At 40.9% G+C, this 116,485-nt stretch overlaps 4 protein-coding genes across 7 annotated transcripts; 1 reads left to right on the top strand and 3 right to left on the bottom strand.

Moving 5' to 3' along the window:
• Positions 1-3,366: 3,366 nt before the first annotated feature.
• On the bottom strand, positions 3,367-13,859 carry LOC127226589 (UDP-glucuronosyltransferase 1A8-like). The gene is made up of 3 exons (XM_051190659.1): positions 13,789-13,859; positions 3,557-4,432; positions 3,367-3,372 (listed from the first exon to the last, which is right to left on the bottom strand). Exons 2-3 carry the CDS (start codon positions 4,412-4,414, stop codon positions 3,367-3,369), a joined length of 864 nt encoding a protein of 287 aa, XP_051046616.1. The 5' UTR covers positions 4,415-4,432; positions 13,789-13,859.
• Positions 13,860-30,555: 16,696 nt separating this feature from the next.
• Positions 30,556-31,706, bottom strand: LOC127226588 (UDP-glucuronosyltransferase 1A8-like). The gene is given in 2 exon segments (XM_051190658.1): positions 30,556-31,484; positions 31,486-31,706. Coding segments are annotated over 2 exon segments (945 nt in total). The 3' UTR covers positions 30,556-30,760.
• A 3,483-nt stretch (positions 31,707-35,189) lies between these two features.
• LOC127226587 (UDP-glucuronosyltransferase 1A8-like) lies at positions 35,190-36,102 on the bottom strand. The gene has a single exon (XM_051190656.1). It carries the CDS (start codon positions 36,069-36,071, stop codon positions 35,190-35,192), a length of 882 nt encoding a protein of 293 aa, XP_051046613.1. The 5' UTR covers positions 36,072-36,102.
• A 6,777-nt stretch (positions 36,103-42,879) lies between these two features.
• On the top strand, positions 42,880-116,177 carry Usp40 (ubiquitin specific peptidase 40). 4 transcript variants are annotated; one of them, XM_051190743.1, is made up of 33 exons: positions 42,880-42,990; positions 43,971-44,188; positions 47,066-47,133; positions 49,101-49,214; positions 52,826-52,990; positions 55,251-55,397; positions 57,612-57,755; positions 64,448-64,576; positions 66,596-66,691; positions 68,991-69,098; positions 71,748-72,048; positions 75,164-75,245; positions 75,789-75,960; positions 78,149-78,233; positions 78,853-78,923; positions 80,325-80,647; positions 84,229-84,352; positions 85,898-85,955; positions 91,571-91,624; positions 92,405-92,493; positions 93,409-93,495; positions 95,222-95,258; positions 97,457-97,521; positions 99,347-99,421; positions 101,756-101,879; positions 106,946-107,040; positions 108,709-108,827; positions 109,485-109,550; positions 111,337-111,377; positions 111,486-111,547; positions 111,662-111,757; positions 113,042-113,136; positions 114,608-116,177. In XM_051190743.1, the coding sequence occupies exons 2-33, from the start codon at positions 43,990-43,992 to the stop codon at positions 114,717-114,719; spliced, it is 3,603 nt and encodes a 1,200-aa protein (XP_051046700.1). In that variant the 5' UTR covers positions 42,880-42,990; positions 43,971-43,989; the 3' UTR covers positions 114,720-116,177. The 4 variants fall into 4 exon arrangements, 3 of the variants coding, with proteins under 3 accessions (XP_051046700.1, XP_051046699.1, XP_051046701.1); XM_051190742.1 differs by having other exon boundaries at positions 111,337-111,547; positions 114,608-116,176; XR_007834912.1 differs by lacking the exons at positions 111,486-111,547; positions 111,662-111,757; positions 113,042-113,136; positions 114,608-116,177 and adding an exon at positions 107,135-107,174.
• The last annotated feature ends 308 nt before the right edge of the window (positions 116,178-116,485 follow it).

Here is a 116,485-nt window from a genome sequence, read left to right as displayed (position 1 = left end):
CACTATTGAGAACTATCAGGCCTATATTGGTGTCTGGTCCACATACATGCTAAAAGCCATTTTTACTTTGGGTTTTTGTTTTGTTTTGTTTTCTTGTCTTCATGATGGTGTGGATAGTGCCTTGTAGTTTGTACTTGCATTTTTGTAACCACTCCCATATCCTGCCTGATCTTGCCAAGACAAGAAAGCAATGCTTAATTTTGAAAAGCCTAACACTGGAGCCCCTACCCTTCAGAAACAAACTTGTCTCTCCCATGAATTAGTTGAAAATCTTTCATTCACCAAATACACCTTAGTATATAAGAAAAATACTACCCCATTGTAGCACAACAGCCATGAAGAATGTTTGCTCTAACTAGATAGAAGTTTGTTGAGCTGTATAGACTTTGGGTCTGGTTAATTTTGGTACAGGGTGTTTTTATTTATTTGCAAGTAGTTTTAAATAATTCAGTTCATTTATTTTTTTTAAATCGGGTATATCACACATTATTTTATGTACTTATTTGATTTTTTTGAAAATTATTATTTATGTATATGTGTGTTTTGCCTCCATGTACATATGTGGACCACATGTGGGCAGTGCTCATGGACATCAGAAGAAATCTCTGGGACTGGAGGTACTATTATAAGCTGTGATGTGGCTGCTGGAAATTAAGCCTAGGTTATCTGAAAAGCAGGCAGTATTCTAACTACTGAGTCATATCTCCAGACCCATAAATCATTTTAAATGATCATAAGAAAGAGAAAAATTTTGTGGTTATTTCAATTATTTTAATATTTGGCATATTTTAATTCTGATAACAGTTTTGAAAGTGATATTATTTAATGGAATACATACATTTTACTTGCTAAAGTACTATATCCATTTTACACAAATGAGTTCATATGTGTATCCTGTTATCCTATCCTATTATTGTTTTAAGGATAAACTCTGAATAAGCCAGTATAAGAATTAAAACACACCGGTCTACTGTTATGAAACTCATACAGAGAAAGAAATGGAGTATTTGACCTGAATTCACTTGAATCCTAATTTAAACAGCTGCAGCAGCAGCACATTCTAGTCTTAAAGGCTATCTTAGGGTTTACACTTCGGTGATAAAAGACCATGACCAAAAGCATCTTGGGGACGGAGGGGTTTATTTCAGCTTTCTACTTCAGGTGACACTCTCACTGAGAGAAGACAGGGTAGGAACTCCAGGCTGGAACCTAGGAGCAGAAACTGCAGCAAAAGCCTTGTATGAATGCGGTTTACTGGCTTGTTCCTCGTGACTTGTTCAGCCTACTTTCTGACACAACCCAGAACCACCTGCCTAGGCCTGGCACTGCCTCATGGCCTGGGCCCTCCCACATCAATCACTAGTTAAGACAATGCACCAAGGCTTGCCTACAAGCCAATCTCAGGAAAGCAGTTTCTCAAGTGGGGTTCCCTCTTCTCAGACCAAACCTGGGTCCTCTGCAAAAGCAGCTCCAGCTACCACTGCTGAGCTTTCTCTCCAGCCTCAGCAACACAACTTTCCAGGGAGAATATTTTATGGGAATCACCAACACAATTTGGAAATAAGTAAGGGTGGGCTCTGTAACTTGCCGCAGAGGCAATCGGTGAAAATACAGTGTTGCCTATGAGAGTGGCAAACCTGAGAGGCTAGGAGCAGATAGAAATAAACATGGAAAATTAAGGCCTGATTAAGCTGCAAGTCCATCAGTGAAACAGGAAGTCTACCTCCTATAGTGTTAGCCGACTGCAGTCCTCATTCAGCTGCAACTAAATTTAGACACCGACTCCGGGTAGGGTCAAGTTGTGAGAAAAATATTGTCAGCCTTAGAGGAATTTAAAATGCTCACATAAGGGATGGTGTGAACATTCTGATATTTTCGTCTTAGAAACAGCCATATATATGTTAAAATTTAGAAGGTTTTAAAGAAAAAGTTAATATTTAAAGTGAAGGGAAAAGTTAACCAACTTGGACGACCCAAAATAAAAACCATGACAATCAAAAGATGAACAGCCATAGAGACAGAAAGATGGCTCAGCGGTTAGGGGAATTGGCTGCTTTTCCAGAAGACCCAAGTTCAATCCATAGCACCCACATGGCTGCTCACAGCAACATGTAACTCCAGTTCTAGGGATACTATGTCGTTTTTTTGGTGCCGATGGTTATACTGCAAACATGTAATGTGCATCCGTCAAGGCAAAACATATTTACCAAAGAGAAAATGCAAATGTCCCAACTGCCTACCAAAACAGATAGAGAACATTGAAACAGCAACAAAGAATTTTTCATCACCACAATTGACAAAATGTTAAAAGTTGGGCAAGATCCAGAGCAGAAGAGGGCATGGAAAATGAGAAGTCTTACATACAACTGACCAAATGAAGAAGTTTTGAAAGCAATTGTCCAAGCGCTCTAAAATGTGGTGTGTGCATACCTAGATTCAGCCACTCTGCCCCCAGGTCTCTGTGCTTCTGGACAATAGCAGGGTTAGAAAGTACTCCGTGTTTAAGTACGGCCTAAGGAACCAGGCTATGCAGGCACATGCCTTTAGTCCCAGCATTCAGGAGGCAGAGGCAGCAAATTTCTGAGTTCAAGGACAGCCTGGCTTACAGAATGAGTTCCAGGGCTACACAGAGAAAAAAGAAAAAAGAAAGAAAGGACTAAGAATGATTGGTCCCATGTGGAACTAAATATCTGCCAATGTTTGTAGGTTAGAAGGATATTTAAAACAACACACATTTAATACTGGGAATGGTGGCACATGCCTTTAATCCCAACACTTTGGACTCTGTGAGTCTGAGCCCAGCCTGGTCTACAGAGTGAGTTCCAGAACAGTTGAGACTATACAGAGAGACCTTGTATTAAAAAAAAAAAAAAAAAACCAAAACCAAACAAACAAAATACCCCCCCCCCTCACAAACACACATTTAAAACAACACACTTGTCATTGGAGGGTATGGGAGAAGTTGGAGAGGATAGGGTAGGGGTGGATTTGATCAAAATACATTTTATGCACATATGAGAGTCTCAAATAAAAAATTTTTAAATAATTTTTAAAGGAATATGGTGAATTTACTGATGTGATAATGATCATTTGCTGAAAAGTAAAAAAGGGAGGTGAAGAAACGTTTACCAAGGCTGATGCTGGGTCTTATTTCAAAAAAATAGTTCCGAATGTTTATAACTACACATACTATTTGTGAAGTAACTCCCGAAACTGAGAATGACACAGATCTCCTAGTAGCATTTCTTAAAAGGAGACATAATACAAGAAAGGACAAAGTGAAGCTTCATTTCTTACTGTGCTTCTCAGTCTACTTCAAAAAACAATAATGAATTCAGCCTGGTGGTCATAAGATACCAGTGAACCTCACACCTATCAAGAAGCAAGATTTACAAGTTACACTCCTGCACAATTTTGTGTGAGTGGGCAAATATTTTCTTGAAGCAAAATAAAACTGAAAATAACAAGTGTAAATGACAACCCACAGCTCAGCGAGGAATAACTTTATTGTCCAAAGCCAGGTCTCTCTTCGTGTGTTAAAGGAGAGATAACATACCTTGGAAAGTGGCTTTCCCTTGTGACAGTTGATCCCACCAACAAAGACCATGTTGGGCATAGTAGGTCTGGGGAAATTCAACACAAAATCAGTGTGGAACAACCAAATGGAAACTTGGTTGAAGAGGTCATTCATGGTCACTGGGGCCTGGAGAACTTCAGAGGCAATTTCTGTAGCAGTTTTGAAAAAATACGGACAAAATGCATGTTCCTTCACATAGCTGAGATAGTTCCACACTCTCTCTGTGAAAGTCATGGTGTCTGTGAATTTCAAGAGAATTCTGGGAACATAAGAAGGAGGGCTGGGGCACTGGGCACCCTCTTCAAGATAGTGACAAAATATTCCCCTGCTGGAGACCACGGACGGGAGTGACAAGTACTTGGCAACAGTTAAGCCACACACATCGAAAGGATCCAGAAACACAGCATCAAAAGAACTCTGCTCCAAGTACTCCACTAACTTCTTGTCATTAAACAAATCCCTACAGTGCGAAAACAGTAAATCAAAGAACCCTTTGCCTGAATTCTTGAGCAGAGAAGACATTCCTACTTCCTGAGTTTCCCACTGCTTGTGAGCAAAAAACTTGAAGTGGTGGTTCAAATCTTCCAGAGTGTGAGAAACTGAGTAAATTTTCACTGTCAGATTCAGGGATTTTCCCAGTTGCCAACTCACCTCGGGCACAACCACCACCACCTCATGTCCTTTGTCGATGAGTTTCTCCACAACTACCTGCATGGTGAACCAGTGGCTCCCATCCATGGGTATCACCAGCAGCCTGCCTGCCTGGACAAAGCCAGAGGCCAACAGCAGACACACACACAGAGGAGGAAGGGAGGCTGGAGAATCTGCAGGAGCCATGGGAGAAGTGGAGCCCAGGTGAATCCAGCTGCTGGGGCTCTGGGCTCTTTTAATTTAGGGAGAGTAAGCTTGTGGGAGCTAGAAAAGCCACCCTCCTGAGGAGGATGTATAAGAAAGTTCACTTCCTGACAGTGACTGACTTTTAAGAACAATAACAATCGAGCCATTATTAAGATGCCTGCTTTTTTGTTTTCCAGATAAGAAGGGCTTGTGATCTTTTTCTTGGGCAGAATCAGGCAACATGAGTTTAGAAACAGTTATGAAGAAATATACCTGACCCTAAGGAGCCCAACTGTTTTTTAAGGAGGAAGAAATTCAAAGAATCTTACATTTCTAGAATTGGCCTCAAAGAAAAATCTCCATGCTTTCTTTAGGGCACCCAACTGTGTTCCAAAGGGATTTGCTGCCTCTGTTTCCAAGGCCTAGGGGAAGGATACTTAGCCTCTTGACCCTCACAGACAGTGGTTTGAACAATTCTGCCAGATGAGCAATGTTGCTGTCTTGGTGCACATGCAGTAAGATTCCTGTTCTACCTAGGAACTCCCAGCGTGCCCCGAATTTCTGAAATAAGACAGACAACTATGCTATGGACCACTCCTGGGATTTGATTGGCAATTCTTTTCATATTTCCCCTTCATGTATCCGATGCAGTGGGCAGTCACTTATTCTAAAGAGAGGTGGAGACTTCTGCTGTGGGTTTCCCCAAAGGACTTACGTATTTCATTTTTGTTCTCCATCCCCTTGAGCACTCATTGTAGTCAGGACATATGGTTTCTTTGTGTATTTATCCTACTTACACAATGCTCCCACTATGGTTTGCTCAGAGTAGAATAAAAGTGGTTTTCTTTTATACTTGTCTGCATTATGCAACTTTTCTCTATACTTTCATGGATAACCCAATGGGCTATGCCAGGTAATATATTGAGGCACATTTAGAGAGGACTTTTATAGCCAACCCAAGGCATGATCCTGGTTACTACCACAACATGGTCCCCTTTTAACTTAAATGTCACTGTGAATAGATATTTACTTAGTCACCTATTTTCCTTGGTGAATGAAGAACACTCATATGATCATCTTTGATAATTAGAAATAGCTAGGGTGACATGTCTTTAAAACACTGTCCTAGGGAGGCAGAGGCAGGTAGATCTCTAGGAACCAAGGCTTGTTTGGTGGATATAGTGAGTCGTACAACAGCTGTAGCTACGAAATAGACCCTGTCTCAAAATAAAACAAAGCAAACCTGGTGATATCTGTATAATTTTGGTAATGGCAAGACTGAGGTTCTACTCCTCCCCCCGAAAAATAAACTAACTCTCCAGGACCTCACTTTGAAACCTTAACAATGAAAACAAGTCCAAGAAGCATGAGCAGTTCACAGGACATGAAATTCAAATAAGAAAGAAAGAACAATTGTCTTACTTAGGTCATGCCACTCAAGCCCTGTGCCCAAATCAGGGCAATGCTGATAAAGAGATCCCTTTCCCTGAGTGTGAACCTACTGGCAGAGAAGTGAGCTGGCACTCATAATACAAAGTCCTTAGTGTTATCACAATTCCTAGGAGGACTGGCCCCAGAGATATCACTGGGGATTGGGGAGTCACTGGGAGAAAGGACATGGTCATGCCACGTGGGGTGAGATAGAATGAAGGAAAGGAAGCCAAGGTCTTAGTGACCTGTACACAGATCACTGTGGTACTTTATCCTGTCCAGAGGTAACAGCTAAATCCTAGCCCATCTACAAAGCCAGCCTGGTCACCTTCCTAGGCATAGGAAGACATTCTAGTCAGTGACACGTATTATACTTCGGTGTTTCTAGTCCTTCTCGGGGTATAGTCCGAGTCCCCTACGTAGACAAGGTGATGCTCCCTGACTAATTTAGAAGAGTGTGGAGGGTGGCTGTGATGCTTCTTCTTGGTTGTCAACTTGATCAGATCTTGAACCATCCAAGAACTAAGCTGCTGGCCATACTTGTAAAGGCTTTTCTTCATCTGGTTATTTGGAATGGGAAGACTCCCAGCCCCCCAAATGTGGTGGCACCTTCTAGTGGTGGTTCCGGGTTAGAGAAGACCCTAGAGAAAAGTCTTGCTTTTTGCCTCATTGCCTTCATGACTCTCCGAACAGTTTATCTATCCTGTTGCTGCCACTGCCACTACTTTTCTTCCCTGCAATCAGAACTCTGCTACAACCATCCTTCCAACATGGACTAAAGACCAGTGGCTCACCAGGGACCCTCTAGGACTTCAGTACCACCTTCAAACTAGTTAGGTGTACAGCCTCATGTACTGAGCAGTAAACTAAGTTCTCAGGCTCTCCAGGATGAAGACAGCCATTACTAGACTACCTGGAGCATATTGTGTAAGCCAATGTATTAACCCCCCCATATATTTGTCCATTCAGTTCCTTCCCTACAGAGAGCCATGACAAATACACTAATGCTACTCCACTCCAGAAGTATTATACAGCATCTGTTCCATTCAGCTAAAACCCTTGATTAATGATCCAGGCCAGACAGGAAGTCTGCCAATCCTATGAACCTCAGAGACCCCAAGGGCGTATTTGTGCTTGATCAGGGAAGTCAATCAGAAGCTCCTTTCAGTCAAAAGGACCTACCAATTGGCCCTGCTCAGGCAGAGAGACTCATACCTGGGCACATTTCATGGAAGCATAGTAGAAACACCACAGGAGCTCAAAGACACTCAACTCAGCCAAAAGTCTATAACACATTCCCCTACTTGATAGAGAGGGAAGGTTCTTTTTTTTAACCACATATTTATAAAAAGTTAGCCTCTGGCCCTACATTTATTGAGTAGCAACTCTACTGAACTCTTGAGTTGAGCCTTCAGGCCTGCCCAAGATCATAAACAATGGAATTGACTGGCCAGGGACTAGCTCCCTGAGTAGATTAAACAGAAGTTGTCACAAAGCCTAGGCAAGAATTCCACATGGTAGCACACCGCAGCCAGCATCTCATCCAACAGCAAAGCCTGCCAGCAGCCCCACCCAGCATCAACATGGAAGCAGCAAGCATCTTAGTCAACTAAAAAGCTCACAAGAAGCCCTTCTTGCTCAGGAAGTACACTGGCCCTTCCAGAGTTACAGGCTAGAGTAACAGGCAAAGGTCTGTTGCTACCAAAAGACATGTGTCAAGAGGAGTTCAAACTAGAAGGCTTTGTTTGTAAACACAAGGACACGGATATTATAAAGAATCAAAGGCCTGTGGCATACCTAAAAGAAATTAATAAAGCTGTAATAGGGGCACAGGAAAAATAGAGTTCCATGAAATGACTGAGAAAGAACAATAGTCATTAAAAATGTTCAACAAACTATGAGAATATAGGAAGCAAAACTTAATGACAGACTAGACAGTGGTGGTACACGGCTTTAATCCCAGCACTCAGGGAGGTAGAGGTGGGTGAATCTCTGTGACTTCAAGGGCAGCCTGGTCTACAGAGTGAGTTCCAGGACAGCCAGCGCTGTTACAAAGAGAATCCCTGTCTCAATAAATGAAAATAAAAACAAATTTAATGACAGTAGACAAAAACTGGAAGGTGAACAACAAACCACTTCAAGTGTGATGAAGAATGCAACAGCCAGACTGACAGAGGGCTTCACCAGCAGGTTTGACAAGCCAAAGGCCCAGCAAACTGAAGGACAGAATGGCTGAAGTCATCTAGGTACAGAGCAAGAGGGGTGAGGGAACTCTACAGAAACGACAGGACTCTCCCAAGAGGCCAGCCTGCCATATGACAGGAGCTGAAGAAAGAGAGGAAAAAGGAAACACGGGAATTGCCAGTAAATATTCACCTTAATTAAATACTCCAAGACACACTCTGAGCTACCAAAACCTGAGAACAAGAAGAGGCAGTGTGGTGGTTTGAACAAGAATAGTGTCCACACGCTCATATATTTGATTGCTTAGTCACCAGGGAGTGGCATTATTTGAGAAAGAGTGTGGGTGTGGCCTGGTTAAAGGAAGTGTGTCACTGGGGGTGGTCTTTGAGGTTTTCAAAAGCCCATGCTAGGCCCTATCTCTCTCTCTCTCTCTCTCTATCTATCTATCTATCTATCTATCTATTTATCTATCTATCTTTCTTTCTTTCTATCTTTCTTTCCATCTATCTATCTATCTATTTATCTATCTTTCTTTCTTTCCTTCTATCTACCTACCTACCTATTTATCTATCTATCTGTCTATCTGCCTGTGAATCAGGATGCATCTCTCAACTATTTCCCCAGCACCATGTCTGCCATGCCTGCTACCATGCTCCCCACCATGATGTAATGAAGTAAACTTCTGAAAAATATAAGCATTCCCCCCCCCTCCAGTTAAATGTTTCCTTTTATAAGAGTTGTCTTGGTCATGGTACCTCTTCACAATAGAACAGAGACCAAAACAGGTTAAAAAAAAAAAAATCACACACAAAAAAGAGTAAGAACACTACTCACTGTTGGCAGAGTTTGCAGGGCATTCCCCACAGCCCAGAAGAAAATGGAATGGTATATTAAAGGCATTGGGGTGGGGGTGTATTAGCCAAGGATAATTTATCAAGTGAATTATTTCTTGAGAACAAGAGAGAGCCAAGGTGTGGTGGCACATGCCTGTAACTCCAGTGCTCAGCTTTAGCTCAGCCTAGGCTACACAAAGATCTGGCCTGAAAAACAATGAATGACAAAGAATAAAACATAAACAAATGCTTAGGGAATTCACTGCTAGACCTGATGAATAGGTGCCAGTGTCCTTTTATGTGAGAATACCACCAACTGATAATACCAAATCATAAATCCTAACGGTAAAAGCAAAATGTCTGCGTTCACAACACACTATGCTTGTCAACATGCAGTGTGCAGTAGATTTACTCCCCCTATCAGGGATAAACTATGAAGCCATGAATAACATGTACCTACAAAATACTCAAACTCAGATCTAAAACATAAAATGTGATGAGGGTAAAACTGGTCGGAGTTGAGAGTATTAAATGTTCTGTGGAAGTCTTGTTATCAAAACAAACAAACAAGTTAAAACCAATGAGTAAAGACAGGGATAATGCAAGACACAAGGTCAACCACTAAATATCAGTAGTGTCCCTAGCACTAACTACAAACTACATGAAAAAATAATCCAGAGAAAATTCCATTTATAGTATTATCCCTCAAGGAAGATACTTAGGGATAAACTTAATCAAAGAGACGAAAGGTCTACACATTGAAAAATTTAACAACACTGAAAAAGTCTTGCAGATACTAAAACAGAAATAGAAAAGATAGCCTGTGCTCCCTATTAGATGAATTGATGTTGTTATAGTATCTGTAAGTTCCCACCCATGAAGATGTCAGTAATCTATTATTAAGCAAAGTACAAGGTAAGGAGCAGCATGTGAAACAATAACTATTACTATTTTAGTAAAGTAACTATAAGATGATGTATCATACATATACATCTATTACAAAGTAATTTCAAAAATGTTTTCAAAAGCTGAGACTTCTCTCCTGAAGCACTTTTGTAAGCGAGGAACCTAGGGATGGAATAAAAGAGTGATCTGAAGGGACTGATGTGAAACCAGTTTTTTTTACTCAACCTGAAATTATAAATAACTAATTCAATTGTTTGTACAAACACACCAGTAAGAGAAGATTTATAACGTTTCTTGAATAAATTGGCAAGAAATAATTCATTGAACCACAAAATATGCATGTTGAAAAACTAAATGACATTTTAAGAAGGAATCGTCCCCCCCACTAATATGCAAAATCCGGCCACCCTTCCTGAGCTAAGGGACAGATAACATAGTTGAGAAAGGGACCATCTCTGGTGACAGTTGATCACACCACTGAAGACCATGTTAAATATCACAGGCCTGGGATGGCGGAAAGTAAAGTCTGTACCCAGCAGCCAAATGGAAACTTCACTGTAGAGATCACTGTCACAGGGAGTTGGATAATTTCAGAGGTGATTTCCATGAGAAATGACTGTTCATCCAAAAAATGAAACAATTCCCTACTCTTTCTTTGAAAGTCATGGTATCTAGGAGGCAGGAGAGAAGTCTGGGAACATGGCGGTGTGAATTACAGGCTGGTGATCCTTTGCTCTATGTCTAACATCCATATATAAGTGAGCATATACCATGTTCCTCTTTTTGTGACTGGGTTACTTCACTCAGGATGGTTTCTTCAAGTTCCATACATTTGCCTGCGAATTTCAAGATTCCATTGTTTTTTTTCAGCTGAGTAGTACTCCACTGTGTAAATGTACCACATCTTCTTTTTCCATTCTTCAGTTGAGGGGCATCTATCTTGGCTGCATCCAGGTTCTTGCTATTACAAATAATGCTGCTATGAACATAGTTAAACAGATGTCTTTGTTGTAAAGATGTGGATCATTTGCGTATATGCCTAAGAGTGGAAATGCCAGGTCCTGTGGTAAACTGATTTCCATTTTCCTGAGGAACCGTCATACTGATCTCCAAAATGGCTGTACAAGTTTGCACTCCTACCAGCAGTGGAGGAGTGTTCCCCTCTCTCCATATCCTCTCCAGCATAAGTTGTCATTGGTGTTTCTAATTTTAGCCACTCTGGCAGGAGTAAAATGGTGTCTCAGTGTTGTTTTGATTTGCATTTCTCTGATGGCTAAGGATGATGAGCACTTTCTTAAGAGTCTTTCAGACATTTTGGATTACTCTATTGAGAATTCTCTCTTCAGTTCTGTATCCCAATTTTAATAGGGTTATTTGGTGTTTTGGTGACTAGTTGCTTGAGTTCTTTGTATATTTTGGAGATCAGCCCTCTTTCAGATGTGGGGTTGGTGAAGATCTTTTCCCAGTCTGTCATCAATCTCATTATCAGGGAAGGGCATTCAAGATGATTTTGTTGAATATGTTTTCTGCACCTTTGAGCTAGGCTTCTTTGCCTTCTTCTATGCCTATTATTCTTAGGTTTGGCCTTTTCACTGTGTCCCACATTTCTGGGATGTTTTGTGCTAAGGATTTGTTGGATTTAAGATTTTCTTTGGTCGATTAACCTATTTCCTCTAGTTTATCTTCAGTGCCTGTGATTCTTTCTTCTGGAGCAGGGGAAGGGAACAAGAGCAGGAATACAGCGTGGGAAGAAAGAGAGCAAGCTGATTGAGGGAGCCAATGAGGGGAGAGAGCTAGAATTGAAGAATATTTGAGTGGCAATCAGGAAAGCTACTGCAGTGCAGTGGAAGCTTCTGTATCCTATGAGGCTATCCTAAGGAGGTCTCCAAATAACAAGGGACAGGGAACCCTTACTGGCTATATCTTGTAACCAAACTAAGCTTCCTTTGGGGGAATGGTTTTCATCCAATTCTGTTGAGGGTCAAAGGGGCCCCATAGAAATTCCCAAACAACCCAGACCCTTGTCAAGAAAAAAGGCTAATCTCCACAATCTGACAAAATCCCATGGCTGAAGACAACACCCACACATCTCTTGAACATAGAGCAGTCAAATGGAGCCTAAAATGAACATTCACCACCGTGTTCTGATATCTATGACACGGAAATATTCTTTGCAGGCTACCAAAAGAGATAAACCCAATCACAGAACTTTTGACATATAATCTGTATTACCTACAAAATATGCTAGGGCAATGGAGACATAAACTTTGGAAGCGTAAGGAACCGAAGTCTGTTTTGAATTGAAGACCACTCCATGAGATACAACCCATGCCTGACACTGCGTAGGCGACCAATATGCAGAGTCTGTAAGGTCAGATAACTAGGGTAGAACCAAATACTCCCGTTCTTAAGAAAAATAAGTAACAATTGACTGAGTCATGCAAATATTCTGCTATACTCATGGATCAGTGCCTTAGTCAGCCAGCATCAGAGCTGCTTTCTCTAGCATCAGATGGGAACCAACACAGAGAACCACAGCAAGACATTACATAGAGAGACCATGGAACTTTATGGCTTTATGTGTTTTTTTAAACATCACCAAAATATTAACATGTAGCTTCAAAATTTATTTGTCTTTCTTTAAATTTTTGAGTCACCATACTAAGTACTCGGTGGAATTAGTGCATGTTCAGACATGGTGTACTTTACTCCTGTTTCTTCCACTCTTTCTCTAGCCAGCCTTACCCTCCGTAAGTTCTTCCTACTGCTAAATATCCCTCCTACCTGTTTTCATGTGGCATGTCTATCATTCCTGACTTCGTTTCTCCTCTGGAAAGTGCTTTGTTTCCTCCCCTTTTTGATTTCATGACCCTCACACACACAAATAGGAATGCAACATATATATTTAAAATTAGATTATAGTTTGCTATGTATATGCAATTAAGCCACAGGTGTATACAGCAATATCAATAGGGCGTCTATGTAAAACTTTTGCCTAGCCAGTGAATTGGCACAAAGCAATTCTTTGACTCAGGAAGAAATTCCACATGCAGTGATTCAAACAATAAATTACAGATCAGTAAAGAATTACCTCCTTATTACCTGAACCCAGGCCTCTCTTCATGTGCTAAAGAAGAGACAACGTACCTTGGAGAGTGGCTTTCTTTGTTGGCAGTTGATCCCGCCAATGAATACCATGTTTGGCATCACCGGTTTGGGGAAATCTAATACAAAGTCTGTGCGCAACAACCAAATGGACACTTGGTAGAAAAGGTCATCCACAGTCACTGGGGTCTGGAGAACTTCAGAGGCAATTTCTACAAGAGTTTCTAACAAGCAGTGGCAAAATAGACGTTCTTCCATGTAGTAAACCAGATTTGACACTCTCTCTTTGAAAGTCATGGTGTCTGTGAATTTTGAGAAAAGTCTAGGCACATAAGACAGTGGGCTGGGGCACTGGGTGCCCTCTTCCAAATAGTGGCAAAGGAAATATCTTGAAAAAAGCACTGAAGGGAGTGAAAAATACTTGGCAACAGTTAAGCCACACATTTCAAAAGGATCCAGAAACACAGCATCAAAAGAACTCTGCTTCAAGTACTCCACTAACTTCTTGTCATTAAATAAATCCCTGCAGTGTGATAATATTATGTCAAAGAAATGCTTGCCTCGGCCTCTGATTACAGAAAGTGTTCTATCTTCTGGAGTTACCCATTGAGCATCAGAAATATCCTTGAATGTAACATCCAGATCCTCCAGAGTGTGAGAAGTTGAGTATGTCTTCACTGTCAGATTCAAGGATTTTCCCAGTTGCCAACTCACCTTCGGTACAACCACCACCACCTCATGTCCTCTGTGGATGAGTTTCTCCACAACCATCTGCATGGTGAACCAGTGGCTCCCATCCATGGGGACCACCAGCAATCTGCCTGCCTGGACAAAGCCAGAGGCCAGCAGCAGACACACACAGAAAGGAAGAGAAGCTGGAAAATCTTCAAGAGCCATGGGAGAAGTGGAGCCCAGGGGAATCCAGCTGTTGAGACTCCAGGCTCTTCTAATAGAGCTTCTTATAGGAACAAGACCTTGTTCTATGGACAAGTATATTTGTATGTTTACAAGTGAAGTTAAATTTGGCATTAATGATTTACTCAAGAGAGCAATAATTAATTAACTACATTGGCTGAAAAAACTACTTCTGTGCATTGCAAATTAAGGAAAAAAAACATGTTTATGATCTTTGGTCAGGGGATTTTATGTCCTGTATTGCAAGCTCACTTTTGACAGATTTCTGAAACAATGTTCTTGGATTTTGAAATTCAGAAAAAATAAGAGGCTGCCTATTAGAATCCTCTATATCTATCATAAGTTCATTTAGTCGTTGTAAGAAGGGAAGCTAAGAAGGATGGACTATGAGAGTCACCAAGAATAGGTAGATAGAGAACACTAGAGGTACAGAAAAACTGGCCCCTAAAAGGCACATTGTGGTACATAGCATCGGCCAGGATCACATCAACTGTATATTGCTGTGATCCCATGGGTCTGATAGTGAAGCCGTCTTGCCTGACAGGCACTAAGCCTTGACACTGCCCTGGCGTAGGACTCCAGTAAACCAATAACACAGCCTCTGTGCCTTTCAAAATGAAAACATTTGCTGTTAAATGAATTTCTATTGTTTCTAGCACCATGTCTAAGACAGGATGACTTTCTTTCAGAGTCTGGCTTTTAGACAGACATCTGGACAGAAGACAGAAGACAAAGAGCTGAGCCCCTGAAAGCTTGTTGCCTCCAATAAGGGTGGTCAGACTAGGTTACCTCAGACACAATGGCCAGGGGCTCTGCTTACCTAGGAACAAATGGATCAGATATAGGATTCAAGCTTTCACCACAGTTCCAGGAGGTGCTGATGTTGAAATGCTGAGTCAGGACATAATGACAGCATATGCAGGGACTTTGTAAAATAAAAGGCTCTAATCACACACTGCTTCTGAAAACAGTAGTCACTTGGACCATTTGACGAGGGTATAAACTGTAATGCTCAGAGTCTGCTCAGTACATGCAGTACAGTCAGTGTTTCATCCCACCTGCAGACACCAGACACAGTGACCTCCATGCAGAGACTCTCAGAGCAAGCTTGTGAGGATTTCACCTGCTATTGTAAGAGTTTCATGGTATTCCATTTTCTATATTCTTAATTATCGTTTGGAAGCTAATGTCTATTGTGGTACGAAGGTATAATTTCTACTTTTCTCCTGTGAAGCTAATGTCTATTGTGGTACGAAGGTATAATTTCTACTTTTCTCCTGTGTAGAAACATGCCTGGCATTTCTGCATGGTTTGTAGACCTGAACATAGCCCAAATAACAAGCATAAGAACATTCACTGCAAGTGTGTCTCTTCCTCACTGCATTCACAATTTGCACAGCACAGCACCAGATAGGTTCTCTGTTCTAGGCCTATCATGTCAATAAAAGACAGAGAAACCAGGAAGTTCCCTAGCCTCACAAAGTTCTTTCCAAAAAGCTCACTTCAGGAAGTAGAGTAGGAATTACTTGTCTATTCCACATTTTGTAGGACAGAAACAACAAAGCAATGACCGAAGAGATGCCTATGTGTCTCAGCATGGCTGCCGCATATGACAACTCCAAAGGCCATCCCTGACATTGAGTTGATTGCCTTTGCTACCAGGAAACGAGTTTCAAAGATGACTTAAGTTCTTGGACTGTATCTTCAGGCCCAACTTCTGAGTGCACACCACTAAGCTTGCCAAAGAGGAAAACTTCAAGCACAACAAATTCCAGGAAAATGTTGGGCTAGTAATGCTTGCTAGGAAGCTCAAAGGTGGCTTCATTCACCCAAGAAAGATGACTCAGCAACCTGCTCTGGGGACCTCAGATGAGCAGTCTGCTCCCTTTTATAAGACAAACAGGAACTGAACTCTGAACAAAGTTAAAAAGACAACATGAGGGCTGCAGAGAAGGTTCAGTGTTTAGAAGCACATGCTCCTCTTCCAGAGAATCTGGGTTCAATTTCCAGGAGCTCCATGGCAGCTCACACCTGACTGTAACTCCATTCCCAGGGCTTCTGACACCCTCACACAGACATACGTGCAGGAAAACAACCATGAGCATAAAATAAAAATAAATTTATGACAGAAATAAGTATCTCCTAAGCCATGTACTGAGAAACTGCCACCTCTTTTGATCACATAGTAGAAGCTAAGCAACAGCTCCCTGAAAGGAGTTGGCCAATAACTCAGTCCAGGTACAGGCCCTCCCTCCTTCCCAATTTTCAGAACTGGAAGAGTAAGGGAATTATTCCTGTTTGATTGGGGAAGTCAAACAATGGTTCCCCTCAACTTGAAAGGCTGTATGACAGCTCTGTGCTGATACTTTTAGAGAAGGAGCCAAGCTTGACTTACTTGGACAATCAGACAAACACTCGGTTTAGGCAGAAGCTCATCAGCTCTGCCGCTGAAGAGAGGAGATGAACTGTGCATGGGTAGTGTCTGGTTTTGTTCAGGTCTGGTGCTTTGGAAGTCAGGCTCTGACAGGATGCTCTAACCTCAGAGACAAGTCTGTAACTTTGCTCAGTTCCACATACAATTTGGGTGTTTGTCTGGCCAGAGAAGATAACTTGTGACTCGCTCTAGCTCCTTGAGGTTGTCACTATTTGGTCCTCCCATAATTACAGACCAGTAAACATGTGAGTAACTCTGCCAAAAATGTCACTTGAGAAAACCAGATGTATTAGAAGTACTATAGTGGGCCTGAACAGTAAAGGTACACATACACACACACAATAAAATCAAACAACTGTGTTGGTGCATTTAATTCCCTTGCATTACAGTGTTCACATTGGGCAGCATCCACATCTCAACAATATATTAGTGTTGTTCACGTGTGGAGCCTGCCAAGATGTCTGCCAACTTCAAAAAGCTCACAAAGGGAAGGTCAACCTAACATTTTCCCTATGTGGTTATTTTCTCCACCCAACCTCAGGCCTCATGACAATAATTCTCCCAAATGAAAAGGAAGAAGGGGAAGGGGGAGGAGGAGCAGCAGCAGAAGCAGAAAAAGACAACATCACACACAAAGGGTGGCCTCAATGACTTAGAGCAGATTTGTCAGCCTTCTGTCCTGAAAACTATAAAATGTGTATAAAAGAAATTGAAGAAAAGCATAAATTCATGCTATTCTCTCCTCAGTGTAACATAAATCAGTATTGTTAAAATGTCTATAATTCCCTGTGCTGGCTGCCTTTTGTCAACTTGATATAAATTAGAGTCACCTGAAAAGAGGGAACATCAATTGAAGGATTGCCTCTATGAGATTGATCCGTAGTCTATGGGGCATTCTCTTGATTAAACCATTGATGTAGGAGGGCTTAGCAGTATCACCCCTGGTCAGCAGGGTCTATGTTTGATTGAGAAATAAAGCTGAGCAAGCCATGAAAAGCAAGTCTAAGAGGCCTCCATAGCCTCTGCTTCTGGTCCTGCCTCCAGAGTTTCTACACAGCTTGAGTTCCTGCCCTGGCTGCCTTTCATGAGAGACTGCAATCTGAAAGTGGAATAAACCCTTTGATCCACAGTTGCTCTGGGTCACAATGCTTATCACATCAATAGAAAGCTAACTAGGACATCCCTACAAAGATGTACAGGTTTAATGTACTCCCTAGTATTGTACTAAGGGACATTCTTTACACACACACGCAAAAAAGAAAAATCCTAAAGTTCATAAAGATCCACAAAGGACTCTAGTTAATCAAGGCAAAAAGAGAACAAAGATAGGGTGACATATACCTGTTTTCAAACTACACCACAAAGATGCTGCATTTAAATAGCATAGCCCTTGCAAAAATATACTTACAATCACTAGGACCAATGGGAAGTGGAGTGTTTGCCCTTGGTCATTAATATGATTCGCAGATCCTAAGCACTCAACTGGATATGAAGAGAAGTCAACCTTGAAATATTTAAGCACATTTGTATGCCCTGCTTGTTCATGGACCCCACAGACATGGGAGTTCTTTGAATGCCAGTGGACCCAAGGTTGGCTTTAACTTATGGTTGATGATGAATGGAATCCCATTGTGCAGGGGTAGAGCTTTCTGTGGGGCCAAGCAGGTCTGAGATACAAATGAGAGCTAAGAGAGCAGAGTAATCTCTCACAGCCCACAGTTACTCAGGGCCTCTGATACACAGCAGAAAAGAAAATAACCTCACTGCACTAAACACAAAGATTGGCTGGTCTATGGCGGCACATACCTTTAACCCCAGCACTCCAGAAGCAGACACTGGTATATCTCTGTGAGTTTGAGGACAGCTGGGTGGTGGTGGCACATGCTTTTAATCCTAGCAGTCGGGAGGTAGAGGCAGTCAGATCTCTGTGAGTTCTAGGATAACCTGATCTACAGAGGTATAAGGTCATCCTGGTCTACAAAAGTGAGTTCCAGGACAGGAGCTACACAGAAAACCCTTGTCTGGAAAAACCAAGTGGAAAACCTGGTAAACATGCATCCAGTCTCTGTGGGACCAGACCCCAGATCCCTCCCCAATTCATCTCAGCCAAAAATAACACTATTGGTAGAAACAGTTCTTCTAACAGGTTGGGCTCTTTATCAAGAGCCTCAGCATGCCCATATATGTATGTTTTTTTTTTTTTTTTTTTTTTGTGGGGCTGAGTATGGTGTATGTGAATTAGGGTAGTATGTAACACTGAGGGTGGAGACGGTGTGTGTTTGTGTGTGTGTATGTGAGAGAGAGAGAGAGAGAGAGTAAGTAGGCAGTGAATGGGAGTGGTACATGCCCCAGTGTATGACCCAGAAATCGCACATCTTGCCTAGTGAGATAATGAAACATTATTTAGAAACATGTAAATGAATAGAAAATATTTAAGAATACTGAGCACAATCTTCTTCCCAAAACAAAAAAAAGAAAGCAAGTAAATATCACAATTGATAACTTAAAATATAAGGACAATCAATAAAAATATTGTAAAGTCATCAACAAAGAAGGTGGCAAATCTGTTAAACTTCAGCTTATGACCATGCCTATAACTTAGTGACAACTGAAATGCAAAAAAAAAAAAAAAAAAAAAAAACAATATCTTTATGATTTACAGGCTGTCCACACTTTCAACACCTATTCAATATAGTACTTGTTAGCTAGAGCAAGAAGGCAACTGAAGGAAATGAAGAGGATATAAATTAGAAATGAAGAAGTCTATCTTTATTTGCACATGATATGCACATTAGTGACCCTAAAAATTCCACCAGGGAAAACTTACAGCTGATAAACATATTCAGCCAAGTACATGGATACACATTTAATTCAGAAAATCAATAGCCCCCTAAATACAAATGACAGACAAGAAAAAAAATCAGAGGAAAAAAGGAAGGAAATCAGAGAAACAACTACTTTCACAGTAGCGTCAAACTATTCAAATTTTCGCCAAGTAAGTGAAAGACTGGTATGATACATTTAAAAAAAAAAAATCAAGTGTTTGATGAAAAAAACTGAAGGAGATACCAGAAGATGGAAAAACCTCCCATGCTCATGGATCTACAGAATTAACATAGTAAAATGGCCATTCACCCAGAAGCAATCTACAGATTCAATGCAATCCCACTCAAAATTACAACAAAACTCTTCACAGACCTTGAAAGGGAAATTCACAACTTCATATGGTAATACACACACACACACACACACACACACACACACACACACAAAAACAAACAAACAAAAAACTCCAGAACAGCTAAAATGATCCTGAACAATAATAGAACTACAGGAGATCTCACCATTCCTCAACTAAAGTTATACTACAAACCTATAACAATAAAAATGGCATGGTATTCATATAAAAAGAGAAATGTTGATTAATGAAATCAAACTGAAGTCCTGAACATAAAACCAGAATTGGATAAAAGAGCCAGAAATACACACCTGAAAACACATACCATCTTCAACAAATGGTGCAGGTCAAACTGAATGGCTGCATATAGAAGAATGCAAATAGATTCATGCCTATAACCCTGCACGAAACACAACTCCAAATGAATAAAAGTCTTCAGCCTAAAACCAGATACACTGAGCCTGAATGAAGAGAAAGTGGAGAATAGCTTTCATCACATTGGCTCAGAAACGGACTTCCTGAACTTCCAGAATACTGATAGTACAGACACTAAGATCAACAATTATTAATGGGAAACTGAAAAGCTGCTGTAAGACAAAGGATATCAGCATTCAGACAAAGTGGCAACCTACTGAATGGAAAAGAGTTTTAACAACTCCCAATCTGACAGAGGATTAATATGCAAAAGACATGGAAAATTCAAGAAACTAGATATCAAAAAATAATCTAAGTAAAAAGTGGGGCACATATATAAACATAATTATCAATAGAAGAATCTCAGATGACTGAGAAAAAGTTAAAGAAATGTTTGGCATCCTTAGACATCTGGCAAATGCACATCAAATCTATTTTGAGATTCCATCTTACACCTGTCAGGATGGCTAAGACCAATAACACAAGTGACAGCTTGCTAGAGAGGATCCAGAGTAAGGGGAACACTTATCCACTGCTAATGAGAGTACAATCTTCCATAGCTACTATGGAAATCAGCATGGTTGCTCATCAGAAAGATGGCCATAGATCTACCTCAAGATGAGCTCTACCACTCTTGGGCATATGTCCAATGGATCCCTCATCCTAACACAAGGACACTTTGCTCAACCATGTTCTTTGCTGTTCTATTGACCAGATATTAGACAAAAAATTCTAGATGTCCCCAAACAGAAGACTGGATAAAGAAAATATGGTACATTTATTTTCATAATGGAGCAGCACTTGGCTCTTTCAAAATATGACATGATGACATTTGTAGGCAAATGTATGTAATTCAGAAAATCATCCTATGTAAAGTAACCCTGATCAGAAGATAAATATGATATGTATGACAAATTTGGATATTGGCCATTATATAAATGATAACTAAGCTGCAATTCACACACCCAGCGAGCTTGGGCATAGAGGAAGGCAATGGGGAGGGGCACATGGATGTCCCGGGGTGGGAAAAACAATACACATTTTATGTGTGGGCTGGAGCAGGCGAAGGGAACAAGAGCAGGAATACAGCATGGGAAGAAAGAGAGCAAGCTGATTGAGGGAGCCAATGAGGGGAGAGAGCTAGAATTGAAGAATATTTGAGTGGCAATCAGGAAAGCTACTGCAGTGCAGTGGAAGCTTCTGTATCCTATGAGGCTATCCTAAGGAGGTCTCCAAATAACAAGGGACAGGGAACCCTTACTGCCTATATCTTGTAACCAAACTAAGCTTCCTTTGGGGAATGGTTTTCATCCAATTCAGTTGAGGGTCAAAGGGGCCCCATAGAAATTCCCAAACAACCCCGGCCCTTGTCAAGACAATAGGTTGCTCTCCACAGACTGACAACATGACTCTGAAGACAACACCCACACAACTCTGGAACATGGAGCAGTGAAACTGGTTCCTACATTGAACCTTCACCGCCAGGTTCTAGTGTCTATGACATGGAAGCATACTTTGTGGATCGTCAAAAGAGAACAGGAAACACCAGCCCAATCACAGGACCTTTGACATATAATCTATCTTGCCTACAAAATATGCTAGGACAATGGGGATACAAACCTTGTGGGAGTAACCAACTGATGTCATATTTGAATTGAGGCCCACCCCATGAGTTGGAACACATCCCTGATGCTGCTTAGGTGACCAAGAACCACAGTTTAGAATTTCAGGTAGCTAGGGTAGAACCAAAAACTCCTTTTCTTAAAGAAAAAAAAAACAAAACAATTTACTGGCTCATAATATTCTGTTACACTCATGGATCAGTGTCTTAGTCAGTCAGCATCAGAAATGCTTTTCTCATGCATCGGATGGGAACAAACACAGAGACCCACAGCAAGACATTACACAGAGAGACCTTGAAACACTCAGTTTTATATGAGATGTCTCCATCAAATCCCTCCCCTCAGAGCTCAGGAAACCCCATGGAAAAGAGGCAGAAGGAGTTGGGGAGAAAGAAATGATGGAGGAGACCCTCAGAACAAGGCCGTTGAAAACAACTCAGTAAAACGCACATGAACTGATGAGGCTGCAGCAGCATGCACGAGCGGTGTGCGCCAGTCCTCTGAGTATGTACCACAGCTTTAGTGTAGCACTTATGGGGACTCCTGGATGTGTTAACCAGTGGCTCTCTGATCCCTGTGCCTCCTCTTGGGGCTTATTGTTCTGTGGGTTACTTTGTCCATTTGATAGGATGGTTTTTGTTTTATCTTGTTACATTTTGTTTTCTTAAAAAAAAAAAAAAACAAAAAACAAATCCACCTTCCTTGCATTCTACATAGTCTAGCAATACTTTGTGAAATTTGGAAAATTTCACATACACTCCTGTAGAGTGCAGCCAACAAATAATTAGAGCTGCTTCATGGCTTTGTTTATTTATTTATTTATTTATTTGTTTTGGTTTTTTTGAGACAGGATTTCTCTATGTAGATTTGTAGACTAGGCTGGCCTTGAACCTTGAACTCACAGATATCCACCTGCCTCTGCCTCCCGAGTGCTGGGATTAAAGGTGTTCTTCACCCCTGCCCAGGTCTTGGTGTGTGTGTGTGTGTTTAAACATCTCCAAAAAAAAGTAAAATGTAGCTTGAATGTTTTTGTTTTGTTTTGTCTCTTTAAATTACTTTTATGTTAGTGTACAGAGTATTCAGTGGCATTATGACAGTTTCAGACATTGTGCCTTTTCCGTTTATTCCACTCTGTCTAGCCAGCCTTTCCCTCCATATGTTCTTCCTACCCATGAACATCCCTCCTATCTGTTTTCTTGTGACATGTCCGTCATTACTGACCTTGTTTCTCCTCAGGAAGGTTTTTTTTTTTTTTGCATGGCTCCCTTTCTAATTTTATGATATTGCCCCCCCACATGTTTAAATTTACATTGTAGCTTTGAATGTGTATCAATATTGCCACAGGCATACACAGCCATGTCAATAAGGTGCCAGTATAGAAAATTGTGTCCTAATTAGTAAATTGGCACAAAGTAATTCTTAACCCAGGAAGAAATTCCATATACAGTGATATAAACAATAAATCACCCCTCAGCAAAGAATTTCTTTTTTATTGTCCAAAGCCAGGGCTCTCTTCTGGGACCGAAGGTGAAATAACATACCTTGGAAATTGGCTTTCTCTGTTGGCAGTTGATCCCGCCAATTAAGATGATGTTTGGCATCTCAGGTTTGGGGAAGTCCAAGACAAAGTCAGTGCGTAACAACCAAACAGACGCTTGACGGACGAGGTCATCCATAGTCACTGGGGTCTGGAGAACTTCAGAGGCAATTTCTGTAGCAGTTTTGAAAAAATAGGGGCAAACTGCACGCTCCACCATGTAGGATAGGTGGTTCCACACTCTCTCCTTGAAAGTCATGGTGTCTGTAAATTTCAAGAGAATTCTGGGAACATAGGAGAGGGGGCTGGGGCACTGGGCACCCTCTTCAAGATAGTGACAAAACATTCCCCTGCTGAAGACCACGGACGGGAGTGACAAGTACTTGGCAACAGTTAAGCCGCACACATCGAAAGGATCCAGAAACACGGCATCAAAAGAACTCTGCTCCAAGTACTCCACTAACTTCTTGTCATTAAACAAATCCCTACAGTGTGAAAATATAATTTCAAAGAAACCTTTGGATGAGCCTGTCATTAAAGAAAACATACTTTGTTCTGGAGTTTTCCATTGAGTGTCCGAAAAATACTTGAACTCATGGTTTAAATCCTCCAGAGTGTGAGAAGTTGAGTATGTCTTCACTGTCCAATTCAGGGATTTTCCCAGTTGCCAACTCACCTCTGGCACAACTGCCACTACCTCATGTCCATTGTCGATGAGCTTTTCCACAACCATCTGCATGGTGAACCAGTGGCTCCCATCCATGGGGATCACCAGCAGTCTGCCTGCCTGGACAAAGCCAGAGGCCAACAGCAGACACACACACAGAGGAAGGGAAGCTGGAGAATCTGCAGGAGCCATGGGAGAAGTGGAGCCCAGGGGAATCTGGCTGCTGAAACTCTGTGCTCTTCTAATAGAGCTTTTTGAAAAAGTAGAGGTGCGAACCTTATTACAGTGAGCATGTGTATTTGTATGTTTGCAAGTGAAGTTAAAAATTAGTGCTAATGATTTACTCAGAAGAGTAATAATTAATGAACTATGTTGGCTCCAAAGCCTATTTTTCATTTACAAGATAAAAAGAAAAAGTTTTTGATCTTTGTTTTGGAAGGATCATGCCCTCTGTTGCAGAACCAATTTTGAAAGAGTTGTGAAACAATGTGTTTGAATTTTGAAATTCCGAAAAATAAAGAAGATGCCTATAATAGTCTTCTACATCCATCACATACTCATTTACACTTCATAAGAAGGGAAACTAAGAAAGATGGGCAGTGAGAGTCACCAAGAAAAGGCACAGAACACTAGAGGTCACAGAAAATTGAGTCTCTCCCAAAAGGGCACAGTATGTCCAAAAGGACAGACATGGGTCAAGTCAACATTGCTTTGAGATCATGGATCTGAGAGTTCAGGAGTCTTGAGTGAAAGGCTCTGAGTCTTAGAACTTTGTCCTGCTGTAGGACGCCAGTAAACCATTCCCTTTCAAAATGGATACATTCAGTGTGTTAGTGAAATTTCTGTTATTTCTAGCATCATATCTAAGACAGGATGACTTTCTTTCAGAGTCTGGCTTTTAGACAGATATCTGGAAAGAAGACAGAGGACAAAGAGCTGAGCCCCTGAAAGCTTGTTGCCTCCAATAATGTTGGTCAGACTAGGTTACCTCAGAAACAATGGCCAGTGGCTCTGCTTTCCTAGGAACAAGTGGATCAGAATTTAGGAATCACACATTACTTCTGAAAAACAGTAGTCACTAGAACAATTTGACCCTGGTATAAACTGTAATACTCAGAGTGTTCTTAGCACAAACAGTCAGATGCCAGACAGTGTGACTTCTGTGCAGAAACAGAACAAGTTTATGAAGATTTAACCAGATATTGTAAGAGTTTCATGGTATTAAGTTTTCTATACTCTTATGTATTATCTTGAAACTAATTTCTCTGTGTGGTATAAAGGTTTAATTTCATGCTTTATCATGTATATGTTCAGGTGTGGCTATAACATCTGGTCAAGAATCCATTGTATCCAAATTGAGGGACTTAACACAAGAATTTTTTAAAAATTAGTCAACTATGAATGAATTTATCTTGGAATCTTCAATACTATTCTATTGACTTCATATAAAAGATGATTTTAAGATGCCTGGGAAAACTTAGTCACACACTCTATCCTAGATTCCTTTCTTATTACTATGACAAAACACATTAACGAAACCAATTTAATGGAGAAAGGGTTTATTTTAGCTCACAATTCTAGGTCACTGTCCAACATTTCAAAGAAATAGAGGTAGCAGAAACTTAAGACAGCTGTCACATCACATCCATAGTCAAGAGCAGACAGAAAAAAAATTAGATCTGGGCTTACTTCCATTCCAGCGCATTTTCTCCATCCTTATATAGCCCAGATGCTACACACAGAAAATGCTGGCACCCAGAGCCAGGGTCTTCCCACACCAATTAATACTCTCAAGACACCCCCCAAAAATGTGCCTATCTGATGATGTGTTCCCTCACAGAGGCTCTCTTTCCAAGGTATTCTAAATTGTGTCAAGCTGGCAACTAAAATTAACCATCATGACTCTATCCTTTTTCAACTGGAAACACAGACATTTCTTTAAGCCATAACTTTGTTCCCCAAAGTTGCACGTTTATCTCATACTGTAAAACACAGTTCACTTTCCAAATCCCCAAAGTCTTTAAAATTTCCCAAACTGTAAAATCCGAAGTCTCTTAACTGTGAGCCTATAGCATTGAAAACAGGAAGCTAGAGAAAACTCATGTTAAGAGTACATAATGCTCTTGCCAAGGACCTGAGTTCAGGTCCTAATATCCACATCTGACAACTTACAACCTCTGGTATCTCCAGCTCCAAGGGATCCCACATTCTCTTCTGGACACCACAGGCACTGCACTCATATGTAAAAGTTCACACTTAGACACACAAGTACACATATTTAAAGATAGAAATAAAATCTTTAAAAACAACAACAACAACAAAAACAAAAACAAAAAACAAAAGCTGTGGCGAGCCAGCCTGACCCCACATTTCCTCAGGGGTCCTGGTGAAAGGACAAAGGGAACTTTAGTTCTTGTCCTTGTCCAGGAGTGGCTTTGGCATGGCTGGTCTAGGGGTGGAGCCAGTGCCTTGGAGGAGTCAATGTTGTGGTTTCCTGGGACCTAACTCTTCCCTTTGAGCTCTGGTTATTCGTCCTTAGGCAACCATGAATGAGGTATTGTGTTTTCTTTGCCAACATGCTCTGACTTAGATCTCAGCTGCCCTTGGCTATTTTTCCTCTTGCAAATAGTACATATGATGTTTATTTGTTAATGCACTGGCTTGACATAAACCATCAGCTTATGCCAGACCTCCTGGTCCTAGCTACTGCATTTATCTTTATTTCTTATCCCTTGTCCTCCTACTCATCACCTTGCCTTTGGAGATCCTTATTCCTGTAGGTTTTGGATTTAAAAAAAAAAAAAAAAGTGACATATACTTCCAATATAAAAATTCAGAACAAACATTCTTATTCTAAAAAGGAAGAATCATGTCATTAAACAATCGAATCAATTTGAAACGAAAATCCTGCAAAGTAGAACTAGTCTAACTATCCAGCATATGGGGATAATAATGGACTCCAAAGGGCTTAGGTAGCCCCATTTCTCCAGACGGCATGTACAGTTTCTCATTTAGGCTCAGGTTGACTCCACATCTGCAATTCCTTTTTTTTTTTTTTTTTTTTTTTTTTTTTTTTTTTTGTAGATATCCCACAGTCCTAGCATCTCCATTATCCTGGAGTCTCCACTGTCACTACATAAGTACGTGCAGTGGACTTCTTGGGACCTCTCTATAGGGCTTCCCACCTTGCCCAGCCTCAGCTGTTCCCTATGACCCTGCAATTCTTCAACTTTTCATTCAAAACCAGTACCCCATAGATGATGCAACACCATCAGGGGCTGCTGCCAGGCTGAGATGTAGCCTGGTCCCCCTGGACCACAGCTGTATTGGCTGTGCTGACCCTGATGAAACACTTTCCTCTTGCCCCACTGCAGTACAGGAGGATTCTCAGCCATGATGCTGACCTTTGTCAGTTATAGCTGCTGCCTCAGCACCAGCCTGAACATCATCCCGCACTAACAACAAACCAGACCATTATCTTTAAATTCATCTTCTCTCAGATTCTCAGAATACAGGCAAAAATGAAGGTGGAGAATGAATCAGAAAGTCTAATGACACATGTGAAAATTTCAAAACAAAACCAGATCTTTCATTACTGATATAGTTAATTTAAAAAGAGAACCACCCCAGAAACATATATTTGTAGCACATGCTTTTCTTAACTACTTATTTTAATTTTTTTTATTTTACATATCCAAGGTCCCTCTCACTCCCTCCCTTCCTCCCATGTCCTCCGACTACCCTCCCATACCCCCTCCCCACACACTCAAGAGGGAGGGTCATACCTTCCAGGAGGGATCAACAAAATCTGTCAAGTCATTTGGAGTAGGAACTAGGCCCTCCCTCCTGCCTCTAGGTTAAGGAAGTATTCCTCCATGGGGAATGTGCTCCCAAAGTCCTTTTGTGCACCAGGGATACATCCTGGTTCCACTGTCAGAGGTCCCTTAGACTGATTTCCCAGGCCTTGTAACTAAGACCCACATTCAGGGGGTCTGAGTCGGTATAATGCTGGTTTCCCAGCTATCAGTCTGGGGGTTCATGAGCACCCCCTTGTTCAGGTCAGCTGTCTCTGTGGGTTTCTGTAGCCTGGTCTTGTCCCATTTTCTTATCACTCCTCCCTCTCTGCATCTGGATTCCAGTTTGGCTCAATGTTTAGCTGTGGGTGTCTGCTTCTGTTTCCATAAACTACTAGATGAGGGCTCTATGATGGTGGATACGTTATCATCAATCTTATTATCAGGGAAGGGCATTTAAGATGATTTTGTTGAATATGTTTTCTGCACCTTTGAGCTGGGCTTCTTCACCTTCTTCTATGCTTATTATTCTTAGATTTGGCCTTTTCACGGTGTCCCACATTTCCTGGATGTTTTGTGTTAAGGATTTGTTGGATTTTAGATTTTCTTTGGTTGATGAATCTATTTCCTCTAGTTTATGTTCAGCTCCTGAGATTCTCCGATTCGATTTCTTGTATTCTGATGGTTATGCTTGAATTTGTAATTCCTGATCATTTACCCAGTTTTTCTATTTCCAACATTCCCTCTGTTTGTGTTTTCTTTATTGTATCTATTTCAGTTTTCTGGTCTTGAACTGTTTGAATTGTTTCCTTCATCTGTTTGATTGTTTCTTCTTGGCTTTCCTTCCATTTCTTTAAGGGACCATCTTGAGCCTGCCCTCACTTGACCTTTGAGCCCCTTTGCCTGCCTCTGCCTGAGATGAGTCTGGGACCAGCCCAGGCCAAATCCCCCCAACATCCCTTGGTCTGAGTGGCCCAGTCCTGGTACTCTGGATTATCCACTATCCAGAGTCTGCCTTCCCTTCATCCTTGGCCCTGCTGGGCCTACTGCTTGGGGTGCGTGCTTGGCCAGATCATGGGTCCAACACCCTTCCCCTCCCCTTAGAACTTCCTGGGTCAGCTCTGAGCATACGGAACCCATCGCTCCACACAGGCTCCACATTGGAGCCTGCCCTCACCTGACCTTTGGGCTCATTTGCCTGCTTTCTGCCTGAGTGCTTGAGACCATCCTGAGCCTGCCTTCCCCATATCATTGGCCCTGCTGTAGCCTCTGCTCGGGTCATCCAGAGTTACTGACATCGAACTCCTGACGCCCTACACCCACCGGGAGAGCAAGGAAGAGAGAGAGAGACTCCACCTGCACCCACTGGAAGAAGTGATGGGAAGACAGCAATACAAGAAAACACCTAACAATAGAAAGACCAGTATGGCACCAACAGAATCTAGAGACTCTACACCAACTAGACCTGAACACACCAAAGCAGATGAAGCAGAAGAGAATGACCTTAAAAAAAAAAAATGACTTCTTGAAAATGATAGAGGCCCTCAAAGATGATATGAGAAAATTCCAATGTAAAGATTTTAATGAGATTAGTAAAGTAGAATACTTCTTGGCTTATGACCATGCCTGTGATCATTGTCAAATGCAAATGTATATTAAGTAAGAATGTTTGTGCTGTTATTATTATTTTATGTAATGGAATGAATGGAACTATTTGGTATATGCATAATTTCTGAAAATTGGAAAAACGTGTAAACACAACTAAGAGTATTTTCCTATGGAGGTTAGACTAGAAATAGGTAAACAAGGTTTCATGCCTTGATGTGTATTTCAGTGATTCTAAAAACAATATTAAAATGTAGCTTGGAAGTGTTTGCACCATTTTAAAATTAACATACTCATATATGGATTTTAGACATAGAGCAAAGGATCACCAGCTTATAATTCACACTGCCAGAGAAACTAGGAAACAAGGAGGAACCTAAGAGATTCATACAAGGTCCTTCATAGAAGAGGAAAGGAACAAGATCTCCTGAGAGTATATTGGGAGTGGGGTGGGGGAGGCAGTGAGTGGAGAGAGAGTTAGGGGAAAGAGAAGGGGAGAAGAGGAGAACACGTGGGACCAGGAAGATTGAGTTGAGTCGGGGGATGAATAGATGAGAGCACAAAAAAAAAAAAAAAAAAAAAAAAAAACCCATAATAGAGGGAGCCATTATAGGTTTGAAGAGAAAATTGAAACTAGAGAAACATTCAGAGACCTACAAGGATGACCCCAATTAACAATCTGAGCAATAGTGGAAAGGCTACCTTAAATGCCCTTCCCTGACAATGAGATTGATAACTAACTTACATGCCATCATAGAGCCCTCATCTAGTAGCTGATGGAAACAGAAGCAGAAACCCACAGCTCAACACAGAGCCAAACTCCTAGAATCCAGTTGCAGAGAGGGAGGAATGATGAGCAAAGGGGTCAAGACCAGGCTACAGAAACCCACCAAGACAGCTGACCTGAACAAGGGGGAGCTCATGTACCCGCAGACTGATAGCTGGGAAACCAGCATTGGACCAATCCAGACTCCCTGAACATGGGTCTCAGTTAGAAGGCAGGGACAGTCTAAGGGACCTCTGACAGTGGAACCAGGATGTATCCCTGGTGCACAAAAGCACATTCCCCATGGAGGGATACTCCCTTAGCCTAGAGGCAGGAGGGAGGGCCTAGTCCCCACTCCAAATGACTTGACAGATTTTGATGATCCCTCCTGGAAGGCATGACCCTCCCTGTGGAGTGGGGGGGGCGGGTAGAATGGGAGGGAGAGGGAACTTGGATTGATATGTAAAATAAGAAAAAAATATATATATATATGGGTGGCATTGTGCTATTTTCATGCATTTGTGTCATTGAACTTCGCCCTTGTATTCCCATTCCTCAACCACCCTACTATTTGCTCATCCCTTACTTCCCACTAACTAATGTCCCTTTCTTCTTCATTTTACATATATCTTACTTCTGTCTGTTTCTGCCTTCCCTCGGGTCATTCCCTTCCCTGTCAAGGTTACCTTTTTTTGTTGTTGTTTTTAATTTTCATAACCTACACAAACTCATATACACATTGGAAGAAGAAGAGGAGATATATACATAAATTAAAATCCAGATCATAGTTTGGAGGTTATATTCAATTATGCCCTGGATATACACATCCATATTAACAGGGCACCTGTATAGATTTTCTATTAACCAGAAAGAGATTCCAGATGCAGCTAATGTAAATATCAAATCACAGATCATTAAAGAATTTCCTCTTTGTTGTCCAAAGCCAGGCTTGTCCTCATGTGCTAAAGGAGAGACAACATACCTTGGAAAGTGGCTTTCCCTGGTGGCAGTTGATCCTGCCAATCAAAACCATGTTGGGCATCACAGGTCTGGGGAACTCCAAGACAAAGTCAGTGCATAACAACCAAATGGACACTTGACTGACGAGGTCATCCATAGTCACTGGGGTCTGGAGAACTTCAGAGGCAATTTCTACAGCAGTTTTGTAAATACAAGGGCAAATGGGATGCTCCATCATATAGACAAGATGGTTCCATACCCTCTCCTTGAAAGTCATGGTGCCTGTGAGTTTCGAGAAAATTCTGGGAACATAAGAAAGAGGACTGGGGCACTGAGCACCTTCATTGAGAAAATAACAAAATACTCTAGTGAAGACCACGGACGGGAGTGACAAGTACTTGGCAAGAGTTAAGCCGCACACATAGAAAGGATCCAGAAACACAGCATCAAAAGAACTCTGCTCCAAGTACTCCACCAACTTCTTGCCATTAAACAAACTCCTACACTGTGAAAATATTAATTCCAGATACTTTCTGGCTGTGTTGTATAACATAGCATAGACAGTTCCTTCCCAAAGGCTCCACCAAGAATCACTAAAAACCTTGAACTCTTGGTCCAGATCCTCCAGAGTGTGAGATGTTGAATACTTTTTCACTGTCAAATTCAGGGATTTTCCCAGTTGCCAACTCACCTCTGGCACAACTACCACCACCTCATGCTGTCTCCACAACCATCTGCATGGTGAACCAGTGGCTCCCATCCATGGGAACCACCAGCAGCCTGCCTGCCTGGGCAAAGCCAGAGGCCAGCAACAGACACACACACAGAGGAAAGGAGACTGGAAAATCTACGGAGCCATGGGAGAAAGTGGAGCCCAGGTGAATCCAGCTGCTGAGGCTCTGGGCTCTTACAACATAGTAGTAGGAAAACAGGTAGCACATCCAGCAAGTGTAGTTGTTTGTATATGCATAGGAGAAGTTAAATTCAGTGCTAATGATTCACTCAAAAGAATAATAACTAATAAAATATCTACTTGTGTGTTTTCCAAATAATGAACGTATGATCTTTGTCTTAGAAAAGATGTCATCTATTGCGATACCAGTTTTAAAGAGTAATACAACCATTTATTTAAATTTTCAGAATTCAGAATTCAGTGCCTATAAGGAATCTCTGTATGCATCATGTGTTTGTTTGAACATCACAAGAAGGCAGGCTAAGAAGAATAGACAATGAGAAATGAGTAAGGCAAGAGGGAGAGCTGTAGAAAGCCAGAGTAGGTTAAGGGAAAGCCGGTTCCTCCCTGAGGAACACCTGGTGGTGGGACAGAGCCAGAACAACTCTACCTTGCTCTTGTAGGTGTGGCAACTTCATGGATCTGAGATTGCAAGAGACTTGGCTGGCAAGCACTAAGCCTGGGGACTCTGTCCTATAGCAGGACCCTTGTAAACCAATAATCTGGGCACCACCCATGATAAAATCAGTATCTCTGAATTATTGGATGTTTGAAGGCCAATGGAAAGGTTCCCTTCTTTCCTTCAACGAAAGAATGACTGTTTCTGATCCTAGCTTCTGAATAGTCATCTAGACAGAGGGTATAAGAGTGTTGATCCTCTGAACTCTGACAAGCCTCTGAGCCCTCCAACAATGATGGTCAGGTTTATTTGCTCCAGTACCAAAGGTGATTCTTTGCAGAAGACTTTGAGGTCCCCTCTGACTTAGGACTTTGAGATGTCATCACAGGTTCAGAACAGAAATGTTGCCAGATTCCCAAACAGGTAATGAGAACAATACTGGACTATTAGTGGACTTAGTTCTGATGTTGAGTCATTCATTAGTCAGGATATTTGGCAATGTACTAGCATGTTTAACTAAGAACTCTAATCTGAACAGCAGTCACGCAAAGTCTTTTGCTTGAGTCCAAAACAGTGCTGCTCTCGGTCTGCTCCCACTACACAGTTGACCCGGTACACAGGGTCAACTACCAGGGCAGTTGATGCAGGACCTGTGGATACTCTCAGAACAACGAGCAATGGGTATTGCCTGGCCCATCACCAGGGGTCTTATATTTTTCTACCTTTGGTGTTTTCTGTTTTATAGGACCTCTATTATCTGTGATAAAATAATAAGAAAATCGAGTTGCTCGATTTTGCCTTAACCCAGACAGCTTTGTGAAGCACTGGTGTAAAGAAGGCACTGGATCTCATGATCCCATTTCCTGTTACACGATGTGCTAACAGATGAGATGCTATGCCTGGCTGGAGTCCTTTAAAGGCATTTTACAACTGGGTCTACTAGCCTGGCATTTTATGACAGGGTCTCACTCAGCACATTCCCAGTGGGAATTTGGTTCTCTCATCCCAACTAAAGACTCAAATGTGATGAGGCAGGTACTCCTTCATGGTGAACCCTATACTTCCACCATGTGATCATCAGGCTGACCAAAATAGCTTTGGAAATGAAGCCCTTCACCACCCCCAATCCCTTCTTGTGATAAACATATTCAAACTCACTCATCTGCCATTCTCCCTTCTTCCCGCTTCAACGATCAGTGACACACCTGGGCACACATTTCTATCAGCATTGGTTTTTTTTTTTTAAGATTTATTTATTTATTATGTTGCAGTGTTCTGTCTGCATGTATCCCTGCAGGTCAGAAGAAGGCACCAGATCTCATCATGGATGGTTGTGAGTCACCATGTGGCAGCTGGGATTGAACTCAGGACCTCTGAAAGAGCAGTCAGTGCTCTTAATATCTGAGCTGTCTCTCCAGCCTTGGTCTTTATTTCTCTTATCAACAAGGTTATGATCATATTTTTTAAATAATCCACTTTGTACCTTCAGTTGTAAGGAAGAGGAGAACATAGAATTCTTCCTGCAGGCATCTTTCTGTTAACTTTAGACATCACTGATTCTGCCCACCCCTAACCAGGATGTAAAAATCAAAGTGGGACTGTTATGTTTATGGATTGGAAGCAGATGGCAGCTCCCACCTTAACCACCATACACTAGGGTCTTTGGAGTATAAATATGAGTTTTGAGGATGTAAGACAGAGGGTGGGGGCACTGAGTACTATCATCAATATAGTAGCAAAAGACGCTGCTGGAGCCCATGGAGGGGAGTGATAAGTACTTGGCAATAGTTAAGCTGCACACATCAAGAGCATCCAGAAACACAGCATCCAAAGAATTCTGCTCTAGGCACTCTAATAACTTCTTGGCTCCCAGGAATTTTATTTATAAAAAGTCAGACTTGTAGTTATGCTGTATCCATGTGTACCAAAGGGCCTTCATTTGTGTATGTACCCATTTCTAAGTTTGGGGTATGTGTGTGTTGGGGTACACTTAAGGTCATTGACTAAAAGACTGGACATCTACCACCAGTCCCCAACATTAGGTTTGCAAGTCCCTTTGGATTTGGGAGTGGTACAATTTGTCACAAAGTATGATATGTAGCAAGAGGACAAAATCCTTAGGTACATCATATATTACAGCTTCGTTCTTATAAATGCAACAGAAGATAGAATGCCATCAGGCAGGTGAAGTAAACAGATATATAGAGTCAACTCTGGTTTCTCCCCTGATGGTGTTGATTTGTATGGAGGCATGGTCAAACAAATAGAGAAATTTGAAAAGAATTCACTAATCGGCATTGTGATAAGTCATCCTCAGAGAAAGTGTTCCCCAATTGCCCTGAGATCAGACTTCACTTCTAGAGATCATGCAAAGTTTCCCAAAAGGCATCACTGAGACCAGATTCAAAGATAGGTATGTTTTGCACAAATACACAAGGCAGAAACAGGATTCTGAGAGAGCAACAGACATGAGGGCCCCAAAGAAGAGTGAACTGTGATGGCATACAGAACAAAGCTGTGATGGCTGGAACATAGACAGTGACACAAGCCAGAGAGTCATGTGCCCTCTGGATGCCAGAGCAATGACAACTGTATCAAGAGTATCACTAGGGTCCCCCAAATCATATTGAGAGCTCAGAGACTAAAACTTGTGCCGTCAGCCCATGTGCCCTTCACCAGGCCCCTGTTACTGATCTTTTCCCTCAGTCTAACCCTTTCATACTTTCTTGTACAACGTATTCCAGCATTTTCTCTTTCCCCCCTCATGCCTCACTTATGCCTCTTCTCCCCTTTCAGTGTCCATGATCTACACACACACACACACACACACACACACACACACAGGTGCATGCATGCATAAATTGAAATCTGAATTATGCTTGGAAGTTCTTTCTAATCATGCTGTGGATAAACACAAACATATAAACAAGAAAGCTATCTGTAAATTTTCTTTCTATTAATGAATTGGCACAAAACAATTCTGTAACCCAGGAAGAAATTCAAGATGCAGCTAATATAACAACGAATCACAGCTCAGTAAAGAATTTTTTATTGTCCAAATCAGGACTCTCTTCATGTGCTAATGGAGACATAACATACCTTGGAAAGTGGCTTTCCCTGGTGGCAGTTGATCCCGCCAATCAAGACTATGTTGGGCATCACAGGTCTGGGGAACTCCAAGATAAAATCAGTGCGTAACAACCAAATGGACACTTGACTGAAGAGGTCATCCATAGTCACTGGGGTCTGGAGAACTTCAGAGGCAATTTCTGTAGCAGTTTTGAAAAAATAAGGGCAAAATGCATGTTCCCCCATGTAGGATAGGTGGTTCCACACTCTCTCCTTGAAAGTCATGGTGTCTGTAAATTTTGAGAGAATTCTGGGAACATAAGAAGGAGGGCTGGGGCACTGGGCACCCTCTTCAAGATAGTGACAAAAAATTCCCCTGCTGAAGACCACGGATGGGAGTGATAAGTACTTGGCAACAGTTAAGCCACACACATCGAAAGGATCCAGAAACACAGCATCAAAAGAACTCTGCTCCAAGTACTCCACTAACTTCTTGTCATTAAATAAATCCCTACAATGTGAAAACCACAATTCAAAAAAAACATTGGATGAGTGTTGTAATAGAGAAAACATACTGCTCTCCTGAGCTTTCCAGTGAGCACCCATAAAAACCTTGAACTCATGGTTCAAATCCTCCAGAGTGTGAGAAGTTGAGTACGTCTTCACTGTCCAATTCAGAGATTTTCCCAGTTGCCAACTCACCTCTGGCACAACTGCCACTACCTCATGTCCATTGTCGATGAGCTTTTCCACAACCATCTGCATGGTGAACCAGTGGCTCCCATCCATGGGGACTACCAGCAGTTTGCCTGCCTGGGCAAAGCCAGAGGCCAGCAGCAGACACACACACAGAGGAAAGGAGGCTGGAGAATCTGCAGGAGCCATGGGAGAAAGTGCAGCGCAGGTGAATCCAGCTGCTGAGACTCTGGGCTCTTGTTACCCAAGTGAAGAATACAGGGACAAATGTCCTCACCCCCGAAGTGATTTCCTATTTACATATTCATAAAAACATCATACCCAGTGCCAATAATTGAACTCAGAAGATAAAGGTTAATGAGCAGCAGCAACTGAGATAAGTGTCCCTGATAAGAATAGCATATGCTCTTAGCCACATAGAGAATCATGCTGTGCAATCTAAGTATTGAGGCAGAGTTTTAGTCAATGGTCTTGGACTTTGAGAGCTCAGATTAAGGTGAAAGGAGATTTGAAGAGTTGTTGCCTTTTTGGAGGATTTCCAGAAGCAATTACTGGGCTGCGTGCTCAGAGTGATGAAAACTCTCTACCCAGAAACAAGTTGGCAAACATCTTCTACAAAGCACTGGAAGATGGTTCTTCCTGACCTGGCTGGCAGTGGAATTGTTTGTCCTAAGCAACTCTGCCATGGATAGGCACTGCTGCGTTTTCTGGTCTGTTTGCAGCAGGTGTCTTCTTCCCTTTCCAGAAATAATCTTCTCTACATGGCTATGTTGAAACTGAAGACTCGCCTACGTGGACTATTACAGGGATTAGGTAGTCTATGACTATCCTTTGTTTCATATGTCTTTCTGTGGGCGTACCTGTTGCACTGGACTTGATAGTCTGCTTTTGCTCCTCACTAATCCTGCTCAGACATTCAAGCCCTTCATAAATATTTTATTAATCACAGAAAAGATTATTGGTAGGCAAGGCCACTAAAGAATCACAATGCCTCAGTCAAGAAGAAAGCATTCAGAACCCCTGCCAACAAAGGCTTTCCCAGTTATTGAACCCTGCTGGAATTTTAACAATGCAGAAATGGGAAAATTGGGTCAGTATAGACAGCATACTTTGAAAGAAATAGGTAAAGGGTTTCCCAAAAAGAGGAGTCAAAACAAAATGCAAAAAGTTCACTAAAATCCAAACATGGATTCCCAGAACTTTTAAGAATTTTTCTAGAATATCAAAAATTCATGGATATTGACCCAAAGACCCCAGAAAATGTGAGAATGGTTACCATGAATTTTGTAGTATAATGTGTCTCTGCTGTTCACAAGAAAATGTAAAAGTTTGAACGGGCTATAGGAATGAATACATCTCATTTGGTGGGTATAGCCTTTAAAACTCACCATGCAAGAGAAATCAGAATGTCTGGACAAGCAACCATGGAGGAACAGAAAATAGAGTGGGTTGAACAAATGTAGAAGAACTCTCTAGGGAGAGAACTAAAGTGTGGGAAAGGGGGGCAATAGAAAGTTAGGGCCCCAAACCTGTAGAGAGAGCACAGAAAGTGAGCCAACCCAAGAGAAAAGGCACCTTTTGGATACAGCCACTTGGGGGCTCCAGTGTGAGGTACTTATATGAATATAGCCACTTGTAGTGAGTTGATCCCAGAGAGAGAAGGAAAAATGTGGACAGGTGGTAGAATGGAACTATGATTCAGAGGATAATGAAGAGGCTCCTGGCAATCCTTAATTTTTCAAAGGCAAGTGCTTGCCTGGAGAGATGGCTCAGTGAGGTAAAATGGTTGCAGCTATAAGGACCAATGTGGGATCTCCAGAATCCACCTAGCAAGAGAAGCTAGCTCACAACTAGCATTCCAATGTGTCCATAGCAAGGTCAGAGGCAGACACAGAGAAATCCCTGGAGACTCACAGGACCGCTAGCCTAATGTAGTGGTTTGTGTTGTGGTTTTTGTTTGTGTTCTGATAATTAAAGCTTGCCTTGAGATCAGAGGGTGGATCTAGCCACTAGTTAACCATAGAGGTCTCAAGGTCTGTACAGAGAGGAGACAGGAAGTGACAACATGGGGAGGAAAGAGGAAGTGATGAGGAGGGGCATAGACAGGATCTCAGTCCTTTCAGTCTGAGGATTCAGAGAGTTAAGAAGTGACTGTTGGCTGCCCTTTGCTTCTCTGATCTATCAGTATTTAGCTCGATATCTGACTCTGGGTTTTTACTGATGAGACAAATTAAGATCGCTCTTAGGTTTGAATAGGAATGAATAGGTTCATATATTTGAATGTTTGGTTCCTAGTTGGTGGACTACTTAGAAGTATATTAGGAAGTGTGGTCTTGTTGAAGGAGGTGTCCCACTGGGGGTTGGGCTTTGAGGTTTCAAAAGCCCATACCAGGCCCAATCTCTCTCTCCCTTTCTACTGAGTGTTTGTAGATATGATGGAAACCCTCAACTACTGCTGCAACACTATGCCTGCCTGCCTGCCTGCCTGCTACTGTGCTCCGCTCAGTGATGGTCATGGACTAACCCCTGAAACAGTAAGCAAGTCCGCAGTTAGATGCTTCCTTTTATAAGGTGCCTTGGTCATGGTGTCTCTTCATGGCAATATAACAACAATATTTAGGACACCTGGCATATATGTAGCTGGGAATAATGAAAGGCCCTGTCACAAAAGAGGTGGAAGATAGAGACTGATACTCATGCTCCCAGGAAGAAAAAAATGTACTGGGGTTCCAATTCCCTACTTGAATTTGTCCTGTCATCACCAACATCCTGTGGTCTCCACTGCAGCTTGGGCTTCATCATCATAACTCCAAGCAATAGACTGGCAGAGCCTCCAAATAGAAATCTAACCCTGCTGTATCTTGCCTGGCCTCTGCAGCTTTCTTGAGCCTTAGTGCAAACCTCTAGTGTCCTCACTCTTATATTTTTCTTTACCCTCTCCAAAAACAAAACACACACACAAAACAAAACAAAACAAAAAATCAAATAAACAAAACAAACACTACCTTGTGGGCAATGTTGTCAAGTTATGTTCTCAGTTCAAGATGTAGCCTGACCCCTTTGGACCATGTTGATCAGCCTCTGTACTAACCTAGAGGGAAGAAACCATGAGTCCTTCTCAAACTCCTCCAAAAAACAAATATATAAAGAAAGCAAATACTTTCAAACACCTTTTGTTATACTGGTACCAACTCAGAAGAAACAGAAAAGTAAAGGTCCATATTCTTGGTGAACATAAATGCAATCCACCCCAATGAAATAAAAATTCAACAGCACATCAAAAGAATCACCCAATATAATGGTCCCTTTTGATTTTCCAGTTAGCTGGATATGTCTTCAAGGGTATTTCCAGAAAGTTTTAACTAGGAAGGAAGTGTATCTAAAATTCTAATTGGTCTTAATAATAAAATTTAATAAAAATCCCCAGTCAGCTATTAGGACCAGAGAAGCAGAGCATCCAGCCACTAGAGGTCTTATTGCTACAAAATCTCAGACCAAAAAGAGGCCAAGTTCCTGTTTCTATGATTCCTCAGCCTGAATGAGCAACAGATTCTATCTCCACCCACCTTATATTCCTATCTCTATCTCTCTAGTGCTGAGATAAAGATGTGTGTAGTGAAAAGATCCATGCAGCAGCACCTGTGGCACTGACCACGCCCTTTGGGGCGTGGTCACAGGTGCATAGATGAGCATGTGGTATTTGGGCTGGGGTCCTGGACAGGATTGTGCTCTCTTGGTTCCAGTCAGGTCACAGAGAGCAGCCTAGGTGTAGACCCTTGGAGCAGGAACTTGTGGGACACTGGTTTCTCGTGTAAGTGACTTCCCTCGGAATAAGATATATAACCCATATGTTATCCTCGTCCCATGTATCTTAATCTGTACATCATTATCTGATGTCAGAAGTGGGACTGGGCGTGGTCAGTGCCACAGGTGCGGCTGGGTGGATCTCCCACTACAGCGTGTACCTCCCAAGTACTGGGATCAAAGATATGAACTCTAGTTCTCTCTGAGACTGGTAAATCCATGTAGCCCAGTGTGGCCTTGAACTCCCGATCTTCCTGCTTCTATGTCCCCAGTGCTGGGATGAAAGGTATGTGCCACCACTGCCTGACCTCTATGGTTAACTAGTGGCTAGCTCCACCCTCTGATCTTCAGGCAAGTTTTATTTGTTAGAGCATAAACAAAATATCACCACAAGGAGCCCCTACTCTGAATGGATGTGGCACCTTCAAAAGGGCTGAATTTTGGACTGAAAGTGAGCTGAACACCAGCATTCATCTTTCCCTGCTTCTTGATTGCAGACACTGTGGGCTAGCTATTTCACATTCCTGCCATCCCAACTAGAGTTGCCTTTACCACTATGTTTTTTCCGTCATGATGGACTATCCCTTCAACTAGGAACAAAAAAAGAAACTCTACTTTCCTTAAGTAGCTTTAGTTAAGTATTTAACATAACAATGAGAAAAATTGTTATCAAACTATTTAAAAATTGCTATCAAGCAGTGGGGCCATTGCTGTGGCTAACTGACTTTGTGACAAGAATTTAGAAGCAGGGCCATCATAATCTTCATTGTCCTCAGCACCACTGTCTTCCACCTTCCTACCAATTAATATTAAGAACTAATAATGAGCTAGGCACTGGGAAGTTTGTTGGGGTGTCCTAGTTTATTTCCTATTGCAGCGATAAACACAACTAAAAGCAACTTGGGGAGGAGAAGGTTTATTTCATACAGCTTACAGTTCATCCCAAAGGAAAGTCAGGGCAGTAACCAAAGACAGGGGCCTAGAGGCCCGAACTGAAGTAGAGGCCATGGAGGAACCTGGCTTACTGGCTTGTTCTGTGTGGCTCACACTGTTTGATTTTTATATAACCCAGGACCAACTTCCCCAAGGTGGCACCGCCCATAGTGGACTGGGTCCTCAATATCATGAATCAAGAAAATGGCCCTCCACTTGCCTATACACCAATTTTATAAAGGCATTTCTCAATATTGGTTCCCTCTTTCCACAAGAACCAAGCCTGTGTCACGTTTACAAATAAAACAAAACACACAAATCAATAAAACAAAAACAAATAAACAAAACCTAACTAACAAGTGCATGGGCACATGGGGATAAGACTGACTAGAAGGCTGTCGGGAGCTGTCTTTGTGGGGCTGCAATCAGAACCAGCCTAGTGGCCCCGGGTCTCTACTTGAGTAGGGGGGTGTGGATGAGGGAAAGACTAGCTATAGACAATAAGAAAAGACAGAGAGACAGAATAAAGGTCAGGAGGGAGATTAGTCAATACTGAAATGCCACAAGTTTGGTTTTCACCACTCTTATATACCTTATCCGAAAAGGGAAACACAGTATCATGTATATGGAACAAACAGACTTTTCTTCCTCACTTATTCTAAGGGTTCAGTAACCATACCTTAGCTTCAACTTCTTGTTCCCTAGCCTTGAGGGTCAGGAGTAGCAGCACCTCAGATTCAGGTCTGTTGTTATTTAGAATGAGACAGCCAAACATCCTACTGTAGCCACATGTTTGACCTTTAGGTCATATGACTTGTTGAGGACAGTTTTGAACTATCCTTGCGCCATGATAGAGTGCAGCCATCTTTATGGGCACCCACAGAAGGTAAGGTGTTGTTTTTAACAAAATCTCAAACATTCGATTTTATCAATAAAGACTTGGGGGCCAGATGCAGGGTGAAATCCTGTGAGCTCAGAGAGGCAGAGAAAATACCCAGCTGAATTTCCTCCACCAACCCCCCCCCCATATCCCAGAAAGAACTCCTTTCTTCTGCCATCTCAAACAAACAAACAAACAAACAAACAAACACAAAACCTCAAACTGACTGTCTCACCCTTCTACTTCCTGTGTATCTCTCTATCCATCATCCCGACTCTCTGGTACTCTCTATGGTTTTTTTATGTTCCCTTCCTGTAAACTGGATGCTGCTCTTGGATTAAAGGTGTGTGCTGGGTGTTGGGGGTGGGGGTAGGGGGCTGGGAGGAGAAGGAGAAGAAACTAACTACAGCTGGAATGTGAAATAAATAAATGTATTTGTTTTTTTAAACTGGCATGTGCTAGGGCTGAGCCATACCACAACTAGAAACAGGTTTTGTTTTTTTTTTCCAGTAAATAATGTAATCTCAGGTATCATAATGTGATCAAATATCCTGCAACAGTAAGGCCTCCTGTATCTGTGGATGGCACCTTACTTACAGTGGCTGGTTTGAGTCAAGGAACAAAAGTTTGAGGTATATGTGCCATTTTAAAGAGTTGGATGATGTACAATTAGGGGAGGCAGAGCAGTCAACAGACAAGAGGACAGGAAGAGATGAAGCCAGCAAAGAAAAGTGAAGAGGAGGTTGCTACTAGCAAAGCAGCCCTCAGAGTGGAATACTCAGAGCTGTGTGTGCTCCCTGTCCATTTCCTGGCCCAGGCCTCTTGTTCCTCTCCCATCTTCTCCTGCAGGCATTCCTTTCCAGATGTTCCAGTTTTCCTTGTTTTCTTCATTCATGTCCTGATAGAGGATGACAAGGAAGATATGAGTGGGAAGTAGCCCATCCAAGTGCCCAGGCAGGATAGATCACTTTGAAGGGAACATGTGTGCGCATGTGCTTGCATGCATATACATAAACTACTTAAGGCTGATAGAGATTAAATAAAGATAGAGGATGATGTAAAAAGTTCACGGAACGTGGGACATTTTCACAAGTTTTGTATTGGATATATGCTTGAAGGAAAAACGGTTTTAAGTCCCTTTGTATAACCTAGAGCAAAAATATATATAAATACCTATTCCCCTTAATTGGTGAAAGCTCTAGGAACACGTGACCCCAACGCGTTAATCTTTAATTTTTGCAGGTGGTAACAAATATGCAAGCTGACAGGAAAACCAGCCACCCCATCCACAAGCTCTTTAGCGAGGCAACTACGTTGCCCATAAATCTCCGCGTGGCGCGAAGCATTCTGGGAATTGTAGTACGTATCTGGGAGGGGGGAAAAAAAAAAATCACTTACCAGAGACCCGCCCTCGCCGGCATGGCGGTACACGATCGGAGCGAGTTCGTTTACTCTGTGCAGTGGCAGGGGCGGGGGTCTGGGCTATAGGCAGTAAGTCTGGCTGGGGCACGGGGGCGCAGGGAGGGACGAGGGCAGCGTAGGGACGACGCCGGCCGCTTGAGGCAAGATGCCTGGCGTCTCCTGGCAGCGCGTCTGGGGTCGGGCCGCGGGGACGCGCGTCTGGTCGCGCTCCTGGGCCCTGGACGTCTGGGTGGGCGGGAAGGCCTCTGAGGAATGGCATGGCGGGAATGCAGCTCGCGAGCTCGAGGCCTGCTCGCGAGCGAGTTTCCCTTCTTGAGCTTTTCTTCAGAGGCCTGTGTTGAAAAGGAAAAGGCCTGCATTTCGGCCGTTCCTGTCCTGTCTAAAAGTGGCCTCAGCTTCACCTCAATTTCCCCTCTACTACACGAGAAACAGCAGATTCTCGCCGCTCCCCGGTAGTAAGGTGTTGGAAAGCCTTTGGACTCCGTAGCTCTAATGGCCAGAGTCCTTCTTCCCTCAGGTACTTACTCTAGGCTCTCGAGTTTGGGGCCAAAGTGCTGAAACTACTATCAAGAAGATGAATGTGATAGGTTTAATCCACGGAAACTCCGTGGTCTGATAAAGTAATGAGGAGATGGGAAAAGCTGAGATTTCAGAGTCATTGATGCTCCCAAGGCTGCTGTCACCTCTTTTTTCTCATTTAGTAATGTGGAATCCAAGACTAGTTATTGGTTCTGGTTCCTGTGGGCCATACCCATTTTTTTAGTTCCTTTTGTGACATGACTGGTCAAACTACCCTATAAAACATGCGTAGCCACATTTTACATAAAAGTAAATATTAGCTAAATTACTTGTTCAGGGTCACACAGGTTAATAAGGACCCCTGTAGATATGAAAGAGAAGTCAGATCTTGCTGTCCCCAAAACACAAAGTCCTATATTTTCTGAAGAACAATTTAACAAAACAATTGCCCTCAAATATAAAGAAGACTTGGGGGTGGGGGCTTATTTCAAGAATAAAAGCATTTATGTAACATGTCATTTTCTTTAAAGGATAGTATTTGGTTCCACAATGTTTGGGAACCTGTTTGAAGAGGATTATTCCAGTGTGTCAAATAGTCAGTATGGAAAAGGGAAGAAATTAAAGACTAAAGGTTTGGAGCCACCTGCCCCTAGGGAATTCACCAATTTAAGTGGAATCAGAAACCAGGGTGGAACCTGTTACCTCAATTCCCTTCTTCAGACTCTTCATTTCACACCTGAATTCAGAGGTATGCTATGTCACATGCAGTTGAATAATAACATGTACCATGGATTTTATATTTAACTATGTAAAAAACAGAAAAGAGGAAAGCATTTGAAAGTGGATTCAGCAATATGTGTTCATTGTCAAAAAGTAAGACATGTATTGGCAGTTCTCTGAAGAAAATGGTAAAGTTTAAATTTAAAAGAAAATCTATTTTGTGTAGTGTTTCATAACAAAAATAAAAACATAAGGCAAGGTATTTCTAATTCTCACAATTTAAAATACAACATAATGACAATTCTCTAGTCTTTCACCAAAGTAACAAATAGTTTAATCTGGGCTACACAGAAAGCCTTGACTTCTGCAGTGGGTAGAGTTGTCACATTATTTATACACATCCATAGTTACTTACCTGTATTTCTGAAATTCAGAGAGCGCTGATTCTGGGCTTGTCCTGAAACTTGTTTGGCCTCAGAACCTGACCTGGGTGAAGCTTGTGAATTTTAGTTCTCTCAGGGGGGTGAATATTCATATATTCACAACAGGAATATTAATCTTACCAGTATTGTCTGTGCCAGACCTTGGCAGGAATAAAGAATAATGTCTAAGTTCCTACTTCATCATTCCAAAATCTGGAAATTATGAACTTCAAAGACCCAAAGGAGTTGAAGTAAGGAACTTTGTACAGAGAAACATAAACCTACTCAGGTTAGCTATATTAAACAGGTGTGGGGAGTTACTGTGATGATAGACTATTCCTCCAGAAATCAAATGCCTGAAGCCAGCCAATCTGCACAAAGCCTTGATTTCTTACCCATTTCTTAACATACTTGTTCCATTCCCATCTCTCTACTCCAGTTTCCTTTCTTGTGGTCTTAGTATCTGGTGTTGATTTCAGCATGAGCCTTGTTTGGCCTCTGTAATCCTGAATGGGAGACCCAGTGAACATGAATATATAGCTCATGTCTCTACAGGTTCTCTATTATGAGGAGTCTGGTTTGTTCTGTACTTGAATGCCAAGTTCTCACTAACACCCAGTTTATCAGATCTTTGGAAGTTCTTCTGTTTCTCTAAGCTTAAAAAGGCTTCTTTCTCCAGAAATCTAGGATATATTTACTGTTGTCCACTTCTAGTGGGCCATTCTAATGGCCTGAACTGATAAATTTCAGAGTGCTATCTGTGTCCTTGACTTCAACCTCTACATAAAGTTGCCTCCTAGTTGTCAGCAAATCTAATCTTAGAAGTTTTCAGCTTTACTAAGCAGATAACTAAGAGAGATAAAGATCTCCCAGGTTATATTATGGTTGAAGTTAAAAGGCAACTTGAAGCAGAAAATAGCCTTAAGAACGGACTGAGAGGGAAGAGGAGGATCAGAAGTTCAAAGCCACATAAGACCTCCCTGGAAAAACTGAATAGCCAGCTATATGGCACAAACCTGTAATCCCAGCACTCAGGAGGTTAAGGCAGAAAGAGTAAAAGTGTGAGACTAGCCTGGACTATATAGTGAGACTTTTCAAAAACCCAAGAAAGAAAAAGAAAGGTGAGGGACAGGCAGATCACGGAGAATGCCCGGAGCTTAGAGCTGCAGGCCAGCTTCCTCTGTCTGTTCAAGCATGTAGTTTGACATTGTCGTGTGCACAGTGCTCTCTGCATGGCTTAGCATGACCTTGCTGTTGAGGGGGAGGTGTAGTTTGGAAAGCAGGAAAAAGGGAACTTTTGTGTATATATGTCTTGGAGGGGGGGTAGTATTTTAAAGTAAGACTAAATTGAATTCCATTATATTGCCAGTGTATTGCAGTGAGAAATAATGGGAGATTATTCTGAAAAGCCCTTGAGTGGTTTTGTTCTTTAACCTATGGTACCCCCTCTCCCCCAGTGGCAGCACTTAGTGAGGAAAAAAAATATTCTTAAGAGCAATCACTAGGGCATCAATGGAGTGTTTTGTTTGTTTGTTTTTCTTTTTTTCCTCTCTTTTGGATTTTTTCATACAGGGTTTCTCTGTGTAGCTTTGTAGAATAGGCTGTCCTCGAACTCACAGATATGTGTCTACCTCTGCCTCATGAGTGCTGTTATTAAAGGCGTGTGCCACCACTACCTGATTTGGTATCAGTGTTTTTTAATAAAGAGACTCACCCCATTCATCACTTGGCCTCATTGGAATGTTTCAAAAAAAGACAAATTGCAGGGCCTGAAAAACTTCCTTTTTCAAGTGAGATCATTGCCATCTCATTACTGGAATTGTAGAAAAGATCTTTATTTACACACCAAAAAACAAAGGACAAGATCTCAAGGTAAAAGGCAACCAGTCTGGTCCTTGTCTTGGAAGGTTAGTTTATAAGCCTCATGTGTGAAAATACACATCTGTGACATTTTTTCTGTTTTCTGAGACTTCCATAGCTTTTGAATCCTATTGCCAAAGGTAGTGAAAACCCACCATTTTTGTTAGTTTTATATATTTTTTTGTTTGTTTGGGGCAGTGCCAAGTCTTTGCACTTGTTAGGTAGGCATTCTGCCCTTGAGCGACATCTTCTTCATCTTTGGAATTTGAGGCAAGGTCTTGTTATATAGGTCTTGAACTCGAGATCCTCCTGCCTCAGTCCCAGGAATTCTAGGATTAAAGGATGTCCTATAATGTCTTGCCTGCTTATATTTTTATGTTCTATGGATTTGTCACACTGAAGTGTCACTTGATGGTTACATACTGGTACATCACTTGATGTTCTTAGATCCGGTGGACAACAATGTTTAAAAATGCAAAAATGTGTAGATGAATGGTATAAATATTGTCTTAGTCATCTCTAAATCTTTTGCTGATATTGCTTAATGGAGGTCTTGGCTTCCTAAATGATTTTCCAAGATGAAATAATATCACTTACACATCTGACTCTACTTTTTTGTTTAGAAGCTTTATTTTCTCTTGGTCCGGAAGAGCTTGGTTCTTTAGAAGATAAGGATAAGCCTGATGCAAAGGTACTAAATCTATAATTTATTGGGTCTTTTAGAGTATTCAGGAAATGTTTGGGGGATTTTTGTATGTGTATATGTGTGTAGTGTGCATTACTATACCTACACATGTTTGCCTGTGTGGGAGTGTGCTTGTGTATGCATTTGTGTGTATGTGCGTGTGGAGACCAGAGATTGACATCCTCCATTATGCTTATTCATTGAGGCAGGGTCTCTCACTTGTACTGTTTCAGCTAATTTGCCTAACTCACTTGTCCCAGTGAGCCCAGCTCTGCCTTCTGAGAGCCAAGATTAAAGGTGGTCATCATACTCAGCAAGCCTTTAAGTGGGTGCTAGCATTTGAACTCCAGAGCTCCTTCTTGTGAGGCAAGCACATTACCCTCTGTAGCATCTCCCTAGCCTGGGGAATAATTCTTAAGGAAGAAATTAAGTTCCTTATTCATAGAAAACAAAGTTATTTATTACAAAGTATTGTCTTTATTGACAAAAAGTAACTTGCCTCATACTTAATTAGCAGTGAGATTTTCCTGTTATAGAATATTATTTTAATGTGTGTTACTTTTGTTTATGTTCTGGAACATTTGTTTAATGATGAAAAGATGTGTGTTGATTAAATAAAAATCACCTGTGGTCAGGAGGCTGGGTCAGCAACTAGCTGACAGGAAGTTGTAGAGAGGAGCCAAGTGGAGAAAGGTTTATAAGGAGGGGCAAGAAAAACTGCATGCAGACTTCTTGGGAAACGAAGAGATGAGCTGGGTGAGTTGCTTGCTACTCAGCCTCTCTGGGAAGCAGGATTCTACTTCAACCTTTGAATCTTGAATTCTTTAGCAGAACAGATTTTAAGAAATTTTCCTCAGTAGCTTTGAGACAGTCTGTACCTGAAGGAACAGGATTCCCTCAGGCTTCAGCACTTGCAGTCTAGTCTCTGCTGGTAGCCTCAGAGTTGCAGTTTCTGAATAGGATAGCCGAAGCAATTAAAAAAAAAAAATGTGTTTTTTTTATTCAAAGTGCCATGCTCTTGTTTCTGCTATAACAAACACATCTCATTTTGCTGTGTTTATTTTCAAAGAAATAAGCTTGGAAACTATCCATGCTTGCCAACCAGAACATCCATTCAGTGTGCACTTACTTGTAGTAATACATGGGGGAAACCCTAGAGCCCAGTATTTTCTCTTACGTGTTCTAGAAATACATTAAGGAGAAATTAGTACATTGTTATGTAGGTTTTTGTGGCGAAGTTGTTTAAAGCAACTCTAATCGTGTTCTTCCTGCTGGAATCTCAACTCAGAAGCCTCTCGTGTGCAGGCTCAGGTCTGTGGAACAGTGGTGATTGTGATGCAGTCCCATGCTTCAAAAACAGCCTTATGGCAAGAAATGACTTTAGTGGATGTCAATTTCTTTCCAGTCTGTTGCAGAGCAATGCTTTTGTAGCATATATTTTTAATGTCCTGGGAAGGTAGAGTTGTTACAGGTATTCCTGAATGCTTATTTCCCCTTTGAATTTTTAAAGTTGGCCTGTACACTGGACTATCAGAGGCCTTCCTTTCTGGCCCAGAGCTAGCAGAAAGGGAGGCAGGGTGTAGCCTAGTTTCTGAAGTTTCAGAACACCTGACTGAGATCTATGTGCCTGAAACATGCCTGCATTCCCCTGGAATATGTATATATGTAGATATTTTAGAGGACAAATGAACTATGGAAATTGTTTGTCTGTGGTCATTTGTGTGGTTCGTTAGGACCCATTTGAATTTTTAATGTTGATCTGAACTATGTCAAAGTAGAAAACTCCAGATCACTAAAATATTTTGGACTGAATTAGAATTTTCAAAAGAACTGAATCTTGATTAGTTTCCCCTCTGTGATGAGGGGTTTCTCTGCTGATGGAACCAGGAGATAGGAGAACACCAGTCTACAGCTTTTGACAGCTTTACTCCCCACGTGAATATTCATCTGGAAATTCTCACCTCTCTCCCTAGGTTCGGATCATACCTCTGCAGCTGCAGCGCTTGTTTGCTCAGCTTCTCCTCTTAGACCAGGAGGCTGCATCCACCATAGACCTCACTGACAGCTTTGGGTGGACCAGTGATGAGGTAAGGAGTGCCAACAGGGAGGTTTGAAGTTTTGTTTGATGTCCTTTAATTTTGTCTCAGGACCTCAGCATGCTGGAATGTCTTCATACACTAATAGTTACAAGGTACACCTGTGTGTTTCCATGCTTACTGAATATGGGCTGTTACAACTAGCTATGTCTTGGGGTTAGGAAGAATGTTGTTAATATAGGGAGAAATAATAGGAGCTGGTATTTGAAATTTGTACTCAGCAATTTTTATGCAGTTTTGTTGAGTTTTTAACATCTGTTATGTAGATGTTATTTACTGTGTGGATGTGAAACTGTTCAACTTTTCAGTGTTCAGCAATAATGGATAAACAAGTGAATGTGTAGAATATTGCCCACCTTTGTGATGTGTTTCTTGTTACATATGGGCACTTTGATGAGAACACACTTCATTCAGTGAGATCAGTGCTTTGCCAGATCTTTTCATTTCCCTATTCTGACTCCTAGCTTTTCATTCCTCCTTCTTGACCCCTGACTTTTCATTTCCTCCACCCGGATTTCTCAGTTTTCATTTTTTTCCTGTATCTACTGTAGGGCATGACTCTTTTGTTTGTTTGTTTGTTTGTTTGTATTCCTAAAAGGCATTCCACCACATACAAACATCTATGGCCACATCTGAGGAGCTTGAGAGTTGTCACTATATCAGTTCAGTCAAGTCAAGGTGTTAGGAACTAGCAGCCAGCTGACCCCCACCCCCGATGATGGGTGGGATGCTCATGGCTACTTCATCGATACATCAGCCTTACCTGGCAGCTCAAGCTTTACCTGGCTGCCAGAGGACTCAGTTACGCATGCACAAGACCCCCTTTTTAAGCAAGCGCACCAAGCACGCCTCTCTCTCTTGCTTCCTCTCTTGCTCTCTCTCTGCCCCCTGCTCTCTCTCTCTCTCTCTCTCTCCTGCATTCGGTTGGCCACCAGCTACCCCCTCTTTCTCTCCCTTCTCTCAATAAATTGCACGTGGGCGCTGAGTCTCATGTTTGTGTTTCTTAGGCATAAACTGTATCAAAAGAACAACACAAGTTCTTATTGTTTGGGGAATAGGTACATTCCTGCAAAGCTCTCACCTGTGGCCTTCTAACTGGGAGCATTCTTTAGTCCAGTGGTATTGTCCTGTGGGGTTAAAGACGTAGGGCTTGGACTTTAAAACAGGTAATAGCACATTCCCTAAAAAGCATGTTACTTTTCAGGCATAGGACTGATGATTGGGGTGTATTCCTTTATCCTTCCCTTTAAAGTTGTACACACTTACTTCACTGAGGTTTACGTGCCATAAAAATTCACTCTTTTAAAAGTATAGTTTAGTGGCTTTGAGTATTTTCACAGAATTGGGCAAGCATTACTACCATTGTCCATTTTAGATTGTTTTCACTACTCTGAAAAAAGCCCAAGGCATTTGTAGTCACTCCCCATCCACCTCTTCCTCTAGCTCATGGTTAGTCTAAAACCTACACTCTGTAGACCTGCCTGTTACTGATGTTTCTCTTAAGATAATATCAAGGTGTGGATATGCCATGTTTCAATGAAGGCCTCTCTTTGAGCTTCCACTAAGCTCAAATTAAAATTTAATTTAATTTAATTCTTTGAGAGTTTCACATCATGTATCCCAATTCTGCTCACGTCCTGCTCCCCCATATCCTCCCCTCACCCCTGGAGTGCTCCCAAATAACTTTTTTAAAAAGCAAGTAAACAAAAACAAACAACCCCCCCTCAAAAAACCCAAACAAATAAACAAACAAAAAACAAAAAACAACTTCTTTCCCATTCTGCAACACCTTTTCATTAGTCCTGGTGGCCTGGGAGCCTTGGTATGCTGTATAGTATACCCATGTTCATTGCAATGAGACATGCTGAACAAGCCCCGCCCTTCACCCTTTGATGGCCTTGCCTCTCACTGTAGCAAGAGAACTGACCCTTAAGAGAGCTGGCCCCACCCCTCACCACAGGCAAGGGTGAACTGACTCCACCCCCTTATCCTGAGGCAGATGGCCCCTGTGGCCCAGACTGACCAGTTCAGCTATCACCTGGGTCCACACCCTGGCTTCCTAATTTTAAAAGGCCTGAAGCTCTGTCTGTCTCTGTCTCTGTCTCTGTCTCTGTCTCTCTCTCTCTCTCTCTCTCTGTGTGTGTGTGTGTGTGTGTGTGTGTGTTTGTGTGTGTTTACAGAGTTTCTTTGTGTAGCACTGGCTGTCCTGGAACTTGCTCTGTAAACCAGGCTATTCTTGAACTCACAGAAACCTGCCTGTCTCTACCTCTTGAGTGCTGGGTGTGCTCCACCACTGCCTGACTGAAACACTTTTCTTAATTCCTTTATGTTTTGAAAGTAAAGGACTGAACCTGGGTGGTAGAAGGTCTTTGAGGTACCTTGCCAAATAAATGGTTGCTCAGAAACACACCTTGAAGTTTTCCCTCCTTTTCAAACCAGTGATACAAGATTTACATCCCCTGGCATATTATATTTTAAAGGACAAGAAAAAGATCACCAGTCTCACTCACACTTTGCTTTAGCTTTCATTCCCTTTACTTGCTACATGTTACATAAATTTATTGTTAAATTGCTCCTGAGCTGCCTCTCTTTCTACACCCTGAATTGTTCCTCTGCCTCCTTTTAGCTCTCCTGGGTGAAGGCAACAGAGACATCAGTGTGCCAAGGCTGAAAGACACTTTGCTGTGTCTGATACTTTTGTGTCAGTGGGATGAGCTCAGTAGCTCTTGCCATTCTGTTTAAGTCCCCAGCTCCTAGTTCCTCGGACTTGGCCCGTGATTCTCCCTTTAACTGCCCTTCTCTGTTTCCTAGTGATACAACGTGTCTTGGAGGTACAGATTGTTCTGAAACTCTAGTTCACACACAGACAATGACTCAGAATGGATTAAAGTTGAGAGTCAGTTTGAATTTTTCTCAGCAGCACTACATTACTCTTGTTTTTGTTGGTTTCTGCTTTCTGCTGTCCCCAGCTCTTGTGATCTAAGTGAGGTTAGCCAGCACACTGCTGGCTTCCACACTGTCCAAGCCTGTCCTGCTCTTTCCCTCTGTCCCCCTGTGACATGGACAGTCGGCTGTTCTCTCATAATTCAGAGTGTACTTCACAGTCACTGAGTGATTTGAATTGTGTGTACACACTAAACACTGCCTAGTTAATTTTTATTTTGTAGTATAAATAAAAATAAGTGTTTTAACTTGTTTATTCATTTGTACATCTATCCAAAATTTTTCTTATGTGTTTAATTATAGTATTCTTAAATGTTTGTTCTTTAAAAAAATTTTTTTGGGGGGTGGTTGAGACAGGGTTTCTCTGTGGCTTTAAAAGCTGTCCTGGAATTAGCTCTTGTAGACCAGGCTGGCCTCGAACTCACAGAGATCCACTGCCTCTGCCTCACCAGTGCTGGGATTAAAGGTGTGCACCACCATTGCCTGGCTGTTCAGAAAAATTTGAAGCATAAGTTATATTTCAAAGTCAACTGTTTCAGCTGGGTATTGTGCCTGTAATGCCAGCTCTCAAAATCAAGCAGGAAGATTGTAAATCCAGGGACAGTGTTGACAACCCAAAGACCTGTCTCCAAAACAAAAACTATTTCCTGTTTTTTTAGGAAATGAGACAACATGATGTGCAGGAACTGAATCGAATTCTCTTCAGTGCTTTAGAAACTTCTTTAGTTGGAACTTCTGGCCACGATCTCATTAATCGTCTATACCATGGCACCATTGTGAACCAGATAGTTTGCAGAGAGTGTAAGAACATCAGTGAGAAGCAGGTGAGCAGACAAGAGTTCTTCTGCTAAAAATTATTGTAAATTATACTTCATACAATGAAATCCTTTATGCTCCCTTCACCATATGGGTCCTGGGGGTTGAACTCCCTCCCTCTCTCCCTCCCTCCCTCCTTCCCTTTTACCCTCTCTGCCCCCTCACATGCACCCTGACCACCTAGAGGGCAAATTCTTAAAACAATTTTTATTCAGTGCTCTGATATGGTTTTTTTTTTTTTTTTTTTTTCGTTTTTTAATTAATTAATTTATTTAAAAAATCTGATATCTATTTTTAAAAAAAGTTTTAGGGAGATGTTTACACATAGATGTCTCATGAAAGAAGCCAGTGTAAAGAAAGTTTACTGGGGGCTCGAGGAGCTGCCTCAGTGCTTGAGAGTGCTTGCTGCCACTCTTCCACAGGACAGGTGTCCATTCCCAGCGCCCATGTAGGGTTGCCTGTAACTCCTGCTCCCAGGATCTGCTGGACTCTGCAGACACTCACATGCTGGTGCATATACACACACATAGAAAAGAAAGTTAATTAAGAAAATAATAAAGACAGGGTACCAAAGAATATTTAACTAGCAAGTCTCTAATTAAATATTAGGTTTAGTTTGTTAATATTCTTCAGGAAGTATATTTGCAGTATGTGCTTATATTAATATGATATGTAAACTCATTTAGAGCTGGTACAGTTCTGTTTGAACTATGACTTTCATTTCTTTGTGATAATACAGTTGCCCTTTCAGTTTGATTGGGAATTTGTTTGTGTCAATGAAATCATCTCTATTGCTTTTCAAGTCCTACTCAGGAAATGGTTTCATTACTGAGCATTTAATGAAAATCTCCTATTATGGTAGGAATTGTAGGAAGTTTCTGTATCTGATTGAATAGAAAATTTAATATCATTTTCCAAATGCACTTGTTCTGTTTCTTTTTAAAGAAATGGATACAAATATATATAAATAAATATGTGTTAAATATATCTTGGGGGTTTTAGGGTTTTGTTGTTGTTGTTTATTTGGGTCCTTGAGTTTGATCTCAAGGCGTTACATAGTTACAGGTGCTAGGCAAAGGCACTGCTATGAATTACAACTCCAGTCTTCTTTATTTTTGTTGTTTGTTTTTTGGGTGGTTTTTTTGTTTTTTGTTTTTTTTTTTTTTTTTTTTTTTTGATTTGGTTTTGGTTTTTTGAGACAGGGTTTCTCTGTATTGCTTTGGAGCCTGTCCTGGAACTCAGGCTGGCCTCGAACTCACAGAGATCCACTTGCCTCTGCCTCCCAAGTGCTGTGCCACCAACGCTTGACTGTCTTCTTTGTTTTTTCTTAAAGGGAGAGTTGGGATAGAAAATGGTGTATCTGCCCCTTATTATCTGTACTAATAGAGTTGTTTTGGTTTAGCTTAGTGTGAAAATAACAAAGATGTCCTGTGTGTCTTTGATTGACTGAACTCTTAATGCAGTGATTAACAAAGGGATAACAACATACACAAAGCATATCAAAATTATAAGCAGTAACTTTCCATGTACATATTTTTAACATAACAGTATTCATTCTGTTACTTAAGAATTTTGCCATGAAATGTGCTACTTTTCAGTCCCCATAACCTCTTTTTTAAAAAATTGTATTACATGTATAAACAGAATTAGAAATGTGATTTAAACTTGCAAAATTATATAGCATTTATTGCTAGAAATACAATCCAAATCTAGTTTTAGTAGATTTAAGAGATTTCCTTTTCACAAAATGCTCTTTTTAATTTTCATAGAAATACTTGTTTAATCTGGATCAAAATATTTTTCTCATCATTTTCTCAGCATATCATAAACCAGTCTTAGCAAAAGCAACATTAGAAAAATTGAACTCTACATAGGGGGTGACTATTTTCATTTTAAATATTAAAGCAGTGCTAATCAGCTGTGTGTGTGTGTGTGTGTGTGTGTGTGTGTATGTGTGTGATACTTAAACTCAGGCATATATATCTTTTTGCAGTCTATTTCCTGGGGAAACATGAGGTTTTATTACATCTACATTTAAATTTTTAAACCTTTCTCTTTTAAACTGTTTTCTTAATGTACATTAAATGAATTATAGTTTGATTTAGAAAAAAATAATTCAGTGGTAAGAATTTATAGTATATAATCATGGCACGTATATCTTGTGTGCAAATAGAAAAATATGTATATATTTGATCATTCCCAATATATATATTGTAAACTTCTGTGAAATCATTTGTTCTCTTTGTATAATATTTTTTGATATTCCAGGAAGACTTCTTAGATCTGACAGTAGCAGTCAAAAATGTGTCTGGTTTAGAAGATGCTCTTTGGAACATGTATGTGGAAGAGGAAGTTTTCGACTGTGACAACCTGTACCACTGTGGAACCTGTGACCGGCTGGTTAAAGCAGCAAAGGTAACCATGCCTTCCTTCCCTTTGTGTCTAGAGGCAGGAAGGTATTTCAGCTGAAGTCACCTGTGGGAAGTCAGGAAGATACACTTAACTGCTTTGAATACTAGGGACTGAGCAGATGTTTGTGTCGTTATTTATCTTTTAATCTTTACACCAGAAAAAGTTAAGCTTCATTAACCTAACAGCTACTTTCAATGGGAAATGTGTTTGAGCCTCAGTGTTTGTTCAGTTAGTGTCAGGATTGCTTATCTTTCTGAGTGTGGGCTCAGTGGCATCCTCCTCCTCCGTGTGAATGGCAAAGCACAGAGAAAAGATGAGAGTGGCTGATTTCTTCTTTTCTGAGACAGAAGATGAACTTAGTGATCTATGCAGAATTCTGGTTGGGTTCAGATCTGTTAATTGTGGTGGTATACAGTTATTACTGTGTGTGGGCTTAGTTAGTCTATATTCCAGGAAGGCAAGAAGACTCCAACAAGGCTACCAATTAGATGAATGCACTGCTGTTTTTTCCATACATTATATATTTTGTTCATTGTCCTTTATGATGCTGCTTTGCTTTGAGACAGCAACACCTAGTAGCTGAAAACTGGTCTCATGCTAGTGTGTTGTGCCAGTTGGGGGAAGGGTTCTGTGTCTTTCCTGAGTTTACCTATTTGTTCTCCAGGAGTCTGACCTGTGAATGCCTGGCTGTCTTCAGAAGACAGATTTGGAAAAAAAAAATTTTTTTGAGTTTTTCCGTCCTTTATTTCCTCTAGCATCCAAGTAAATTTTTTTTCCAACAACCTTTCACAGCTGTGTGTGATTTCTGGGTGAAATTGGTTTTTAATATTTTATATTTTTAATTTCCAACAGAATGTTAGCAGATTTGCTAAGTATTAGTAATTCTTTAATACTAATATAAAATTATTATTAGAGGTGGTGTGTGTGTGTGTGTGTCGGTCAGAGAGAAAGAGAGAAAAGAGAAAGGGGGTAGAGGAAGAGAGAGAGATTAGTGCATTTTCCATTCCTCTGACTTGAATGTGTCATTTGCTAAACCTCTCTGGCCTTCCTCTCAGGTCCTTCTCTACCTGTGACCAATGTGGCACTTATTTCTTAGCCATATTAGTGTTCATTTTCGTGTTTATTTTAGGTGCATCCTCCATGTTATAAGTACTTTTTTTTCTTTTTTTTTTTTTTTTTTTTTTTTTTTTTTTTTAAGACAGTCTTGCTATGTATGTGTAGCCCAAGCTGGCCAGGAACTTTATTTATTTATATATATATTTAATCTCCCAGGTTATCGTCAGACTCTCATTCCTCCTCCTTCTAAATCCTGAGTTTATATGTATACACCACTATTCGTAGCCTTATTTCACCTTTTTAAATCCATAGAATATGTGAAATTGTAACTTTAAATATGTATTTAGTAATGTCAAACTATATAACTATTGATTATTTTCTGCAGAAAAGCATTTTTCTTCCCTAAGACCACCAGTGCAAGAGCATTGGAGACAGCTGATATCTCTTAAAACAAAGTACAAATTAAGCTGTTTTTTAAAGGGAGGAATTAAAACAGCAGCAAAATGTCTGCTTTTGAACTTAAGAAACAGGAGAGGTGGTTCGGTGGATCACTAACTACTCATCCAAAGGCCCGGAAAAGATTTTCATTACCCATACAGTGGCTCACAACCATTTATAACTTCAGTCCTAAGGAATCAGCCTAAACACCCATATACAAAATATAAATAAATCTTAAAAGAAACAACAACTAACATCCCATCAGTAGATCTTCAACCCTGAGGAGTTGAGTCTCTTTTCACAGTCTAATGACAACTATGAATCTTCTCTCCAGGGGGGAATAATGTGTATACATGTAAGTAAGGTCTGTGCGTTTGCTAGGTGAAGCAAAGACTGAAGGAGCAAGGGGCAAGGCCAAACGCTAGGCAGGAAATGAACAATGATAGAGTGGAACATCCAGTCAGGACACACCAATCAAATAGTAGTTTTGGATAGCAACCCTAAAAGCATAAAAACAATGTTTTATTGTAAGCACAATTGCACAATAGTTCAATAAAGTAAATGAGTTTATATTGAATTCAAAATGTGTTATATTCAATATGCATTTGTATGATTTAAGGACTTATTTGTGACTGTTAATGTCATTTTTTACTATTTTCCATAGATTATATATCCTTTTGTGTAACTGCATTTTTAAAACTTTGTCAATTTTTCTTTTTACAGTCTGCCAAATTGCGTAAGCTGCCTCCTTTCCTTACTATTTCATTACTAAGATTTAATTTTGATTTTGTGAAATGTGAACGCTACAAGGAAACCAGCTGTTATACGTTCCCCCTCCGGATCAATCTCAAGCCTTTTTGTGAACAGGTTTGAACTTTTACTTTTGAATTCTTTCTCCTTCCCTTCCAAGATTAAAATACTTGGTTTATTGTAGGATTTCTCAACCATGGCTCTATTAACATTTTGAGTTAAATAATCGTTTTTCATGGTGACTGTCCTCTGAACCTTATTATGTGTGTATGTATACATACATACATACATACATACATACATACATATATATATGTACACAAGCCAGAGCATCTTCAGATGGCCTAAAACCCATGTCTCCTAGGAGGAGGGAGTGGTCCAAATTGGTTTTCTTAGACTTCTTTTGAGTTTCTTCTTTTGGCCTTTCCTCTTTGAAACAGGGTCTTTTACAGCCCAGGTTGCTTTGAGCTCAACTTCTACCTTTACCCTGTTATTGCGATTAAATAAGGATCAGGATAAAATAGGCTGAATAGATGTTTATTCAGGGAGAAATAACTTACAACCTAGACAGATGAACACCAGCAAGTTCCACCAGATGCCCTCCTGTCCGAGTCCTGCCAGCCAGAGAGCATTCCTGGTTCTTCAGACCTCCTTCCACAGGTCACTTCCGCCCATGGCTCCACCCCCCATGGGCGTGGTCAGTGCTACAGAAGGAGACACTATAACTATCTCACTACAATTTCCCTTTTAGTCTAAAGAAAAGATTTAGGCTTAATACAAAACTTTCCTGAAGTTTGTTAGGCCAGGGTAAAGCTACTGTAGAGCACTTGCCAATCAGGGCAAACACATGGCTACGTCTGCAGTGCCATCAAACAGCAGCAGAAGAGAAGTGGAATCTGTAAGACACAGAAAAGAAAATATTTTTAAATCAAATTATGAAATTAGCCTACTTTACAAGGCATTAAAAACATTTTATGTCACTCTTTACATGCCCAAATCAGAGTGAGGACTCATGTATTTCTTTTTTTAAATTAAACTTTATTTATAAAAAACTTGCAAATTAAAAAGTCATACACTCTTACCCTCTCTGAGGAGCAGATGGGAGGTGTGGGAGAGAGGAGGGAAGGGGGAACTGGGATTGGAATGTAAAAAAGAAATTAATAAAAAAATGCAAAAATAAAGTCACACACTAAAATTAACCAGGGCCTAAGTCTGTATAGCTCAGTGAAGTAATATGCAAACATCTATTCTGGAGCTGTGGAACTCACATTAATCTCACACTTTCACTGTCAAATATTTTTTCATGAACCTGTCTGCCTACAAAAACGAAAAGACCATGACAGAATTAGAACTATAAAAACAGTTACCCTTATATCCTCATTCATAACACATTCATTGCCTAGGCTCTTCCTCATCCTATTACATTTAACCTTTCATCTTTCCACGTGTTGTACTGTATACACATGTGCATATTGGTGACTTGGCACATATCCACATATGAGGGATACCATGTGGGATTATTTTTTTTAGTTCAACTTTTATGAGCTTGCTTAATATTATATATTCTAAATCATTCATTTTCTTACAAAATTTGTTCTTACATTCTTCTTAGAGCTGCTGAATAATAATCCATTATATAGATATAGATATCAGATTTCTATTATCCATTTATCTGTTGATGACATCTAGGTTGATTGATTCTAATTCTTTGTTATAGTGAAAAAAGCAGTAATAAACATGGTGTGCAAATATCTCAATAGTAAATGTCCTGGCTAATTTTTATGTCAATTTGACATAAAGCTAATCATCTGAGAGGAAGAAAGTTCGGTTGAGATTTGACTGCAGGCAAGTCTGTAGAGCATTTTCTTAATTAGTGATTGATTGTGGGAGGGCCCAGCCCATTGTGGGTGGTGCCATCCCTGGACTGGTGGTTCTGGGTTCTATGAGAAAGCAAGCTGAGCAAGTAAGCAGCATCCTTCTATGCCTGTGCATCAGCTTCTGCCTCCAGGTTCCCTTCAGGTTCAAGTTCCTGCCTTGGCTTCCTTCAGTGGAATATGACTCCAGATACATAAGCCAAATACACTCTTTCCTCCCTAGGTTGCTTTTGGTTATGGTGTTTCGTCACAGCAGTAGTAACTTAGTATTCAGGCATCTGTACTGGCCTGCCCTTGGGGTTCTGTCAGGATATGTCCTCAGCTGCAGCCACTAAGACACCACCTGTGCACATACACTATGTGCACATACACCCTTTTAACAGTGCCCTGCCTATCTCCGATTTCTCCCTCTGCCTCTCCCCTCCCCCCTCCTCTCTCTCACCTTCCTTCCCTCTGTTCCTCTCCCCTCTCTCCCTCTCTTCCGTTGTCCCCTCTCTCCCTCTCTCCCTCTCTCCCTCTGCTCCCTTCTGCTTCTCTGCCTGTCTCTCTATCTCACCACCACCACCTCTTCTCTTCTGCTGTCTCCAGAGCTGGTCTTCCCCCCCACCCCTCTTTTTCCTTTCCATTTCCCAAAACCCTTCCATGTGAGTTCTGTCACATGACATCTTTCTTTCTCATGCCACTTTTTAAATTACAACAGTAACCCTAAGATGGAAATTGATGCCAGGATTGTAGGGTATTGCTGTGGCAGACATGACCTTGTTGTTTGGGGAGGATTGTGGAAGGACTTTGGAACTTGGGCAAGAAAAAGCCATTGAGTGTTGAGAATCCCTGTGTTGCTTTTCTTTTGGAGTTTAGAAGCTAATAGAGAACAGTATAGATGGAGGTCTGGCTTATAAAGTTCAGGAGGACATTTAAAGACTCTATCTTGACTATTTGCTATTTTGAATTAAGAGTATGCAATTGTGGTCAGCTGGGACTGAAGAGTCAGTATGATTAACAAAAGACCAGAACACTAAAGTGAAACCTTTGCTTTATTGAGACAGTTGATGCTGGTCAGCTGGAGCTGAGTAATTAACAGTGATTAAGAAGAGATCATCATCATTGAGGTGAAATCTGGAAGTGTTTCCTTAGGGGTGAACCCATAGAAGCTGTGTTCCAGAGGTAGCCAGAGGCAGACAAGGTTGTACCTGCAGCAAGTAGCTGAACTTTGTATTATGTGAGAGTCTTCCAGATGGTACTTGTTTTGAAAGCATGAAGGAGTCATAGAGAACAGCTGAGGCTGGCTACTCTGAGAGGTCAAGAAAAGGCATTGGTGCAGCTTCTGGGACTGCAATAGCAGTTGAAGCCCCAGCATTGAAGGGTCATGCATGGAAGCTAAGGCATGGTGCCAGGAAGAGAGCCCGGGAGAGGCTTTGGAGAAAGTGCAGCCTGGTTGTGGCATTATGGAGATCCAGTACCATGGGGAGATTACCAAGGACAGCAGGAGTGGCACTGACCTGAGCCTAGAAGATAGTCTGTGAGCTGAAGAAGGTAGAGAAGTGACCCAGGCACTTTGGGGGAGCCTAGATCATGAGTGAATCCTAGACATTGAACACTGAGTTATTTACACTATTCAAGTTGGTTTAGCTTGGTTCAAATTGTTCCCTCTTGAAATAAGAACGCGTTAACTTATTTTTTTATTTTTATAGGAGCCCACAGTTGAGAGACTTTGGATTCTTAAAAATAGCTTGGAATTTTAAGAACTTGAATATTTTAAAGATACTGGACTTTTAAGTGTTTGAATTTTTAAAGACTATGGGACTTTTAAAAGTTGGATGTTTTATAGTGTGATGTTTATTAATGTGTGATCTTAGAGATGAACCAGAAAGGAAAGAGTATACTAAATAATGTCGTATTGGTATGTCAAGTAGACAAGGGGTCAGTGTCCTGTCTAGTTTTTATATCAACTTGACACAGTTAATGATATCTGAGGGAAAGGAACCTCAATTGAGAAAATGCCTCCATAAGATCTTGCTGCAGATAGTCGTGTAGATCAATTTCTTAGTGATTGCTTTGGAAGAACCCAGCCCATTATGGATGGGTGTTTCCCCTGTGGCCTGGGGTCCAGGTTCTATAAGAAAGCAGGTAGAACAGAGCCAATAAGCAGCACTCCTCCATGGCCTCTGTATCAGCTCCTGCCTTAGGGTCTCTCCCTGTTTGGAGTTCCTGCCCTGGCTTCCCTCAGTGAGCTGTGACTCCAGGTACTGTAAGCCAATTAAGCCCTTTTCTCCCCAAGTTGTTTTTGATTATGGCATTTTGTCACAGCAGGAAGAACCCTAAGACAATAAGGTATGGAGTTCTTTGGGTGTTTTATGTACCCAGAAGTGAAATAGCTGGGTTGTTTGGGCAGTTATATTTTTAATTTTTTGAAAAATCTCCAAACTGATATCCACAATTGCTGTACTAATTTACAGCAACACTACATAAAGATTCCTTCCTCTCTACATCCTCACTTGTATTTGTTGTCACGTTTGTTGATGAAACCGTTCTCACTGTGGTCAAGTAGTACCTCAAATTAGTTTTAATTTGCATTTCCTTGATGGCTAGGGATATTGAGCACTTTTTAAAGTAGTTATTAACCATTTGTCTTTCTTTCTGTCTCTTATTTTTCTGAAAGCTATTTAATTTGTCTGCCTTTGTCTTGACTGGCGGTTTTATTTGCTTGGCATTTAATGTCTGCATTCCTTGGTAAATTCAGGATACCACCCCTTGTCTGAAGTGGGGCTGCATCCTGTGCACTGTCTGTTAATTTTGCTAATTGTTTCTTGGCTGTACAGAAACTTATATGTAGCTCCCATTTGATTCTGGGTTAGTTCCTGTGTATTAGTATTCTATTAAAAAATGTTCTAGAAATTTCAGGATTGCAGGCTTTAAATTAAGGTTGAATAGATTTTTGTGCAAGATGAAAGATAAAAATCTAACTTCATCTTCTAAAGTAGAAACCCAGTTCTGCTAGCGCCATTGTTGAATCAGCTGCCTTTTATTCAATGTATGTTTTCAGAAATTAAGTGGGCATAGCTTTGTCATTTTATTTTCGGGTTGTCTATTTTTCCACCAACCTACCTGTTTCTTATTACAAGTAATTGTTTTGTTTACAAACATCCAGCTATTGAATTTTTGTGTTAAAAATATATATGATGTTTTGGACTGGAGAGATGGCTCAGCTGTTAAAGGCTAGGCTCACAACCAAAAATATAAAAATATATGTGATTTTTTTAAACTTCATAGCTGAGCCTCCCTCTACTTAGGGCCTCACTGCTGGGCTCTGTGTTACTTGTTTTGTTATATGAATTACCATCTCTGGGTCTACTGAAAAAAAAAAAATGATTTTCCTAGAGCTACTAATCTACTTGTTTCTCCTTTTTTAAAGATAGTCTTGTCACATGATTGTAATATACTTTGATATATCAAAAAAGGCATTATCTAGGACACCACATTTATTTTACTTTTGAATCTCTATATTGAGAAAAAAGTCATTTTTAAAAATTTTTCTGTCTTTTGCCTGAATAAGACAGTTTTAAATGTTGTTCACTTAAAAACTATAGTTAAGGAAATAAATTGTTCCAGCCACTTTTATCTCCCAGGTAACACCCATGTACACATCTTACATTGCAGATGACTGAGTTCAAAGCCAGAAGAGACCTTATGTCTCATGTTGTATGGTTCATACTCCTGCAGTGTAAAGACTAAGGCTTCTTTGCCTGCCTGCTCCTTCCCCTCCCTGTCCTTGCTTTCTCCCTCCTACCTCTTTTCTTTTTCTTTCCTTTTTATTGTTTTTATAGACAGGGCCTCATGTAGCACAGGCTAGCATAAAACTTGTTGTGTAGCTAAGAATGGTCTCCCAAGTGCTGGAATTACAGAGGTGTGCCATGATAGCTGGCTTTTCCCTTTCCTTCTGCATCCAGAATTTAAAGTATCTCTTAAATATAATGTATTTTTTTCATTGTTACAGGAGTTTCCCTGTTAACTTGTTTACATGTTGATTGATTACATGTTGTATTAATTATAGAAGAGATCGGTCATGGAATTAGTAAAGCAAGAAAGAACCTGTTCATTCCTCTGAACTGCCGTTAAACAGCACCAGGTGGTGTTCACAATTACTGAGTTCCTATTCAGTGCAGGGCACTAACATACCAGGAGGGCCTTGACTTGGAGGTACACTATTGCGGTAAATAAGGGTCAGGATAAACAAATAGGCCGAATAGATGTTTATTCAGGGAGAAATAACTTACAACCTAGACAGATGAACACCAGGAAATTCAACCCGATCCTCTCCTGTCCGAGTCACGCCAGAGAGAGAGCGCCTTCCTGGCCCCCTCCGACCTCCTTCCTCAGGTCCTCTCCGCCCATCGCTCCACCCCCCAATGGGCGTGGTCAGTGCTACAGAAGGACTACCTCACTACAGTACACAACAACCTTCTTGGGACATCAGACAGTCTGGGTAGGAAAGGGGCATATCCTAAACAGCATAATGGCATAATACAAAGATGGCTTTCTCTGCTAATAGTCTCTACCACAGACTCATCATCTTAGTTAGCACCAGTAAAAATAACCTCTTCAGATGCATCTATCAATTGAGTCCTAAAATTCAGCTGTGCATATTGGTTCATGCCTATAATCTTAATAAGAAACTGAGGCAGGAAGATCTCCAGGCATTTGAGGCCCTCCTCAAAGAAATGATTTTTTTTTTTAAATTTAAGCCCAATTATTAATCTTATTTATGCTTAAATACAGTGATAGCATTCTAATCATTAGGGGACTCAGCAGCAATGGGGCCTTATTGTGAAATGTGAATACTACAAGGATGTACTTTCAGAGGTGAGAGTTCTCTTCCCTTTGATTATGTATCTCATCTTACTAAAGTGTACCAATGTTTTATTTTTCTTCTTTTAGAGTGAACAGGATGACACAGAATATATGTATGACCTTTTCTCCGTCATTATCCACAAAGGTGGCTGCTATGGAGGTCATTACCATGTGTACATTAAAGATGTTGATCATCTGGGAAACTGGCAATGTCAAGTAAGCTTAAAAATTTGATTAGTAATAACTGTAATTTCATTGCATTTCTGTTCCTGCTACAGTATTGTATTGATCATTGTGCCTTTAGTATACACCCCTCTTTTAGAAAACTTTAATAGTCCTGAAAGGTTCATTTTGCATGTATAGCTCCTTTGTGCCCTCTACCTAGACTCTCCAGTTGTTTACCTTTGTCACATTTGTGCATGTGGCATAGACTCCTACATACTAGCTCCCTCAGGCTGGACTGGCTCAGAGGCAGGTGCACCTTGTAAGATCAGAGCAAGGCCTTGTTGTGTTCCTGAAAGAGGCTGTAACAGATGATGTGAAAGGTCTGTGGTTTTGATGGATGGCTAGAGAAGAAAATGTCCTTTCACTTAGTAGGCAGACACGAAGCATTTACAAGCAAAGGGGCCAGATTCTCTCAACTTTATTCCAAATTGTTCACTAGTATATGGTTTCCTTAGCTGCTTTCGGAGTTGTGTCATTTTTCCAGCTGGTAGCCTGTTAACTCATAAAATAGTCACGTGGTGTTTTATTTTCAGGGTTAATGATTCTTTTGTCCTCTCCTAGGATTGTGGGTTCTAGAGGTTCTTTGAAATTTTGCGTTCATCTCTCCAGCAGTGGACTTGCTTTCCTGTAGAAATGTTAGAATCTTCTGCCATTAATGTGATTTGAAGGAACAGGCTTCATGGTCTCGTCATTGTCTGTCTGGTGGTTTGATTTTTATTTTCTGTTTGTCTTGTGTATTTGATACGGTTTTTTTCAGTCCATGGTGTCTTATAGCTGACACTCATCCTGCCTGTCTCCCAAGTGCTGGACTTCAGGCATAGGTGTAGGCCGTCACACCTAGTTGCTTATCTGTTGAAGTTCTGTCTCCTCACAGAATCAAGAGTACTCTGAAGGTAGTGGACATAGTGGCACACACCTATAAGTCTAGCACAAAATCACCATGAGTTTGAGGCCAGGCCAGTCTGGGCTACAGAAGAGTTTTAGGCAAGTCTGGTCTTCAGAGTAAGTCCCCTTTCTCAATTCAGACAAAGGAGAATGAACAGACTATGGATTTTTGTGTAAGATTGGTAAGTTTTCTTTCTTTCTATCTTTCTTCCTTCCTTCTTTCCCTTCTCTCTCCCTCCTTTCCTCCCTCCCTCCCTTTCCTCCTTCCCTCTCTCCCCTCCCTCCCTCCCTCCTTCCTCCCTCCCCTCCCTCCCTCACTCCCTCCCTCCCTCCTCCCTTCCTCCCTCCCTCCTCCCTTCCTCCTTCCCTCCTCCATTCCTCCCTCCCTCCTCCCTCCCTCCCTCCCTTCCTTCCTTCCTTCCTTCCTTCTAACAGGATTTCTCTGTGTAGCCGTGGCTATCCTGGAACTTGCTCTGTAGACCAGGACTGACTCTTCAACAGGTGGGATTTATTACCACATAAGTATCAGAATTGAGTGGAGATAAAGGACATTCAGTTGGTACCAGAGAATTGGAGAATTGGTGGTTTGAAAAAGTGGTCCCTTTTCTGCCTGTTTTGAGTCAGCGCTAGGCTTTCTTCCTTAATGCTGTTCTGTATAAGTTTTGAAATGGAAAGTGTCAGCAAGGCTGGCTCAGTCACTGTCCTGTTACTGTGCTACAATGTCTAGCCAAGGAACAGACAGTTTAGTTTGGCCACAGTTTCTGAGTCCAGTGCATCATGGCAGGGAAGTCATTGAGTCAAGAGCTCCAGAATGCAGCTTGTCACAGTACATTTTTGGTCAGGAAGCAAAGGGAGATGAATGCTTGTATTCAGTGCACATTCTCAGTTTATACAGTCTAGGATCCCAGCCCAGGGAATGGTTTTATAATGCTAATTAGTATATAAAGCTAGAGAGATTAAATAAATTGTGTGGAATTGCCTGATAAAAACCTGACTCTCAAAGCCAGGTATGCTTTGATTTGATTATTAAAGTTTTAACTTTCTTCCTTCAGTGGCTTAAACATTTTTATGTGGTTAATTCCTTTAAACCAGCAAATGTTAAAGAAACACTATTTCCCTTCTTAGGAAGAGATAAGTGATATGGACTTGAATTTGAAAGCTCTTCAGAATGAAGAAGAGGATGATGATCCATTGATGATTCTAAAAACAATCTTATTGCAGGTAGAGTGGATCTTTGTACATATTTGTGTGCATGTGAATATTATAGATACGTGTGTTGTTTGTGTATATGGTATATTTATATGAGGATATCAGATAAGATTGTTTTAGGGTGACCTCTAAATTGGAATATGGTTTCATTTTAACTTTTTTTTTTTTTTTTTTTTTTAAGACAGGGTCTCATTGCTTTGTAGACCAGGCTGGCCTTGAACTCAAGAGATCTGCCTGCCTTTGCCTCCCCAGTGCTGGGATTAGTGGTATTTGCCACTACACCCTGATACATTTTAATTTAATCACTGGTATGATGACTCTTTTGTTTGATCTGTCATCTTGAGAGACAGAAGCAGAAGGAATACCTTGAATTTGGGGCCAGCCTTGTTAGGTGTATGCTTTTCCCACAGGTCTGGTCCCACTGCCATGCCAGCCCCGATTAACACAGATACTCTGTATTAGATATAATTCTGTTGGCCTGTTACTAGCATTTCTTATTGGCTGGCTTTTTCTTAATGATTAACCCATTTCTATTCATCTAAGTACTTCCACATGGTCTCATCTTACTGGAGAGAGGGGCCGGTGTTCTGCTTTCTCAGGTCTCTACATGCTGACTCTCCGCCTATCTTGCTTTCCTATTGGCCAACAGTGCTTTATTCATTAACCAATACAAGAAACATATTTACAGAATGACATCTCCCATCACAGCCTGGGGTACCTAATGAGAGCCTGTTTCAAGGAAAAATCTATTTGCCTGGTACTGGAAGCACTTGCAAAACAGACAAGAACCAGAAATATGGCCCAGTTGGTAAAGTGCTTGTCTAGCATGTACAAGGCCCGGGTGCAACCCCAGTACCACATAGAGTGGTATATGAAGTGCCATATAATTCCAAGCACTTGGGAGGTGGAAGTAAGAGGTTCAAAAGTTCAAAGTCATTCTCAGTTACATAGCCTGGGCAGGATAAGACCTATTTCAAAACAAACAAAAGAACATTGTAACCTGTGCCTTTGGAGTCTTTTATGGTGATATATATTTTATGATTTATTGAAGCTTGCCTGAGGATTCAGGTAGAAAACCTAGCCACAAGCCATAAAAGCCAGGCACACACCTTTAATCCCAGCAGCCAGAAACTAAGAGGTGGTAGTATACACCTTTAATCCTAGGACTCAGGATTAAGAAATAGGTGGATGTCTGTGAGTCTGAGGCCACCCAGATCTACACAGGATTGATGCAGTCTCAAAGAGAAACCGCTCACACAAAGATGATCTCAGCACCTGGAATCACACGCCTTTAATCCCAGCATTAGGGAGGTATAGAAGACAGGAGCAAGGTCTCAGTATAAAGCATTCATTCTTCAGCTACATTGCGGATAGGAAGACATTTGGTCTCCACATTCTCGAGCCACTCTGAGGGGCATCAGGATCAGACCATTCTACTTGAGGCAGTGGTGTAAGAGCTAGTGGCTTGCTACTTTGCTTTTCTGGCCTTCAGCTTGAAGTTTGAACCCCAATATCAGTCTCTGGGTCTTTTACTTTTCCTGTTACAGTCCTTACCCCCAAGCAATCCTGTTCTAAAGTATTGGGAGCTAAAGGTACAGCATATTAATTAATTTTAGGAAGACATAAATAAAGTCTGTCAGTGACGTATTCCTTCTTCATTGCTTCTTCAATAACCATAAATTATGTCAGGAATGTGGCAAACTGCAGGATTCCCTCTGGATAGTGTTCTTTGAATTTCTGTCTGCTACCTTTCGCAAATGGGTTTCAAACTGAAGGACTTCTAAACTGGCACTTAGGGTTTCTTTAAAAGCATATAGTCTGATTGGTCCCATTATACATTTGTACTCTGAAGGAGTAAGATTTTTCCTCCCGTCGCTGGTCTTGTCCTGCCTCTGCGCCAGCCCCAAATAACATAGAGACTCTGTATTTGATATAATGCTGTTGGCCAGGTACTAGTTTCTTATCGGCTAGCTCTGTCTTAATTATTAACCCATTACTGTTAATCTACATATTTCCATGTGCTTTCATCTTACCGGGGAATGGGCTGGTGTTGTGCTCTCCCTGGTCTCTCCATCTTGACTCCTCCTTACTACTTCCTCTTTCCTGCTAGTCTTCCAGTCCCGCCTATCTTGCTTTCCTATTGGCCAACAGTGCTTTATTCATTAACCAGTATGAGAAATATATTTACAGAATGACATCTCCCATCAGTGCTCTAAGGAAGATGCAGGTGTACTCACTCCTTCTGATCCCTCTGAATTTGTGGTGTCATTGTTTCTCAGAAAATGTTAATTGACTGCATTTCTTTCATAAGGAGGAGACCAATCAAATTCCTGTTGATCAGCTGGGCCAGAAACTCTTGAAAAAGACAGGAATATCTTGGAACAAGAAGTTCAGAAAACAGCATGGACCACTTCGAAAGGTAGTGCTTGGCATCGCTATAGGCATTCCTCACCCAAAAAGCCATATCCAATTACAAGTTGATTTTTAGTTTAAAAGTAGATTCAGTAATTTACCTTTTATGCTGTCATTCCTACCTTCCCCCCTTTTAAATCTTTCCAAAAAGAAATCCCTTAATCTAATCTCCTTTACTTAGTTTCCTGCCTGGCCATGATCAATAACAATTTATAACCAACCCCCCAAATGATGATTAACATCCATAACCCACTGACCAACAAAAAACCACCCACCTCTTCGGAATATGGATGTCACATTCTTAAAATTACTTCCTGTTGTCTGGGGTGATGGCAGCTTTAGGAGAGAGACCCTGAGAAATTGGTCAAGTCCTGGGAGTGCTAGCTGTTGTCCAGTCTAGGTGTGATGGGGATGTGCAGGGCTTATTTGAAGTCCTGGCTGGAGTAGTCTATGAGGCTGGACCATAGAGTAGTCTGTGAAGCTTTGAAGTTGTCCTGACCAGTTTGTAGTCCAAAGCTGATTTTTTTGGGTGGTGTTTGTCAGGTCAATGGTATTATCACAGTCCAGATAGCTTTGTCATTGCGGGTTCCATCATCTTAGAGACCTCTAAGGTCACTGCCAGAAATGGTCATGGTTCACTGCAGAAAATTTAAACATTGTAAATGTCATATGCAGCAGATCTCCAAGAGGTTAAAGGACCATGATTTTTTAAATACATTGGGAGTATACAAGCTTAATTCCTAGTTACCTGCTTCTTACTCTAGCCCAAAATCACATACAGGAAACTAAATGAAACCCATTTCTAGAATTAGTTAGTACTCTATATGACCATTGATATCATGACAGAAACTTTAAGCATATATAATAATCATATAAATTTTGAGATAATGTTTATACCTTTAAAGTCTTAAAGAGTCAAAATAAAACTAAAGAAAAGTTTTAAAGAATCAAAAACCAAAGGATTATAAGAGTAGTGGCACCAGAATAATCCCTTAAGATGTTGCGTTTATCTAAGTTACTCTGATGTCAGTAAGAACTTGGGAGTCAAATATTAGGGTTTAAAAAAAAATCTGATAAATCCAAAGAGCAGCCGACGAACTATAGGCTGACTCTAACTTTCCACACTTCACAGATGGAAAAGGCTGCGAATCTCTCTAAGCCTCTCCCTGTATCTTCCTGTGCCACACTATGGGTCCTGGCTTCTTATTGGCTAGTTGTTCTCTCTTGGGGAGAGGAGCCAGAGAGGGGCCACTGGCGAGACCATGTAGCTACTGGAAAGTTAGGATTTCAGCATTCTCTGGTAAGCCAAGACCATGTGGAAATACTTAGATTAATAGAAATGGGCTAAAAATTAAGAGAGAGCTAGCCAATAAGAAGCCTGAGCCATGAGCCAAACAGTTTATAATTAATATAAGCCTCTGTGTGTTTACTTGGAACTAAATGGCTGCGGGAGCAGGCGAGACAGAAACCTCCATCCACAAGGAAGCATATGCTGTCTTCCTAAAAAACTTACTTTGCTTAATGTAAAGGTTTACAGTTATATTCATTTTCCTCCATTTTTCCTCTATGGCTAAGTTAAATTTCATTGTATACATGTGCCACATTTTCTGTTCATCTCTTCACAAATATCTACTCTGTTTCTCTTGGCTATTGTGAATAGTCCAGCAATAAACATGGATGGGCAAGTATCTGTGGTGTGTTAAGAGTCCTTCCAGTATATAGTATGTGCTCAGAGTTGGCACAGCGGAGTTATATATTAATTCTGTTTTTCTTTTTGGGTTTTTTGTTTTTGTTTTGTTTTGCTTTTTTTTTGAGGAACATCCATACTTATACCTTACACCTCTTCCCCACGATCCTCTCCAGCATTTTTTGTCATTTGTTTTCTTAATGACAGCCATTGTGACTGGGGTAAGATGTAATGGCAGTGGTTTTCATTTGCATTTCTCTGGTGACTAAGGATGTTGATTAGTTTTAAAGCTTTTATTGGTCTTGTGAGCTGTTTCTAGTGAGCACTTTCTGTTCATTTCATTAAATCATTTGTTGATTGGGTGATTTTATTTTATTTTATTTATTTATTTATTTATTTATTTATTTATTTATTTATTTGCTGTTCTTTCTACAAGCTTAGTATTAATCCCCTGTCTGATGTGTAGTTGGCAAAGGGTTTCTTTGGGGGGGGGCGTTCTTTAGGCTTTTTCACTTTGATTGTTGCTCCTTTGTTTTGTGGAAGCTGTTTACTTGAAAACACTTCAACCTGCAGGTGTGGGCAAGAGTTTTCTGTTAACTCCAGGAACCACAGGAATCAATCTCAAGAATCAGCAAATATGAATCTGTAGAATTAGATAGCTTCTAAATAGTTCAGAAATATTTGTTCTTCCCAGTCTCCTTAATTGAAGCACTTATTAAAACAGCAATAGTGATGTCTTATTCAAGTGGTTTGTCACCTTTCTCCCGTAACAGAATTGTTAACGTGTGTAACAGAGTGCTCAGATTCTGTCATACCCAGGTGAGTGTTTCCCACCTCACAAGGCTAGTGAAAGGAAAGGTGAAGTTAAAAATTTCTAAACACACATATACAAATTGTCTTATCTAGTTAAAAAAAACATATTTATTAAAAAATTTTAATAAACCTAATCTTTTTGTTTGTTCTGAATAGTTCTTACAGCTCCATCCTCAGATGTTTCTGCTCAGCACAGATGAAAGTACAGTTAGTCTCCTGAGGAACCATTTTACCCAGGCCCCGTCTGATCTCCAAAGGCACCGAGAAGAGGTTCTTCAAACACTTGCTTCAGAACCCCCAGGGTTAAGTGATAACACCAGCTGCCCCCACTGGTTTGATATCAATGATTCCAAAGTCCAGCCAATCAAAGAGAAAGCTATCACACAGCAGTTCCAGGGTAAAGAAAGTGCCTACATGCTGTTTTATCGAAAAGCCAAGCTGCAGAGGCCCTCTGAAGGTACGGGAAAGAAGTGTTGTGATTTGTCTTGTTAGTAACTCCAGCAGCTAAACTTCCAGTGCTGCCTGGAGTTGTGTCTTTTGAAGAGGTGGTTTTGCCTGGGTATCTGCACATATTTTATAACTAATACTAGGAAGTCTGTTGTGCCTAATGAAATCTAATAGCTTGTCATTTAAGTTTTCCTTACTTGGGTATTTAAGCAGGAAATCATGCTTCAGTTTCCAGTTTGTCATTTTATGAGAGAATGTCTGACATTTTTCTCCCCTCGGTCATAGTTACATTTCCAAAATTGAATTTTCTTGGATGATGCATGTTGTTATTGTGGTGGCAAACTTAAGTGCAGTGTCCAGTTTTTATTCTTGGCTCTGTTATTCAGCCATGTGTTGCTTTTGAATTGTAAGTGGTCTTGTTTTCTTACTTACCTTTTTGTATTCATGTCTTTTTTCCTCAAACTATTATATTCTTGAGCAGTTGAAATGCATTTGAAGCTCTCTGTTGAACCTTCTGAGAGAGCTACCTTGTAGGCTAACCATCCTAACCTCATCATAATAAAGAGTATTTATAATAGAAACTATTACCATGAGTAAATCAGTAAGATTGTTTGATTCCCTTGCCAGAATCTTCTCAAAAGTAAAAAGCTGCTGAATGTGGTGAGTTACATCTTTAATCCCAGGACTTAGAAGGCTGAGGCAGGAGCCTTCAAGGCTAGCCTGATTTCATAGCAAATTTCTGGCTAGCCAGGGTTATTTAGTGAGATCCTGTTTCAAAAAGAAGAGGAAAGAAAAGAAAAAGCTTCTTAAATTGGCAGAGCTATGATTAGCAGTTAGTTAATGTTGTTAGAAAATGGGAATAGCAATCCTTTATAAAGAATAAAAGTTATTAATTTGCATGAGAATTAAAGAAAAATTAACTTTTAAATCTTGACTATCCAAATCTGCTAACCAAAAAGGCTTTGTCTTTCAAAGAAGGAAAAGGAGATCCCAACCTAATGGCATAGACCTATAATCCCAACTACTCAGAAAGTGAGGCACGAGGATTGCAGTTCAAGGCCTGAATGTGTTATAGAATGAGTTCAAGGCCAGCCTGGGCAACCTAGTAACTCTTCAGCCTAGTGAACTGCAAATCAACCTGGAGCAAGAGAGCAGGTCAGTGTAGTGGATGAATACTTAATGCTTAAAGGTATTTGTTGCTATCATTATCTTTATAATTATGACTAGTGAGAAATCACCTTCATATCTGTCTTAATTTTTATTGCTGTGACAAGACACCATGACCACAGCAGCTCTCATAAAGGAAAGCATTTAATTGGGGCTTGCTTACAGTTCAGAGGTTTAGTCCATTACCGTCATGGGGGAAAGCATGGTGTCATGCAGGCAGTCATGGTGTTGGAGGAGCTGAGAGTTCAGATAGGCAGGCAGCGGGAAGAGAGGGTGACATTGGGCCTGGTTTGAGCTTTTGAAACCTCAGAGTCCACCCTAGTGACACTTCTTCCAACAAAGCCACTCCTACTCTAACAAGTGTGTTAAAACACTCCTAATGTGCCATTTCCTGGTGACCAAGCATTGAAATCTGTGAGTCTGTGGGAGCCATTCTTAATTCAAACCATCATAGTATCTAACAGAAAAAGGTCAGGGACTGGAGAGATGGTTTTAGTGGTTAAGATCACTGGCTGCTCTTTAGAGGATCTGAGTTTTGAGTCCCAGAATCCACATAATGACTCACAACTGTCTGCAACTTCAGTTCCAGGGAATCTAATACCTCTTCTGACCTTCAAGGGCACGAGGCAGCAGGCAAGACAAAGGCATACTTGCAGACAAAAAAAAAAAAAAAAGCCAAACAAACAAACAAAAAAATAAACTCATGCACATTAAAAGTCAATATTTTTTTTCAAAATATAGAAAAAGATTAGACTATGCCATTTCTTTAGTATATTACTGTGCAATCACATAGTTAAGCCTGTGGAAATATGAAGTTAAAAAAGCAAACTACCATTTTCCTGACTATATCTTAGTTTTTATAAAAATGTATGTGATGTCTTGGTAGTAAGACTACCAAGGTAGTACCCTGATACACTTTGAAAATAATTTTCACACCAGTCTTGGTGACTTATAATTATGATCCCAGCACTTGGGAGGCTCAGGCAAGAGTATTGCATGAGTTAACACCAACCCAAGTTACATACTTTCAGGTCAGCCCAGGCTATAGTGAGACCCTTTATCAAAATAACAAAAAATAAAAAAGTGTGATTTCCGAAGTTTAAAAAGATTTATCTGTTTTAAGTGTATGAGTGTTGTGTTCACACACACACACACACACACACACACACACACACACACACACACACACAATGTGTGTGTGCCTGGGTGCCCTGGGAGGCCAGAAGAGGGCATTGGATCCCCTAGAACTTGAGTTACAGAGGGCTGTTGGACACCATGTGGGTTGAAAACCAAAACTGGGTCTCTTAGAAGAGCAGCTCTAAGTGCTGAGCTACCTCCAGCCCTAATTTCTGAATTTTTACAGTAACCAACCATTACATTTATAATAGGGACAAAAGAAGTGGGTGGTGTTTAAACAAAGCTCAAAGAGAATTGAAACAATGGAATTCTTCTAGATCAACTTTTTTTTTTAGAAGTATTTCTCATTTACCTTTGTTTTTGCTTTGTTGTTTTTTTTAACTGCCCATCAGCAAAACTAAGATTGAGAAAAAAAAATCTCTTTTCGCTTAGCTTGTCAATGATAGTGCTCCTGGTTACAGCACAGTTGTGTGCATACCTGTCTGCCTGTAAGGATGTACATATACTGAGTGCATGCAGGTATCTGAGGGCATCAGACCCATGGAATTAATAGGCAGTTGTAGCTGCCTGAAGTGATCAGAACCAAACCCCAGTCCTTTGCAATACCATCAAGCTCTCCTAACCTCTGAGCTATCTCTAAGCCCCTCGTATTTATTTGAAAGAATATCTTTCCATGTATCCCAGGTTGGCCTCCAACTCAGATCCTTGTGCCTCGGCTTTCCCAGTGTTGTGATAATACCTGACCTCGGATTTTCATCCTGCCTCTTTAACAACCCAATTTTGTTTAGTCAAAACAAATTAATGGAAAGTTTTGTTCACAGCTCGAGCCAATCCAAGATACAGGGTTCCAGGTCATTTGCTGAAGGAAATGGATGCAGCCAACATTCAATTGCAAATGAGAAGGTAGTTTGAATACATTTGGTGTTTGGATAATGTTTCTGGAAAATACTGATTAGTTTGATACATAAGCACTCAATATGAAAGTTTACTAGAATATGTATAACTACCAATTAGTTATAATAATGACGCTATCTATATATAATAAGTAATAACTTCACAGTAACCATTGCTGAGGTAGGGATCAGAACCTAAGAAGTCTAGAGAAATTCACAAGCATGCAGTTGTGCAATAAAAATTGTGCTCTGGCCTGGCCAAATTATTCCCTCAGTTTTAAGTAGTTGTAAGAACTAATAGATAGTGGCAAAAGACTAGAGGTTGGTTAATTGCAAAGGAGCTTAGTGTCAGCCTGGGGTGGGAGGGTAGGGGCTCTAATGGCTGGGCTGGAGTGGCAGCTCAGTGGTTAAGAGCACTGGCTGCTCTTCCAGAGGACCCTTTTTAGTTCCCTATATCCACACCCACACTGTACACACAACTATCTGTAACCCCTGTTCTATGAGATAGTGTTACAAAAACATAGAATATATGTGTGTTTTTATGTCTCTAAAGGGCAGAATGTGACTCTGCAAACAGTAATTTTGAGTTGCATCTCCATCTGGGTCCTCACTACCGTTTCTTCAATGGAGCTCTTCACCCTGCAGTCTCTCCGTCAGAGAGTGTGTGGGATTTAACCTTTGATAAAAGAAAAACTTTAGGAGATCTCCGTCAGTCAATATTTCAGGTAGTTCTTATTTTTCTCTTAACAGAAACATTAAGGTCCACTTATGTGACTTTTTCTACTTCATTTTATTCAAGTTACATACAACTTTTCCAAAGCTCCATAGGAAAATTCTACCTCTGCCAGTGCATACCAGAATGAACCAAACCTCCTCTTAACTTGGAAGTCTGGAGTTTTGTTGTTGTTCTCTGTTTGATTGGTCGAGTGGTTGGTTTGATTTGTTTTATATAGTATCTTACAGTACAGCCCAGGCTGGACTTGAAACCACAGTCCTCCCATGTCAGCCCCCTAAGGACGGGGATCATGGGTTTGTGCCACTGTTGCCAATATCTAAGTCTTCAGAAATGCTTTTCTGTGTATTTTCTCAGCAGCTTTTGAAGTGACTGATGGAGCCTAATAGATGAGCCTCAGTTTTGGAAAAATAAATGAAAGACTATTGCTTTTCAAAAGAAATGAGAGGAAAGGTTGAGCCCTCATACTTAAAACAAGAACCACTGAAAAAATGAAGATAACTAGTTTTGTATTCTTTGGCATTAGATCGCTTGACTGGTGTAACATGCTAGGCAAGCTCTAAATAGATCTTTTTGCTTGATAATTTGCCCTTGTTTCTACATGTTTTTTTGAGATGCTGTCACTCAAAAGACCATGCTGGCCTCAGACTCACAGTAGTCCTCCTGCCTTAGCCTCCTGAGTGTTAGATTTACAGATGTGACTTACCAGACAAGGGTTTTCATCTAGTATTCATCTCCAGATCATGTGCTTCAGTCATAGAACAGTGGAGATGCTCTTCACTTTTATTCATGATGCTTTCATAAACATCATTTCATTTGGCTATTCAGTCTCACCAGGGCAAGCCAGCTCCATTCCGAAGATAAAGAAGTCATATCTTAGAGCATCGAGTGTTGACATGCACAGGCACCTAGTTGCTATGGTAGTGCCAGGGCTTCCTCCCGGGTCTCCCCGGCTTCTACCTGGTGTCCTGTCCCTTAGCCCCACTTCTTCACACACACACTACTTCCTAATCAAAGGATTTAGAAATGTAAATGCTTGCCAACCTTAGTGGCATGTGTCTATAATCCCAGCATTTTCAAGGTGCAGGCAGGAAGACCAGTTCATGGTCATCCTCACTACACAGTAAGTTTGAGATTCTATCTCAAAAAGGAGGAGGAAAAAGAAGAAAATGTAAATTTGGGCAAGAGTGCCAGAACTGATTTAAATTAATTCTTTAAAACTTTATATCTACCACTAAAATTGCCAGCTTTTTCTTTTCTAAGAAAAGCAAACTAGTACGTGTTTTACTTCAGTTGGTGTACATACAGTGTTACATGCTGCCTCAGAGCGGCCTCCTTAGAACCCTGGATATGTCTGAATTCTGCAGTAATGTTCATTTCTGAGTCAGTCCTTGCAGAGTGAAAGCTCCGGGACTGTGGAGGTCATTTCAAATGGAAAAGGCCTGACTTGTCTCTTAAGTATTCTGTTCTCTTTATTTCAAGCACCATGTCTGAAAACTGTTAACTCAGATGTAAGCTACTGGTGAGGGACCAGGAAATCGACAAAGTAAATTACACTAAGACAAAATGCCTTTTCCCCCTGAGAACTATCTTATAATGTTATGAAGACAGCCTAGATCAGAAATATTGTTCTGATATCATTTCGGTGTAGTTCTACGGTCCTCAGGCTAACCTCTGCCATCAGACCCTATGCTTGTGTGTGGTACTGGGATAAAACTCTAATCATCAAGCAAGCTAGACTAATACTGTGCCACTGAGCTATACTCCAGCCCTAAATAAAAGCTACTTTTAAAATTTAGAGTAGGGGCCTTCCTTTCTAGCATCCCTGGAATTCATGTGGGTTGGAGCCAGTGTTGCTTTTCTAAGCAAAATCATAGCTCTTTGGGGCAGAAATTCCTAGGCTAGCTTGGTGAGCAGTTTGCTTTCCAATAAAAATAGACCTGATATTGAGTAAGATTATTTAGATGGTTGTTGGGGTTTTCTTTTATGAATCTAAATTTTTCAGTCTGTAATGGATACAGTCAACATCTTTGGGTTTGAGTAATTTATCAAATGATGTTTATTTCTAAAATGCTGGTGTTGGTCAGCGATGGGAGTGTTAATTTGCTGTTCTTTTTGAGTCAGGACTTGTGTTGCTCACATATTGGAACTCATTGTGTTCTACTCTTACTATTCTTTAGCTGTTGGAATTTTGGGAAGGAGACATGGTTCTGAGTGTTGCAAAGCGTGTGCCAGCTGGACTTCATGTGTATCATACCCTCCATGGTAAGATCAGCAACTCATAGCTCATGTTATGTGTGTATCTTAGGGAAACTCACCTGAGATTTTCTTTGTCATTCTTTCCTCTGCCCCCCTACCTTCTTTTTAAAATTGAATTTTAAAAATTGAGCAGAATGGTTTAAAACCATCAGAATTTTATTTATGTGGCTTTGCTTTGCCCACTCAGCTTCAGATTTTGTAGCAGACGAAATCAAGTCTTGAGAGTTTAAAGGCACATATTTCTCTGAAATAACAACAAATGAATGATGAGAACAGTAGTACATTAACATACATTTGGGACTCTACTCTGCCAAATACTGTGACAACTAACCCCTGCAACAGGTGGTGGTAATCTGGTGCTGTTTGGAGTCCATGCCTACTCTCAGGTGCCATAGGACTGACTATTTACCTCTGTGTACCCCCCTGTCCTGTTGCTTGCTCACAAAACCATATAATGGTCCAGATAAAAGCAATATAAAATATTATAAATAATAAAATAGTCAGTGCTTTTTACGATTTTTTTAAATATGTACCTTTTCAAAAACACATTGAAAAGTTTCAGCTCTCTCTTTAGCTTAGGTGCATTTGGTGGTCACAGGATGAATTGACAATCTCATCATTCTAGGAGATGAGCTGACATTGTGTGAAGCTGAAATTGCTGATGGTGAAGATATCTTTGTATGGAATGGGGTAGAGGTAAGAAAAATGGCTGAAGAAATATTCATGATAATATAGGGTATTTGAAAATTTTGTTGCAGGGCTGATGGTGTAGCCTGGTTGGTACAGTGCTTGCTTAGTACCTTGGACCCAGCTTAGCCTTGGACCCAGCCCAATCCCTAGCATTACATAAAACAAAATATAATGGTTGCACACATTCATAATCTCAGTACTCAGAAAGCAGAAGCAAGGTCAAAGTTCAAGGTTACCGTCAGCTACATAGTGCAAGTTCAAAACCAACCTGAGCAAAATGAGACTATGTCTCATCCCCCCCCCAAAAAAAAAACAACTTGTTATTAAACTTTATTCAGCATTCAGTTAGCCATTAGAAAATCATTGTAATGAACTGGATGTGATGAAATGTGACCCCAGTACCAGGGGAGCCTGAGACAAAAGAAATGCTCAGACTAGACTACATAGTGAGTTCTAGGCCAACCTAAGATGTGGATCTCAGAAACAGAAGGTGCAGGGGGAAGGGGAGAAAAGGAGACTGCCAGAATGTTCATTCAGTACTTTTGAGGTCCAGTCAGCTGTATTGTTAGAGTCAAATATTTTGTTGGCAGAGGAGATTGTTCCATAGGTAAAAGTGCTTGAAGACCTGAGTTAGATCCCCTGAGCCCATATAGAAAAGCCAGGTATAGTGACATGCTCTTGTAATCCCAGCACTGGGGAGGTAGAGATGGGCATATTACTGGGGCTGCTGGCCAGCCATCTTAGCCTACTTGGTGAGTTCTAGGGAAATGAGAGAACTTGTTTCAAAAAAAAAAAAAAAAAAAGAAAGAAAGAAAGAAAGAAAGAAAGAAAAAGAAAAAAAATAGAAGACCCAAGATTGTCATCTTGGCTGCACACACATATGCGTATGTGTGTGTTCATGCACACCTGTACACACAAATGCATACACATAACAGTAATTATTGAGTGCCTCCATTTTACCAGACTGTCACATGCTAGATTTAGAGGTAGGTTAGTCATCAGTGGCCTTCTTATATAAACAACTGTACCATAGGCTACAGGGGGTATGCGTGACAGCTGTAGGGATAGGGAAGGATGTGGCCAGCACTGTTGAGGTAGGGATGACAGAGGAGTGAATGCTCTTTCAGAAATGAATGAGGGGCATCTCAGCTGCTCTGTGGCCTGTCCTTGTCCTTTAAGTTTCCAGGGGCTCATCAATGCCATTTGGCAACTCATAAATCTCTACCTTCAGTCCAGAAAAGATGGATAAGAGTAATTTTCAACATAAAATCCAAGGTTGTTCTTTCAGTACTTAAAAGACAATGTGAAGAAGCTATTTCAGTTGGAAAGAGTGTGGGTTGCACAACAAGAAGAGGCTTTTGCTGTGGTAGGGTGTTTTTCACTGTGATTGTGTTGATGTTGTTGCAGGTTGGTGGAGTCCAGATTCAGACTGGTTCTGATTGTGAGCCTCTGCTGTTACACATTCTTCATATAGAAATGAGTGGTGAAGGCTCAAAATGTGAGCAGTTGGTGGAGTCGACACATGTCTTTCCATCTAATGCAGAAGTGGGCACTGTGTTCACAGCCTTGGCCATCCCAGTAGGTGTCATCCTCACGAACAGTGTGGAGTCTGCAGATGAAGAGTGTTGGACTGCTATTCCCAAGGAAGACATGAAGAAGACATTCAGAGAACAAGGTCTCAGAAATGGAAGCTTAATTTTGGTTCAGGATTCAGATAATGATGATAACAGGTAACTCACAGAAAAGAGAAAGGGGGAGAACTTCCTTCCTTCCTTTTCTTTTTATTCTATGTATCTTTTACAAAATGTGTCTTGATCCCATTCGTTTCCTCATCCCTTCACATCTACCCTCATCCCCCCCCCCCAAATAAAACAAAATTTAAGAGAAAAAAGGGGAAAAATTGAAAAATCTCATCATGGAAGCTACAGTGAGTTACACAGTAAACCCTTTGTCCACCCATGTATCTTTACTTCCAAGTGTTCATTGCAAAGAGTCATTGGTCTGGTTTGAAACCTTTGGTTTACACTGTTAATGCTGGACCCTCACTGGAACTCTTCTTGAATATCCTATGGTTGCCCTGTGCTGTGGAGATCCTGCAGCTTTGGGTCTATGGGTCAGCTTCCTTCATGTGCTCCAGCAGCTCATAGATAGGGTTGCTCCAACTCATAACCCTGGTTCTGGGCCTGGGCAGCTGCAGGGTTGGTCCACCCATCCTTCATAGGATAAAATCCTACCAAGTGAATTCTGATTGCATTATAAAACTTAAAAGCCCATTCTCATAAGGAAAAAGAGATTCATGGGACAATTCAGGCTTTCCTTGTGGTCTTCTTCATGACTTTCGGTAGCTACTTAGCCTTCCCAAAGGAACAGTTGCCTGGAATAATGCAGCCGTATTTGAAACTCGGAAGCACTGCACCTCCTTGCTCCCATGTGTCAGTGCATTTCTGCGGTCAGTGTAAGATGCTAAGAAGCAGAGCCCTGTGGCTTTTGTGGTGCATTGATCTCTGTTACCTCTCAGGGGAGGTGTTCCACTTCTCTGCCTCATTTATAGGAGAGTGAATCATGTACTCTTTATAAAAGACAGTCTTCATTTAGTAGGACTTGGGAGATGAGCAAGAATATTGGAGATCCTGGCCCTTTGTTGACCATGCAGTTTTGGTCAATGTTAGTGGCTGGTGGCTTTCCTTCTCTTCTAAATTGAAATATTGTTGGGAAGGTTTTTAAGCATACCAATAACTACCTTTTTGATACATAGCTGTGTCCTGCTTTTCCCACGTTTGTAGACTCTGTAATCCTCATTTGAAGGCTTCCTCCTACTGAATGCATCACCATTTGCCCAACTGTTCCTTTGTGAGGTGGTATGACCCAGTAGTAAGAACAAGTCCTCAGCCAGCTGCCTGGATTGTGTCCCAGTTTGCCATGTGAGATTAGACCAGTTACCTCATCTTTCTGCTCAGTTTCATCCATAAGATGAGGTGATAACTAGTATCCGCTTAGAGTGTAAGGACTGAAAAGTAAAATAGTCACACATAGCAAGTGCTAAGTGTGGTGACATCATCTTCCAGTTGTCTACTACCGGAAGATAGTCCAAAAAAAAAAAAAAAAGAAAGAAAGATAGTCTTCAGAAAACATCGTAAAACCTAAACTTTATCTTCTGATAGGAATGAAAGTGAGGTTCTCTAGGAGAGCAGCCAGAACTCTTAACTTATAAGCCATTTCCTTAGCCTATGTGGTTTATTGAGACAAGTTCTTCTTAGATAGAGCACAGTGGCCTTGAAATTACCTTCCTCCTGCCTCACCATGCCCAAATGCTGGGATTGCAGTTAAAAAAAAAAAATCAAAACTTGGCTAGTGATTTATACTATTTCCAGAACATTACAACACAAGGATGAAAATGTTAACACAAATTAAAAGTATATTGTATTAATATTTTGATATCACAAAATTGCTCTAGCATTATTCTAATAAAACCAAGAAACTAGTTACGGATCCATGGGTAGAATTCAGTTTCCCATTCTTACCACAGAGTCTTGTTTGGTGGCACTCTTCCTGGATTCCAACTTGGAGGATACTGGCCCATCTAGACAGAAAAATTAAATCAGGAAAACTTCATTAGTTCTCACTAATTTCCAGTTTTCACTAATTTCCAAACCATTTCCAGATCCAAATGCCATTCACATTTTCCACTCTCCTGGCAGGAACAGGGAAGAACTCGACAGGAATACAATAGTACTCCACCTTAGGATCCCCCAAATAGCCTGACACCTATGGAAATTTCACCAGAACTGACACTATGAGTAGAAATGTGTGTTTGGGGTAATAAGGTACCATGGCCAAGGCAACTTATAAAAGAAAAGTGCTTCATTTGAGGCTCATAGTTGTGGAGAATTAGAGTCCATGACTAGCAAGGCAGGCGGGCAGGCATGGCCCTGGAGCAGCAGCTGAGAGTTTACATCTTTTCCACAAGGGGGCAGAGAGAGAGAGAGAGAGAGGGAGGGAGGGAGGGAGGGAGGGAGGGGGAGGGAAGGGAGAGGGGAGAGGGGAGAGAGAGGGGAGAGAGGAGAGAGAGAGGAGAGAGAGAGGGGAGAGAGAGGGGGGAGGGGAGAGAGGAGAGAGAGGGGAGAGAGAGAGGGGAGAGAGGGGAGAGAGGGGAGAGAGAGGGGAGAGAGAGGGGAGAGAGGGGAGAGAGAGAGGGGAGAGAGAGAGGGGAGAGAGAGAGGGGAGAGAGGGGAGAGAGAGAGGGGAGAGGGGAGAGAGAGGGGAGAGAGGGGAGAGAGAGGGGAGAGAGGGGAGAGAGAGGGGAGAGAGGGGAGAGAGAGGGGAGAGAGAGAGAGAGAGACTGGGAACTGCGTGGGCTCTACAGTCTCAAATCTGTCCCCAATGGCACACCTTCTCACAAAGCCACTCTTCCCAGTCCTTCCCAAACATTTCCACCTGTAGGGGCCATTCTCATTCAAACCACTACATTCCCCAAAAGGCCTTCTGCTAATCCATATTTTTCTTCTGTCCATGGGAAAGTTTTGTTAGGATAAGATACTTTACTGCCAGTCGCTAACATTAAAAGCAAAACTCATTGGGCAGTGGTAGTGTGGCACTAGTGCTTAGGAGACAGAAACAGGCAGATCTCTGAGTTTGAGGCCAACCTGGTCAGTAGAGTAAGTTCCAGGACAGCTAAGGCTATTCAGAAACTGTCTCAAAAACTCTTCAATGAAATACAGGTATATGATACATATAACTACATATGTATGACACTTGCTGCACTATAGATCTATACATGTGTCCATAGCTGTCCTGTTAAATCCAGATTCAATGAATAGGCTTTAATAATCTTCTAAAGCCACCTTAGTGATTCCTGTGCAGGTAAATAACAGTTGACCATTCCTTTTTAAAAGTATCCCTTTGCCAGGTGTTGGTGGCACACACCTTTAATCCCAGCACTGGGGAGGCAGAGGTAGGCAGATCTCTGAGTTTGAGGTCAGCTTAGTCTACAGAGCTAGTTCCAGGACAGGTCCCAAAGCAATACAGAGAAACCCTATCTTGAAAAACCTAAAAAAAAAAAAAAAAAACTCTTGAAAACTTTCAAGCACAAATTATTTAACTTTGGATTAGAACTATGAAAACCAACTCTGTAGAGTACTACCTTACAGTTCCCTAAAAAGGCAGCTGATGTTGTGGCAGCAAGTCAGTAGAATGTGGTCCCTTTTCCTTAGTCACTCTAAAAGATACATGGCGAAGTTTAGAAAAGTGATGCCCAAGGAAAGTGTTTTGTTAAGGACTCATTCTTTCAATAGCTTCCTCTTTTTACTTACAGTCTATTGCCCAAGCAAGGGAGATGGATTTCTGGTGTGGATGAACTGAACTGGCTCCAAGTGAAAAACTTTTGCCAATTAGAATCTGAAGAGAAGCAGGTTCAGATAGCTGCAACCAAGCACACAGTGAGTAGATGGTCATTAAGCTGGCTGGCAGTATCTAGACACAGAAATTATATTTATAAAACACAGTTAGGCTTTCAGAACAGCTGTGTGAATAGACATCTTAAATCTTACTACCTTTATTACTGCTTATATCTACCAGTGGCCTGTTTCAAAGCACTATGTATTTTTTAAGCTCCTAAAGCCTAGAAGTCAGCTAGAATGTGGGACTCACCTTGGTGGCTCATGGAGGCCTCTGGATTTGACAAACACAAAGAGTTGTTAAGTATCTTCTCTGCATTGTTTAAGGTATATATACGTATGTGTTAATATTTGTTATTTTGGTTTTTGTGTTGTCAAGTTTTTATTTTTATCCTAAATTATTCTATGTATACACACTGTGTCCTACATAAAACCAACTGGCCTTAAAAGGTATTCCTCTGGCTCCATTTGAAGAATATTATTCTAGTTTTCTTAAAAATAATCACAGGTAATTTTTTTCTTTCTTTTTTATTTTTTGAGACAGTCTCTCTATGTAGTTCAGGCTGTCCTGGAACTCCCTGTGTAGACCAAGCTGGCCTCAAACTCACAGAGATCTATCTGCTTCTGTCTCTGAGTGCTGGCATTAAAGGCATGTATCACTATACTAGCATATTAATGAATTTTTTTCTATCGCAAAGTAAAAGTAAAAGAAACTTAGTATGTTGTTTCCTTTTATGTTATTTTATAATTTCTTTAAAATTTTTTCTTTATAAATGTTTGTGAGAACAAGCATGCATGTAGAGGTCAGAGAACAACCTGGAAGTTGGTTATCTCTCTCTACTATGCAGGTTCCAAGTATCAAACTCGGGTCATTAGGCTTGTCAGCAGACCCTACCTCCTGGAACCATCTTCCCAATCCTTGACATTTTGCTTATTGATATTCTTAGAAGAACAGGGTAGGATCAGTGCACACTAACCCTGATCCCTTGTGGAAACTGTTTATGTCCTTTGTCACCTTAGGCTGCTGCTGCTTGGCACCATGTAGATTCTGGTGGAGGGTCAGGGACATTTTTCTGACATCACTTTTACCTTTTAAGTTTTACCAGCATTTGATGCCTTGGGGGATATTGTCCTAAAGTGGGCTAAAAAGAAAAAGATTCTAAAGTAATTTAAGTGGAAGCCATAGTCATCTTGGATTGCTCTTATGCATTTTTTTACTCTGTTACGGGGCCCAGATCCATTGTTCCCATTGTGAGGAATGGGCCTGTCCACTGTTTTCTTTCCTTGGCTTTTACAGGTAAGTGGTTGTCAGTTAACTGCTTTCCAATGAGACCTGTTTCTTTCATTTCTCATGATATCCTTTTGTCCCAATTAACATCAGTTTGATAAAAACCTAACACTTAGGATCTATTGAGCTTTTGCTTTCAGTCTTACAGAATAATGTCAAGGATGGCTTAAGAGTTCTATAGACGAAACGAATGTCAGGTGATATCTCAAATGATCTTTGTGTGTATGCACCGATAATCTTCATTCTCATCTTTATCCATTCAACCTATATACAGTCATTAGTTTATTTCTCTATTTTAGGTGGTGTTTGATATTCGAATTAAAGCCATAAAGGAATTAAAATTAATGAAGGAACTAGGTAATCATTTCTATTTGCTTTTTGGTTTTTAGCTTAATTTTGTTTTTTTTTAATTGAAAAAATATGAAAGAGTACCAAAAATAAGGAAATCTCTCATACCTACCACCCAAAATGGACAAATGTCAATATTTTTTCATGTGTTTGTTTTTAATTGAACCATAAAAAGTTTTCTGTGTTCTTTTCAAACTTCTTCCTTTTTCCCCAAGACAATAGGATAGCTGACTTAAATGTATTCATAATATACTATATTTCATAGACTTAGATCTATTTGTATGTTTATGTAAATTTTATAGTGGGAAGTCTACTGCTTGCTCAGAGTTAGATTTTAATGGCTTCATTGAAATGTAACTTAGGTATTATAAAATCCATTCATCTTGAGTGTGTAATTCAGTGACAAGCATGGATATAGAAGATCACAGTTCAATTTTAGAACATCCCTATCACTCCAGAAACATCCATGGACTTTATGTCTCTGTCAGTTCATTTTCTGGACATTTCATTATAAATGGAGCCACGTGGTTTATAGACTTTTGTATCTGGCTTCTTTTACGCACTAGAGTGTAAAGTCTGTCCATTATTTAGAACTTCTCAGCAGTTCATTCCCTTCAAGTGCTGACTGCCATTTGGTTGTAGGGATGTTCATATTTCATTACCTTTCAGTGGAATGCTGTTTTACACACTTGGGACATGAATCTTCATGTAAACATGTGTTTTCAAGGCTCTTGGTTGCACTTACAACATTATAATACATCATCTGGCAAATTTATGTTTATTTTTATTAGAAACTATCATACAGTTTCCAAAGTGGCTGAAGCTCTTACCATTAGTAAATTAATATTACTAATTTTCAAAGCATTAGTAGTGTGTTCCCAAGTCCTTGTTAATGTTTGTGATTGTCCCTTTTCATTGTCATTTTAATGAATATAAATGTGTTATCTCATTAAATTCAAGAATTCAAAATTAATATGCAGGAATCCATTGAACTTTTATCTGTCAACAGCAAAAACAAAAGAGACATCAAAATCAAGAAGACTATTTGGGGTTTAAAATGTTTTGTTTTGGATAGGGTCTCACTATATATATATATATATATATATATATAGTTCAGGATGGCTTAGAATTTGATCCTCCTGTCTCAACCTCCTGAATGTTATAATTACAAGTGTTTGCCCTGATGTGCTTACCAGAAAACAGTAATAATATCATACAGTATCAAAGATATAAAATATATGCAGAATCTATACCATGGGTACTAGAAAACCTGCAGGAAAGAAACTAAAGATGTGGTATGAATGATAAAAACCCAGAGACAAATATTAGGGTTCAAGCTGAAAATCAGAAAAGCAAAACAGCCAGCCAGTAGCTCTTTATCTCTACCAAGGCTGAAATGAAGATCCCGTCTTCCCTGTGACTGGAAACTGAATCTCACATAAGACCCTTTTGCTTCTTCCTTATATACCTCTCTGGTGCTGGGATTAAAAGCATGAGCTGCCACCACTGCCCGGCTAGCTCAGTCAGTAGAGTGCAATACTCTTAATCTCTGGGTCATAGGTTCGTACCCTATGTTGGGCACCGGTATGTAGCATGAATAATAAAACCCAGAGATAGATATTGGGGTTCAAGCTGAATATCAGAGAAGCAAAGCAGCCAAGCTACAAAAGAGCTCTCTTACCTCCACCAGGGCTGGGGTGATCCTGACCTCAACATGGTGAAGACTAATTGCCTGAATATGAGACCCTGCTCCTATCTTATATATCTCTCTGGTGCTGGGATTAAAGACGTGAGCTCTGTTTCTCTTTTAGACTGATTGACTCTCATGTAGCCTAGGTGGCTTTGAACTCAGAGATCATTTGCCTCTGTCTCCTGAGTCCTGGGATTAAAGCCACTGCCTAGCTTCTGTGGCTGTGGCATTCTGATCTTCAGTTGCTTTATTAGATCATAAACAATATATCACCACATGAAGAACAACACATGAGTAAATGGAATAGTGTGCCTTATTTACAAATCAAAGGACACTATTGGTAAGAGCTTATCTCCCTATAGTCAGCGTGTTCTCACTCAATATCAGTAGCAGTTTTATTTTTTAGAAGATACCATTCTAAAATTTGCATAGGGATATAAAGGATTGAAAGTAATGGTTAGTCTCAGCACTTGGGAGGCAAAGGTAGGCAGATCTCTGTGAGTATATGTTCAACCTGGTTTATATATTGTAAATTCCAAACCAGCCAAGGTTTCATAGTAAGACATTTTCTCAAAAACCGCATCAATAACAAAAGCCCTAAAGTAGCCGAAACAGCTTTAAAGGAAGTATTACAGTGTTTTGTGTGACTACAAGACTTCTTCTTAGTCATGTCTTTTAGTATCTGGGAAAGACGTATAGAGCGTATAGATGTGTGTAATCCATGTTTATGTACAATGAACAAAGAATAGTTTTTGCCCCTTTAAGGCTGAGTTCCAAGAAGCCAGTATACTATAGACAAGTTATGAATCGTTTGACTATTTCTATATGTACAAAAAGGAACTTCATCTTTAGCTTCCATCTTATAAAATATTAACCTAAAATCAATGCTAAAATTAAAAAGAACAGAATTTCTTGGAGAAAACATACAAGAAAATCTTGGTGACTTTACTATTTCTTTTTAAAAGCACATTCAAACCATGAAAGAATATACAGGAAGGGGGGGAGGGGGGAATGCAAATTATCCAAAGTAGCCATGACTAGATCTCTTCAAAGGACAAGCTACAAACTAGGAGGAAAAACTTACAAAATACATGTTTAGACTTGGATAAAGAGTTTACAGAAAATACTTATAACTTAACCAGAAGACATCCCAGCCCAAATTAGGAAGACCTACCTGTGAGGGGAGGTTGTGTCCGTAGCCTCTAGAGAGAAGTCCTAGGCAAACATCCAATCCCAATTGTGGAGTTCCTGTGTGCAGGGAATATAAACTGTTATATTTTCTTTGGAAAACTTAGATTTGTTTTTGGTTTTTTGGTTTTTGGTTGGTTTTGCTTGATTGTTATTTTATATATATATATATATATTATATATATTATATATATATACGTTTGTATATATATATATAAATGTTTGTGTGTATGTATACTTGCCAAACATTTACTTGCCAATTCTATTTCTAGATATTTACTGGAGAAAAGTAAAAAACATACAACCTTATAAAAACATAAATGAGAGTGGTGGCATATGCCTTTAATCCCAGCACTGGGGAGGCAGAGGCACAAAGATCCCTGAATTCAAGGACAGCCTGGTCTACAGAGCAAGTTCTAGAACAGACAGGGTTACACAGAGAAACCCTATCTCAGAAAAAAAAATCTATAGTCTCAAACTGGAAATAGTCCACATCTGTGAGCAACTAAGTAGATAAGGAAACTATTGCAGCCAGTCAGTGGACAGTGTTGTCTGCAGAACAGCACTCACCACACACAGCATGAACGACTCTCAGAAATCATTATGTCTTCTGTCAAAGCTCCTTCTGCTTTTCCCTACCCTAAAGCTACCTGTCTGTGGGACCTACAGTGAGGTCCTGCCTACCTGTAACCTCTGCTTATTCACAGCAGACTGTGCAGACTTTGAGTCCCTTGCATGCTCTCATCTACCTAGAGACTCTCCATGCTCTGCTCTCTGACCTTTCTTGCCATTGCACTCATCTTCTAACTTGAGCTGTCCATTTGCTCTTAACGTAAACACTCTTTTATTTCTGACCATGCAGTCTCAGTCTTGCTGATTCACTCATAACACCCTGTACTCTGCGAACTGCCTTTTTATTCGTGCCATTACCATTCACCTCCGCCATTAGATGAGGCTCTTTAAGGGCAGAGTCATTATGAACTCTGTATCATAGCTTCTAGCCTAGTGCCCTGGCACAGAATATACAGAAAATACTTGAGTGAAAATGAAAGTTGGTTTTCTGTGCTTATAACCAAGGTGTGAAGGGTTGTCTTGCTATGTTGCCCTGCCTCAAGCTTGTGCAATCCTCCTGCAGTAGGCCAAGTAGCTGGCATGCAGTGTCATACCCAGCTGGGACTGAAACAAATGATTTTAAAAACACTGTGTTTAAAATCTACTTTTTAAATTACGGAAATACTTTTATCTACTTCTTTAACAAGAAATATGTACTTAAAATGTATGCCAGCTTCATAACAGTATAGTATATGAGATAGAACTCTGGAGTCTATCTGAAAGTCTTTTTCAATCTAATAAAGTTAGATCATTTTAAAGCCCATGCCATTCTTGCCCACTCAGAAGTATTGACACTCCTTCCTTCCAAGTTGATGCCTTGCTTTGTAAGAATTCATTTTGGACTGAAAACCTAGTGTGCTCCACCTCCAGGATCAGGGGTCTGCATCCTCAGCATTGCATGGTGGCCTCATTCATTTGCTAAGTATATTTGAAATGAAGGCAGTCTGCTTTGCACATTTGCACATTTACATTTTGCTTGAATTTCAGTTAAATAGTTCAGATGTGCATATGAGACCAGTCATATTCCTTCTTTCAAGTCCACTGGTGATTTGGCTAGTGCATATCTTATGCATTTCCTCACACAGACAGTGGGTGTGTAGCTCTGTTACCTCTTCTTCCAGCTATAACCCTACCTGACATTGTACAAGAATGGATCACATAAGACAGCACCCAAAGAAACTGTAGTCACATTATAGAAGCAGCTGCTATCCACAGGAATGGTGACGTAGCTGTCACTCAAGAAGCTCCAGACATACAGCAGAGGAACTTGCTGCAGGCAGATTTAGTGCCCCAAGTGGTTGGTAACTGTGACAAAAAAAAAAAAAAAAAAAAAAAACTTATCCCAGGGGAAATGGAGAAAGACTTCACAGTGAAAGAGCTCTGAGATGTTTCCTGGCACTAAACACAGAATTAGACTCCTGGGAGCTGAGCTCACAGTACGAGCACTTGCCAAGGAGCAGAAAGGTATTCATGCCTCACCACCAGCTGCCCCAGGAGGGGAAGACAGCCCATGTCCACACTCAGGACCTGTTTTCTGGTTTTTGATTTAGAGACAAGGTCTCACTGTGTAGCCCCAGCTGGCCTGGAATTCAGGAGTCACCCTTCCAACCTCTTCTCCCAAGTGCTTATAGTAGGGATACACACCACCACACTTTATTTACATGAGTGTTCTGTAAGACAGAAATTTTCAGCTATTCCTAGTGTTTAAAATGCATATGTATTTATTCCACTTTTTTCTTTACCTAATATATATGTAGCCTTACATGTTAAAGTGACATGTTAAAGTCACTGACTAATTGTAATTTTCACACTGACCCATTTCAGCTATTCATATACATTACTGCAAAGTGAAGGTTATCCACATTTGAAGCTTTTTTTGGAAGCTTCTGTTTTGTTTTGATTCTGAGGCAGTGTCTCATTGTGTAAGGAGAGCTGAACTTGAATCTGTGGCCCCTCCTCCTCGGCCGCCAGAGTGAGCACTGAGATTTTAGACACAGTATGGAGCCACTGTGTTCATCCTGAGTTTTGCTTTTTGGGGGCTTGGGGTTCGCCTGTGTACTTCCTGAAATTAATGTAGTAGAACATGCTTTGGAGCTCTTTGTTTAGTACTTAACCACCTTCTTTTCATTCACAGCTGAGAACAGCTGTTTGAGACCCATTGATAAAAACGGGAAGCTTCTTTGTCCAGGTAAATCTTGTCAGCTTTCAAAGACTAGCAGGTTCTCATTCAGAACACATGTACAGTAAATAATGGCTTTGATGTTTCCTGTTTAAGTTGCCTTTGGGAAACTGGCTTATGGACATAGTTCCATCTCATTTGTTACAGAAGGCCTTACACCATTTCTGTTTTCTTAAGTAAAAACACTTTCTGATGCTTCAGTCCTTGTAGTCAGTGTAGTTTACGGGTCTTCATAGCATAACATCTTAGTCTCTGCTTGTTTATTCCATTGCCATACCACTTATGAGTAGTCTTTGCTTCTTAATTTTCTGATCCATCTTGTCATCAGACCTGATACAGTCACAAATGAATCTAATGACTGATGGTGCTCGCTGTCACAACTTTAAATGTGGATGAAGCGAGTCCATCATGCAGATGATTTTAATGCACATAAACAAGTCTTTGACCAAGTTATATTAGGTATGAATCGTGTTTCTTAGCATTGTGGTACATGATAATGAGAGCGCTGTAGGAATGTGCAAGTGAAACATAACCACTGTACATGTGATACCTCCACATGAAGCACAAGTCACCCTTTTCTCCCAGTATCCTGTTCTTTGGAGTATGTATGAAAATGTAGTAATGGTGTGGTGGTACTGGATGGAATTAAGAGCCTTGCCTAGGATAAGTACACTCTCCTACTGAGCTACAGCCCAGTCTTCATCCTCTTGGTTTTTCAAAGAAAATGGTATCATTTTGCTAAGACTTAGGAATTCAAAATATTCACTTAGTTATAAAATTTCCTCATAGTACCAGATGCCTGTACTTTGGAGGAAGCAGAGGTGAAGATGGGGAGTTCCTTGGGATTGTGTCTGGGAAAAGCGCCGACTTCCTCTCAGGTACAGTAAAGCCCAGCAGAAGAGAGTTCACCTCACCTTACTAGAAAGTCTTTATTTTCTTACTGGTCCATATAATGCTCCAGGAATGCTGTTGTTTTTTTTTTTTTTTTTCTGTAAAAAGTTACTTTAAATTTCCTTAAATTTTTATGTTATTAGACTACGTATAGTTTTTCCTGTTGAAACCAAAAATACTATTCCTAAGCATATTTCTGGGGTTCTTTTTGTGTTGACGGGGTTGTGTAAGCTTGAGTGGCCACCAGTTTGAACAAGTAGATGTTATAAATACTGACTAGGATTAAGCGAGTCTTGCAGGGATGTGATAGCTGTATACACCTTCCCTCACCCTGGTCCTCTTCAGCATCCTACAAAGTGGATCCCCTTGCCAGAAACTGCCTAGATAAAGAGCTGTTATTACCATAGCTCCATTACAACCTGAGTCAAGGCAGTCTGGACTTTGAACCTGTTCCCTGTGGCTCCTGGATCCATCTTATTACTTTCCTAGCCACTGTCCTTCAGTCTGCTTTCTTTGGAATGCCAGCAAATAGCAGGCATGACAAACTGTGACAAGAGAGGTAGATTAAATGGTAGGGACATTTGTTGGGATTCTAGTGCTCATGAGTAGCATTTTATTTTTCTTCAGGAAAGTGAAATTGTTACTTAAATGATATGTGAAATTACTCAGTACCATCTTGTTTTCACACAAAATTTGGTGCTTGTTTTGTCTGCCTGTCTGCGTGTTTTTGCAGCATTGGGTTAAACCTAAGGCCTTAAGAATGCTGGGCCAACTGTGTTCCCACCACTGAGATTTTTATTAATAAAGAGACATTTAGCTTTACTTTTTTAAAAAATGCATAATAGGCTTCTAGGATATTTCAATTCAGGGAAATTATTTTCACACTTCTGTCTTGCTCATAGCTGTTCCTGTTTTTTGCTCTTGGAACTGACATTCATCCCGGGGCAGAGATGGAAGTCATAGTAGAAGAAACACTCTCGGTGGGAGATGTAAGTAATTACTTTGAGCTTGGGGTCTGTGATATCCTGTGCCAGGATCTGGAAGTCCTAAGATGAGGGCTTAAGACAATACATTTCCAGGATTTGTTTGTACTCATTGGAAGGCAATTCTGAAGACTGATGAACCAACTGGGATTTTTAAATAAGATTGCTATTGTTGCTTCTTACTTTTCTGATTATTAATAATACTATAAAAATTTAAGCTATGCAGCCAGGATGGCACATACCTGCAATCCCAGCACTTGGAAGGTACAAGAAGCATCTTCATTTATATAAGAGTTCAAAGCCAGCCTAAGTGACAGAAAACCCTGTTTCAAAACAGCAAAAAAATGGATTTAATAGAAAAATATTAAAATCCTTCATTGTCTCTTGTCCCATTACTTATTGGTGTCATTAAGAACTGGGATTTTTCAGTAAGCCTGGACTTCTATGTTTGAACTAGGAGAGTCTGAATGGACTGCACCTATTTTCTATTAAAGCTTCAATTTTTTTTTTCTTGTTTCTTTCCCTGTCAACTCAGTAGCAGCAAGCATTCCCAGCATCCAGGGGATAGGTGCTAGACCTAGTTGCTTGGTTCTAGAAGGAGGAACCAGGGCATCCTGGAGTAAGTGCTGGTTCTCTGTCTAGGTCAGGAAAGTGTAGGACAAGCTGCAGCTTGTCTTCACAAAGACAGTGATCCTACTGTAGGACTGAGGAACAATTGAACTTCAGGGAGAATAACTGAGATCCTATGGAAGGAAGCTTAAAAAAATTCAGAAAGGTGTTAGAAGAAAAAAAAAGTATTCTATAATCTAAACACTCAGGAGGCTGACGCAAGAGTATTACTACAAGTCTGTGCAGCCTGTGCTCCATAGTGAGGGCCAGGCTAGGCAGAGTTACATAGCAAGAACTTGCTACCTATATAGATATGTGGAGTTCACATATATGCCCTCATCTTCATGCTCACATAATGCAAATTCTACATGAAAATAACTGGTTACCTGGCCTGTAGTAGAAGCTAGGGACCAAAAAAGTCAAACATGTGTTGAGATTTCTGTCTTAAGCTAAACCTCAAGTCACTAACTAAGAAGTTGGGTTTTGCTTCTCTTTGTTCTTAGGTAATATCACTTCAAACTTTGATCTTATGGGTGAGTTTGTGTTAGGAGTGTTTTTCCTCAGGAAGTTGGGTGTTATTAATTATGCTTTTGTTTTCTTTAATCTTCGACAAGTGTTGTCTGGTGTTTTACATTGTGTGGTGAGGTTACGGCCTCCACAGTTCTTTCCTGTGAGTTTGTGGGTAATTTCCTGGGTGTTAGTTCAGGCTGGCCTGTCTTATAGGATTCCTAAGTGTGTATATATCTGAAACTTGGTCATGTGTACCCTGTTTGTCCTTTTAAGAAGTTAATGAATTAAATGTCTGGTTCGGTTCTTCGTTGCTGGTTATTTAACCCTTAGTGACTGGAATTACAAGTGTGTGCCACCCACCAGGCCTAGTATTGTGAACAGAACTCTAAACTAATTCCTGGTTACAAGTGGCAGAAACTATTTCCCCACCTGGATTGGCCTACTTAGCTCCTAAAGCTAGCTTGTGAATCATCGAAATTCTGTGTCTTTATCCAGGAACAATGAAGTATATAATCAGACTTAAATTAGTCCTTGTCACAGAATCTAGGTTTCTCCTCATACTTACTATAAACCAGAAACAGAAAACTAACATTGAGTAATATTTTTTTTTCAGTGTTTAAAGATAATGCTGGAGAAATCAGGTCAGCAAGGTAAGCTATTTGCCCTGTTAATATAATCTTATCCATACACTTTAAAACAGTTATCTGGAAAGTTAGGATGAATTTTCAAGCTTTCTTCCTTCTGTGGGAGTTGTAGAACAATATTTTACAGAGTGAGGAAAAAATAATAGCTTAAATTTTGTGAGTACATAACAAAATTCTCCTGGTCCTTATTTGCATACTGAACAGAATGGTAGGTTAGTGCTAAGATAACTAACATTGGATCCAGAAAGAAAGCTAAAGTTTCTACTACCTGGAACTGTTCAGGTCTTTTACTGACCTTTTAAAAATCACAATAATTCAGAATTAATTGCATCCTTTTTGTTTCAATATTTTGTGTTATAAATTAGAAAATATAGTATGAATGAAGAAAATAATAAGTTGAGATTAACTGAAAGTGCTCCCTACCCAGAACTGTGTCTGTAAGCTTGGTGGGCACCATACTGCTCTGTGAGTGCTCCCCTGTTCCCAGGCTTCTCTACAGGCAGGAGCCCTGGCTGTACAGTTAGTATACTGTCAGTGCAATGCAGTCCTTCAGTGCATGTGCAGTACTTTATTTATCCTCAGCAGTTCCAAGAGCTAGAAGACATTCCCAGACATCAAATGGGGAGCTGCTTTCAGAACCCAGCTTCTTGTCGTGCACTGCAGAGATGTTCACTCGTAATTCATTAGTGTTTTGTTTTGTTTTGTTTTGTTTTGTTTTGTTTTGTTTTGTTTGAGACAGGGTTTTCCTATATAGCTCCGGCTGGACTGGAACTCCAGAGATCTGCTAGCTTCTGTTTCCAGAGTGCTGACACTAAAGGCATATGCCACCACTGACCGGATCATTAGTGACTTTTTTGAAGATACTTAGAATAATTTTAAAAATTACTATCCCAGCATTTGGAGGTAGAAATAGGAAAATCAAAAGTTGTAGGCCCTAGGCATGATGGTACACACCCAATCCCAGCACTCAGGAGGCAGAGGCAGTTGGATCTCTGAGTTCCCAGACATCCTGGTCTACAGAGTTCATTCCAGGACAGCCAGGTCTATGTAGAGGGACCTTGTCTCAAAAAAACAAAAAACAAAACAAAACAAAACAAAAGTTTTACGCTAGACTGACAACATAGCAAAGCCCTGTCTCCAAACAAAAACAAAAGGAGAGCTGATGAACCTCAGTGATACTCTTCCTAGCATGTTCCAAGCTCTTGATTTGATCCCCTACATCCTGCTGCACCCGACCCCTTAAAAAAAAAAAAAAAAAAAAAAAAAAGGAAGAAGGAAGTTAGTTGACATATCTTAACCATGTTTAAGTGAGTGCTAACAGCTAATTAGGTTCTTACAAAACAGGTACTGTGGAGAGTCAAACTTGAGGCCTTCTTACTTACCTGAAGGTAAATAAGAAATCATGTTCCTTTGCCTGTTGGGTATATTTACTTATCAACATTGCTATTCTTTTAATAATCAGAGTTTTTAACTTCCCCCATTCAACATTTTCCCTATAGAAAAACATTTTTTTAAAAAAAGAAACTCTCATTTCACCAGTATAGTTAGTCTACTAAAAACAGAACTCTAATAAAAATGTATTTAACATTTGTAAATACATCCACTTTGAGAACATACCTTTCAGGAAGTACTGTCTATTTTCATTAGATTATCTGCTAAGTAGATGGAGATAGTTTCCTGTATAGCTTAGAAATTTCACAGGTGCAACAACAAAATCAAATTCAACTTGTTAAGGATTTCAGAAGAGATTCTATACGTAACCTGGTTGGGGGTCTGTCAAAGATAGGTGATCTGGTATACATGTATGCTTGAGTTACAAATGCAGACATTACAGAGTTACAAAGTAAACACTGTAGCATAGCAGCAAGTACACTATGCCAAGAGTCCTTTTTAGTTTAATTTGTGTCCAACTGTGCAGTATGGGTGGATCCAGAGGCTTACACTTGGCAGCTAAGTGTTACTCCTAAGCTAGATCCCCAATAAACATGTAGTTTTGATTTACAAGTTCTTGCTGGGAGAAAAGCAAACTAAAGTTGAAGAAACAACTTCATATTTTTCATATTATGGAAGACATAATTTTCCACACAAATTATCCTGTTACTGGGTGGGGCTCACTGCTGCCTGTTTTCTCTGGAAAGCTATCCTTGCACACTCTTCTTAAAGCTTCTCCTCCAGAGTTCATCTTGGTGCTAATTCCCTCCTAGGAGAGATGTGGCACTTGCGGAAAATGGATTGGTGCTATGAAGCTGGGGAGCCTTTATATGAAGAAGTAAGATTCTTTCTCTACGCTTTAAAATGCTTTATTTTTATATTGTGTATATGATGGGGGGCTGGGACACAGCAGGCCTGTAGAGGCCAAAAGGACAACTCCCTGCAGCCAGTTCTCTCATGCCATCTTTATGGGGGTTCCAAGTTCATCTGGTTTGGGTGGCAAGCTCCCTATAACCCACTGAGCTATCTTTTTCTAGCCCATCTTTTTCTACATTTTGCTCTTTAAAATGGTTAAGCTTATTTTATATTTCCATATGCAATTCCCTCTTCCCAAAGAAAGCTTTTATTCTTTAGAATTAAAAAAAACCAAAAAACTGTGAATGTGTCTGTTTATGTTTGCCTTTTCCAACTGGTTTTCTGATAAATGACAAGTGTAGGCTAAGTAGAAACATTTCTGACATGAGTGATAAACCCCTCTGATGAGCAGGCACATCTAAGGTGTAGATCACAGAAAGCAGGGAACTTCAGAGAGCAAGTGGCCTGGGAATACAGGAAAGCCTTTGAAGACACTCAGAAATCCCATCCCCCAAATAACTTGTAATTTCAGAATTTCTCTGTAAATAAGTGCCCCTACCAACCAGTCACATGGCCCAGCAGTAGGAGGGATTATGTCTGAGTAGTTGGGATCCTTGGTATCCAATTAGTCCATTTGTTGGTCTTAAATTGCATCAGATCTCCTCACCCACATTCTTAGCAGGTGGCCAAATGAAGCTCCGTACATCTTAGAGAGCTGTGGTCAGGACTGTTGCCCCTGCCTGCCCTTGCTATCTTGTGGTCAGTGCAGTCTGTCTGTGTGCCTTCCTGCTGTCTAGGAATCAGCATTGGTTTCCAGTAGAACATCTTTAAACAGGCATACCAGGGACACTCTTTACCAGTAGTGAAGTCCACTGAACCACCTCTTGAGTCTTGGTGGGATTGGATGGCAGAGTAAGAAGACTCAGAGACTCCTGAGTCTTAAAATTAGCTAGCCTCTTTTCTATTATTTTTCCAGAGACATTGTATTATTACTACATACCCCAGGCTAGCCTCAAGCCTCCATCCTCCTGCCTCTGCCCCACAAAGGCTGGGATTACTGACATCCACTGTCATGCCTAGATACTTTCTTCATGATTAGTTCCTAAATCAGTATCAGTTTATCTCAAAGAAAATACATTGTCTTCAAAGCAGTGTCCTCCCAACCTTTACAGTTGCTTCCCTGTCCTAGTCTTATACTATCTCTCTCTTTCTCTGACTTATTCCTGGCCTTCCAAGGCCTACTGGTCTTTCTTCTCTCTCCTTGCCCCTTTCCAGCACTTGCTTTTCTTTCCTCTTAACTAAACTACTTCCACAGCTTCCCTGGCCTGGCAGGTGTTCCCCATTGCAGCAGCCACAGCACCTTAGTATCTCTGTTTCTCTCGAACAGCTCAGGCCAGTGTCCACTGATTTTCTTCATTCCCATCTGGTTGCCACCTGGTGCTGTCCACTCTGCTCCTTCCCGTCTCTCGGCTCTTAATAGGTCACTGTTGTCTGCCCTGACTTTTGCTTTGTTTATCAGAAAATTCCTTCTCATTTCCTCAAGTTTTCTAAATCCAACCCTTTTCCTCAGCATCACATACATTGCACATTTTCACACATTCTCTCTTTCCTTAGATCTTTCATGGTCCTGGTTTGTACCCACAGTTTAATACTAATGCTATTATGATTTTATAATCTGGCTTATCTTTGCCTTCGGTGCCTTCATTGTTTAGCTCTTGAAGATGATAGAAGCATGAAACTTTAAAAGATCCAATGGTCTCTGTTCCTTTCAGAGACCATAAGTGACAAAAGAATTTCTGTGTTCCCAGGATGCAATACTGAAAGACCTCATGATACGTTCTGGGGATACTTTACTTTTAACTGAAGGAAAACTTCCTCCTCCGGTAAGGTATTGTTTCTAAAAGGCATTTTGTAAGTAATGGTTACTGTTTTCTGATTACTATGATGATGGGGAAATGAGAAAATATAGGCAGTCATAAAAAAAACATAGACAATTTTGCCAGACTCTTACCAGTCAGGCAGATTTCCTTCCTAACTTCTAAATAAAATTAAAGTAGCCATATGTAAAATAAAATTTCCTCCATATTTATATTTAACTTTTTTTTGAGAGGAGGTTCTCACTATATATACCCTTGGCTGCCTGAAAGTAGCTGTGTAGACCAGGCTGTCCTTGAACCCAAAGAGACCCACCAGCCTCTGCCTCCTCCTGAGTACTGGAATTAAAGGCATGTCTACCAGACTAGGGTTTATATTTAATATTTTAACTTTATTAAGTCCAGAAATTACCATTGTATCCAAACAATTTATTGCCTCTTAAATCTTATATTCCCAGTGTTATAAATTCAGCTTGTTTTAATTTTTTTATTACTTTTAATTTTGCCTGTGTGTTTGTCTGTGTACCTGATACATACAGAGGCCAAAAGAGAGCTCCAGATCCCCTGTATAATTGTGTATATAGTATTTACAGTTATATATAAGATATTGTTGCTGTGTGGGTGCTAACACTGGTCCTCAGAAAGGCCACTGAGCCATCTTTCTAGCCTTAATTTTTGTTCTTAACAATCAGCACTTAAATTCTCTAAGGTAAATCAAAAGTCATGCATGTTTTTAAAAGACTATTTTGCTCTCTATTGCCAAATTGTTTTTGTGACACATTCCAAATGACAGTCCTCTCAGAAAGTAAAAGGACTTGCTTTACTTCTCTCGTGTGTGTGTGTGTGTGTGTGTGTGTGTGTGTGTGTGTGTGTGTGTGTGTGTACATGAAAGCCAGCAGTTGACATCAGTTATTATCCTTTCACCTTACATAATGAGGCATAGTCTGTCATTGAACTTGGAGCTGGACAATTAAGTTAGTCTAGTCAGTCAGCTTGTCAGGAGTTGGGATACCTACTTGTATTTCTGTTTGGGGCTGGAGTCCAAACTCCAGTCACCTGAGCCATCTGCCCAGCCTGTTGTGATACGTGTGTGTGTGTGTGTGTGTGTGTGTGTGTGTGTGTGTGTGTGTGTGTGTGTTTAACAAGCATTGCACATCACTGCTTTTCAGACCAGTATTTATTCTTTTTAAGGCAAAAAGATTAAATGTCTAAATTCCAATATTCAGATAAATGACATTCCCTTATTAGAAAGTTCAGACAGCATAGAAGCTGTTTGTCAAACAATAAAGCTCCAAAATGGAAAGCAGGTGTCACACCCATGTCTCCCCTCTTACTTCCCTGTATATCCTTCTAAGAAAAATGTACTGTAACCAAGCCTTACAGTCCAGTGAGGTTGAAGCAGAAGATAGTGAGCCTGTGTGTCAAAAGAAAGGAAGGGAAGGAGGTATTCAAAATGTGCATATTTATAAGCTGAGAGTTAACAGGGCTTTGCACTGTCTACTGAAGGGTCACATCTCTTCATTATTTTAAACTCATGTTCTGTATTTGAATTCACTTAACCTTGTCTTGCAGATCGCATATCAGATCTGCTCTCTTCCATAATTTAATACTTTTATTTGACATTGCACAATGATCTTTAAAGTTAATATTTAAATGGGTATGATATAAAATTCCAAATACCTTAGATGTTGGGCCAGAAAAAATTGGAATGTCTTCTCTCCCCAGTCCTCCATATAGATATCTGATTTTTTTCTGTAGCCTCTAGAAGTTTACACTTCAGTATGTGTACACTCAAGAATGTGTCCTATATGTATGTAATGTATGTAATATACATGTACATGCATGTGCCTATTTTTTCATTTGCACAAAGGATCATATGCTATATACCATATTTTGTTTATAGCCCATACTAACTTTGAATTCATGGCAGCTTTGAATTCTGCCTCAGCTTACTTGACTTTTACCTAGTTTTTTATTCATTTGTATTTTATCTCTAAGTGTGTGTTGTATCAGTACATAGGAAGTTTCTCGTCTTATTAGTAACTACTTGGTTGTTCACTGTGTGGAGGTACTTGTGTTGTGTCTGCTGGGGATAGAAGGGAGAACCTTGCCTGTTCTAGTCTCTCACTCTGCCACTGACCTACATCCCTAGACCTATAATTTATTTAACCAGTCTCTTCTCAAAGAACTCTGTAGAAATATACATGTGAGAGCTGGAGAGATGGCATGTACTGCTTTTACAGGGGACCCAAGTTTGGTTCCCAGCACAACTGTAGGCAGCTCATGTGAACTGCCTGGAACTCTGAAAGTGAAGACTAAGTCTTAAAACACTCTTTTCTTCAGGGTTTCTTGAAGGTGCCCATCTGGTGGTACCAGCCTGCAAGACTGTCAGGACACTGTGAGAGTCAGGACCACTCCATCTGTACCTCTTCTCAAGGTAGCAGCTGGGGAGCTGCTCCTACCCAAGGTAAGAACTGCTCTGAGAGTCAGCTGCAGTACTCACATCAGAAATGCCAGGTTGAGGGGCTGGAGCAGGGCCTCGGCAGTTAGGAGCACCCACATTGTGGCTGGCTCTCAACCATCTGTAACTTCTCTTCCAGAGTCTTGCCTCTTCTGGCCTCCTCAGGCACTGCATGCAGGCAAGCACCCATACACATAAAATAAAAGTATATGTTTACGTGTGTGTTTGTGTGTGTGTGTGTGTATCTGTACATATATACTTATGTGTGTATATGTGTATTTATACTTTCTACATGTGTGTATATACATATATGTGCATATATATATATATGTGCATATATATATATATATATATATGGCAAGTTGAAAATAAAAATCTAGTCATTCCTTTATAACATCTTTCATACTGATGTTCATTTTTAAGCAGGGCTTTGTAAACTCTGGGAAGGGCTATGATCTTAGCAATTGCCCGAGTTTGCTTTCTATTGTTATGGTAAAACACCATGACCAAAAGGAGCTTGGGAAGGAAAGGCAAATAAGCCTCATACTTTGAATAATTGTTCATCACTGAGGGAAGTTAGGGTGGGAACTCTGACAGGAACCTGGAGGCAGGAACTGAAGCAGAGACCATGGAGGAATGTGTGTATTGACTTCATTCTCAGAGTCACATTCAGCTGACTTCTTGCAGAGCTATCTGCCCAGTGGTAGCACTGCCCACAATGGGCTGGGCCCTTCCACATCAATCAATAAAATTTTCCACAGGCTTGCCTACAAACAGTCTAATGGAGATGCTTTTCTCGGTTGAGTCCCTTTTCCCAGATGATTCTAGTTTATAGCAAATTGACCAGAAAATGAACTAGCATATAGAGATCTTGAGGATTACTACTAATACCTGGTACTTTTCCAAAGGCCTTTTATGGAGCAGCTTTCAAGGGCCTCAGGACCACAGTCCAGTTTCATCATTCCGATGACTACAAGGGAAGAAGCCAGAGCTGGAGCTCATATACATCCTGCATAACTCTGGGCCTTTCTGAGTCTTTACCAAAGCCTGTAGGAGCTGCTCCTTGGGTATCATCCAACTGACTTGTTTGAAATACAGACAGCATAAACTTGCTGTTGAATTCAGACTGCAGCTCATACATTACAGTGGACACAACAGGGAGGGAACTGAGTTGCAAAGTTTCACTTCACTATAGCAAGTGTGCTTCATCCCTGTAAGTGTGAATAAAGGGAATGCATGTGTTAGCAGGTCCACCTCTTTAGAAATAAGGTATGGTTGCTACATTCTTTACTTAACTTTGAGGTTTTATTTTATTTTGTTTTATTTTTTGGTGCCTTGAAGTATTACATCTTATAACAGTGTTTGTTCTTAAACCTCCATGATGAAATCAATGTAAATGAGTCATATTCTTCTCTCCTGAGTGTCAGCTGTGGTATTTGCAGAGGATTATTCTTATTAGATCATGTAAGTTCATTGTCAATAGTTCTAAAGATGTCTAGATGATAGAACTAATGATTTCACACAGAGAGATGGCAAGCTTAGGCAGCATGTTTAACCTGTTTCTTCTTGAAAGTAAAGAGAAGGGTTCGTCTTGGGTAGTATTCTGTGTCACAGTGGGAACTCTTCCATTTAGAATTTCTGAGTGTTTTCCCAAATATTGTTTATAAATGTTTGGTTTCATTTAAATGGACTTGGTTATAAATGGATAATGATCGCAGCCAATTATTTTTAAAGGTAAAAAGGGAATTATGGTATTGATATGATTACTTTGTTTTGGAATGGATTTTCATTTATTGATACAATTTAAGGTCAATTTTGTCATATGTATATTTCTCCTCTTGTTTGTATAACTCATTTAGAAATGTAATGTATAATGTAGTACAGATTATAGATAATTACCTATGATAGTCAAAGCTTAGAGTTAAGTTAGTTAGGTTTTTCAAGATACACAGAGATGTATTTGAGATAGATAGGAATTCTTCAAAACTTTCAAAGACCTACAGAATATGGCATTTAAAGTGGTTTAGGGTTTTTGTGACAGTGACACATAATTGCTCTTAGCAATACCACCTGCACCAGAAAGGAAGATGGACATCGAAGAAATGCATTATGAAGTTTGCTTCCAATATGGCAAGACTAGCCATTTGGACAAGATACTGCTCTTGTCTGGACTGTTTGACTTTGTGATGTATAAACTGGACATGCAGGACCCACAGGGAAGTGACTCCTGATTCAAGATGGACATTGCTACAGAGATCCTGCTTCATGGAAGAGTCTTCGAGACAGTATGCAGGACACGGAGAAAAGTGACTGACAAACTGCCAATAAAAAAGACAGTTTAAAGTTTTCTGCTTTACTGGAGAGTCTGTCAGACACACTATGGCCTATGGGCTGAAGATGGAAGATTACAGAAGAACTTCGGGTGACTGAAAAGGCAAGATGTCTCTACATTTCTAGAGCTTATATATTATCCTTCTATGGTCTTTGAAGGAGTTGAAGACAGATAGTTATAGTTATAGTTTTCCTTAGTATTAAAGATAAGTTACTTTAGACACACAAAGATAGAATAGATGATGGAATATTTTCTTCAAATCTTGCTAAATGTTAATGGACTAAATAGTGTTAACTGTGATTCTTATTTGATAACTGTTATGTAATATATTTTGCTATGTTAAGGTTAAAACCCTTCTTTTTATTTAGACAGAAAAGAGGAGATGATGGGAGATGTCATTCTGTATATGTTTCTCATACTGGTTAATAATAAAGCACTGTTGGCCAATAGGAAAGGAAGATAGGAGGGACTAGGAGACAAGGAGGAAATAGGAAGTAGGAAGGAGGAGTCAAGATGGAGAGTCTGAAGAAAGCAGTATGCTGCCGGCTCCCCGGTAAGAGAAAAACATAGATCAGCAGAAATGGGTTAATACTTAAGACAGAGCTAGCCGATAAGAAACAAGTAGCTGGGCCAACAGTGTTGTATCAAATACAGAGTCTCTGTGTATGATTTGGGGCTGGCGGCGCAGCAGCAGGACAAGACCAGCAGTGGTGGGCGGAAAAAACCATACTCTTACAGGTTGCTACATTCTTTACTTAACTTTGAGGTTTTATTTTATTTTGTTTTATTTTTTGGTGCCTTGAAGTATTACATCTTATAACAGTGTTTGTTCTTAAACCTCCATGATGAAATCAATGTAAATGAGTCATATTCTTCTCTCCTGAGTGTCAGCTGTGGTATTTGCAGAGGATTATTCTTATTAGATCATGTAAGTTCATTGTCAATAGTTCTAAAGATGTCTAGATGATAGAACTAATGATTTCACACAGAGAGATGGCAAGCTTAGGCAGCATGTTTAACCTGTTTCTTCTTGAAAGTAAAGAGAAGGGTTCGTCTTGGGTAGTATTCTGTGTCACAGTGGGAACTCTTCCATTTAGAATTTCTGAGTGTTTGGGGGACATAAACCACTGGTAAGCTCAAAGTGGTAGAATGCACTTGTCCTCCCTATTCTCAGAAGACTGAAGCAGGAAAATTTAAGTGTTCAAGGCCAGCCCAAAAAACTTAACAAAACCATTAATAATGTAGAATCAACTTGCAGTTTCTTAGTATGTGTTAGCAGGATAATCCACAGTAATCAAAGAAATACAATTAAAACAAAAATGAGTGTGGCTATCCTGAACTTAAATTTTAGTTGTGTTTGTGTGTGTGTGTGTGTGTGTGTGTGTGTGTGTGTATTTTTTTTAATGGTGAAAAAAAATGTGTATTTGGAATTAGCCAGCTGGACTCAGTTTAAATGATCCCAATTTTGTTGGCAACATTCAGAGCATCATAATCAGGAGCCAACTGAACATACGCCTTCTTCTGTCCGTCAGGCCTTATGAGGATGTTGACTTTGGCCACATCAATGTCATAGAGTTCTTCACAGCCTGTTTGATCTGGTGCTTGTTGGCCTTGATGTCCACAATGAACACAAGTGTGTTGTTGTCTTTCATCTTCTTCATGGCTGACTCAGTGGTCAGGGGGAATTTGATGATGGCGTAGTGGTCAAGCTTGTTTCTCCAGGGCACGCTCTTCCGAGGGTATTTGGGCTCCGGAGCCGCAGGGTCTTGGGCCTCCGGAAGGTGGGTGACGTGTGGGTTTTCTTTTTGTGGCTGGGATGCCTTTCAGTACTGCCTTCTTGGCTTTCAAAGCCTTCGCTTTGGCTTTGGTTTTGGGAGGGGCAGGAGCTTCCTTCCTCGCTTTCGGTGCCATCTTGGCTGTTTATATTTATAGTTTTCTATGAAAGAACATTTGACATGTGGAAACTTTGTAGAGTTGGCTCCCTCTTTTTAACTTTACATGGGTTTAGGCACTTGAACTCATGTCACTGGTCTTTCATAGAGAAGAAACTTTATCTGCTGTGCCACTTCACCAGCCATCATGGCTATGGTTTTTGAGGCAGGATCTTGCTGTATAGCCCTGTATGGCCTTGACAATAGATAAGAGTGACCCAGACATCAGTGATATTCCTATGTCTGCCTCCAAATACTGGGTTTATGTGCTCACTGCCCAGGCAGTCTTTTGGTTTGGGTTTTATTGTTAAGATACAAAGATCCCCTTGTTAAAATTTGCTTCATTCCATGAATATTTACTGAGTCTTTACTGTATAGAGTTCACCATAGCAGACACTAAAACAAAAACCATGACTGCTTGCCTCCTTTTGAAAATCTTGCTCTTAAAATATGCATGTGTGCATACACACACACACACACACACAGAAAATACATAGAAAAATGAAAAGTTCGGTTAAGTGTTCTGGGAAAGAAAAACAACATATAGTGTCTGGTCAGCAGTGTTCTGTGAGGCAGGGAAGGATGGGAAAAGCAGCCAGCAGGGAGATAGCATTAAGTGTAAGCCATCACACTTGATGGCTGCTGAATGGCTGACAGTGAAGTCATGAGCAGATACAAAGGGCTCAGGTCAGCAGTTCAGACTGCTCTGGGGAGCCTGTTTATAGTCTTGAGAACATGGCAGTGTACTTGAAAAACATAAGTAAATAAGGTTAGGCTCTTCCCAAACATGCATCTCTGTCCTTTTGAAGGTGCTCCTGGCCCCGAGCCTGCAGACATTTCGCTCCTCTACTTGGGAGATGTGGAGATCTCAGAAGAGGCCACATTGTTGGAACTGAAGTCAAAGGTCAGGCCCTTCCTGAAGCATTCTTTGGTGTTGATATGGCTTCTTCCAGGGAGATATTAATATATTCTTCTATTTCCTCTTCCCCCAATTACAGTCTGTCCTGATATGGCATGTGTTATATGCCATGGTCAGGGGTAAGTATCAGCAGGCACCCCACACTCAACATAGACACTTCTGGTATCTATCTGTTGGTGCCGTTGCTCTGATAGTTTCCACTCACCCAGTTCTCACAGGCATGCTGTGCTTGTTTTCGAATCTGTCCTCCTCAGGGGCCCATGACTTACATTCATTTTCTTTTAGGAAATGTGGCTTCTTGGACCATCTGTAAAGCATTCCCTTTAGCTCTCCATTTATATTGTTTGTACATTGTGATCCACTTGTTTAATGTCATTAGTTCCAAGCTTTGTTGTATGAATTTCCCTCGGTCAGCAGAGAGCTGACTGGATTAGGATGCTAACCTGGACATTGTTGTCTTGTGTGTCACATTCTCACCATGCAAATGGGAATTCTGGGTGATATCACAGCACAGTAATGAAACAGCATCTTGTGCTGTTAGATTGTGAACACTGCTTCTCCTACTAAAGGGACAGGCACTGTGCCTAGTATGACCTGAAGAGGGATTGTGTCCCCAGTGAATGACATAACCCTCCTTGAGAAAAGCAGTGGCTCCATTCCCATGAAAACAAATAGGAAGACCTTTTTATTCCTGGTACTCCATTGGAAGACAAAAGATGGCCATTTTTAGGTGAAAATTGATGCAGCAATGGCTGCTTTCCAGGCTTAATCCCCTGTATAAAGGGTACTCCCATCACCAAAGAGAAAATGTATTTGCAGACTTGTATTCATGTAGATGAAAGCTGAAGAGGAGCCTTGCTTTCCTTAAGCAGGCTCTGTGTGTATGAGTTATATCCATGTAGAATTGATTGTTAAGTGGCTTTGTAAAAACATGATTAAGTGTACAATTTGAGTGTAATGGCACATGACTTTAATTCCAGTACTTGGAAGGCAGAGGCAGGTAGAGCTCTGTGAATTCAAGGCCAGCCTGATCTACACAGTGAATGTCAGGACAGCCTGAACTACACAGAGAGAGAGAGACCCTGTCTGAAAACAACAACAACAAATTTCAGCCATGAGTGCTGGTACACACACCTATAATTACAGTACATTAGAGGTTAGGCAGGAGGATTATCCAGACTGGACTGCAGAGCAGGAACCTGTCTCAAATGTTAAAAGTAATAAAATAGTTTTTTGGTTTTTTTTTTTTTTTTTTAACTTGAATTTGGAAATAAAAAATTCATTTTTCTGGCCTGTTTCAGTGAAAGGAATATAAAAGGCACCAAGATATACTTCATACAGAGATAGTTCTGTAATGTTTTGGTTTGGGGTTTTTTATTGCTGTTTTGTTTTGTTTTTTGAACAGGATATGATAATATCCCAAGCTGGCCTGGCATACAAACATGTACATAAGGATGACCTTCATCCTCCTGCCTCCACCTCCCAAGTGTTGTAGTTGTGGGCCTGTCCTATCATACCAGACTCTTCTGTGCTTCCCAATAGATGTATTGAGTTCTGACACTGAAGTGCTCACCCCTTGGAGTCACGTAGTGCTTCATTCAGATGCTCTGGAGTGCTTTTAAAATCAGGGGCAAAATGTCTGTCTTTTTCTAGGCCATGGCCTTGCCCTCTCTCTTGAAGCTTGCAGTCCACTCCACAGCCCTGCTTAGAGTCTGGACAGTGGAGAACAAGCGCCCCAGCAGGCTCTTGCGCACTGACTGGTGGCAGCTCAAGTAAGTGTCTCAGTAGATTCTTGGCCATTTTCCTCCTGCCACTGTAGGGGCCAGGGAACAAGAAGGGCCCATGTGGGAAGCTGTCCCTTGAGTCAAATTATCCCAGAAAACCCATTCATAGAAACTTATAATTGGATAAACTTTTTGTCCCAGGTTAACTCTGGGACAAAATCACCCTCTATACTAAGATCAGACATAGCATTTTCTCTATGCTCTAAAGACCACAAGATCATAACCGAAAGGATTTCAGATTTCCAGGGCACACATGTGACTAGTTATTCCACCTCCAGATATCTAATGGGAATATTTGGGGCATTTGATTTTAGTTTCCTTTGTCAAAAGCTGCCCTAACATGTTCTTTCATGTCTGTCCAATTATCAGCCAAAAAAAATCCAACCAACGGACTGTGAACAGAGGGGTGTTTCATTGGCACCTGGCCACCTTCACAGAGCTGGGCTTCCATGTGTAGTGAGGAATGACCCAGTGCTGAAGTAGTAGCCATAGCAGTGTTGCAGATGCCCCCCTTTTCTGAAAGCCTGCCTTCTTGAATGCAGCACTCAGAAAGCACCCCTTTCATTTAGGAAAATTTTTAGAATTGGGGCCTGCGGCATGGAGAAAACCAAGTGGTTTACTCAGTTGCTCTTTTTCAATTCCCAGGGAGTACAGACTGGGCCGGAGAGCAGAGCTCTGCTTAGAGCTTCTTCAAAAAGAAGAGGACTTGGGGTAAGGAAGCTCCTCCCACAGGGTGGTAGTTTCCCTGATAATGTAGGAGCTTGATCAGAAATGCGGTGTTCCCGGTGCTTCTGAATAGTCCCAACAGCTCCAGCTATGCCTGGGTATGGCAGAAATAGGAGCACCACAAGTTCTGTAAGACCCTCAGAATGAGGAATCTCCCAGTGTCAGTTGGTACCCCCAAGAACTCAATGGCCAGTCCAATTGATGCAACTCCAAGGGGCTTTAATGAACGGGAAACATTTGCACAAATGGGCCCCCTCAGCATGTGGGCTAGAGAGAAGCCCCATTCCCCAGGCATAGGTGTTTTTAAAGGCAAAACCCACAAGCTTAGGGGGTGTGACCCTCTGTCCATTTAGTATGTGACCCTTTGAGGCATGATGGTCTCACTGTTAGGGTCACCAGACCTTAGGGTGTGCTAATTAATCTTGTCTGGGCAAACTGGAGTTTGCAGCTATCTCTTTGTTTCTTAAGGACCCTATTTACCACCTGCTGACTTCACTGAAAAGAGGGGCAGTGTGAATTCTTGGTATCCTGCTATCTTAGGGCTGATGTTAGCAAATTCCAATTATTTGGGCTTCATTTCATTTCTTTGCTAGTTTAAGTCTTTCAGTTCAATGCCAGTGTGGATTATATAGCAAGAACCTGACTCAAATAAACTGTAGATTCTGTTCTAGAGAACTGTGCGGCTTTCTTGTAACTCACTCTGGTGTTAGCAACAGTTCTTGACAACTGGAGGCATTAAGGGATACACACCCACAGCTATAAGTGCTGTGAGAACAGACAGTGTTAATTTTTTCATTGCTGCAGTCCCAAGACCTACAAATAGTAACTGTGATGTAGCAATTATTTATATACTAAAGAAGTACCCCCAAATTATCTGTACACACATAGGGAAAATATTTGTATGATCTTTATGAGTATCAGTGAGAGGGCCAGGGGGTAGTGGCACACACTGTTAATCCCAGCTCTTGGGAGGCAGAGGCAGGTAGATCTCTGTGAATTTGAGGTCAGTCTACAGAGTGAGTTCCAGGACAGTTTCTCCAAAGCTACCGAGAAGCCCTGTCTTGAAAAACAAAACAAAATAAAATCAGTGATTACTGCCTTCCTTCTCCCCATTGCAGAGATTGCTTTGTCAGCACATTCTGAAAAAGTGCCCTTCCATCCAGGCCAGACCCTCCTTCAACCCCAGTCTCTTTCTAAGAGGACATTTGTAGACAGGGAGGCTAGGGACTGATTGGTGTGAATACTTAGTATCTTTTTAGTGCTTCTGTAAATGCTTGAAAGTTGGGGTCGTGGTGGTTTCTGGCCCTATATGAGAAGCTCATTGAGTACTGATTTTGCCCCAAGTCCACCTTGAGTATTTATCATTAGAGGCCTCCTAAGTTGGCAAATGAAAACAGGTCATCTTGTTGATGACTTTTCTGAGCTGTGATTCTACTAAGCCTTTTTCCCAAAGGGCTTATAAACCTGTATTTTATGAGCATGGGTGATAATTCTGTATATTTTTCATGTTCCTCCATTAGTTTCTTAGCACACAATCTGATTGATTTGAACCCCTTTTGTTCAGAGTGACCGGACTCTGGATGTTTGTTGTAAACAGTGTCTGTCACGGTAACAATAGCCTTGTGCCACCCAGCTGTGTCTTCCATGTGCCCCTTGTCATGCTGATGAAGAACCTGTGCTACTGACCTGAGGTGGAAAGCCTTGCCCATCATACCCTGCAGCATTCATCTTTTCTGTGCTTTTGCCTGCTGCCCATTTTGTTCATCTATAGCCCCCGGGATGTGCTGCTGAGGACACAGCTACGCATCCCTGGTGAGAGGGCCTACACCCTGGCGATGGACCTGGTATGGGACACCACCCGAGGATGGACTGCTAGCTCCTTGAGGCAGAGAGTGGCTGATTTCTATTCTCTTCCTGTAGAGAAGATTGAAATTGCCAAGTATTTTCCTGAAAAGTTTGAGTGGCTTCCAATATCTAGCTGGGTGAGTTGGGCATTCTCAGGGAAAGCAGAGCTGGTTGACCTAAAAGTTTTTCAGTGGCAGACAATCCAATGAGAACTTCAAGTTGAATTTTATTGATACTTGATTTTCCAATAGAATCAGCAAGTTGCCAAAAGGAAAAAGAAGAAAAACCAAGATACTTTGCAAGGGGGACCATATTATTTGAAAGATGGAGATACTATTGGCATTAAGGTAGGTTAAAAGTGAATTTACCTGCTGGGCAGAGGTGGCATGCACCTTTAAGCCCAGCACTCTGGAGGCAGAGGCAGGTAGATCTCTGTGAGTTCTAGGCCAGCCTGAACTACAGAGCGAGGGCAGGACAGGCTCCAAAGCTACAGAGAAACCCTGACTCCAGGGGGTAGGGAGGAGTGAATTTACTGTTTTGAAACACAAGGATCAAATATTTTGTAGAGAAACTTAGCAGATAATCTCATTTTATACAAATTATTTCAGAGAATGAGTAAGAAAGAGGAAAAGACAGATAATTCACTATGTGAGGGAGGTAAAGCCTTGAGACCAGCACTGCCAAGGACAATAAAAAAGGGCTCAGGCCAACTTACTTCTGACCCCCTTTCCCCTTGGCCCTGCTTCTTTGTGGATCACTATGATAAAAACCCTAACAAAAGCAACTTAAGGGGAGAAAGGGCTGATTGTAGCTCACAGTCCCAGGGTACAGCCTATCACGGTGAAGTCACAAGGACAGAGTGTGAGAAACCTTGTCACATCACAAGCATAGTCAGGAAGAGTGATGAGTGCATGATGCTGCTCAGCTTCCCCCATTTTACACAGTCCAGGCTTGTGTCCACATCTGTAGTAGCCAGGTCAGCTAAGACACACCATCATCATACCCAGTAAACTTAACTCTTAACTCTAAATAAAACACTAACAAGCAGCCAGACTTGGTGCCTTATACCTGTAATCACAGCACTTGGGAGTTGAAAGCAAGGGGATTGTAAGTTTCAGGCCAATCTAGTCTTTAAATGTGTGCGTGCGTGTGCGTGTGTGCGTGTGCGTAGCTATCTTTACACGCCTGCCTATGCATGCACAGAGGCCAGGGGGAGGACATTGGGTACCCTGCTCTAGCTCTCTGTACTAGCTCTTTTGCTGAACCTGGAACTAGTCTGTCTCGGTGGTCCTCTGTCTTCACGCCTGGTAATGCAGAGGGAGCAAGCAGGAGCAGACATGCCTGATTTCTTCCACATAGTTGCTGGAGTTGAATTCAAGTTCTCATGCTTGAACAGCAAGTACTCTTTCCTGCTGAACCATCCTCCCAGCCATAGGGAGGCTAGTACAGGGTCTACAAAGTTGTCTTCTGGTCTACACACACACACACTGTGACATGCAAATAAATACAAATACTGACTGAAAAAGCAATCCAGTTAAATCTAAGTATCTTGTCAGTTTCAATAGTTTACTACATGTGTTTTCTAAATGTATGCCACACTGGAAACTTGGTCTTTATTGTTTTGAATGTAGAATCTCCTGTTTGATGATGATGATGACTTCAGCACAATCAGAGATGACATTGGAAAGGAAAACCAGAAGCAGCTGGCTCTAGGAAAAAAGAAAAGGTAATTCTAAGGCTTGGCCAAGCCCCACTCAAGGCCACCAGGAATGAAAATGTGGCACTCTTGCTACCTTCAGACATCTCATATGATCTTCCACAAGAGCCCTAGTTGTCATCTAACAGTGTTCCAGGTCAGGCTCTGTCACATTTGTCCCCATGAAGAGCTGGAATGTTGTGGATTGGTATTGCTGTCACTGCGCCCTGTGTTTGCACAGCACTGGAATAGTTGTGTCCTCCCCGGCCAGCACTGCTTCCCACTTTTTTCCATCTTAGTTTTTGAGACTTCATGTTATTGCAGGCTTCCAGATTCAAAAGCCACCAATTGAGCTTCATTTTGAACTTGCTTTCATAAAGGATCAGCACCACTGGCACCTTCACTGACAGCCCATCACAAATGGTGGGAACATGGCACTTTGCTGCCATATGTGGGTGAACTTCAGAGTAACTGGGGGCATAGATAGTTTATCTGTAGATCACATCTCTGTGAGTGTGGTGGCTGGGTCAAAAGCTAGGGCTACTGGTGTAAAAACGTACCTGCTAGTAGAAAGGCCAACGAGCTAATACAAACATAGGTTAAAAAGTATGAGCGGACAGTTCACAAAGAGAAGTACAGACAGCTTGTCAGCAAACAGAAAATCCTCAACTAAGTTCATTCATCAACAGAATGTCAGTTCAAGCCACTACACATCCACTAGCAATGCTGAAATGATGCCATCCTGGTAAGAAGATAGTGCCTGGTATAGTTGCCCAACTGGCAAGTGTAGAGCTAGAACACCACTTTGGACTACAGAATCTCACTTTTAGCAGACACCGCAGAAAGTACACAGTAGCCTGAGCTCAGCCTTAGCATGAATCTGTCATGGAGTCATCTGCAGAGGCCACTGTGCAGTGCAGTATGAATGCCAGACCAGCAGTCACAGTGCCATGATTGTGTGTTTGGGAGTCACAGTAATGACTGGTCTGTTAAGTGCGAGAGTGGTGGTTACCTGAGGGAGCAAAATGAAGCTGCCCTTAACTGTCACATGGGTGTATGGGTATGATTTGAGTACACTGTAAATGTTAACTTTCAATTTAAAATGTGAAGGAGAAAAGGGTTACTCTGCTAAGTGTGTAGCCAGGCTATAGGGAACCCCCTTCTCACAGGGATGACATGAGCATGAACTGGGCAGTTTGAAAACATCTAACTTGAAAACCTTAGTTTACCTTGAGCCCTAATATCAGGAATTCATTTAGCTCCAGCACAGGGGCTGGAGAGGTGGCACTTAATGCTTTTGCAGAAGGCCTGACTTCAGTTCCCAGCACCCATCCACACACATGGTGGCTCACACCATTTATAACTTATGTCCCAAGTACCCATTGCCCTCTCCGGACCTTCACAGGCACTACGCATGCATGCAAAACACTCATATACATAAATCTTAAAAAACAAAAAAACCTAAATAGGCCCCTCACCCATGACTGTGTATCTCCTACAGCCGAGAAGTCCTGCGTGCACAGAGCAGCGACGTGTTCTCCAGTGCAGGAATGCCTACTCGGCCCCGGGGACCAGAAGCTTCTCTGTCCATCCACGTTGCCAGCTTCAGATAGCCCCTGCAGCTGTGTGTACTGTGCTCCAGATAGAACGCCCCACCAGTCTATGACAGCTGCCTTGTGGGTTTAGGTGGACAACCTGGTGGCCGCCATAGCCAGTGATATCAAGTCTTCAGCTTTGTGACAGGCAAGGGGATGACAATCCTCAGGCCAAGCAAGAGCAGCTGCAGAGCTGGCCCAGACCCAGACACTGTGCCAATCAGTACAGACCTCCCAAGCCTGGCCCCAGCAGCCTCTTTCCAGAAAGTGTACTCCTGGACAATGACAAGTTGCTCAAAGAGGACAAATCTGATAGGGAAAACACACGGTCAGTTGCTTACATTGTTGATGACCAATTAGTCATCGAAAGCTAAAGCTACAAGGAACGGGTGTGTCCTGAGTTAATCTCCAGTTCCGGTCCTTACTGTAGCATGTGCCTCTCCTCTTGCCAAGTTCGAAGTAGGACTCTTAGGACAACTGTGCAGGAAGAGCCAGTTCTGCTATCCATGGCTCAGGTTGATGCTCCCTTGGTGTGATGTTTACCACTACAGCCTGGCGAGAGGCAGAGCAGCATACAAGCCTAGCACAACAAATGCAGGCCCCCCGCTGTCCTGGCAAACTGAGGCCTCTTCCTTCTCGGTCAGCACAGGTAACTAGTCCATTTAAGAGATTGGGTATTTATGCACTGTAACTAACAGACTATCAAAACAGTATCTATTGCCTAACTGGCAGGTTTGGGACCCTGAGCTGACTTAGTCTAAGACAGCACGACTAAGAGGAGCTGTCAGGGTCTCAGTTTCTCATCAGCTTTTACATGTCTTCATGTAATAGGACTAAGGTAGGGAGAGACAGGGAAAAGGAAACTGGCCAGGCCTTCAGCTGTCCCCTGCTGGCTAAAGGCTCCTGGTATATCCATGCTGGCTTCTCTGTGGAGCTGACACTCAGTAGGTGTTCATGTTCGTCCCTTTGTCTTCTAACACCATTTGCCAGAGTCAGTGTCACTGTAGGTGACCATTTCTGTTGAAGCATTTGTATGAGATGTTGGACTTGGGCTAGTAACCTTTAGGCCACGTCCTTGTAAGCTACACACCAAGGGTTCCAGGAGACCAAAATAGTTAAACATTACTGGACTACAACTGAGTCCTCTGGGTAATGGCCACTGTTTGTTGTACTGTAACTGACAAGTTCCTTAGTTTACCCTTTCAGCCCAGCTTCTGGCAACAGTGCTAACGTACAAGCTGAGACACTTTGCTTTGAGGAAGCCAGAGGCTCCCTGAACCTTTAAGTACCTGGAGGAGCCAGAAGATGTGCTGGCTGCAGCCCAAGCCTGTTGACAGGCTTTTCTCTTTGTTTGGTTTTTGTTTGTTTTTAATTGGGAGATAGACTAGGCTAAACAGATTTAAAAAAAAAAAAAAAAACTAAGATTTTTATTAAACAAAAAATAAACCATTTTTAAAGTTGCAGTCCTTGGTTCTGTCATATACTGACTGCTTTGTGTTCTGCTGCTTAAAGAGAGCTTGTATGGCCTTTTCTCCATGCATACTTCAGACACTCAACAAACATGATTTATATTATGTAGAAATACTGCTTTGAAATAAGTACATTTTGGCTTAAAATAAATCTAAACTCATGGGAAAGTATTTTGGAAGAAACTGGTTGACACATAGCTCTGTTCACTATTCTGGGGGATGGAATCTGGCCAGGGCAAAGGTGGTACCAAGAATTTCCTGTCAATCCAAAACTGGTTTCATAGATGCTAGCTTCCCTCTAGGTCAGACTTGACT

Source organism: Phodopus roborovskii, unplaced genomic scaffold (assembly GCF_943737965.1).
Source record: "Phodopus roborovskii unplaced genomic scaffold, PHOROB, whole genome shotgun sequence".
Taxonomy (NCBI): domain Eukaryota; kingdom Metazoa; phylum Chordata; class Mammalia; order Rodentia; family Cricetidae; genus Phodopus; species Phodopus roborovskii.
Note: the sequence above shows the minus strand (reverse complement) of the source record. Positions and strands in the feature narration are given on the sequence as shown.

Bases quoted from the DNA above. Each gene is read 5' to 3' on its own strand.
- Usp40 (XM_051190742.1), top strand. From the start codon at position 43,990: ATGTTTGGGAACCTGTTTGAAGAGGATTATTCCAGTGTGTCAAATAGT. The intron at 93,496-95,221 runs GTAAGTAATTAC...TTTTTTTTTCAG, and splicing joins AAACACTCTCGGTGGGAGAT to TGTTTAAAGATAATGCTGGA. The intron at 97,522-99,346 runs GTAAGATTCTTT...CTGTGTTCCCAG, and splicing joins GGGAGCCTTTATATGAAGAA to GATGCAATACTGAAAGACCT.
- LOC127226589 (XM_051190659.1), bottom strand. From the start codon at position 4,414: ATGGCTCCTGCAGATTCTCCAGCCTCCCTTCCTCCTCTGTGTGTGTGT.
- LOC127226587 (XM_051190656.1), bottom strand. From the start codon at position 36,071: ATGGCTCCTGCAGATTCTCCAGCCTCCTTTCCTCTGTGTGTGTGTCTG.